This window comes from Chenopodium quinoa, unplaced genomic scaffold (assembly GCF_001683475.1).
Source record: "Chenopodium quinoa cultivar QQ74 unplaced genomic scaffold, ASM168347v1, whole genome shotgun sequence".
NCBI lineage: Eukaryota > Viridiplantae > Streptophyta > Magnoliopsida > Caryophyllales > Amaranthaceae > Chenopodium > Chenopodium quinoa.
In genome coordinates, this window is record NW_018743051.1 from 592264 (window position 1) to 695321 (window position 103058).

Here is a 103058-nt window from a genome sequence, read left to right on the forward strand (position 1 = left end):
AATTAAAAGCCCAAGGTCAAGGTTCAACTCTCCAATTAGGGATGTCACTGGGGCGGGTCTAGTAGGAGACCCGCCCCATCCCCGCCCCGATGGGGCGGGGATGGGTCTAGCTTTGGCGGGTCGCGGGGCGGGGATGGGTCTAAACTCCATACCCGCCATGGGTGATGGGGCGGGGATGGTTGTTATGTAATACCCGCCCCGCCCAGACCCGCCCCATACCCGCCCCGCCCCGCCCCGCCTGACCCACCCCGTACCCGCCCCGCCCCGCCTGACCCACTCCATACCCGACCCATACCCGCTTTATACCCACCCCATACCCGCATAAGACCCGACTGCATAATACGATTAAAAAAAAAAAAAAAAAAAAACTACACCTAATGAAATCTAACCCAATAACCCACTTACCCAATACCCACCCTCATTCAGTCATTCACAAAACAAAAACCCTAGCCTCTCACTGCCTCACTCTCTCCTCTCACAGACTCACAGTCTCACAGCTCACTGCGCTGAATCTCTTCCTCAAGCCTCAAACCCCTCTCTTCGATCCTTCTTCTTCAACCTCGTGGTCCTCGTCTGCAATCAAATCTCTTCGATCCTTCTTCTTCAACCTCGATCTTGCAAGGCTGCAACTCATTCAATTTAGGTAAACGTTTTCGCATTATTATCTTTGAATTTTCTTAATTCAATATGTTCAATTAAGAATTTCTTAATTGGGTTTTCGATTGAAAGTATGTGATTCGTCTTTTATTTATGATTTGTTCGATTGCGGTTTTCAATATTTCATTTGATTGAGCTAGGGTTTCGTGTTATATTTGTATGATACTTTCAATCTAATGCAATGTAGTTGATTACTGTTATTTTTTGTATGATAATGTATGAATATGATGACCTCTAAATTTTTTAGTTTATTAGGGTTTTAATCTAGAATTTTCATTACTTGTTTTTTTATATTTAATTTCACAAAATAGATATAATAAAGTCGAAATATGTATAGATTGTAATTAGTTTTTCTCATTAATTTCAGACTTATAAGTTTATGTTTATTATTTTAGCTTATGTGTGATAACTAAATTCGGATTATGTTGGAGCAATTTCAGACTAATTTCAGACTCATTGGGGGAAGTTGGAGCAATTTCTATTGAGAATTGTTAAATAACCCAGGTAAGAATTTTCTTCAAATTTTGTTGTATTCTTTGTTATTGAGATTGTATAAAAGCGTGAGAAATGAATTTCAAACTATTATCATAGAAGTCCCAAAGGATGCTTCATGCTACATGTTTAATTTTAAGAATAAGCAAGAATAGTATGCTATACTATCAAAACATAAATCTGGCCACGGATGGTTCCATTACTTCCATATGTTAACTGTGTAATTTTGGGGAGCCGGATGGAAGTGGGTGGGATGAAAGAGTGGTACGCGGAAATTTTCAGTCATTTGAGTCCAATGAAATCTTGGGTATTCTGCTAGCATTGCACAACTAGTTGATATGTTTGTATGGTGATACGACAAATCTGGAAATTATATAGTGAAGTTGGGGTAACACTTATTTCTTTTCTTCAGAAAATCAGTTAATGGTATGGTTGGGTGACTTGGGTCATTGTTGGATACTTGGATCTGAGAATTTGGAAGAATGTATGGAAGTTTGATACTTTGATGTGACCCTGCAGAGTAGCAAGAGATTCTCTGTCTCTTCTAGCAGCATATGTACAGGTGAGGGAGTTGTGTATAAGCAACTAAAAGATTGTATAAAAGCGTGAGAAATGAATTTCAAACTATTATCATAGTATCATACTATTGTTGTTATACTGTAATTTAAGTAGTACTCAATATTGATGAAATTGATCACAATGTATGCAAATTGAGTTGGGGTAATGAAAATGTGGATGGATAATCAGGTGCTGATTTTGGTGGTTAAGAAAGTGGGTGTGTATAGATAGAGTGGAAGAACAGGTTGGATCTTTAATGTCGTAAGCTGACAGCTTTTAAGAATGAAGACTTTGAGACACCAAATTGTACAACTACTGTACTATATTTTGATGTCCTTGTGTTTGTGTTTGTTGTCTCCCTCTTTCTTACAAAATGAGAGTACTAAATTTGGTGATGCTGTTGCTGGCAGCCAGTATGTAGTGGTTAGTGACTTAGTGTGATAGGTGGTTAACTGGTTATGCAGCAGCAACAATATATTAACATAGCAGTTACAGTATGACATTATGCATTGATAGGCCTTTCAACATGATATCTTCCGATAGCTGTGCTAGAAGCATGATCTGCCTTTGCTGCTGTGCATTGCTAATTTGCTATTATTAATTTATTATTGCTGTTTCTGAGATGTCAAATGTGTTCAATACTGTAGTCAATATGTCTAGTGCATTAATTGTCTTTATTTAATTTTTACAGGGGAGAATTTGTCTGAGATGTCAAATAACGCTAGTGTTCCCACTTCCGCTAGTAATACTCCAATTGCAATAGATGATGATGAAAGTCCTCTAGAGACTAATTCCGATCCTTCTCTCCTACCAATTACTAGTAGGCATACTTCGGCAGTGTGGTCTGATTTTAAGAGAAAGAGAGTTGGGGATGTGATAAAAGCTGAGTGCAACCATTGCTCCAAGCTACTTGCTGGTGGGTCAAAAGCAGGAACTACTCATTTGAAAGATCATATAAAAATATGTCCAAAGAGAGTATGTCAAGATCTTCGACAAACAAGAATGTTTGGTACAAAAAAAAACTTGAATGATAAGAATGACACGATGACATTGGCTCCTTACGAATTCCACCAAGAAGATGGAAGAAGAGACTTGGCAGAGATGATTATTTTGCATGAGTATCCAATTAGCATGGTTGAGCATATTGGTTTTAGAAAATATAGCAAGACACTCCAACCTGGATTTAAAGTGCCGTCTCGCAACACAACTAGAAAAGATATTATGAAAAGATATGAGCTTGAGAAGGAGAATGTTGCAACCTTGTTGAGGAAAGCAAAGGGTAAGATTGCCTTAACTACTGACATGTGGACAGCTGACAACCAGAGAAAAGGTTATATGGCGGTCACCTCACATTTTATTGATAATACATGGAAGTTGCAAAGTCGGATCATAAGGTATTGTTTTCTGGTTACTTATAACTTGTTTATTTTTTTTTGGTTGTCTTTGTATTGCTATAGTTTTTTGTGTGAATTTTAAAATCATAAGAATTATAAGTTGTGATGATGGATGATAATAATGAGCCCATATATCCACAATAGTATTGAATAGACAAATAATATATGTTATTTTCATTGGTTTTGGTAGGTTTTTATATGTCCCCGCCCCTCATACTGCTGAGGTTCTTGCTGATGCTTTGAAAGAAAGCATTCAATCATGGAATCTTGATCTTAGGTTGTCTTCTATAACCGTGGATAATTGTTCAACTAATGATGCAATGATGGAAATTTTGAAAGGAGTGTTTCCATATGGCTCACTTTTATTGCGAGGTGATTTTTTTCATATGCGTTGTTGTGCTCACATATTAAATTTGATTGTTCAAGATGGTTTAAGTGCTGTGGTATCAAATGGTGTTCAAAGAATTAGGGATAGTGTTGTGTTTTGGACTGCTTCTGATAAGAGAGTACAAAGGTTTGAACAAGTGGCTAAGCAAATAACTCCTGAGTGTAGTAGAAAGTTAGCACTTGATTGCAAAACCCGGTGGAATTCTACTTATGAAATGCTTTCTATTGCTACTAGTTATAAAGAAGTGTTTGTTGTTTTAAGTGCTCGTAATAATTTATATAAGAATCCACCGACCCCTGAAGATTGGGAAAAAGTTGAGAAAATATGTGAACATTTGGAAGTGTTTAGTAAAACTACCCTTAGTTTTTCAGGAACAAATTACCCTACGGCCAATCTTTATTTTCCTAAAATTTGTGCTTTGAGAATTGCTATTTCTGGTTGGCTTTTATCTCCTCATGATTATGTAAGGAAAATGGCCGACATTATGTTACAAAAATATAACAAGTATTGGGCTAGTGTGAATGGCTTAATGGGAGTGGCAACAATACTAGATCCTAGATACAAAATGGCTCTTATTCGCTTTTATTTTGCAAAAATTTTTGATGAGCATGACTTTGAAATTGAGGTTCGTAGAATTAGTGATCTTCTACGAAGATTGGTTGATGAATATGGGTCTAAGATGGGTAAAACTCAAGGTAGTAGCAACCAACAAGATTTTGATTTGGGTAGTAGTAGCAAATCCAATGAAGAGACCTTTATGCAAGAATTTGCTGAATTTTTACAACAAGATAAGGACTCAAGTCATGATATATCAGATTTGGATAAGTATTTAGATGCTGCTAATGTGCCTCTAGTCCAAGATTTTGATATTCTTAACTGGTGGAAGACAAATGGAGGCACATATCCCATTCTTCAGCAAATAGCACGAGATATATTGAGCATTCCTGTTTCTACTGTTGCATCAGAGTCCGCATTTAGCACAAGTGGTCGGGTTCTTAATCCTTATCGTAGTCGGCTTTTACCGGAAGCTGTAGAAGCTTTGATGTGTACTCAAAATTGGATATGGGCTGCTTCTAAAAGTAAATAGCTAAAATAAAATTTTATTTAATTAATAATATTATTTATTTATTTATTTTAATTAATTCACATTGTATTTGCAGATTGTGGAGAATTTAAGGATGATGAATATGCTAAATTAGTGGGAGAATTAGAGGAAGGATTTGAAACATGTGATATCGATTCTGGAACAAGTGGACTTTGCACCGAATAATTCAAGGCCTAATGAATTTCTTGTTATGTATTTGAATATTTGTAGACTTGTAGTTATTTTTAATATTTGGACTTTGGACAATTTGGAGTTATTTTTTTTTTTTTAAAATGGTTATTTTTAAAATGGTTGATCTTGCAGTGGTTTTTGTTGGATTTGAGTTAATGGGATTTTCATTAGTCTACTATGAAGTCTGCAGGGTTTCAGTTGACACTTGAAACTTGAAAGACAGTTGCTTTTCTCAATACTAAGTTGGCGGGTATGGGGCGGGGAATTGGCGGGGATGGGGCGGGGGTTTGGCGGGTATGGGGTGGGGGTTTGGCGGGTATGGGGCGGGGACGGGGATGGGGCGGGGGTGGTTTTAGAGTTGGACCCGCCGGGGCGGGGACGGGGATTATTTTCAGACCCGACATGGGGATGGGGATGGGGATGGGGATGAAAATGTGAGGCGGGGATGGGGATGGGAATGCCAAAATCCGCCCCGCCCCGCCCCGTTGACACCCCTATCTCCAATTGCTCAAAAGTCAAAGGTCAGCCCACAAAGTAAGCCAATTGGGCTAAAGCCCAACCTCTCCATGTATGATGAGGTATAAAAGCCATCATATTGACACATTCACGAGGACATTACAATTCCAGTTCATATGCTCATTCTTGCATTGAGAAATATTACACAAAAGCCTCAAGCTACAAACTCTCTTGCATAGTGTCTTCCTTTTACACATTGTACTGACTTTAGCATCGGAGGGGCCTTCCTCGGAAACACCCCCGAGGCTAGTTTACGTGTGTTCACTGTGCAGGAAACCTTCGGCCCAACACAACTTGGATCGAATCCAGTCTTCTCCATTTCAACGGACCTTCGGCAAGGTCCCATTGTTTTCAACCGAAACAATTTGGCGCCGTCTGTGGGGAAGACTTTCAAAAATCTTTAAGCCAAATTCCTAACCAAGATCATCTTGCAATTATCTTAGCAGCCATGGCTAAGAACCGCAAGAGCAAAAGCCTCCGTCAAGGAGCGGGCGAAAAGCCTAAAACCCCTACACCATCGCCCTCGCCGGACCGGAACTCTCCCAAGGGTGCCGGCTCGGGGGGAGGATCATACAAGGAGGATTCCCTATCTCCTACAATGCATGACTCTCAATATAGGCCGGACCACTCTCGGTCTAGCAGGGGTCAGTCTGATCATAGGACATATTCAGTGTCCCAAAGCCAACCATCGGCTGCACGGCCTCATTCCCACACTCGGCCGGGGACCCCTTTGACGGGGCCCAGTTCGGAAGAGGTGGCAAGAGCGCTGGCAGTACTCATGGAGGCAATGAGGGCACAGAATATGCCACCGCCTCGTGATCGAACTCCTCCGCATACCCGGCATCAGCGGAGGAAGTTAGACTATGACGGTGGGAAGCTTCCTTCCTTCCGGGAACTGGAAGAGTGGGAGGAGGATTCTTGGAAAAATGAAAAACAGAGGAAAAAGAACTCTCAATTATTTAAAGGATCCTCATCCTCAAGACCAGCAGCGCATAAGAGCAGCAGCTCAGCTTCTCGGCCAGAATCTACCCGCCGGGAACCTGAGACTGCTCGCAGAAGCGTCCTTGACCGACTCGGCGGCCAGGAACCGAGCGTGCGTAGTCGCCTCTCATTCCCTGCAGCCGAGGCCCAGACTTCCCAGCCAGGGACGAAAACCACTCCTACCTCTCTAAGAGGGCGGAGCGCGGTCCCTTCGGCCAGGAACAAGGGCAAGGCCATTATGCTACCCGCTAGTTCACCATTCGAGCAATGGATACTGGAAGAGCGCGTACCCACGGTTAAAATACCGCCGCATATCACATATGACGGGACCACGGATCCGAAGGACCACGTGGCCTCGTATGAGACTCATATGCATCTTTGCCCCAGATCCGAGGCGACTTGGTGCAAATATTTCCCAACCACTCTCAAGGGGGTCGCGCAAGCGTGGATCTCCAAGGGAGTAAGGCAAGGCTCCATAACAGGTTGGGATGATCTATCCTCCAAGTTCAGGAGCAAGTTTTCCACGGCAAACCGCCGAGAGAAGACTACCGCAGAGCTCATGAGTCTGCAACAGGGGGAAACCGAAAGCCTCCGAGACTACCTGACCCGTTTCAGTAACGAGTCATCAAGCGTCTCCCAGCTGGACCAGGGGCTAGCTGTTTTTGCAATGCAGAATGGCCTTCAGCCAGGAAAATTCCTAGACTTCATGGTCATGCATACCCCGCAGACCTTGGAGGAAGCTCTTAGTGCTTCGGATAAGTTCATCCGAGCCGAAGAATGGAATAAAGCAAAAACCCAACCTCAATCCGGGGGAGGGAAACAGAGGCAAATACCCTTGTCTGAAGGCCAAGGCCATAAGGCAAAGGGAAAATCAAAGGCTCCGGAGCCATCTCCGGCCAACGACCTAAAGAAGGACAGGTTTGCCTCATACACAGGCAGATACGAGTCCTACACTCCGCTCTCTCTTCCACGCGCCAAAATTTACAGCGTGACGAAGGAGGAGCAGAGTTACCGAAAGCCGAGACCACTCCCAGAGTGGTATCAGCGAAAAAATAAAAATCAGTGGTGTGAGTTCCACGAGTCTTCGGGCCACAACACTGAGGAGTGTATCCAGCTGAAGGACCAGATAGAGGACATGGTCCGGAAGGGATACTTGAAAAAATACATCGCGGATCACCGCGAGAAAAAAGAATCCGAGAGGCTAGCAAAGGACCCTCGGCAGGACCTTGATTTCCCCCGGAAAAACAGTAAAAAACCGGAGGGGAAATTCCCTCCGATCAATGTTATCTCGGGAGGAATATACTCTCGGAGGGAGCACAAGCGTCACCTTAGAGCTTTAACTCACCAGGTGAACAACGCTGACATTCAATCTCCCCAGTCGCCGGTGCCGAACATGACGTTCACAGCCGCCGACTGCAGGGGGATTACGTTCCCTCACGAGGATCCGTTGGTGATCATCGCCACGGTGGCCAACCACGACGTCAGTAAGGTCCTTGTTGACGGTGGCAGCGGAGCAAACATTCTGTTCCGAAAGGCCTACAACCAAATTAAGCTGAAGCCCAAGCACCTTACGCCGGTACCCTATCCGGTATCCGGGTTCAATGGGGCTTCAACTTATCCAGATGGGAAGGTGACACTTCCTGTCACCATCGGTTGCGATGAGGCAGCCCGGAACGTCATGATTGAGTTTTTGGTCATCGACGCTCCTTCAGTGTACAACGTGATTTTGGGGAGACCCATAATTCACGAGATCCAAGGGGTCGTCTCAACTTATCATCAGCTGATGATTTACGTCTCAGACGCCGGCTTCCCCGAAAGGATACAGGGCAACCAAAAGGACGCCCGAAGGTGCAACTACCTCAAGCCATCCAATAGTCGCCCAGATGACGACAAGGATGAGGAGGAGAAAGAAAAAGAAAGAGAGCCAAGCGCAAAAAAGCCAAAAGGCCTAAGTGCTTCGGCCCAAGGATCCGTGCCCAGAGAAAAAGGTCCCGAAAGGGAAAAGGTTGACTCTTCAGCTGAGCCGCAAGACTCAGAGAGCCAGCCGAAGAACACAAAGACTGGGACACCTGCTGACATTGGCAGCAGACCAGATTCTGAAGAGTCCAGTCCATCGGCAATGGACATGGACCAACAGACTGAAACAGTTGAGTTGGCCGAAGGAGATGCTGAGAAATGTGTAACAATCGGGATGGACCTTGATCCTGACACCCGTTGTGAACTTATTCAGCTCCTTCGGGATAACAGAGATGTGTTTGCTTTCTCGGCAGCTGATATGCCCGGGATAAGTTCAGACCTCATCTCCCATAAGCTTAATGTTGACCCAGCGTGTCGACCAGTTAAGCAAAAGAAGCGGAATTACTCCGCCAATAAGAACCGAGACATCGCAGCCGAAGTCAAAAAATTATTGGAGGCAGGATTCATTGAACCTTGCCAATATCCGGAATGGCTGGCAAATGTGGTGATGGTTCAGAAGCCCAATGGTACCTGGAGGATGTGCGTTGACTTCACGGACCTAAATAAGGCTTGTCCAAAGGATTTCTATCCCTTGCCAAGAATCGATCAGCTAGTCGATTCGACAAGTGGCCATGCCTTGCTTAGTTTCATGGACGCATTCTCGGGGTATCATCAGATCTTTATGCACCCCGACGATCGAGCCAAGACAGCATTCGTCACGAACGCTGGGGTGTATAATTACAAAATGATGCCCTTCGGATTGAAAAATGCGGGGGCAACCTATCAAAGGCTGGTGGATCAAGTTTTCGCCGATCAAAAGGGCCGAAACATGGAAGTCTATGTTGACGATTCGATCGTCAAAAGCAGAAAACTAGAGGACCATGTAAAGGACCTGGCTGAAACTTTCGCCACCTTGAGAAAGCATCAAATGAAGCTGAATCCGAAGAAGTGTGTCTTCGGCGTGAAGTCAGGGAAATTCCTGGGTTTCATGGTCAGCAAAAGGGGGATTGATGCCAATCCCTCTAAAGTCAAAGCGGCGCTCGACCTTCCTGAGCCGAAAACGAAGCGGGATGTTCAGCGGCTCACCGGAAGAATGGCAGCCCTCTCGAGGTTCATTTCCAGAGCTTCGGATAAGGGGTTACCTTTCTTCAAAGCCCTGAAACTCCCGAAAACAAAAGAGCTTGTTTGGGAGGAAGAGCAAAAAGACGCCTTTCAACAGCTTCGGGAGCATCTGGCTCAACTCCCAACGCTGGCTAGCCCAGTTGAAGGAGAAACTCTATACCTATATGTGGCCGTTAGCCCGGCCACCATCAGCGCAGTATTGCTGAGGGAAGAGAGTAAGAGTCAGCAACCGATTTATTTCGTCAGTCATACACTGACGGATGCCGAGACCCGCTATCCTCTACTCGAGAAAGTTGCTTTCGCGGTAGTAGTAGCTGCTCGGAAGCTGAGGCCCTATTTTGATTGCCATCAGATAGTGGTCTTAACTGATCAGCCATTGGAAAAAGTTCTTGGCAAGGTTGAAAAATCCGGTAGGCTAGCCAAGTGGGCTTTTGAGCTCACCGAATTCAGCATCAGCTACCGTCCGAGGGCTGCCATTAAGGCTCAAGCCCTGGCGGATTTCTTGGCCGAATGCTCATACCAAGAAGTGCTGGACAGTGAAAAGAAAGTCTGGACCGTGTTTACGGATGGGTCTTCCACCGAAAACGGTTCGGGGGCAGGAGTAGTGATAACTTCTCCCGAAGGCAAATCCTTTGAGTATGCACTAAAATTTTCTTTTAAGGCCTCGAACAATGAAGCCGAATATGAGGCAGCAATCGCCGGCCTACAATTATGCATCTCCTTGGAAGCCGATCATGTCTGCTTAAAAACAGACTCTCAGCTAGTTGCATATCAGATCAGTGGCAGCTATGAGGCCAAAGAGCCCTCCATGATAGCTTATCTTGCCAAGATCAAGTCAGTCATTGCAGAGCTGAAAACTTTTGAGGTTCAGCTGATCCCAAGGGGTCAGAATACTCAGGCCGATGCACTCTCCAAACTTGCTAGTTCATCTTTTACCGAGCTGAACAGGTCTGTATATGTAGAAGTGCGTCGAGAGAGAAGTGTCGACGAAGCACCTGAAGTGTGTTGCGCTGACCCAGAGCCTAGTTGGATGGAACCCATCTTAGCTTTCAAGCTTCGGGGAGAAACTCCTGAGGACAAAGCTTTGGCCTCCAAAATGAAGAGAACCAGCTCTAGGTTCATTGTCTTCAGGGGGGAACTTCTGAAAAAGTCCTTCTCAGCCCCATTGCTGAAATGCGTGGGACCAACAGATGCAGATTATATCCTGTGGGAGATTCACCTCGGCATCTGTGGGAACCACATTGGGGGAAGAACCTTAGCCCACAAGGCATTGAGGGCCGGATATTACTGGCCCACCATGATCGCAGATGCTAAGGAGCTGGTTCGGAAATGCGAAAAATGTCAAAAATATGCTCCAGTTATCCATCAGCCAGCAAGGGATCTTCAGCCGATCCTTAATCCACTCCCGTTTGCCCAATGGGGACTGGATATACTGGGACCATTTCCAGAGGCTGTGTACCAGAAAAAATGGCTGATAGTTGGTGTCGACTACTTCAGTAAATGGATCGAGGCCGAAGCAGCCTCGAACATTACAGAGCAAACTGTCAGAAAATTTATCTGGCAGAATATCATCACTCGCTTTGGCATCCCGAGAGTATTTGTCTTCGATCATGGGAGGCAATTTGACAACTTACCGCTGAAGCGATATACAGATCAGTTCGGCATAAAACTGGCATTTTCAGCGGTATGCCACCCGCAGAGTAACGGACAAGCCGAAGCAGCAAATAAACAGATCTTAAGTGCCCTCAAGAAGAGGGTGGAAGATCAAAAGTCCAAATGGCTAGAGGAGCTCCCTGGAACCCTTTGGTCCCTTCGGACAACTGAAAAAGAGGCAACGGGCCACTCACCTTTTGAACTGGTGTATGGTGCCGAAGCCGTCCTTCCAGTGGAAATTGGCTCGGAGAGCCTTCGAGTGCACCATTTCTCGGCTGAGAATGAGCGACTGATGAGGGAATCTCTCGATTTCCTCGACGAAGTAAGAGACTCAGCTCGAGGTAAAATGGCGGCCTATAAGCAGAGAGTCAGCAAATTTTATAACCGAAGGGTCCATGCAAGGCCTCTCAAAATTGGAGATCTTGTCCTTCGGAATGCTGCTGCAGTTCAGAAAGGCCGAATCCATGGGAAGCTCTCAGCTACATGGGAGGGACCTTATGAAATTTATGATGAGCTTCAGCCAGGGACATACCGACTTCGGCAGTTGGATGGAACTGAGTTGAAAAATCACTGGAACGCTGATGTACTGAAAAAATATCATGTGTAAACCCTTCGGGGCAGAACAATCTTTGTAAGTACATTTTGAACTAATGAAAGGCCTTGGAGCCGCCATTTATATAAATATTTACAATTTATCCTTTCAAAATTTTCTTTGTTCTATCTACTCTTTAAGGGTTTTTTATTCAGCCTCGTCTGAAACCTTCGCCTTCGGGTAACTGGGCTTCAGATTGCTGACAAAACTCGTCTTTTTAAAGAACACTGGTCTTTCAGCTGAAGTCAAACTTCAGTAAGACTTGTTCTCCAAAGACATGAGTCCATGGACAAATCTGGGATATTGCCTTAACTGAGCCTTGTATCCCAGAGAGCCATTATCCGAAACATTGCCTTAAGTTGGCCCTGTGTTTCGGGTATCCATTTTTCAAAGATAGACAGAAAATCAAGGATAACAGCAACAGTTGAAAATTTTTAAATCAGCCTCGTCTGAAACCTTCGCCTTCGGGTAACTGGGTTTCAGATGGCTTACAAAACTCGTCTTTTTAAAGAACACTGGTCTTTCAGCTGAAATCAAACTTCAGTAAGACCTGTTCTCCAAAGACATTAGTCCATGGACAATTCTGGGATATTGCCTTAACTGAGCCTTGTATCCCAGAAAGCCATTATTCGAAACATTGCCTTCAGTTGGCCCTGTGTTTCGGATATGCGTCTTCTTTAAGAACGCTGGTCTTTCAGCTGAAGTCAAACTTCAGTAAGACTTGTTCTAAAGAGGTTAGTCCCAGAAAGCTAATATCCCAAGCATTGCCTTCAGTTGGCCTTGTGTTTCGGATATCCAACTTTCAGACAGTCAATCTTCAGTAAGACTTGTATCCCAGAAGCATTGCCTTCAGTTGGCCCTGTGTTTTGGATACCCATTTTGAAGAAGTTCAGAAATTGCTTATTCAACTGAAGTCATACTTCAATTTCTGTGGGGGCAAGAAGCACTCAGTGCAACTATGTTCGGCAGAGTTGAAGAAAAGAAACAGTAAAGCATTCAAAAATAAAGCAACTGAAGAAAAGAGCATTAGATTAATATTTCATGCTCAAAAATTGAGCTACAAGTTCAATAATTCAGTATCGGCAGCCGCCCACAAGCGGAAAATAACAGCTGCCGAAATACGTACATAAGCAAAAAAATAAAACTGTTGTACGACAAGGCAAGCTGAAGCAAAAAACAAGGCAAAAAACTCAGAAAGCGGCAAGTCTAAAGTTAAGCACATGATGAACCGCAAGATTCTGAAGACGACTGCCCGAGTTCCTATGCTTCAGCCGGAGGATCAGACTGATCAGCGTTGAGCCCCATGGTGGCCTCAGCCCCAGCAGCAGAAGAAGCGGGCTTTGCACTTTGCCGAGCCTCCCTTTCCCTCTGCTCAGCTTCCAACTCCAGTCTTTCAGCTTCCTCTTCGGCTTCCTCAGCCTTAAGAATTTCAGCTTCGACTGGAGTTGCATACTTCATGTGAGGGTCTTCGGGGTTCTGGACCCACTCAGCACATTTAGACCAGTCCAGTTTCGGCTCAGCATGAAGGCAGACTCTTCGGCATACTCGGAATCCGTTTCTGAAACCCATCTCATATTCTTCTTGGGTATAAACACGGACTTTGAGTAAAGCCTCAGCATCAGCCAGCTTCTTCTGGGTCTCCTCCAAGTCTTCCTTGGATTTCTTCAGCTCATCAGCGACTTGGGAGGAGGAACCTTTCAGCTCATTCAGCTCTTGCTGAATTTGGAAAGCCTTTGTCTGAGCCTGGGCCACTTCAACTTTCTGGATCAGCAATTGATCCTCAGCCTCTTGGAATTTAGCTCTTTGAGCTTCAGCAGCAGCAGCAGCCTCTGAGAGTTGGACGTCTTTGGCCAGGAGCAACTCTTCAGCAGCCATTCGGCTGGCTTCAAGAGCCTCTAGACGCTGCTGCACTTCAGCTTGTGCAGCAGTTCCTTCTTGAATTCGGCTCTCAACGGCAGCCTTGAATTTGGAGACGTCCACTCCCATATGCTCCTGGAGGAATTTTTCCCCTTCCATCAGTGGGGGAAAAACTTCCTTCTCCATAGCATCGCAGAAGGTTTTCAGGGCTTCGGCAGCTTTTTTCCCGTACTCCTCAACCTCCTGCTGCTTCTCTTCAGCTGCTGCTTGCTTCAGCTTAGCAAGCTTAACTTCCTCTTCAGCCACCTTCTTTTCGTGCACAGCAGCGTCTACCCTATCTTGTAGGGTATCTATCAGCTCTACAGTGAGAGTCTGATTGTGCACGAACTGAAAACAGGAAGACAAAAAAAAAATAAAATAAAAAATATATATATATATATAAAGAGCTGAATTTCGGAGGAAATGAAGGAAAATTACCTGCATCATCAGCAGTTGGTTAGACCTGGCTGGGTCAGGAACTGATCTGCTGGATTCGCCCATCCCAGCAGTGGCCTTCAGCGACCAGATCCTTGCCCTGTCTACTTCGGACATGCCAGCAAAATTGCCGAAGTAGGCTGCAGCTCCTTCTCGGTTTTGACCCCATATGAGGTCCCAGATGTGATCTGGGATTGGAATTCGGGGGGCCGAGAAACCCATTTCTCCAGAATGCAGAGTCTGGAAAGAAGGGAAGGATGACGATGGAGCTTGATTAGCTTTGGTTGTCTCAGCATCATCCTTCTCAGAGGAGTCAATTACTATGACCTCCTCTTCTTCAGGGGTAAGGACGAAAGCCTCAACCTCTCTTGCGATGTCTGCCGTGAAGCCCTCAGCGCTGGACATCACGGCATCCTTATTTTCGTGCTCATCAGCACTCTTCTTCATTTCTTCTTGGACCCCTCCCTTAGGTTCGGGAGTTCTCTGATCCACCTCCATCTCAGGAGGTGGCGGAGGGGTCTTTTGAGGAGATTGGGGTGTTGGCTGGGGAACCCTCGGCGATCCATTGCCTTCCTCAGGTTCCCTTATTGCGACGCCGATGGTCATCGGCCTCTGCTGAAAGTCATGAGGGCCGATGATGGCCATCCTTCGGCGCCTTTTCAGAAGGGGCTGCTCGTCCATATCTGAGTCTGAAGACTCTTGTATTTGGTCTTCGGGACGAACAGGAGCTTTGCCTTCTCTGTGTCTGTTACTCTCTTCAGACTGTAACAGACAGGGGGGAAGAAGAATGTGAGTAAAAAAAAAAAAAAAAAAAAAAAAAAAAAAAGTTGTCTGAAAGCTCACCGAGGTTTTCAGCAAAGCCTCGTCTTCTTCAGCTGCTCTAGCTGCAGCTTCGGCTTCAGCAGCCTTGGAGGACCCTTCTCCTCCTTCGCAAGCCTCAAGTACCCGTGCAACCTCTTCGGCTGTGCGGGCAGCTTCAGCTTCTTCGTTCAGCAGCTGAAACCAAGGGTCTCTCTTCTTCCACCAAGGCTTCTGCCTCTGATACAGAGCAACAGCCTCAATTTGGAAGTGGGAAGAATCCAGATGAACTTCCCTATGCCTCGGCTCGGTGATAGACGGGGCCCGTTCAGTTACAACTCGCTCTCGGTTAACACCAAGACGAGCGTAGTTAATACCAACGTTGGTCTCGTCCCGCTCTGAAAAAAGGAAAGGGAAAAAGTTTAGCTCAGATATGTCGGCACAGCATAAAAAAAGCAAAGCGAGAGAAGAAAAAGAGGTAGTTAAAAAGCCTCGGCCCCAGCCGAAGAAGCTTACCATCCTTAAACTTTCGGCTGAGGCCAACAGCTGCTAGCATGTTCTCTTGGAAAACGTAATGCGTATCGGGGAGCCAAGTCTCCGGGATATGCTGCATTCGACCGCTTCCCCCCGGGTTCGGCAGCTTGCCGAAGATATGTTGCTGATCCAGGTTCGGATCCGCCCCGTTATCTGCGGGGGGACCTAGACTTCCCATTTCGGGATCAGGCTCAGCTAAGTACCGGGGAGCGCTGAAGACGCAAGGGTGGCCCGGATCTGTGGGTGCCCTAACCCAAATCCATTGACCTCTCCAATCCTTGTCTGAAGAGTCATTTGGCCACATGGTCAAGTATTGGGGCCGGGACTCAATCCGATACCACCCAGAACCATGGCTTCCGTGCCCACTTTGAATATTTGGCACTAGCCGATGGAGCTTTCTGAAGCAGTGCAGGTTCGGCACGTACTTGAAGAACTTGCAGACCCATAAGTATGTCATCACCCTTCGGATGCTGGTGGGGGTTAGCTGACATAGGGAAATGTTGTAATGGATCAGCAAGTCTCGGACGAAAACGTCCAAAGGGAACCTCAGCCCATACTGAAGTTGTCTCGTGTACACCCCCACATACCCCGGGGGTGGACGATGGATTCTATCGGATGCTGAGGGCATTCGGCACCAATATCCATCAGCTTCAAAAATGCCGTAATGCAACTCAATTTGCTCGGCAAATCGATATTGATCGGCGTTCTCTACCCACCATGAGTAGGGGCGGTTCTTTATCATGGCCGAAACGACTTCGGCATTCTCCCACTCTGAAAACCCAGGGAGGATATCCCAAAGGACAGCGGGAACTTCATCATCCCGTCCAGAAGCGCTCGGCTCATCCGTTCTTTGAGGAGGAGCCGAGGAAAGGGGAGTCGCCCTAATCCCTTCAGCAGGGTCAGACTCAGGCCTTTGACCATTCCAGGTCCCAATCCTGTTCCTAGGATCGGGAATCGGCCTTGCTCTTCTTGGAGCACGGGCTCTACCTCTAACTCCTCTTGCCATGGATTATTTCGAAGAGAAAAGTCGAAAGAAAAGGGGAAGGAGTTCGAATTCGAAGAAAAATAAACTGAAATCAAAGGAATTTACCTTAATCTGAAGCGAAAGTTGCCGATTTACGAGTTCGTAGTGGCAAGTCTCAGTTTCTAAGCTCAATGCTCGGGGAATTTGCGAAGTTTTGATGCGGGTTCTTGGTTTCTCTCTCGAAGAATTCTGGGTTTGTGTCGGTGAATAAGTGAGGAGAATGACGCGCCTCTGTTTATATCTCCAGGTACGGGATACGAAGAGTCTGTGCTTTAATTTCTCTTAAATACCCGCTAAGTAACCATTAAACACATGATCTTGTGATTAAACTGCCCATTATCCGTCCAACTTCCGCAAATCATTAACCGTTGTTATCTCATTAATTACGGTTTAAATTCAAATTTTTGGATCAATTAAATCATTTACTTCCCTCCTTTTCTGAGTTAAATCAAACCCGACCCGTCATCCTTCCAAATCGGGTCTGGGGGGCAAGTTGTTTGGGTCCAATTTAGCCAAAATTGGGCCTGAGCACTAAATGATCCAATTAAAAGCCCAAGGTCAAGGTTCAACTCTCCAATTGCTCAAAAGTCAAAGGTCAGCCCACAAAGTAAGCCAATTGGGCTAAAGCCCAACCTCTCCATGTATGATGAGGTATAAAAGCCATCATATTGACACATTCACGAGGACATTACAATTCCAGTTCATATGCTCATTCTTGCATTGAGAAATATTACACAAAAGCCTCAAGCTACAAACTCTCTTGCATAGTGTCTTCCTTTTACACATTGTACTGACTTTAGCATCGGAGGGGCCTTCCTCGGAAACACCCCCGAGGCTAGTTTACGTGTGTTCACTGTGCAGGAAACCTTCGGCCCAACACAACTTGGATCGAATCCAGTCTTCTCCATTTCAACGGACCTTCGGCAAGGTCCCATTGTTTTCAACCGAAACACTAGTATTGAGTTTGGCAAATGAAAATAACTTGGTCCAAGATTCAGGTATGCCATACTCTTTCATCACCCACAGATGGGTGTCGCCCCATGACTCATTAACAACAAGACACAAGCTCCCATCAAGTACGCCCACAAACATTCGACCAATTCCAATCGAAACTAAATTAGGAACCGGCAGAGTACTAAAACATTCTTCCCTTAAATTGAAGGTAACAATACTAACATTACGCAGTGGCTCATTAATAAAGCCATACCAATGGATAGCACCATTAAGAAAGACGCTATCCGTATTATAGCAACCAAGAAAACGAAGATTGTAAGGAACATTAGGAGTAGCCGCCTTTCTCCATGAATCATCCTTCAAGCTATAAACCATAACATCGCTCTCAATAGAGTTCGTCATTGTACTGGTATTCCGATTAATCCTCACACATCTATAGTCCCGAGTGATGCTTTCATAACCGAAAGCAACATTGGACAACTGTAAAGTGTAGGGCGCGCTTATTGGCATATTAGGCAACCATGGGAGTGATTTGTAGGTTTAAGTGGTTGGGTTGTAAATCAACAAGGGCAGGTCAGAAATCTCGAGACAAAGCAACCCATTACATGATCCAACCACACTAACACCGCCTTGATCAAGGCTCTTAAACGGGTAATTAAGCGGATTCGAGTTATCAAATTTGTTGAAATCACTCAAATAAAGAGTTGAGGATTTAAAAATCAAGTGACGATTAGTTTTGGTGGCAAGTGATCGTTTTAAATGAAGGTCGACAAAATCAGAGCTGTTAATCAAATTATACCATGACTTGCACACAATCTTGAATCGTAACAGAGATTTTGCAGGCAATCGTAACAGAATTACAACAAGTAAATCTACAGGAAAAGGCATTATCGTATATAGCAATTTAAGTTAGGGTTTATGAGAAATTAATTAATCGTGAAATTTAAACAAATCTAGGGTTAAGATGATTTAGAGTAACATATAAATTGGAATTAAGAGAAACTAAGAGGGAAAGAGATTAGCAGAAAATCTGTAATACGGAGTATAGAATTAAAGGAAGATTTGGATGACAATTTAAGAGAGAGAAGAATTCTACCATGAATTGAAGAGAGAAAGTTGTTGGAGCCGAATAACGCTTCACTCCCCTTCATTCTTGAATCTTGATTGATTTACCCACTTCCAGAAAATTAGACTTGATCAAAGTGCGGGCCGAGCTATGTTTGAGCCAGGCCGAAGCCAAAAAAAATCATTTTTCATGGAAATTATATGTCCAAATCCGTCAAAAATGATCGGGTTGTGCGGTCTTTTCGGACCATTTATGACCATTCAAAACAATAAACAAAAATTGCATAAAAACACATTTTTAAGCCCGTCTAAAAAAAATCGGGCGAAAATAATCCAACAAGTTGGATGCCGGTGTAGCTAAAATAGTTATACTACGTCTTATAAAATGAACATTTAGTAAAAAAAAATAAAAAAGAATTTAGGAACACATAAAAAAGTGAAAATTTAGTACGTAGTAATAAAATTGAACATGTAAGAAAATGAATATTTAGTAATAAACGGTGAATACGTTAAAAATATAAACTAAGTATGTTAAAAATGACAATTATCATACAATTATAAAATAAATGGACCATACCTAGTAAAATGAACATTTCAAAAAAAAATATATGAACACATTAAATAAAATGAACACGTCAAAAAAAAAATTATGCATATTTAATATATAAAATATGAACATGATTTTCATACATTCATATAGGTTCAATTTCATTGTATAAATTCAATATTGAAAAATAAATATAAAATAAATCGTTAACATATTTCAGGACCAATTTTTGGTCGATATCAGGTCGAGTCAATTCTGGTCTGGTCGTTTCGGGTCGTGTCAAGTTTGTTTCAGGTCACTAATATAAATTCAATTTAAAAAAATAGTTGGTAAAATACTTAACCATTTCACCCTATTCACTTCAGAAATCGAGTCACTTCGGGTCGGGTCAGTTGAGGTCGGGTCACTTTAGGTCGGATCAGGTCGGTTCGGGTCAAACAGTTCGAATTAAAATCGGGTCGGTCACATCGAGTTTCGAGTCACTTTGGATCGGGTCAAGTTTGAGTATCAGGTTAATCTCAAGTCAGTACGGGGTTGGGTCAAGTTTCTAGTCATTCGGGTCGGGTCAGGATTGCCAAGTCTACTTACAACTGCTTCAGGGCCGCCGTGAATTGCTTCAAGCTCCAACCGCATATTTTTAACATGCCCTTGACGACATAAATATAGTTGGGGTGGTTGACATTCTAAACGCATCTCCTGCCACTCTTGCCAACGTTGCCGTTCCAGGAAATGTATCCTTGCCTTTGTACTGGGATGATAATGGCAAGTGAACGTGATTTCCGAATTGAACCATTTGATTAAGATAGGACATCAGCGAAAGTGGTTTGGACTACCCGACTGGTGATGTCTTTTAATGAGCACTTGTAAATATTTTGATAAAAGTGTTGTAGACTTGTAGTAACCCAAAAGCAATCCTTGAAGTAGAGGGTGGGGTGTATACAAGGTGTAAGATTTAGTTGTTAGATGCCAACTTCTTTGTTGATCTATCAAAATATGGCCGATTGTAACAAAATACGTTCTCACAATTGCTTAAAAGAAAATTTGATACAGCAGAATCTCTTTCATAAATCAGGCTTCACTATAACACATTCAAAATTAAAGCAGAGTTTCACAATGAAAATAAATATTTATATATATAGGGACAAAGATAATAGCAAAGGCTAAAACAAGCTTAATACTACACAAACATGGGAAAAAGATCAAATGATCTTCATCTCATCTTTCTTTTTCGATCCCCTCTTCTCATGTGATGTTCCTCTTCAACCAAAAATGGTTAGCATTCCTATCCTCATAGCATAAGAAGGTTCTCTACACAAACATGAGCATCTGTGCATCGAGTAGCAACCTCCACAGGGCTAATTTCCATGGTATCCAAATCAATAGAAGCAACCTGCAAATAAGTAGTATGCACAAACAATTCCTTTAAGCTCATTGAATAACAAATAGGGCTCGCCACTTTCTCGTAGAAACTATTGAGCTTGGGAACAGAATATAACTTGGTCCAAGATTCAGGTGTGCCATACTCTTTCATAACCCACAAATGGGTGTCACCACTCAACTCACTAACAGCAAGACACAAGCTCTCATCAAGTACACCCACGAACATATGAACAATTTCCATGGAATCAAAATCAGGAATCAGCATAGTACTAAAACATTCATCCTTTAAATTGAAGACAACAATAGGCAATGCCTCATTAGCTTCATTCTCAGTGATACCGCCATCCCAATGGATAGCACCATTAAGAAAGACACTCTTTGTATAATAGTAATCAAGATTGTAATCAACACTAGGAGTAGCCGCCTTTCTCCATAAATCACCCTTCAAGCTATAAACCATAACATCACTCTCATACGAGCTGGTTTCCTCATTATAATTCCGAATAATCCTCACACACCTATAATCCCGAGTGATGCTTTCATAACCAAACCCGAAATTAAACACCGATCGAGTGTAACTAAATGGGGCACTTATAGGCAACAATGGGAGTGTTTTGTAGGTTTGAGTGGTTGGATTGTAAATCAAAAGGGGATGTTCAAAATCATAACTCTGCAAACAAAGCAAGCCATTACATGATCCAACCACACCAACACCGCCATTATCACAATTCTTAAACGGGTAATCAAGCGAAATCGGGTTATCAAATGTGTCGAAATCACCCAAATGAAGAATTGGGGTTTTATAAACAAAATGGAAATTAGTTTGGGAAGCAATTGATCGTTCAAAATGGAGGTCGACAAAATCAGAGCTGTTAATCAAATTATACCATAATTTGCACACAATCTTGAATCGTAACAGAGATTTTGCAGGCAATCGTAACAGAATATCAATGATTAATTCTACAGGAAAAGACATAATCATAAAAAGCAATTCAAATTAGGGTTTATGAGAAATGAATTAATCACAAAAATTAGACAAATATAAGGTTTAAATGATTTAAGCTAACATACAAATTCGAATAATCATATTAGAGGAAAATTAAAAAAGGGAAAGAGGATACCCGGAAGTCTGTAATTCAGGATCAAACGAATAATTAGATCATAATTTAGGAGAGAGAGAGCGCATCTATGAATTCTCCTCTTCATTGCGCTACAATTACAAAGATACTAAAATTAAAAAATACTCTGTATAAGTATATTTATTGTTTAATTTGTTAAACATGCGACAGTTTGGCCGAGTGGTCTAAGGCGCCAGATTTAGGCTCTGGTCCGAAAGGGCGTGGGTTCAAATCCCACAGCTGTCATTTTTTTCCCAAAGGCCCATTCTTTTTACTTATGGCAAATTTTTTTGGGTGAAATAATAAATCCCGCCATCACATTTGATCAAACCCCCATCATTTTAAGTAAAGAGACTTTCTTGCCCTTATTTATTTATTTTCCATTTTTTCAATAGCAACCACAACTAAGTCAACCACGACCAATCACGACACTGTTACGACCCACGCCACCACATCCCAAAACCACCGTGTCAACCACTACCTTCTACATCAAACAACCACGATGGCAAAAACACAAAAAAAAAATGAAAAATTAATGAATTTTAAGATTATAGATTGAAAATGGAAAGAAATTGAACTAATGAATGCTTACCTCAGTAGATAGATCGACAGGAGATCTAACTATGAAGTGCTTAATCAAAACAATACTCGTAAATAACTTTGTACTGGACCAATAGTAGGTTCCTTCTAGGATGTGTTTATTTTTTATTTTAAAAAAAAATCTCGTATGTCTATGAATTAGAACCTGTGTATACTCCACTAATGGTGGCTAGTAACCAGAGTTGAAAATCGCCCGCCCGCTGTCGGTAACCGCATGCCAAATTCGGTTGACCGCGACGGTCAATCAGTTATGACCGCCGGTTACCGTCGCAGTCAACTGGATTTCACTTCCGGTTACCGAGCGGGCAACCGGTTTTCAGCTCCGGTTACCAGGCACCGATTGTTAAAAAAAAAATAACGAAATCAAACTGGAAAATTTTCCTCATGTCCATCCATTTCGCCACCCCTTGACACCCACCTGATCGACCGCCTGACTCTGTGCCGCCACTAACAGCTACCGGTAACCTCTAATATTTTGTTGTGGTGGTTTGGGGTTTAGTAAGGGCAAGATTGACACATTGCTTGAAATGATGGCGGTTTTGATAAGTTTGAATGGCGGTATTTAACACCCCTTTTTTCCATATTTTGTCGTGTTTTACACACAAATTAATCTACTTATCCTTCTCTAAAACCTACTTATCTTTCAAAAAAAAAAATCTATTTATCCTTCTATAAAACCAATTGCTTACTTTCACTCTCTGAAAGCTAAGTTTCTCAATTTCTCTCTCCTCCGTTGTCACCGCCGTCGTTTCCGGCGGCAGGGGCGGACCTTTGAAATGGCCCAAATTTGTTTTCATTCAATGTCAAGTAAAAAGCCCAAAAGTTACCGTAAGCAGTTTGTATGAAGCTTTCAAGTTTACTAGGTGAGTATATGTCATTCACTCATACTAGAAGTATGACTTATTCACTTTATCTTTCTTGCACAAATCCCAAAGCAATGAAACACATGTGAATTTACTGGATCACTACTAGCTATTTGCACTACACAAATTACAAAATTACCCTTTTAGTTATCTCTTTTGGTTATTCGATTTATGGATTATTTTTATCCACAATTCCAACGCTGTAGGCGTCGCTCGAAGTGCACCTACGTTAAAGTATGTGTGAATATGCTTGACACTCATAGGAAGTGGGAATTGACATAATACGAATAGGGACAAATAAAGTAGGGAGCCGCCAACAAGTTTTTTAAGGAACTTGTAAACCGTTCACGGATCATAAAAAGGCAACCACGATAAGGGACAACGATAGGCAACAACGATTGACCCGTGAAGGTTACACCCCATTCATAATCCATGAGATTATTAACTCCATATGGTTCGGAACCACGAAAGGAGGATCGGGGATGATGGTACGACGAAGTGAGTCATGGAGTCACATTCGCCCGTATTGGCCTCTACTCGATTCTTATAGTGAAAAGTGATTCCTGCGATCTCAAAGGCATACGAACAAAATATTCAATTCGCTCCAAACTATTATTAAGCTAAATTGGTTGAATATTAATGCAACACATAATTCTAAAATATTGTGATCACTTGAATTAAACAACAAGATTAAAAAGGAACCTAAACCGGTCGTCCAAATTATCTTATTAGGCGTGATTTTCAATTACATATTCCCTTTAAACATGCAATATGGTGATCATAAAAATAATAGAATAACATCAATATTGGAAGCAATTTAACAATAATTCTAATAATACAAAATCATTAGAATAATAATAGAAATAAAAGAAACATAATTCTTACTTTGATTCTGTTTGTTTGCAACTACAAAATAATAAACAAGTTAGTAACTTCAAGGAAATAATAATAAAACAATAATTAAATTAAATTAAATAGAATTGATTAGGGGCCAAACCCTCAAACAGTTCTACCTTTCATGCCTTGGCTTAAGGAAAGAACCACGAGTAAAGTATGGACTCCTGGGAGTGCTTGAAGAAGGAATTTTGAAAGAATAAGGGTAGGCTAGTGTTTAGGCTAGAGCATAGAAGAGAGAAAAAACTAGAGAATTAATTGATGCCCCGTACATCAGAAATGAGGGGGTATTTATAGAGAAAATGTGCTGAGGGAACACACGGAACCCTAAAATGATAAAAACCCTAAAAAAGTATCCCGCGACACGGCAAAGTGTACCGTGACACGGGAAATCCCACCGTCAGACGGGAAAAATTCCCGTGACATGGTGCACATTTTGTGTGACGCGGGAAATATTTAGTGAACGGGGGAGAAAACGCGTTAAGGGTTTACGCGGAAAGGACACGGAAATTCTCGTGTCACAGCAGGTTTCCCGTGTCACGAGGAACCCCACCGTCAGACGGGAAAGTTTCTCGTTACACGGTGAATTGTTTCCGTGACGCGGGAATTTTCTGTCCGCTTTTCCGTCTAAATTCATTTTCAACCCTAATTTCGTTCAGCATTTTAAGTGTCGATTGATAATTTCGGGCCATTTTCTGATTTTATTATTATTTGGACTAAAATAAATAAAACGTTTGGGCCAAGATAAATAATAAAACAAAAATAAAAAAATGTTTGGGCTAAAATTAAATAATAATTTTGGGCTGAAATTAAAACTATGTTTTGACCAAACATCAAGACTGATCCATGGAATATTCAAAAATTGAATTTAATTAAATACGATTTTTTAAGCACTCTCGGGATTAAATACTGAACCCCACCAATAGTGGCGGTGAAAGATTGTTCATCATCGGGTTTGATTTTGGGGAGACATTTTTAGGTGTCTACAAACGCCTTGAATTATTATTTCTTCTTCAATTTTTATATTGTGTGTAGACTTGAGTCTTAGCTAATGAACTTAGATATTATTTTATTTTTATTTATTAGTCATAACAAACACGCGTAAGTAAATAGCACCTTTATCTACCCTTTAAAGTTATGAGTTATAGAAGTAATGTCAAAGGTTAATTATATCAATGATTATTTTATTTTAATGGTATTTTATAGTAATTAATAATATTAAGGTAATAATATACTTTTTTTAAAGAATGCTTTACTATATACTTCCTCCGTTTCTATTTAGTTCACTAGGTGAAAAAAGAAGATTGGCACCGCCCTAAGGCCACCGATTTTTAAAAACCGGTTGGGAAAAAAGGGGGGAAAACGGGCGGGATTTTGAGGGAAAAGTATTGCCACCGATTCAAACTGAACCGGTGGGGCAATTATTTATGCCACCGGTTTTGAACCGGTGGCTTTGTTTTTTTAAAAAAAAAAAACCGGCCTTTTTAATTTAGCCCACCCCTTTTATTCCTTCCTACTCCGTATATATAACCCCATTTACCAAACCCTAGCCTCTTTAGCTTCTCTCTCCTCCCTCCTCCATCCTCCTCATTCTTACTGATCTTCATTCTCTTCTCCCTCATTCTATCTTCCTTCTGATCTTCTTAATTATCTTCTTCGTTCTTATCTTCTCTCGTCCCTCATTTTATCTCGTTATGATCTTCTCTAGTCCCCTTCGCTCCACCTTCATTCTCCTCTTCCTCTCATTTCGCTCGCCCCCTCCCTCCTCTTCACCTCTTTCGACCACCGCCGCCGCCGCCATTCTATTGCCGCCAAAGGTTTTATGGTCAAAATCGACCATGAAAACTCTAGGTAATTTATAACCGAACTTCAACATACCGATTTTGACCTTTATAACCGAAATTCAACATAATTTCGGGGGTTTTTTGGTGAAATTCGAGGTAATTTCTCTCTTTTCTTACTTTTTTTTTGTTTTTTGTTGTTTTTGGTGGAATTCGTGGGTTGTGGTGGTGGTGGTTGTGGTTATGGTGGTGGGTGGGTTTAATTCGATTTAAATCGATTTTAGAATTTTCTAAGGTTTTTTTTCGATCTCCTTCTGGGTTTAATTCGATTTTAATTTTGGGTTTAATTCGATTTTAATTCTGGGTTTAATTGATTTATTTTGGGGTTTTCATCCTTTTCATATTAATTTTTTCGGATCTGGAGTTGTTGTTTTTTCGGATCTACAAGCGATTTTTTTTGGGTTTTCATCCTTTTCGTAGTAAATTTTTATGCGATTTTTATTAGGCGAATATTCTGGATTTTATTTTTGTAAAGCGATATTCTGGGTTTTGTTAGGCGAATCTTCTGGGTTTTATTACGCTTTTTTTTTGTGAGTTTATTAATTTCTGGGTTTTAATTGATGCAGGTGTTAATTGATGCAGCAAGATTCAAGACTTTGATTTTGGAATAATGTTTTTGATGTAATTTTTTTTTTTTTTTGTATTGTACCATAATAATTTAAAGTTAGAATTACATTATTGATTATAATTCATTGTAGTTTTTTAATTTTTTTTTTTGTATTGTACAGTAACTATTATTGTTGAATATAATGAAATATTGCGCTCCTATTATATTGACTGTGAATTGTGAGTTATTTGCCTGGTATTTTACACGGTTTTTTTAAAAATATTTTTATTATTATAATTGTAGCAAACAAAAAAAATAATAATAAAAAAAAAATCATGTATGTTATTGCCTATGTAATATCCAAAAAAAAAAAAAACAGGAAGCATTATTGCCACCGGTTAACCGGTGACAATTCTTGTTTTTGCCACCGGTTTTGAACCGGTGGCTTTTTAAAATATTATTGCCACCTGATTAGGGGATTTTGCTCCCACCAATCGGAATGCGCCACGTGGGCCAATCAGGTCCTGCCAAATGTCCCCCAGTTGGACCTCTCAGGGCTTGCCACGTGGCACACGCTTATTCGTCCACCCTGGACCTATTATGTCATGACACGTGGCATACTCCATGCCTAATGGAGAAGTCGGCCACCTAGGCCCAACTTCCGAGGGAAGCCCAATCAGCCCAAGGTTAACCTAAACCTAGGATTGGCACGTTTCCCGAGGTTATAAATACCTCCCTTAATCCTCATTAAGGGGGATTACGCAGATTACACACATTAAACACTCTCACCTAGAGAGACCCAATCACTTTAATTTCCGCATTAATTACTCCTTAATCAAGTACTAACTTGACCGTCGGAGGCGGATCTCCAATCATCCGGAGCATCCGTTTGTTTTGCAGGTACAGCCGTCCGGTTCCAGTCTCGGAATTGTAACTCTCCCGCAGGACATCAGAAAACCCCGAAACATTTTTGGCATTATCAAAGAACAGCTGGACGGCAGGACACTACTTTGCATCTGTCGGCCGTCCACAAGCAAACGGCCAGGTAGAAGCCTTTAATAAAATCATCTCAGACGGTCTCAAGAAAAAGATTGAACGAGCAGGCGGCCTATGGGCGGATGAATTACCACATGTTCTCTGGGCCATTAGGACGACTGAAAAAGGGGCGACTGGAGAAACTCCATTCCTCCTAACTTATGGTGCGGAAGCTGTTCTTCCAATAGAACACTACGAGCCGACTCTTCGAGTAATGCTATATGACGAAGAGGCAAACTGGGAAGCCATGCGCCTGGCATTAGACTCACTCCCTGAAAGGAGGGGCAATGCTGTCTTGCGCCATGAAATTTACCGCCTGAGAATGACTAGATCATACAACAAAAAAGTACACAGGCATCCACTCAAAGTGGGGGACTTTGTACTTAGAAAAATGGAAGCAGTTGGTAGGGCTAATGAGTCTGGCAAACTAACTCCCAACTGGGAAGGACCCTACCGAATCTGTGAAGAGGTCAGGGACGGTACCTACCGTCTGGAAACACCAGACGGCCAACCGTTGCCTCGAACTTGGAATGTAGATAATCTTAAGAAATATTTCTTTTGAATGATGTAAATAGTCAAGGGCTACTTAATAAAAGTTGTTGTTTCATTCAATTTTGTACTAAGAGGGGCACGCCTACTAACAAACAGTCGGCTACTCTCCATATTTAGTTTTCATTTTTACCTAAGAGGGGCATGCCTACTGACAAACAGTCGGCTACTCTCCATGTTTAATTTTTATTCTTACTTAAGAGGGGCACGCCGCTTGTTTCACTCAACCGGCTACTCTCCCACAATACAGTTCACCAAGAACTATCAAAGGCTCATGGCTAAAATGATCAGACCAGGCGTCAAGCCAACTGATCAAAATATAAAAATTCAATTCGACCTGTCCCAACGTTATAGCAGGCGTCCGACGGCATCCATCCGGATGAAATTCGTCGCAGAGAGCAGCTCCCTTTTGGGTGGAACATTGTTCTATAAAATCATTACACGGCACCTATACGACTGTCTAAACAAGACAACCACGTAGCTGTTTCACGGACAAGGATACCTCTCACTTAACTGACTAATCAGGTCAAACAAGTGTTCGCAGTAACCATCCGTGTCAACCAACCGACTGGACTACTTGGGATAAGAACAGTCGGTATCTTATGAGTTGATAGCCAACAAACATTGGCGAATAAAGGGGAGCAACCGGTACCCACCGCTTGAAACCTCTACTACTCAGTCACTCGGCGACTAGGTAACAATCATGTTTACTTGGTCACTCCTTAAAAATTTAGTATGAAACTAAAAAGGTGTTCATACAGCACCTGTTCACACTAGATTAAATGTGGCGGGGAACAGTCGGCCTAGATTGCCTAAAGTCTCTAGCCTAAAAACATGACAGGTAGGAAACCACTTTCCTACTTGGTTAATTTTACAAATGACAGGACCGCCTGCCTAAAGGGGATCCAGTCTTTAAAATAGGTCGAATACCAATTGAATAAATGGCCGACTGATCGCCTAGCCTGGAAACAGACAACCAGTCGTCCAGGGGCATAGACGGCGTGACTAACTATCCGTACCTGTCTGCAACTATCGGCCATGTAAAACAGTCGGTATAGTGTGAAATTGGATATCAGAATATTCAATACTTAAACAAATTTGAAGCAAAACAAAAATATTCATTAAAAGGAAGCCGGTCATTAAAGACCGGCCAAATATTCAGAGCCCCGGCCCCCTGGCCGGGTAAATACAAACAAACGGCACGCAGGCCGTGGAAAGAAGACATAAAGCTTAAGAAGGGGGCAGATCTTCAATATTAGCAGCTGCCGCCTGGTCAGCACTCTTTTTGCTGGACTCGGCTTCAGCTGCATCCTTCTTCGATGCATTACCCCCAAGCGGCACAAGCGCAACTACCGGCTGCTCCTCCTCCTCCAACGCCTCGTCCTCAGCAGCCGCCAGGATCTCTTGATTATATCTATCAAAACACTGGCGGTACGTTTTTTTTCAGGAGGCAAAGTCGGCATTGGGGAAGAGGCGGCCCCAAGTCATGCGCTGGATTTGAGCAGAGTCTTCCATCATCTCCCGGACCAGCTCTTTCTTTTCTTGCTCGGCCTTTTCCGAGAGCTCCTGAGTAAGACTCTTCTCCTGGGTCACCAGGCGTTCCTTAACAGCCGCCAAGGATTTCTCCAAGGTGTCATATGAGGACATCTTTTGGCGAAGAGGTCTCAGCTCGGCCTTGAAATTGTTGATGGTCGCCTCCAGCTCGCTATTCCTCTTATGGGCCGCCTCTAACTGAGCCCGGATAGCGGCGGTAGCCTGCGCATGATAATAAAGAATATCAATTGTCAGAACCTCATTTTGGGCAATTTGAAACATTGTCTTATCACAGTCAGAGGCGGTCATAGCTTTTGCAACCTTTACCTCTTTGTTCTTCTTGTCAAGCGGCTTACGGAGGCCGTTTACTCGGAGCAGGGCCTAAGTAAAAAGGGGAACAGGCGTCAGTTTCCAAACAAAAAAAAAAAGAGAGGCGTCCTGGAATTCAAATACTCAAAAATATGTTAAGTATACCTCAGCAAGGACTCCTGCAATCCCGTCTAGGTCAAAGGTGCCGACACCCCTGACCGCCTCCCTTTCAGCTGGAGGAACGGCCTTGATCATAGACTTGGCCACCTCGACCAAGTCAGGCTCCTGAGGGCCAGCTGCATTAAGCATAGACAAACGGATTAGACCTAGTAAAGAAGGGAGCAAGTCTAAAATTTACAAGGATAACTTCATACTTCTAGGCGGCCCAATTAGAGTTTTGGAAGGAGTGGCCGGCTGTTTCTCAGCCGCCGCATGTTTCCTGGCAGAACCAGGAGAGCTCGCAACAGTCGTCCTCCGGGCCTTGGAGTCCGGCTGTTGGGAAGAAGAAGCTCTTGGAGCGCCCGTCTAAAAAAAAGAAGAAAAGAGTCAGTATATGCATAAACACAACTCCAAAAAGAGAGTGAAAGGTTCGAAGCCCACCAAGGGTGCCCCCTTGTTGGGGGAGTCGGTTGAAGACTATTGCATGATGGAGGCCCGCAACATGGCCGCCGCAGTCTTGGAGGCGGTAATTTTGCTCATGGCGTCCGCTGCAAAAACAAATAGAAAAGTTAATAAAAGTCATAACAGAAATGCATGGAACAACAGAGTATTCGACAGGCCGGCTACCTCTTGAGCACCGACTGCTGAGGCCACAGGCGGCCAAAAAGTACTCGTCGTAGAGCCATTTGAAGCTCGGGACGCAGTTCAGAAGCACCTACTCCTAACAAAATGAAAAGCAGCAAGCTCCGGCGCAACAAAAGCGAAGCGAGCCTCTATCAGAGAAAGCCGGGGGGTACTTGCTCTCGTACCCCTGAAGTAGAGTTCACCTTCGACTCTACTTTGAAGAGTCCTTTATCTAGGATCTCTTTCTTAGCCTTGGGGGGAACAGGCGGCATGCTGCGGCCGCCTGCAAGAAGGGGCGGATTCCTGTTCCACCTGTTGAAGCGCTTGTTCAGCTCTGTGTCTGAAATCTCAATGATAAGGAAGGTGCTCCGCCAGTCCTTCCATTTGTTTGCTTTACCTCTTGTCATGAGGTAGCCCCTGTGGCTCGTCAATTGATACCAGCCGGTACCGCCTGCCTTAGGGGTCCGGCTGAGGTAGTTCATGTGGGCGAAAGCCTCGAAGTTCGGCTCCACCCCGTGCAGTTCGCACCCGGCCACATAGCCGAGTACGTTGACCCAGGAGTTCGGGGCTAACTGCCATAACCCCAACTCATACCCATCCAAGATCCGCTGAACAGCCGGATGTAGTGGGAAGCGCAGCCCAGCCTTGATGGCCGCCTCGTAGCAGCCAAAGCAGGTGCCATCATAACTAGTACCAGCCGGCCAGACGACTGTGTCTTCTGGATCCGGCACGAACACTAAAAAGCCGGGGCCCATTGTGTGGTTTGCGATAAAGCTCCCCACTTTCTCTTGCATGGTCGTGATCCGGCCCCGAGGTACCGTGCAGTAGTAGGGGGTATTTTGCTCTCGGTGAGAGGCGGATGGCTCCGCCCAATTGTCCCCCTTCTCAACTGCATGAGAAAGCCTCGCCTCTTGTAGGCGACTGTTTTTCTCTTCTGTGTCCAGAGAAGCATGGCTAGAAGAGCTAGACTCGGATTCTTCCTCTAACGAGTCCGAAGAGGACGACTCCTCCCCTCTCCTAGAGGGGCCCGCCTCCTCTCCTTTAAAAGGAGCAGAAGAGAATGTAGAATTGTCAACTGTAAAATGGGAAGGGGTCACTTTGACTCCTCCCTCAGAACTGCCGGCTTTCAAGCCGCTTTGTTTCACTTCCACATCTGGCGCCGTGTCAGATGTTTCACTAATCGGCACCCGGTGGGAGGAGCCGTCTGAGTTCGAGATCCTAGCCGTCTTTTTTGTTCTGGCCCTCATGTTCTGCATAGACACAGATACAGTCGGACTTTGTATAAAGGGCAAAGATGGGTCCAGAAAAGGGCAGGCGGCACTCCTAGTCCTAGATTCAGCCGTCCCCGGTGACCGGCTGATCGCTAGCCTAGGTCGTGTCGTGTGCTTCCGTGGTGCCATTTCAAAAAAGAATAAAGTAAAGAGAAAATTAAGAGTAAGAGAACCGACGGTTACCTGAACGAGTGACGATTGATGAAGTTCTGAAAATCCTTTGCAGTCGGCTTGTCAGAGCAGGCGGTAGGCAGAAAGGGTCCAAAATGTCAGAGCAAGTTCAGGGGTCCGAATGTTCTCTCACAAAGTTCTCAAGTGTGAAAATGACCGAAGGCAACACTCCCTTATATAGGCGAAGTGAGAAGGCGAAGGGTCACTTCCGGAATTCAAAATTTGGGCGGGAGAATCTCTCGGCCTTTCGCCGAGTGACACCTGTAGCAGGCCGTCGCCTGTTACAGGGCGACACCTGTCACAGGTAACACGTGACCAGTCACGTGCCACCTGTGAGGGGCAAATGATTAGGGGATTTTGCTCCCACCAATCGGAATGCGCCACGTGGGCCAATCAGGTCCTGCCAAATGTCCCCCAGTTGGACCTCTCAGGGCTTGCCACGTGGCACACGCTTATTCGTCCACCCTGGACCTATTATGTCATGACACGTGGCATACTCCATGCCTAATGGAGAAGTCGGCCACCTAGGCCCAACTTCCGAGGGAAGCCCAATCAGCCCAAGGTTAACCTAAACCTAGGATTGGCACGTTTCCCGAGGTTATAAATACCTCCCTTAATCCTCATTAAGGGGGATTACGCAGATTACACACATTAAACACTCTCACCTAGAGAGACCCAATCACTTTAATTTCCGCATTAATTACTCCTTAATCAAGTACTAACTTGACCGTCGGAGGCGGATCTCCAATCATCCGGAGCATCCGTTTGTTTTGCAGGTACAGTCGTCCGGTTCCAGTCTCGGAATTGTAACTCTCCCGCAGGACATCAGAAAACCCCGAAACACCACCCCCCAAAAAGCCGCCGGTTCAAAACCAGTGGCATAAAGGGGTTTTGAACCGGTGGGCAATTGATTTTTTCGCCTAGTGGTTGACGCGTTTGATTTAGGCACATATATTAAGGAGAGGAAAGAGAGTGAGAGAGAATGAAAAAACAAGTGGGGTAGCTTGTAAATGCAAGGTAAAAAGTTTACCCTAAAAACTAAAAAAACTTCCTAAAAAGGAATACGTGTCAACTAAAAAGAAACGGAGGTAGTACGTATGTATTATGATATTTGTATAATTAATAATATTAAGGTAATTTGGCCCTCTTAAGAAAAATTGTCAAGATCCGCCACTGTCCGGTGGCGCGATCCTCTATCTTCGACGAACTTCGCCTTAATTACCCTCATTTCCACCCTTCCCTCTCCTCTCTTTATCTCTCTTAGTCTTAAAAAATCGAAAAAAAGTTGTTCGAAATTACCCAGAAAAAATCTAAAAAAAATCGTGTTGATAAGGAAAATTTTATTTTGTTGCGTTTGATTTGTTGCGGAATAATTAGAGGAGAGGAAAGTGGTTTATATAAAAAACCAAAAAAAATTGAAAATTTATTAAACAAAAAAAAACCCTTAATTTATTTTTGTCCTTCTCTCCAAAATTTTAAGTTTTAGGGTTTTTAGGAGTGAGAAAAAATGGCTCAACCTGAGGTTCAAGCGAATGGCGGGGCTTTGGCGGCTACTGCGCCGCCTGCAATTGATGGTGGTGCAGCGGCTCCTGCTGGTATGGCTGCTGCGGGACAGTTCGTTACGACGTCGTTGTACGTGTTGCAAGGTTGCTACAGATTCATCTAGGTAGTCAAAAGGACATGGTTTTGTGGAGTATGAGATTGAGGAGTCTTCTAAAAAAGCCGTAGAGAAGTTGAATGGCATGTTGTTGAATGACAAGAAAGTCTATGTGGGCCCGTTTCGGCGAAGGCAAGAAACAAAAATGTCGCTGACAAGACCAAGTTCACAAATGTTTTGTGAGAAATCTTGCAGAGGCAACGCCAGATGATGATATGAATAAGATTTTTAGTCAGTATGGGAAAATTACGAGTGCTATTGTGATGCGTCATGCAGATGGAAAGTCAAAATGCTTTGGGTTTGTCAACTTTGAAAATACAGATGATGTAGCCATTGCTGTGGAGATCTAAATGGGTAGACAGTTGATGGTAAGGAGTGGTATGCAGGCCCGCAGCAATTTCGTGGTATGCAGGGTAGGTGGGGCAACCGCCTTGGGCCCAATTTCGTCAAGTCCAAATAAGGGGCCTAAATTTTATAAATTAAAATAAAAACTCTCCATGTAGGGCTTGTTTGGCATCAGTTTTGGTTTTCAGTTTCCTTTTTTTTTAAAACCAAAAAGAGGAAACAAAAAAAAAAAGGTGTTTTCACTTTTCTGTTGTCAGTTTTCAAAACTATCATAATTTTAATAAGTTTATATAATTTTTGATTCATTATGGGCACATATCATATATTTTTAGAAAACAAAAAACCAAAAAACAGAAAATCACAGCAATGTCAAACGAACCCGTAACTATTAGGCAGCAGTAGTAATAAGATTTTGTGAAAAATCTTGCAGAGAAAACATCAGCTAATGATATGAATTTGTAGATGGCGAATGGCTTTTTATTAAGGAAAATTTGTCAGGAATTACACGCTTAATAGGGGTATTTGGAAACAACTACCCACTAAAAATTTTATCAAAAAAACTACCCTCTAAATTTAAAAAGTTAGAGCAGCACTACTCCTTTGCATTTTCCGGCGAAAATGTCCGGCGGCGCATGGGCCCACTTTTTCAATTTTTCTCTGAAAAAACACAATGCAATGACAAATTGGACCTTAATTTGTAACCCTAAGATAGCCAATTTGAATTAAAAGCATCAAATTCAACCAATTTCAAATTATCCCCAATTTCTAAGAACCCGAATTTTTCTAATCGTTACACCCTAACATCAAAATTCATAATTAATGGATTAAAAGAGAAGAATTACCTATGAATTGCATACCCTACTTGTTTTCACTTCTTCAATTAGGAATTTTCAGAAGAAAAATTGAAAAAGTGTGCCCCACACGCCGGACTTTATCGCCGGAAAATGCAAATGGGTAGTGCTACTTTAACTTTTTAAATTTAGGGGGTAGTTTTTTTGATAAAATTTTTTAGTGGGTAGTTTTTTCCAAATACCCCTATTAAGCATGTAGTTCCTGACAATTTTTCCTTTTATTAATATTAATGAATTAATGAATTGATTTGTTTAAAAAAAAAAAGTTTTTCTAAGCTATACCCTTAGTTCTTCGGTTTCTAAGTTGTACCCATGCATTTTCAAAGTTATAAGATGTGTCCTCCACTTCATGATATTTTATGAACAATACCCTTTGACAGCAATATCTATTAACGAAAGTTAAGTTATATTTATCAACAATGGTGTTGGACGTTATTAATTTGACATGTGTCCCGTTCTAATTGGTTTAATACTTTAAAAAAAACCAGAAAATAAAATAATAAAAATAATAATAATAATAATAATAATAATAATAATAATAATAATAATAATAATAATAATAATAATAATAATAATAATAAAAGTTATTGTTAATAAAAATTAGTGAGGTTGAGGGTACAGCTTAAACGTTTGAAAAGGCATGAACACAGTTTAGAAACCGAAGAAGTTTTGGGGCATAACTTAGAAAACCCCAAAAAAAAAAACAATTAACTTATTATTGAAATTGCTCTAATCCGTAAATGAGCATATCTATTGGTTATAAATTTCTAAGTTTGTGCTAATTTTGCTTTCTCAGGTAAATTTTGTTTTTCCATTTACTTTAATTGCTCTATCGTTCTATAAAAATTGTCCAAAAATGACTATTAGTAACCGTATTAATTAGGGAAGGAGGGAGTATTTTTATTACCGAGTATAGCAATTTTTCGGAAGTCGGTAAAGAGCCCGGAATTTGTAACAAACCCCGTACTTTGAAAACTGAAACTTCCTGTCCAAAAAAAAAACTGAAACTACTGGTATCAGAATTGGTTGGAGCTTCGAAGAGAGAGAAAAAATGGCGAGACTGATTCGAAACAAACTCGGATTAACTCAGTTTGTAACTCAGTCCAACATTCTAGGGTTCAATTTAGGGCTAAAATCATGCAATAGTAGGAGATTGTTGGAAACCCTAGCTTTTGAAGAAGTAAGATCTTCCAATTCAATTGATAAGCCGTCTGATTGTACTGCATTCATTCTTCATGGACTTTTGGGTTCCGCAAGAAATTGGCGATCATTTGCTCGCAATCTTTCTTCTTATCTCTCCACTAATTCCTCCTCTGGTAATTTCCTTCTCTTTCTCTTTGATTTGTTGCAGTTCATTTTGTGATTTAATTTTGTTCAACAGAAAAAAGTTGCAATCTTGTACCCTAGTATCTGTATTTTTCTATTTTTGTTTGGATAAATTTATGCTTGGTAATTTTTTGATGATTTGTTGAGCCATTTTAAGACAATTTTTAAGAGCTGAATTAGATGATTGTATATGTAGCTTTTTTTATTATATTTTATTTTATTATTATTATTGTAATAGACACTCAATTTTCATTAAGAGGGATGCTATAATGATAATTGTTGTATGGTGGTGAATACTGAATAGTGCATATAATAATAGACATTTTTCATAATTGAAAAGGCTGATTGATAGAATAACATTGAAGATTATTGATTAGTACTTAGGGTGCAAGTCATGGTTCAGATTTGTGAGTTATTGTCATACCCCTTCCTATGGCGTTGTTGGCTTATCGGTCACCGGCTTGCTTGGTGTTACCTGATTCGTTTATCCCTTAGCAAACTGCAATCGGGAGGGAAAAAATAACTACATTATTTGGTATGTCTTAGACTCCTAGTAGCACACTTTTTCAACCAACGAATTAGCAATACTAGGCTCGCTAGATAGGCAGTGTCTGGTTTCTGAGATGAGGATTGGTGAGACTGAGGCCTGTGTGGATTTCTGGCTTGGTTGTATTGGATCTTCTGATATTTTATTTTTCCATTAATGTAAGGCCTTAATTTTCATTTCGGAAACAAAAGATATAATATTTCTGAACTCTGGTTTTGAGTCTAGAGTTCTAGACAGTTTTTGTGTTTGGACTAATTTTTGTAAGATGTTAGGTCCATTCGTGATAAGGAAGGAATATATGTATGTAGTGAAGCAATGATATGCAACAAACCCTGTGGTCCAAAAGTCCTAATTCTCGTTCATTCTCTATACAACTTATTGCAAAGAAATGGAGAACTTTGTGATCTTAGCTTTATCATTTTGTAGAATGGAGATTGGTGCTTGTTGACTTAAGGAATCATGGGAATTCAGCTGTGGTGCAAGGTCTTCACCCACCACATGATCTGGACAATGCTGCTGCTGATTTGGCTAATCTAGTGAAATCTCAAGGTTGGGATTGGCCTGATGTTGTTATGGGGCATTCCTTGGGTGGCAAGGTTGCATTGCAGTTTGCTCAGGGTGGGTCTAGTGGAGATTATGGTGATTCCATAACATTGCCAAAACAGGTATGAAATTTTTACCGCCATGTTATTAATGAATTACTGAGAGTTGTTCTTGGATTTTTGAGTTGAAGCAATGCATATTACTCCGTAGTTTTGTAATTAATAACCTAGAATTCTCTAATTGACAATCTGTCATCCATTTGTGAGATTATCTATGCATTGTGCATTAATTTTTTTTATGCACCCCTTGTTTCTGCAATTCATCTGATTCTGAATACTTCGTAGGATTAGCTTTGAAGTTTGAACAATGATTGCTGTGATACAAAACACTGTGTCTTTTTGTTGTGTGGATATTGCTGGGTAAAAATGATGAACATCAGCTGGCGCTGGTCACTTGTCTGCTGATTGCCTGATTGTGACACACGTGATTTCAAAGAATCCTTGACTTAATAGATTTCAGTTTGCTGTGTGACATATGTGATAAATGGTACTCGTGCTATATATGTCCCTTTTTTTTGTCCCATTGCAATATTGTCACTTTTTCAGTCAACTTTTAATTACTTTGGCCACTAATCATCGCTAACCTATAAATAATAATATATTCATGTGAGATTTTGTTGGTTTTCTCTTGGTACTTTAGAATATCTCATTTTATAACTTTTTGCATAAGCAGAGTTGGACTTGGAGATATTTACATTTTCAGACGTGTCTTGAAAACCGTAAACAGTCAAATGGGGCAACAAATAGGGGTAGAGGAAGTATTTTCATAGGCCTCGATATAGTGCTCTTGAAAAAAATTTAAACTAGATTTGGTGTTATCATGTCTTTTGTCTTGTATGCTATACTGATGTAGAACTTAAATATTGGATCATTCTCTGATACAGTTACTTTCTGATTGTATTTCATTATGATGATTGGGCATCTTTTATCATCATATTAGCTGCATGTTTCTGGCTTGTTCTTTACGTTTCAACTTTATGAATGTATGTTGCTTTAGCTTCCATATTTACATGATGCAGAACAGTTATGGGTACTGGATTCGGTGCCTGGAGTTGTGAATCCTGAAGACAGTAGTGGAGAAGTAGAGAAAGTACTGGAGACCTTGCAAAGTCTTCCTTCACAAATCCCTTCTAGAAAGTGAGGACACTTGAAACTTTCTTGTCAGGATCTTTTATATTTAAACTTTTTATGAATGTGAACTAGCTCATGTCCTTGGCCAGTTAACCCTCGTAAGTCTGTTCACTTCGTTGTATAAGATAATTGTCATTATATCATCACTAGACTCATGAAAATATATCACTTGTAAAAAAACCAAATGAGCTTTCCTCTTTTAATCGTCATTAGACTTTACTTGTTCATTATGATTCCTGAACTTGTTTGGTGGTTATTGAATCTTCTGAGACCGACAAACATAGTGAAATGCTGTGCTGACAAAGTAAGAGCTGGGGGTTTGGCATTAAATCCTGGGAATTGTCCTGCTAATTTTGTTGTACCAAGTCTACTAACCAAACATCTGACTCAGCTCTTTAGCTTACAGAACAATCAAGTCATTCATACTGAGAAAGTGAGAAACCTATACTTTTTTTCTGCTCCCTATTGTCCCAATTAGAATGCAAATTATATTTTCCACAAAAGGATGCATTAAGCAATGGTTATAAGGTTTGAAGAGCATAAGGGAGGGATCATAGCACCAAATATCAGCTCAGTAAAGAGGCCTACTGGTTGGCTGAAACAAGAGATCCTGCTTATCTATTGCCGTGTCTAGAAATTGATCTACCACTTATTTATATCGCACCACTTATTCTGCTCATTGTGCTTGAAATTTTTTTTTTTTCTCTATATAACCATGATGGGATTTTGTTATGATCTTCTGCAGGTGGCTTGTGGAACACATGATAAAGCTGGGGTTTTCAAAGTCATTGTCAGAGTGGCTAGGCACTAACCTAAAGAAATCTAATGACCATGAGACATGGGCATTCAACCTCGACGGTGCATTTCAGATGTTCAACTCTTACAGGTCCGCTTGATTTTTTATTTCAGCTTTGCCCATATTGTTTGCATTTGTAGTATATGCTTAATTTCTCATCCCATTGACCTTCTACACAATTGTGGTTCTTATTTACTTTCAGGGAGAAGGACTACTGGCCTCTCCTAGGGAACCCTCCGAGAGGAATGGAAATTTCAATTGTACAAGCTGAGAACAGTGATAGATGGGATCCATATGTTATACAGAGGCTTGAATCTCTTACCAGGAAGGAAAGAGATGGATCTGAGGGGAAATTTTCTCTTCATGTTCTTCCTAAAGCTGGGCATTGGGTTCATGTAGATAATCCAAAGGGACTCTTGGATATTGTTGCTCCCAGGATTGCTTCGTTGAAATAAGACTATATGGAGGATAAAGAAAGTTCTTGGCGTCTTCTCCAACAATGTATCGGTAGATATTCTGATTTAAACTATTTCTGCCATCCAGTCTTTTCCAATTGACTGCAAAGGTGTGCATGAAACAAAATAATTACAAAACCAAATTCTTAGTTGTCCTGTGTTATGAAGTTTTTCGTTGATTTGTCAGCAATAATATTCTAATTACTTGCTGTTTAGTGGGTTCTATGCTGTGCATTGTAAAATTGACTGGTTAAGAGAAATTTGTAGCATATAAGCAAACACTTGACATTCATTTCATTAATCAATATACTTTTCTGATGATGGGAACAGAATTGATGAATGTGCATGTACTGTCAGTCATGGCTGTAGATGCTTGAGGTACATTGTTTCTGTTTACGCTTCTTAATACGGTGCAACTGTATCGATGATTGTTATTTGTTCAATTGAGGAGCCTCAGTGGGGATTAAGAATAATGTTTATGGTGAGGCTTTTTATGTTGATGATGATGGTGATGGTGATATAGATGATCTCCATGATGACTTTCATCGGGATGGGGAGTCGCTACTGCAAACTGTATTGGAAATTGAGCAGCCTCCATCGGGTCCAAGACATGATAGTGAAGTCTACTATGGTGATCTTCATAAGGACCTCGAGCTTTTACAAGTGTCTCTGATGAAATTTGAGCATTGGGGGTATGGAGATGGTTATGAGCCCTCTTATGGTGGTGGTGGTGGTGATGACGGCGATGGTGGTGGTGATGGTAAAAATTTGCCTTCGTTGGGAAATACTCCGAAGCTTTATCTTCTTCATGGTAGACATGATGATGACGACCGTGAAGGTAACGTTGCTTCTTGTTAAGACTGCGATGAAGCCATCCTGAGGCTGATTCTGGACTTGGGGTCATTTCAAGATTCGGATTCACTGAATTCAACTTCAAGGGAAAAGCTTCCTGCATATCAAGTCCAATAATGCAGTAAGGTTGAATATACAAAACTAAAAATAACTTCAAAAACTTTTGTTATACTCTCTAGTTGCTGCTAACTCATTTAACAACAACTACTGGATAATTACGAATTTTACTAAATGTATGTTACCTTTGAGTTTGAGTTGACATCCTGCTGATCAATAAGATTATCGGATAATACTTGATGAAACAATGAAAAACAAAGTAGAAACGAAAACATGCTAGTTTTCATCATCATTGTTGTAAACTCAAGTACTTCAGAACTTACAGAATTTTTTTCAGAATTACACTTAGTTATGTGTTTTTGGTGTTGATGAGTCGATTCGATTTCTGTTCAGTAGCATTTATCTACCCGAATTGAGATGCTGTAGGTATAAACTTGGTGATCTAATTGGTAAGATTTGAGACTTTTTCTCAAAAAGGATGTTAGGTTAAAATCATTGCGACTAGATGTGATCTAAGATTTAGCTTGAAAATATTGGAAAATTTTCAGGTTCATAAAATTTAGGAAGTTCTTATATGTTTGTTGGGTATCGGATAAGAGAAAAAGCGTAAATACAGATTTTTGTTGAAGGTATATTATGCATTTGAGTGTGTATTATTACATGCTATACAAAGTTTTGAAGACCTTTTGTTCTTCCATTTGTGTGTATTTCTTTTCATACTCCTGGATATATATTTCATACTCCGTACATGACATCCATATCGTGTATATACAATTTTGTTACTCACGTTGAGTAACTTGGATTTACCCATTTCTTTAGGTTGAACATCAGTCGCTAATTTATCAGAATGGGATCTTTACTAGACCCCTGTGTTGACAAAACAGTAACATCACACAAATATCACCCCAAATCACACATTATCAGGGTGACATAGTCACAATACATTATCAACAAATACCTAGAGATCTTTGTCCAAAAAAAAAAAAAAAAAAAAAAAAAAAAAAAAAAAAAAAAACCCTAAAGACTAGGGAATGGAACAATGAGATGCAAAGAGTGCACACACTGGGATATATAGGTGGATCGTCGAAACTGAGGTGTGACGTGTGTTTGTTAGTGTGTTGCCACGGTGAAAACACGCCTCCACAGTTAACATCCTTTTGTTAAAGAATGAGAAGTTTGCATCTCTGATAAATGATGTAGTATTAACAGCTGATCGCCTACACTATCATTGGAACAAGCACCAGACATTACGGGAGCTAACAAGATCGTCAGTTGTACCAGGTTGGAACAGGGCTTCAAATTGAGCTTTAAGTAGAGCATTCATAAGTTCATAACATATTTCATACACAAGATGTCATCCAAAAAACTACTAAAGAGTCAAGGAACTAGATTTTCAATATCTATGTCTGGTGTTGGACAACCAAAGATGGTCGCTGGCACCTTGTAAGGTTCTTTGGAATAGCAGAAATGTCGAGTTCCTTTATTCCACATTTCCACAGGTCAAGGAAAACCCCATACAGATATTAAGATCCGCAGGTTACAATTCGCGCATGGACCGCATACCAAGGTTGATATGCACAAAAAACACACCCATTGGGACTTACATACACAACTAACACAAGTGAAAGTCTAAATGTGCTATTATTTTCACTCGTAAGAATTTTTCACGCAGGATACAATATCAGCAAACCTCTTGAACATATGGGTAGAAATACTAGAAACAATCAAATAATGAGTAACTTACCCGGCAATAGATGAGTTACCAAAGGAAGGCGTACACATGAAAAACAACTCCGCTAATGGCTAGCCATCACTTTGACAGTTTAACCAAACACTAATAGCAACACCTTTAGTGAGAAAGGATCAAACCATCCAAACATGTGAGCAAATAATACATTGGAACAGCTCGTCCTACCTTTTTCATAAACACAACCATTAAAATCATTTCCTGATTTGATAATTACATTGGTATAACACTTTCAATTCTTAGTCCAAGACATTTTGCATCATTAGCTCCCTTTCAGATGCCTAGCAGATACCACAATATGATTTTAAGGCCTAAATAGTCTTATAATGAAGTCACTAATTATGAAGTTTAGTAAACGTGTGTAATGGCAAACTAGCTTTGGAAGTTTGAAGTTGAACAGGAAGCAGGGCTCAAGTACAAAATAAAAAGACATTAAATCAGTTAAATCAAGTCATTATGCTAAAGAACCAATGACAACAGAGTGTAGCAACACACTATCATATGATCCAATAACTATAAAGTTATGTATTCAACCACCAAAATTTCATCTCTTAAACAAAACTCCATAACAATGCTTAATGCAATCTCAAACTACAAGAAGTTCGACTTCAAAAATGAAAACCAAAGGCTTCAACAGTAACTAGACTAACAAAGCCATAGCAATAGAGACCATATGACCAGTGTGGGAACTCGATAATTCACAGCCTCCTTCCCCTTCTTCCTCCCTTTCTGCGGGTACTGTCTGTTGGGATGGGAGTCACATCCTCTGTAATGAAGATACAAGTGCATCAGTACAAGGGTCGTAAAATTATATGGAGGTTCTAAGCACACTCAAACAAAAGAGAATCACAAGCAAAAACCCATGTTTAAGGGCTAAAAGATCTCACAAAGCTACTGGAAATTCAATAATTTAGGCTGCAAGATTATAGAAAATAGAACCGTTCTTCAGGAAATTAGAGAGCAATTATGATCAGCCATTCAATAGTTCGATAAAATTTCTTTTTCCAGGTAATTGATTATATTAAAAGGCAGCACAATAAATGTGTAAGAACCATACCAATACGGCCAATTTTCATGCCTGAACGGGCAAGAGCTCTGAGTGCAGACTGAGCACCAGGTCCAGGAGTCTTGGTCTTGTTTCCTCCAGTAGCACGGAGCTTAATGTGGAGAGCAGTGATGCCAAGTTCCTGTAATTCAGAGCACAAAATCAAATTATCAACAAGCATTCAAATGGGGAGTTAATTATCCTGTCTAGTCATTAAAATTAAAATGAATAATACCTTGCATCGTTGTGAAACATCTTGGGCTGCAAGCATAGCGGCATAAGGAGAAGATTCATCTCTGTCAGCCTTGACCTTCATTCCACCTGAACAATCCAGAGCACACAATCAATTTAAAGCAAAACCAACAGACATCGTCAGAAAAGAATGGCAATTAAACGACGCAAACAAACTCAGTACTGACTTGAATAATTATACTTACAACCCATTTCATCCATGTCCAAGAGCAATCATCTTACAAGGGGTAACGGTGTAATGCTAGTCTAAGGCTTAAACTATACTTAATTAAATACAAGGAAAGTCCAAGATAAATCTAAAAAACCATGTTCTGTTATTGCAAGAAATTGAGTACAATTTGTCAATTATAATGACACAAATCATGTAACAACATCTATAATCAGATGATGTTACAAATTAAAGATTACAAGGAGATTACATTTACTCTAAACTAAGGGTGTCAGAATTTTATAACAAAACATGTAACAATAACCCCATATATCAGTACTTCTCAAATTGCCACATAAAAGATTAAACTTTGTTTTCACAATATACTCTGCACAAGTTAAAAAGGGAATCTTTAGACAGGTACATTAGTACTATCTTAAAATCAGGTTCTCGAAAATCAAAACATGATGCATTTCATACATTTAACAATTGATCATACTCCAATTAACAGGAAGAACAAAGCAACAACATTAAATTGATAAATTAGAATCATCAAGACAAACCTACAAATTAAGTACCAAACAATCATAATCCTTAAACAAAATAAAACTAAGATTGACTAACAAAACCCTGAAAAAAATCAAAGATTTAACCTGTAATACGAACAAGGGTTTCTCTGCCAGACAAATCAGTGACATGCTGCAATTCCAACAAAAAATCAAAATCAATAAATAACCCAATCCAAAAAACAATCAAATTACACCAAAATAAACAACGAAATTACAAACTTACAATGAAGGTATCATTGAAAGAGGCGAAAATGTGAGCAACACCAAAAACATGCTCTCCCTCTCTAACAGCAGGGCCAAGAGTGACGGTCTCAACCTTAGGCTCTTTAGTCTTTCTCTTCGACTAAAATCACCACCATTATCATCGCAACAACAAAAATCAAAATCAAACAATCAGATCTTCGAATTCGGAAAAACAACAAGAACATAAATTTGCAGAAATTGGAGAATAGAGGAAGAAGAAGGAGAAGCTTACCATGGTTGCAGAAGACGGAAGAGAGAGAAAGGGAGGAAATTAGGGTTTTTGCGGAAATGAGGTGAAGTTGTGAGGGAGAAGAAGACTGAAGTAGAGGAGGAGGTCGATGCCAAATCTTAAATAGCTAGGGTTTTGTGTTTATTGGGTTCATTTTTATTGCCCTCTTTTAATTTATTGGGCTTCATTTCGTTTTGGGCTTGCTTTTTTTATGGCCTGCGCATTTTGTTTCTTAGTCGTGTGGTCCGGATCGGGTAAATATAGTCTCCAAGTCGGGCAAAATTGCATATGGTAGAGCCGTAGAGGTGTCAACTTGAGTGTTCGGGTTGATTCAGTGAGGTCAGGTCGGGTCGGATCTATTTTAAACCAGGGTTACGCTGAATTATTAGGTCATGCGAGTCAAAATCTATCAATTATTTATTGACGGTTTAATCGGTTTCGAATCGAGTCGGCCAGACATATAGTTTGAATTGAGTTTGACTATTTCAATCGTGTTGGGTCGAATTTGATTTGGGACACGTCAAGTCAATTGGTTTTTAAGGCACCATTTACTCTTCTAGTGTGTGCATTGTTGAGGCAAGTTTGGGGACGGGTTGAAGGCTAGAATTGAACTTGTTTTGCTTAAAAATTGTTAGTTAAGGGCTTGTTTGGCATCAGTTTTGATTTTCAATTTCATGTTTTTTTTAAAACCAAAAACAGGAAACAAAAAAAAAGTGTTTCCACTTTTATGTTTTCAGTTTTCAAAATTTTCATAATTTTAATAAATTATCATAATTTTAATAAATTTATATAATTTTTTATTCATTATGGGACACATATCATATACTTTTAGAAAACAAAAAACCAAAAAAGATAAAACCACATCAATGTCAAACGAACCCTAAATTGTCTTGTAATTAATATTTCAAAATTATACCAAAGTTTTCTTTTATTAAGGGAAATTGGATTAAATGTCAAATGAAGTTCACATGAGTTTGGAGCACAATAGCTTATAGCTCATCACATGAGCTATATTTAGGACAATAATTTTGTATATAAGTACAATTATGTAACATACTTTATGGGCAATATTTGCCTATAAATAAGTTCACTATCTTGTGAACTAGTGGAGTAAGAAGAAAAACCGACATTCTCTAATTGCTCTTTTGCTCTCTTCCATCTCCATCATCATAAAATATACAATATCATAGTTACCTCTTAACACGTTATCAGCACCAGTTACTAGTCAGGTATATTTATACCTACTTCTCAAAATTATAACAAATAAATACTATCTACTTCTAAATGTTTTGAGGAGTATGCTCTATAGTTGCCCATATTTTGGGATCCTCTATACCAAAAACTCAAACATTTATTATATCATATATCTCAAAACAACGGTGAAAAATATCCTTACTTATGAATTTATTACTATCTTGCCTTGTTTTATTTATGTTGGTATTTTGGTTTATGTTTGATTCATACATGTTGATATTACATACTCACCTTCTATGTAAAATTTAATTTTAGTAATTATAATTAGTAGTAACTTTGCATGCATATTATTAACTAGATTAACAAAAAGATGCAGCCTTTTTATACTTATTATTTTTCTTACTTTTACATACTTTTTTGTGTTTCTTTCCGTTTTCGAACCCATGATCTTTTATAGATATTAGGGCTCTCGGACCACTATGGCTTGCATTCCCAAAAACACGTTATCATCATCATAAAATATACAATATCATAGTTACCTCTTAACACGTTATCAGCACCAGTTACTAGTCAGGTATATTTATACCTACTTCTCAAAATTATAACAAATAAATACTATCTACTTCTAAATGTTTTGAGGAGTATGCTCTATAGTTGCCCATATTTTGGGATCCTCTATACCAAAAACTCAAACATTTATTATATCATATATCTCAAAACAACGGTGAAAAATATCCTTACTTATGAATTTATTACTATCTTGCCTTGTTTTATTTATGTTGGTATTTTGGTTTATGTTTGATTCATACATGTTGATATTACATACTCACCTTCTATGTAAAATTTAATTTTAGTAATTATAATTAGTAGTAACTTTGCATGCATATTATTAACTAGATTAACAAAAAGATGCAGCCTTTTTATACTTATTATTTTTCTTACTTTTACATACTTTTTTGTGTTTCTTTCCGTTTTCGAACCCATGATCTTTTATAGATATTAGGGCTCTCGGACCACTATGGCTTGCATTCCCAGTGTGATAACCTTTTACAATTATAAATATATATATATGGACCATAATTTTATGCCAGTACGTTAGACTATTATATGATATTTTTACAGTTGTACAAAACAGTAACGGATAAACCTCCTCTATAAAAGACGGATTTTCCCCCAATTTCACCACAAATCCTTTATCTCTTCCCACTTTTTATCCAAAAATCACCTAAAATTTTTTTTTTTTCACCCCCTTCTTCTCCGATATGTTCCCCGACGACGGCAACCAAAACACCCACAACTTCACTTTTGAAGAAGATTTAAGGCAGATAAAACAATATTTCCTTCTAATTACGGCACTTGTAGTTCTATTAGTAGCAATATTAATTTTTGTCACTATGTATAAGTAAAACTCACTTATTTTGTCGTTTTAGTATATTAAAAGCTTGTTTTTGTTTTATTATGTTGTTTGTTGTTATTAATCATCATTGTATAATATTACCGTTATCATTATAATTATTGTTACTACTGTCATTGTTGTCGTTTTGTTTGCAACTAACATGATTAATTTTTGTCTAATCATATAATTACTCACAATAATAAACCAAGGGGGAGAAAAGACTATATTATTTATGGTTTATTATTATTAAATTTAATTATCACATGTCTTATTAACTTAATTATAAATATGGAAGAACTAAACATGTGAGTTGTACATATAATTTGTTATTATAATCTAATTATCACGAAATTTGTTGTAGCTAAAATGGGAGACCTTATGAAAAGACAGTTCAGCATCTTAGATTTATCTGGAAAGAAATTTCTGGAATGGAAAGTGGATGCAATGATGAATTTGAAAGCTCAAGGTTTGGAGCACACTGTTAAAGAAAATAAAAGTCTCTCTGGTCAAACAACTGATGCTACCTCTTCTACAATGACGGTTGAAAAACCTATCACTGAACAAGATAAGGCAAAAGCCTTAGTGTTGTTAAGGCATCATTTACATGAAGGCCTTAAAACTGAGTACATGATGGTTGAAGATCCCAAAGAATTATGGGACTGCCTTAATGAAAGATTTGGACACCACAAAAGGGTGCTCCTTCCTAAGGCATTATTTGACTGGACAAATTTACGGTTCTAGGATTTCAAATCTGTAATAGATTACAATTCAACCATACATGAGATAGTATCTATATTGAGATACTGTGATCATCCAATCACCGATGAACAAATGATTGAAAAAACACTCACTACCTTTCATGCAAGCAACATACTGTTGCAAGAACAATATCGTGAAAGAGGTTTTAAGAAGTTTAATGAATTAATGAGTGTATTGCTTGTTGCGGAACAAAATAGCGACCTTTTGTTGAAAAATCATAATCTCAGACCAACTGGGTCTTTGGCCACTCATCATGAGGCAAATGCAACAAGTTCTTATCCACTCGAGGCAAATGCTGCACGAAGAGGTGGACGTGGAAATTACAATGGCCGTGGAAAAGGCCGTGGAAATTATCGCGGACGAGGCTGAGGACGTGGTAGAAACAATTTTCAAAGAAACAGTAATTTCAAAAATTTTGAAAAACAGAAAGGACAGTCATCTGGAAGCCACAAACAAACTCTTTCAAAAGGAAAAGACACATGTTACAGATGTGGCATTACAGGACATTGGGGACGTACTTGTCGTACGGCCAAACATTTGGTAGACCTTTACCAGGCTTCTGTAAAAGGCAAAGAGAAAAATGCAGAAGCAAATTATGTTAATGAAGAAAATGCTCCATGTCCTACCCTTGATGTGTCCGATTTCTTCATGGACAATGCTGAAACTGGGAATGATTTCATCTTTGGAGAAAATAACAATGCTTAATTAACCCATCTACTGATGTAATATATACTACGTTTTAATGAATTTTCTGATATGTATTTTAAATGATTAGTCATGTACTCTTAATTTTTATCATAAATAAAAGTTTGTATGATATTATTCTAAACTAATCTCATATTTATTTTATGAAGATATGGATATACCCGAAGTTGGTTCCGAATATCATTGCCTTTTGGACAGTGGAACAACACACACTATCTTAAAGGATAGGAAATATTTTTCACAACTAAAGTTGTTTCAGGCAAATGTAAACACTATCTCCGGGTCAGCAAAATTAATTGAAGGATCTGGAAAGGCTTGTATAATGCTTCCAAATGGAACAAAATTAATAATCAATAATGCTTTATATTCGAGTAAATCTCGAAGAAATCTCATAAGCTTTAAAGATGTACGCCAAAATGGATATCATCTAGAAACAATGACAACAGATCAAAAAGAGTATATATGCCTCACGGTAGAAAAACATGGCAAGAAACATATATATGAGAAATTGCCAGCATACTCTTCGGGGTTATATCGTATAAACATACGACCCGTGGAAATCAATATGGTATCTAACCAGAAGTTAGATGACAAACATTTGATTATTTTATGGCATGATCGTTTGGGACATCCAGCAACTGGGATGATGCAAAGAATAATAGCACATTCAGTTGGACATTCAATAAGAAATGTCAAAATTCCCCGATCAGATGAATTAACATGCTCTGCATGTTCACTTGGCAAATTAATAATAAGGCCATATATGAACAAAATTGCTACTGAATCTCCAAAATTCTTGGAAAGAATTCAGGGAGATATTTGCGGGCCAATTAATCCGGCATGTGGACCATTTCGATATTTTATGGTTTTAATTGATACTTCCACACGATGGTCACATGTCAGTCTGCTTTCAAGTAGAAATGTTGCTTTTGCAAAATTACTTGCCCAAATTATCAAATTAAGAGCACAATTCCCAGATCATACAATAAAGAAAATAAGGCTCGATAATGCTGGGGAATTTACATCCCAAACATTTAATGATTATTGTATGTCAATTGGAATTGATGTTGAACATCCAGTAGCTCATGTCCATACACAAAATGGTCTAGCTGAATCACTAATTAAGAGATTACAATTGATTGCAAGACCATTATTAATGAGATCAAAATTGTCATCATCTGCTTGGGGACATGCTATAATACATGCAGCAACACTAATTAGATTGAGACCTACAACTTATCATAAATTCTCACCACTACAACTTGTTTGTGGTAGAGAACCAAGTATCTCACATCTAAAAATCTTTGGTTGTGCTGTATATGTTCCTATTGCTCCACCCCAACGAACAAAAATGGGTCCACAAAGAAGGCTGGGAATTTATGTCGGGTTTGAATCCCCATCTATAATTAAATATCTTGAACCATTGACTGGTGACTTATTTACGGCTAGATTTGCCGACTGTCACTTTAATGAAACAGTATTCCCAGCCTTAGGGGGAGAGAAAGTGGACCCACACAAGAAAGAAATAGAACTTATTTGGAATGCAACACAATTGTTGATGTTAGACCCACGAACAAATATGTGTGAACAAGAAGTTAAGAAAATTGTTCATTTACAAAGTGTTGCAAATCAATTGCCTGATGCATTTGTAGACACAAAGAAGGTGACAAAATCACATATACCAGCAGAAAATGCCCCTGCACGTATTGAAATCCCAATTGGTAATAAGGCCATAGAAAATGAATCTCAGGCACGCAGAAAGCGTGGAAGACCACTTGGTTCAAAAGATTCTAAGCCAAGAAAATTGAAAAGATTGGATGGAATAGAAAATGAGACTAATAATGTTCCCCCGTCAGAAGGTTAAGAAAGACCAAATGTGGATGAAAGTAAAGAAAATGATGATAATCCAAAAGGGGACGAACAAGAAGACAACCCTACGGGAAATGAACAAGACGTTCAAAACGTCGATAACAATGAAATTTCAATGAATTACGTCTCTACCAAGACTCATTGGAATAGGAAATATGTTATCGTGGATGAAATATTTGCAAATTCCATCGCAATCGACATTGTGTCTGATGAAAATGATATTGAACCAAGGACAGTGGAAGAATGCCGACACAGGAGTGATTGGCCAAAGTGGAAGGAGGCAATGCTGGCTGAGTTGAAGTCACTTGAAAAACGAGAAGTTTTCGGAAAAATAACTCTTACACCAGCAGGTGTAAAACCCGTTGGCTACAAATGGGTATTTGTAAGAAAACGTAATGAGAAAAATGAAATAGTTAGATACAAGGCAAGACTTGTAGCCCAAGGATTTTCTCAAATTCCAGGGATTGATTATGAAGAAACATATTCTTCAGTGGTTGATGCAACTACATTAAGATTTCTGGTAAGTTTGACAGTCACAAAAGGACTGCAAATGCGATTAATGGATGTAGTGACTGCGTATTTGTATGGGTCACTCGATACGGACATTTACATGAAAGTCCCCAAAGGACTAAAACTACCAGAAAACCACAAGCCTAGACAACTGCTTTCCATAAAACTAAAAAGTTCACTTTATGGATTGAAACAATCTGGAAGGATGTGGTACAACCGTCTGAGTGAATACCTTATGAGAGAAGGATTCAAAAACAACCAAGTTAGTCCCTGTGTTTTCATAAAGCGATCACAATCAGGATTCGCTATCATTGCAGTTTATGTTGATGATTTAAATATCATCGGAACCCCAAATGAACTTGAGAAAACTGCAAAATACTTGATGAAAGAATTTGAGATGAAAGACCTTGGGAAAACTAAATTTTGCCTTGGACTACAAATTGAGCACTTGAGTCATGGCATTTTTGTCCATCAATCAAACTATACAGAAAGAGTTTTGAAACGTTTCTTCATGGACAAAGCAACCCCAACCAACTTCCCAATGGTTGTTCGTTCTTTGAATATGAAAAATGATCCATTCAGACGTCGAGAAGAAAATGAAGAGATTCTGGGTCCAGAAGTACCATACTTAAGTGCAATTGGAGCCTTAATGTACTTAGCTAACAATACTAGACCCGACATAGCTTTCTCTGTGAATTTGTTAGCCAGGCACAACAATGCACCAACATATAGGCATTGGAAGGGAGTTCGACACTTACTCCGGTACCTACGAGGGACACGAGACCTTGGTTTATATTACCAACCAAAACAAGATGCTGCTCTCATTGGGTATGCAGACGCTGGATACTTATCAGATCCTCAAAATGCCAAGTCACAAAATGGATATGTATTCACTTATGGCGGCACTGCAATATCATGGAAATCAACAAAGCAGACATTGACCGCGACATCATCAAACCATGCAGAGTTGATAGCCCTCTATGAAGCAGGACGGGAATGTGTGTGGCTGAGGTCGATGATCAGTAATATCCAAAAGGAGTGTGGAATGAACGCAATAACAGAAGACCCAACCATCATCTTTGAAGACAATACAGCATGTATCGCTCAAGTAACTGAAGGATATATTAAGGGAGATAAAACGAAACATATTGCCCCAAAACTGTTCTTCACACATGATCTGCAAAAGGACGAGGAAATAAATATCCAGCAAATTCAGTCTTGTGAAAATCTTGTCGACCTTTTCACCAAATCACTTCCTTCCAAGAAATTTGAGCAATTGGTTCACAAAATTGGAATGCGACATCTTCGTGATCTATGCTGAAATCAGGAGGAGTATTATATGCACTGCACTCTTTTTCCCTTCGATCAGGTTTTTATCCCACTGGGTTTTTCCTGACAAGGTTTTTAACGAGGCAGTATATCAAAGCATATAATATTTTTCTTTGAAGCAACCCATACTCCATTTCATGCGAACTTCAAGGAGGAGTGTTAAGAAAATGTCAAATGAAGTTCACATGAGTTTGGAGCACAATAGCTTATAGCTCATCACATGAGCTATATTTAGGACAATAATTTGTATATAAGTACAATTATGTAACATACTTTATGGGCAATATTTGCCTATAAATAAGTTCACTATCTTGTGAACTAGTGGAGTAAGAAGAAAAACCGACATTCTCTAATTGCTCTTTTGCTCTCTTCCATCTCCATCATCATAAAATATACAATATCATAGTTACCTCTTAACAGTTTTTAGTTTTTAGTTTTGTTGGAATGGGTTGTCAATTGTTATTATTATGTCATTGTTATTGAGGTTCATGGAGGTTAATTAATCAAGAAACTCATGTTAGTTGATGACTTTTGAAAATCAATAATGAAGGTTGAGAACTTGAGATTATTCTACTATCCTTATTTACCTTAGTTACAATATAAAGGTTTTGTAAAAGTTATAAGTAGTGAATTTATTTTAGACTGTCCAATTTTTGTAACTGTATCAATAATTACATAAGATTCATTTGTGGTAATCCTTGTTTAAAAGGAGTTGCATGGTGTAAACACTAAGTTATAAACATGGCGAGTAATTTAACAAAGTTTTCCTTGGTAAACATGGGTTTTTGCTTGTGATTCTCTTTTGAAAATTTGTCTTTATTAACTGGATTGTTATGAGTGTTGAATGAAAATATGTTTCTAATTTACCATTGAGTTTATGTTTGTGTCTTTGAATGAACTTTATTAAATTGAATTATTTTAAAAAATGAAATTTTATTTACTTTTCAAAGTGAAAATGATTTTGTTCCAGTTATGTGTAAATGTGTAATGAGTAGGTATACAAAAAATATGAATAAAAAGTTTGATTAATTTACTTGTGAACTATTAGAAATGTTCATTTTGATAAGTAACAATTTTTTGAGATATTACGATCTAAGTTTTGTAATTTGCCACATTTACAAACAACGTTATAAGCAAAAAATAAAAAGTGGGTTGACGGACCTCTAATTCAAAGTCAAAAGGAAGTTATTACAAATCCATCTCTAGTCGTGCTCTCTCCCTCGATTACCATTAATTGTGTATTTAACTCATGAAAAAAGAAAAAGTGATATTTTGCAAACTATTAGGGGTCGTTTAGTTGAAAATATTCGGCAAATGGTAAGGGAATCAAATGTCATTATTCCCTTTAGTGTTGTTTGTTAGCCCTTTGTTCACATTTCCTTTACCCTCCTCATTAACCCAAAGTGTTCCAAGTTGATTTCTTAATTCTTACCCTTCTAGGGATTCTAATTCCTTTTCCTTATTAGCAAACACTGCACCGCCATACCACCACCAGTTCACCAACCTTTTGCCGTACCCCCACCACCAAATAACCCAGCCACCCCACTGACTCCTCTCCCCCCCAACCCCGTCGCCCCTCCCCTCCCTCTCAAACCACATCCCCCCCCCAAAAAAAAAAAATCCCTATAAATCCCCCTTTACCCCTAAACCCCCAACCGCTCATCCCTACTTCGAATCCTTATCGGTTAATTGTTGATTCATTGTGTTTAATAATTTAAGTACATTTTACCCGTGAAAATTCCTATAAAATTATCAAATGAGTGTTCAAACTAGTGTAAGATATGATTTTTTATTAGGAAAATTTGCAAATTGCAGCCATTTAAAGTTCGTATTTTGCAAATTGCAGCCATTTAATTTTTTTTTTGCAAATTGCAGCCCAAAAGTTTGTATAAATTGTAAATTGCAGCCCGATTCAATTTTTTCATCGGTTTACATGTTGAAAAATCTTCGGTAAAGGTTTTAGGGGTCATTTTAGCCCTTTAGGGCCCGAATTGAGCTCAAAATTAGCAAAAAAAATAACGTAAGTGTCTCATATTTACAGTTTCCCACAATTTGATACACTTTTATTACGCAGAACGAGATACTTGCGTTATTTTTTTTGCTAATTCCAAGTTTAATTTGGTTCCTTAATGGTTAAATGGCCCCTAAAACCTTAATCGAAGATTTTTCAACTTGTAAACCGATGAAAAAGTTGAATCGAGCTGCAATTTACAATTTATATGAACTTTTGGGCTGCAGTTTGCAAAAAAAAATTTAAATGGCTGCAATTTGCAAAACACGAACTTTAAATGGCTGCAATTTGCAAATTTTCCTTTTTATTATCTGAGCAAAAATTTGTTTGAAAATCAAAGACAATTTAAACAATATTTTTAGCCACTCAGAGTATCATTATTGGTAAATTAATTTCCACATTAGCATGTCATATTTCATAGTCTGTGTCCCAATAGTTAACTATTAACTCGTTATAAGAAGACCTTCACTTTCTCAATTAACTTTTTAAATTTTATTTTATTAATATATCAATCATCCATATGAATAGTAAATAAATTATGGTTAAATCAATAACTATTGAAATTGCTCTTTAAAGTAAATCCGGTGTGATACTTTGTACTCAATATCATGACCTTTGTTACATGAATCTGTCATAGTGGGGTTATAATTTATTAATGGTTTTGTATATATAATAATATATATGAAGGCGCAATTTGGATCAAACCTATATTTTGCCTATGGAGATTTGTTGAGTGGCAATTATTTGAATTAAGCTTCATTTCAAGAATTTATTGTTTGTGATATCTTAGGTTAATCTAAGAGTTCTGAAATATGTAGTTTTTTAATGAACTATATTATGAGATAAGTGTAGTTATTTAGTGTTAAGAGTTCTTAGTTAACATGTTTAAATCGGGCTATTGTGATGTTCTCTAAACACATCAAGAAGTAATTGTGAGTCACTAGCTCACTGCAAAAACAATATGAATATTCAATGGGTAAAGTATTATTGAGATACATACATAGAATTCCTTAAGGAGGCGTTTGGTTCGCAAAGCGGTACAGGTTTTGGAATTAGGATTATGGTTAAGGTAGTATCGGGTTGGAACTTGATACTTAATACCATGTGTTTGGTTCAATTATGGAATGAAATATCACGTATTTGATACCTAAGGAAATGGAATGAGCCAAACCCACATCCCCCAAGGTTTCTAAACCTTATACCTCATGGGTTTGAGGTATGAGTTTAAAAATCATATTTTTGACAACCAAACATATGGTATGGGTTTTGGTCATTCTAAACCCATACCCTATACATATAATCCACTAACCAAACGCCTCATAAGTCATTAGATCATCTTCAATAGTGAGACTCAAGTGAGTATTTTTAGGAGAGAAAGAGTATTTTTTACAATGTATATACCAGTAAGTTGGTATCTAAACTTAGTAGCTCCAAAAGATAGTTGCTAAGTTTAGATACTCAACTTTGAGTCTCATTTGACAAAAAGTATAGGTCACTTGTCAATATTTTAATATATTTTGTAATTTATTTAAGTTTTACGTTTTTTTAATTATTATTTAAGGTTACAATATTTGATATTAAAAAAGAAATGGATTTGGTGGACCATAAATTGAAAGTTTTATATATTTTAGAGAGTCTTACCATTGAGATTTTAGACTTCACATGAATTGCTAAATTCAGAAGTGAGTATAGTATTACCATTGGAGGTAAATAACAACTCATTTTGTATTTTAATACTCAAACTTGAATCTCACAATTGGAAATCTTTAGTAATAAAAGAAAAAAACTTCGTGATAAATGTAACCCATCTTTATTCAACTTATTTAAGTATGAGTACCTTAATTTTTCTTTCAAAATATAAAAGTTATGTTCAAAACAAGCTGTATCATGTTACATGTGATTTTCAATCTTTTATGTCTTTCACAAATTCTTATATGTGGCTGTGAAATGTGGACTGTAGTGAGCCATTAGAGTTATTTCGTTAATGTTACGCGGGTTACTCGATAAATGTTATAAAAATTAATTCCTCAATATTATAGGAAAATGTATTATGAGTAAATTCATTAGTAATACGAATACAGAATTATTTCGTTTATATATTTTTTTCATTAGGAAAATAGAAATAAAAATTTGATCAACTAACATAGTTTACATAGTTTTAATTTACGGAGTATCGTTGTTTTACCGTCCCTTTCCCTTGATACGAGTAGTAAAGTAATTAATTCCAAAACCCTAATTGACGCCGAACTATAAATAGAAGCCATGAAACCTCAAATTGGCATGCCGTCGTCTGAAACAAAGCTTGAAAGATGCAGATCTTCGTGAAAACCCTAACTGGTAAGACCATCACCCTTGAGGTCGAAAGCAGTGATACCATCGACAATGTCAAGGCCAAGATCCAAGACAAAGAAGGTCCCTTTTCATTTCCCTTCATTTTAATTTTCTTCAATTTCATACATTTTGAATTTAAGATGATTTTATGTATTTTTCCCTTCATTTTAATTTTCTTCAATTTCATACATTTTGAATTTAAGATGATTTTATGTATTTTTCAATTTTAATTTTTGTTGGGGTTTTCGAAATTTGCAGGAATTCCTCCAGACCAGCAGCGTTTGATCTTCGCTGGTAAGCAGCTTGAAGATGGCCGCACTCTTGCTGACTACAACATCCAGAAAGGTACAATTTTTTATGGTTTTCTGATTTATTTAGTTGATTTATTTTGTGGGTTTGCTTAATTTGTTGATTAATTGTCTGGGTTTGTTAAATTTGTTGATTAAATTTCTGGGTTTATTTTATTTGTTGATATATTTTCTGGGTTTGTTAACAGAGTCAACACTTCACTTGGTTTTGAGGTTGAGGGGAGGAATTATTGAGCCTTCATTGATGGCTTTGGCCCGTAAATTCAACCAGGACAAGATGATTTGCCGCAAGTATGTTTTCTCTCCTTCATATTTGCTGTTTTTCCTTGTAGTTAAGGATGTGATTATTGTGGATTTGTGGTAATGCTGGACTAAGTGAGATTAATTTGCATTGTATTGGGACATTAACTTAACCTTATCGGCAATTACACCGTGCTAATGAGGATATACAAGGTCCCCAAATTAATATTCCATTCTTCAACTTTATCAGCTGACTTTACTTTTTATTTGCCAGTTGATTTTCATGGTTGGTACATTTGTTGTATTATTGTTGGTTTCATTGTTAATTGAAGTGCTGTTTGAGTATTTGAGCATTGGTTCTGTGTGCTTGGTTGTGGGTTCTGCCTGTGCTTTTGTATTCGGCCTGTTTGCAATGTGAAAAAGGATTGACCTTTGAGTTAACTTTGCGATAATTGTGGGAAAACTAGTTTAATGGGGTTTATGATGTTTCATTGAATGGTTGTTGTATCTTGTATCATATGCTCTTTTGAGTACGCAGAGTGTGGAAAGTATGTGTTAATGTGTGTGTGAGGGGGAAGTATCTGCTGGTGTTTTTTACTACCTTTTGTTATGAAGGTGAAGTTTTTTTTTCTTTGAGCTTTTGTTAGTTGCTTGATTTGGTCTTGTTGCCTTTGGTGTTATGCCCCATTTGTGCAGTAGGACTAGGTGATTGGGTTAATACAAATTTATGGTTATCTTTCTTTGGAGTTTAGAGTAGGTAGAATGTATAGCAGTTGCAATGTTGAGTATGACTAGAATGTTTATACATTTTTTGCACTATGCTTAATGAAAACGCCTCAACATTGAGTGTGCAAAGGGAGAAAAGTGAATGGGGTGGGCGGGCATGTAACTCATTGATAGGTATGTAAATGTTACGAGTAGAAGGATTTTGTTGGATCCTGAACTTTGAAGTTTATGAGATGGGGATTGGGATGTATCAGGCTGATTTTCATGAGTCTGAAGAACGATAACAAATTGGGCTGTTTCATCACTCAAAGCCTTACAGACTTACAGTGTATCTCTTCTTCTGTGTTTCCTTCGGATCAACTTTTGTTTCGAATTATTCCCTTGATATAGATATCTTTTTTGGTCAAGTGAAGAGGGTTTATGAGACAAACTTTGGCCAGTGATGTAAGGAATATATTTGCTACTCTTGATTGGATTCATCATGAATCCATGTGATGATCATTTTCCACCAAGATCTCTGAGGCCACTTCCTGATTTTTTGTTGCTACCCTTTTTATTTATATTTTGAGTCCAGTATCTGATGCATCATTCCATGTCTTGTAACAAGAGGTTCATCCCCTATGTACTGGATTATTTCTGAATTATTACTTCATTTTTGTGCTTTTATGTATATGGATTTGGTATAACCAATTTTTCTCCATCTCCAATTCTATATTCTGGTCTCATAGCCTGCTTGATTATAGACTCCTTTGTTTGACACTTTTTCAACTTCTTGTAGGTGCTATGCGCGTCTCCATCCCAGGGCTGTGAATTGCCGAAAGAAGAAGTGTGGGCACAGTAACCAGGTCTGTACCATTTTTTTGTTGTGCTGTGCTACATTCTTAACTCATATAATAATAACATTAAAATTCTTTTATAAAAATAATAATGAAAAGCTTGTACAATTAAAAATGTAAACTAAAGGTTGCCTGTGTTGATGTACGAGCTCATTGTCCAATATATACTGAAAGCTTTGATATGCATCAGTTGCTTATTGTGCTTTTTATAATGTCCTACAGCTGAGGCCAAAGAAGAAGATCAAGTAAGCTATTGCAGATTGCTGTATCATCATTCAAGTTGGCTGTCATGAGAGTTTCAAAGTTTTGGCCGGGTGTACTCTAACCAAGGTTGCCCGTCTGTCTGTATTGTGTTTGTACCTTAAGTTAATGTTGTCTGTATTTTGTTCTTTGCAAACAATTACTCATGTTGGCCGTAGGATGATGCAGTTTTTGTTTGTGTGCGTGTTTTAGAATGGTTGAATCTGTTGTATTGATAGAACAGTCCTGATATATTGAGTAACATTTTGATCTATGATTTTGGAATTTTCTAGCAATTTTGATTTTTGAATTCGTTCCATCTCTCAATTTTATGTGAAATCTGGCTTATTACATATATTGCACTGAACTTGAAGTAATCATGTTACGAGAAGGCCTAATAACACAAAATTTTCTATTGTTTGGTGTTGCCTATTGAGGTGAATGATTTAGATAGTGTGCAAATTACCAAATCCTGAAACTTAATCGCTCGGGTTAGGTCTAGGTCTCTCCTACAAGAGAAGCAAAGAGAGAATCTGCTCCTAATTGTCTCTGTCTAGTTAGATTGTAATTGTAAACTAAGTACATGATGTCTCAAAGTTGTGATTTGATTAATGTAAACATGCCAATTCAAGTAGTTGCTTAGAGTGCTAACTGCTAAGGGCTTATTAGACAAACACTGCTTTCGAAAGCGCTCAGTTCTCTGGTTAAGTGGTAAGAAGTTGTATAAATCTAAGACAATGTGTGCAAATAAATCTTTAGATATGCTTGGCACGAATCCGACAACTCTCGAGCAAGGTGTGGGTAAATTATACAAATATCAAATTATACTTGGGGAAAAAAGAAGAAGCTTGAATTAAAATGTGAAAATAAACAATTTCGTTAAAATTGATTATGGATTTTGTTATTGGCTTCCTAGCACTTGAATTAGAATATCCATTGAGACAAGATATTGAGGTCTGCTACTAAAATTTAAGGCAATTGTTTAGGCAACATTTGAGATATCTATTACGGAGTACAAGCTTAAGAGAATTTTACGTCCTAGCCTTAAATGTAAAGGGCAATGAGCCAAATATATCATACAACTCCAATTTCAAAACTCGAAAGAGAAGGATATCAAAAGATCATAGGAACCGTTACCGCCACTTCTCATCCCATATTCTTCTTACATCTGCTGTTTGATGAACTCAACAAATAGACCAAAATCAGATCGTTAGACATTTTGTCCGAGCAGATTTACATTTTATACGACGAATAGATTGGAATTTTAACTTCTAAATCCAAATCTTTCCCGAAAAGCTTTTCTCACCAACTTCTTGTAAACATGGACCTGACAAGTCTTGAAAGCTATATCAAACATGAGTAGTTTCTCCTTCATCTCATCTTTGAGAGGACAAGGATCAGTTGTGATCATCATAACCCGTAACACTTGACCCGTGAAAAGAACCTTTTCATATCATGTACTTCCATTGTTCACATCCATCTCCAATCGATTACCTTGAGACATGGAAAACAGGCCAACGAGTCAGGAATATTAACCTTGAAGAACAACTTCTGCTTGAGAAATACAAAAGTGTTGCAGGTAATGTTGCAAGTAGGGTAGGAAGATAACCGATTTTTCTGTAATCGATACCTTTAGCAGCCATAGTCAAGAAAAATACTTCAGGTTTCCGATTCACAGCAGAAGAAATTAACTCATTAACAACAGACAAAGTCTTTAAATCCTTTGCTTACTCGATAATCCAAACAAACTATCTTAACCATCTTGCAATGTTGTAATACATGACTAACAAACATCTCAAATTTCTTCCGCGTTTCATTTGTACCCTTAGCTAAGTCAAGAACAGTCAACAAGGTCCAAAGATACCTCCATCTCGACGACAAAATGCAAGTTCTAACAGCATCTCTAACTGGAATCCGAAAAAGTATTTTGTGCACCAACACATGATCTGGCAAGCTGCTAATCCTATCCTCTCCTCTGTCCTCACCCTGCCCAGATACCGGCCATTTAAGTTCATTTTGAACAAACCTATGTCTTCATGAACGCGTCAATGGAATTAGAAAATTGTTGAATGAACTTGTAAACAGAAAATTCCTCAACCAACAATGAAAATATACAAGTATATATTTATTATATAATGCATCATAATACAACTCGATCATACTGTTTTGAGTGACGGATCTTGAAACTTTTTCAATTGGGGGCCAAAATTTTATAATATTAATGTAACTATGTAAATCTATAACAAGAATCAAACAAAATGACAAATTACACTAATTGACATGGAACATGACTCAACTTAAACTATTGACACAAATTTGTCACGTTTGTAAATTAATTTGAGAATGGACACCAAAGACACCCAGTAGCGTGCATGAATTTAATAAAAAAGAAGTTAATTTAACAACGTCAATAGAATGAATTTTAATAACGATCAAGTTCATGTGGTTAATTGTCTTTAGTATATTATGATATCAATGAGTGTTTTTAATTACATACTAATTAAATTTATGTCAATTTGTTTATGATGAAATTTCATGCAAATGGTTATAGTTTGATCTCAGTTCATGTTAATGAATGTAATTAACATTTTTCATGTCTAAGATATAATGAGAAATATAAAGCTTGGTTCGTGGAGGCGAATGCTCGATTCGCATGGTGCATCCGCTCTAAAGTACAAAAAGGCGGAATGAACATGCAAGTATATACTAATGTACATGGGCATATAAAAGAACATAGTGTTCATTTATAATGTACATGGACATATACATAAAAGAACATAGTGTTCATTTATAATGTATATCAGATTTTTGTGCAACAATTTTGTATATTATTTTTGTATAATAATATAATTATTTTTTTGTATAATGAAATAGATAAATAGTACTATAATTATTTTTTTTTACCATACATTAATTACAAATCATTTCAATCTTTTTTTTACCAAAAGTTCACTCTCTCTCTCCAAACAAAAATTCAAACCTTTTGTCAAAAAAAAAAAAAAAAAATTTTCAAACCCAATTAAATTCCTCAAACCTCAAGCAAAATTTCAAGAAATTCGAAATTTTGAGTCCAAAATTGTTCAAGATGACAAATAAAAACAAAAGGTAAGACCAAATTCAACATTCATACTTGTTTATTTTGAATTTGAGTGTTTGTTTTTTTATAAATTTGATTAAAAATTGTAATATTTGATTTTATTAGGAATTAATTGCGATTTTGATGTTATTTTGTTATTGCAATGAGAAATAAAATGAAGTTCTTGAAGAAGATCGTCCGATTAATCCATTTTTGAAGAAGAAAGCAAGCAAATAGACAATTTTAGAAAAAGTTGTAGATTCAAATAATACAATGTACATTAAAATACAATAAAATGTTCTTTTTTCATATACTTACATGATGCAAATAATACAATGTACATTAAACATGTAACCAACATTATACCATATATGTTCATTAGAATATAATACAATGTACATTATAATACAATAAAATGTACTTTTTTATATGCATACATGGTTATTTATACCAAATGTACATTTACTATATGAATAATGTTCTTTACTAATATTACAAATGTTCTTTAGATTTACAAAAAAAAAATTATAAAACTAGATGTTCTTTTAAAATAGCTATATATTCTTTATAAAACATATATATGTTCTATACTGAACAACTAAATGTACATTTACCATGCTTGGTGCATCCGCCTCCACATAAAAAATTTCATGAGAAATACGATGTCACAGCTCATTAAATTATCTCGCCAAAATAAAGTAAGACTTGTAGCTCTTTTAATAATTATAATTATAAGGCAAAAGCTAATGAGCGTCCCCGGGGCGTTAGATAAGAGAATTAAAGTGCAAATATTAGAGTAACATTAACATTAATTACACCGATTGACGCGTGATTTTATCATGAATTCCTAACTTAATACCATTTCAACCAATATAATTTATCCTAATTATAAATCGATCACTTAAAACCCTTAAGCAAATTATATTTTAAAAATACATATTCATATTGATTTATAAGATATCAAATGATTTTTTTATTTCCTTATTAGAGCTTAAAAGTACTGTCACATGCAGATCATACTTTTTTTGTAGAAAGCCCTAGGCGGTCGCACTCGAGGTCTACCCCTTCGGACCGGCCCTGATTAAATGTAAAAAGTTGTGAGTACGAAATGAAGGGTTTTACTTAATAAACACTGATAAAACATAAAACTACTACAGGGTCGTATGAAAATTGCAAGAAATATAATTGCACCAAGTGTCACGTGACCAAGTCAACACCAGAGAATTTTGGTCAAATTCATTCATAATCCGGCATAAAGGTAGTAAATTACAACATTTTTAAAAAATTAGATAGTCAATTACAACATTTTTTTTAATAGGTAGTTTCTCGCAAATTCTGGATTATAATAGGTAGTTTTTCACAAAATTTCCTAAAATCAAAACAAAACCTAAATTTGCGCAAATTGAACGAAAGTTAGGGTTGTAAAAGTGCACAAAATTTAGAAAGAGTAACCACTTACAGACTTACAGTTGCTGAAGAAGAAAAATACATCCTAATTATCATGATCAGTTTTATCATTCATGGTGTCACTTTGTTGAACAAGTGACCCTTTTCCTATTTTCTACTCCAAATCAATCTCAGACATTCGTGAGCATAAGATCCAACGATCCTCGAGCAAGGTTTAAGCTAAATTATACTGTGAGATTAAGAAGTTAACAACATATGCAAGAATTCAGAAGAAATATTACGGGAGGCAACAAAAGTTTAGGCAGTTTTTGAGGCAACTCTTAGAATTATATGTCTATTACAACCTTAAAGAGTTTTAAGACTATAAGTCCTAGTCTTATAATTAAAGGGCATCGAGCCATATTATATCATACAAGTACAACTCAAATTCGAAAAAGAAGGATATGCAAAAGGAGATCATAGGAACCATTACCGCGTATTAATTTTCTGCTGTTTGATGAAATCCACAAACCACAGCAAAATCGGATCATCATATATTGTCCTAAGGAGAATTCTATTAGATAGAACGAATATGCTGGAAGTCTCCATCAAATAATACTTCTAGCAAATCCAAATCTTTCTCTGAAAGCTTCCTCTTTACCTTCTCGTAAACATGGACCTCACAAGTTTCGGAAGCTGTATCAAACATCAGTATTTCCTCCTCCATCTCATCGTCTAGAGGATAAGGATCGGTTGTGATCACCATAGCCTGTAGCACTTGACCATTGCTCAGCAGATACTCTGCAAGTTGGAGCTCATCTTCGCGTCCCTCAAAAGATGAGAACTGAACATACTTCAGAATCTTTTTCAGACAATCAGGAACATTTTTCGGTGGATTCCACATGAATTGGTCATCATAGTCATCCCAAGGGTAGTCTTCTCCATTGAGTAATTCCTGTTAGATTATAAAAACTCAGCAGCTGTATGACTGTATTCACCACTTTACAGACTATGTCGAAAGGCTCACCTTGTTCAACCGTAGAGACACTAGTTTAGGCACGTTTTTGAAAAAATATGGCAACAATGTCCAGTCAAGGGACTCACTTGCCCCCAGCTCCAACGCCGTCAAATGGGAAAATTGCGGCCAAGGACGACTGACAGATGATTTCAGATTCTACAGACAGACAGACAGACAATTTTACTAAATTAAAAATTTAGGTTCATACCAAGTACATGTCATGCTTTTTGGACTGCAGAAGTTACCAGTAAAGAATCAGAAGATATTGATAATTCCTTAGTCTTAGCAATGCCAAAAAGAAGTCCAAGTAGTCGACGAATATGATCATCTTCTGGAGCATCTGTCCAAGAGGCTTCATAATCAACGTCAACAAAATCTAAAGAACCCACATTCTTCAGTACATACTCTGCACATGTTCCATCTGCTATATCGAAATCTTCCAGCTTCGGGGCATCAACTGTGACAGTGTGTGGATGAACCCCGTATACATCAGTTTTCAGATTTAACCTCAACCGCTTCAGAGTAGGAACACGTAAATTAAACTCAAATTCAGTTTCTGATTCAAGATATCCCTCAAGGTGTAAATCCTCCAACACAGGACTGTTAGACAGCAGTCTGTCTAATGCAGAGCAATGGTTTTCGTAAGGAAACCAGCCCGTAAACTGCAGGATTTTCAGACACGGAAAAGAGGCCAATGATGCAGGTATCTCAATCTCAAAGCATGACTTCAACTTGAGTATTACAATCGTGTTATAGGTTATGTTGCAAGTAGGGTATGAAGAAAGTATCACCAAACAAATCCAAGATAAGCTGTTTAGGCTTTCGACTCACTGCAGAAGAAATCCAATCATCTATAAGGCACAAGTCTCTTGATTCCCGACAAGCCAAACGGAATTTTTCCAAGTTAATCGACTTGCAATGTTGTAAGACATGACTAACAAACCCATCAAATTTCTCTGGCTTTTCATCTTTAAAATCAACCAATTCAAGAGTTGTCACCAAAGTCCAAAGATACTTCCATTTCGACGACAAAATGCAAGTTCTAACAGCTTCTTTAGTTGGAATCAAAGAAAGAATTTTGCCCAACACATGATCTGGCAAACTGCTGATCCTATCCTCCCCTATGTTCTCATGCTTGGCCGAACACCGGCTTTTTTCTTCATTTTAAACAAGCCTTTTCTCTTCATGTTGAGCAAATTATGTCCTCTTCACAAAGATGACAAAGACATTAGAAATTTGTTAGATTAAATCATGCAAATTTTTAAGCAAACCCAACAATAGCAAAAGTACATAGTGCATTATTATTGACTTATTGTAGATTTTGTGTAAGGTCTAGCAAAATATATATACACCCGAGAGCATGATGTATACTTAGATTCCAATTTTTGAGCACATAACCATACATTTAAATGTTTTTAATTAGAAATTACTACATACATGTAAAATTGAGAGAAAGTAGGAAGAGATAAATATCATTAACCACTAAAACAGTTATTAAGTATGCTAATTGTACATTTAAACAAATTTGTTATTAGAAAATCGTTTGATGAAATCATGGAATTGTTAACTATAAAATCCCCAAACCAGTAATACAAGTGCATAATACATGATAATGTAGTTTTGTTGTAAGGCCCAACAACTAAATATATACACCCGAGAGCATGATCACACTCAGTATTCCACTCACTGAGCATACATTTATATAATTTTGAAAATACTTATTAAATCGAGAGAGATTATAAAATGATAGATTTCATTAAACACTATCACAAATAAAGTATGCTAATCGCGCATAAATTAAAATATAATAGTTGATTTCTTAAGCATAACAAATAGCAAAAAAGATAATTGGACACAAAAAAAAGACACATTAATACTAAACAAATTAAAAGCCAATCTTGTTAAAATTGAACAAAAGTTAGTTAGAGTTTTGAGAAGACATACCACGTTAGTTGGATTTGAACTTTTAATTAGGTGAGTTAAGTGAAGATGGCATTGAAAACTGAAAACCAAAGACATCAATCTAACTTCCTTCAAATTACGCGCGCTTTTAATTATGTGCCGCTCTCTTTTCCTTTTCCCGCCAAAAATTTGCTGCTCATTCTTCTTTTTCCCGCCAATTTTTTATTGCATAAATCATTAAACTCTTTGTTTCTCGCCAAGTTTAGTCTTGGTTAAATAACTGTTAAATAACTAAAATTTTGACCAAGAATTCTTACTACGGATTACTTTTCAATATTCGTATCACTATAGTCAGCATATTGGTCGAAACATAATTTTGACTACTAATATTTTTAATTATTTATTACTCTATAGTAAAAATTAAAAAAAATAATTAAAATTGAAAATAGTTATTGTACCTAATCCAATGATATACAGGTATTACATAATACAGAGTAACATTTTATTATAATAGTAAAAAAAAAAATTAAAGAGAATATATAAATAGCATATAAATTAAATTAGTGATGCAAATATTTAAAAACGAAGGGAGTGATATGCAAGAAAAATATCAGATATTTAGCGATGCAAATATTTAAAAACGGAGTGAGTAATGTCAGTTATCAGATTATTAATGTGAAATATTAGATGATTAGATTATTAATGCCATATATTAGAATATTATTGTTAAATATTATATTATTATTGTCAAATATATTGAACTCACCCATTGTTTTTTGAAATAATAATGAGTATTAGAAAATCATTACTATTGTACAAAAAGGTACAATAGCACATGGAAAAATAAAGATAATTGAATATTGAAATTGCCTTATATGGATAAATTTGTCCAAAATTTATAATTAAAAAAGGAAAAATTCTAAATGTAAAGATTAAAAAAAAACACTTTAAATAAAAACGTAAAAAAAAAGGAAATAGAGGGACTAATAAAAAAAATAAAAAAATAAATAAAAAAAAAAACAAAGAAAAGTTTATATTTTTTTCAAATTGAAATCTTTAGCTAGTTAAGGGTTAAGAGGACATTGGAATTACTTAAATGATTGAAAAGAAAAATAACAATCACTAGTTCCTTTCAAACTTGACAACCAGGATGATAATCAAGTAGATTGTTTCATTGACTTTGTAATAATATTCCAAATCATTTATCATTTGTTGACTTGTTGTAATCGGCTTTAGTGCTGAGCAACTCATCTTTGTAATATTCTGGCTTCTCCAATGAAAACAAAGACGAATGAATAAAAGAATTGGCGCCATATATTTCTTTTGTTTCAGAATAATTGTATTTCGTAACACTTAAATGCTAACTAATATGAAATATATAGCTTTGAACACTAATATCTATAATTGCATGTTTAAATAATCTAAACAATTAGTATCATGAAAATATACAATTAAACAACTCGATCCAAGGAACAATTATTTAAAGCAACAATAACTAAAAGATAATTAGTTTTAAGAATCTATGAAGATTATGAGCCTAAGATCAACATGGATTTTATATTATAAAGCACTAAGCTACTAGATTAATTTTCTCCTAAATCTGTTGATTTGAACCGTTACATGATAGCACGTAAGCACGTCAATGTCGTATAAAAGATATGGCAACCCATTACTTAATGTGGCATGTAAGTTAATTATGTCAACGCATGTTTACACTACTATATAGTTAACCAAAATTGGCTTTGATTTTCATAAATCTTTATTAAAAAAAAAAAAAAAAAAAAAAACATATCAAAAACAACAAGATCAAATAAGCTAGCTAGCTATGGGGCTCTTGTATGCACCATTGTCTAGGCTCGGTTTAACACTAGTTATTGTACTAATGATTTTAACAACGAGCCAAAATGTTGATTGTAAGAGACACAACTTGTTGAGTGTTGAAGCCGGTGTGGTTATCACTTCCGGTGATCGTCCTAGCCCTCCACCAAAGTCGTCACCTTCCAAAGATCGTCCTAACCCTCCACCAAAGCCATCACCTTCTAATGATCAACCTAACCCTCCACCTAAGCCGTCACCTTCCAATGATCCTCCTATCACCCCTACATCTTCGAGCCCTCCTAGTCCTCTTTCGACTCCTCCAATAATGGAGCTACCGAGTCCTCCTAGTCCTCTTCCGAATCCTCCAATAATAGAGCCATCGAGTCCTCCTTTGCCTATAGACGACATATTTACACCCGTGCCTTCTAGTGACTCTCCCCTCATTACGCCTTCTCCTGAAGCCTATCCTCCTCTTTTGCCACCACCTATTGCACCATCCCCTTCTCCTGTTGCCCTTCCTCCTCTTTCGCCGCCTCAGATTCCTCCTCTTATTGCTCCCTATCCTCCTACAGTTGATTCTCCTCCTCCTCCTCCTCAAGTACCTTCTCAGGCATCTGTTCCTCCTTTATTGTCATCGCCGCCTCCAATGGACGATGCTCATTCTGAAGAACCTTCTAATCCAGCCTTATCACCCCCTTCTCCCACTATTCCTCCTCCACCTCATTCGCCATCAAGACCTTCTTCATCTCCTCCTTCAACAACGCTCTCTCCACCTCCTCTTTCAAAACCTTCTCCGTCTACTCCTTTAAGACCACCTTCCCCTAACTCTTATCCTTCTAACTCTGATGACACTCCTAAATTGCAAGTTGGTTACTATCAAGGGAAATGCTCTAATAAGTCCATGGATGTTGAAGCGCTCATCTTAACTATTGTTGAAGAACATTTCCTAAATGATACTTCTATCCTTCCAGCCCTACTTCGCTTACAATTTCATGACTGTTTTGTCCATGTAAGTATGTATCCTCTTTTTGTTTCAACGTTTATCTATCAAGTTGGGGAAATTCCTTGTTTCTCATGGTGATGAGAAACAAATTTGTTCCACAAAATGACATTTTCGTGAATAAATCAACAACTTTTCATTATTGTGGGCTCCACAATTGAATAAAGTTGTTGGTTTATTTACGAAAATGCCATGTGAGAAACAAAATCTGTTTTCTCACCATGAGAAACTAGGGCATCCTCATCAAGTTGTGGTTAATCTGTTTCAAGATAATGGTTACACTTTGGTTTCTTTGCTAATTCAAAATAGTGGTTTTACTTTCAATTTTCCAGCCTAATGTATAGAATGTTTATCTTGTAAAGGGATGTGATGCTTCAATACTAATAGAAGGAAATACAACTGAAAAGACCGCGATCCCTAATCTCACGGTAAGGGGATATGAACTTATTGATACAATAAAGGTTACTATTGAAGAAGAATGCCCTGGAATTGTCTCTTGTGCAGACATAATAGCAGTAGCTACTAACATCGTAATAAAATTGGTAAGATAGTTCCAAGATTTTCCTACTTAATTCCATACTACTTGATTATTTAGATAACTAAATGTTAATCAATAATACCTTTTTTCTCCTACAAAGGGAGGTGGACCAGAATATTTAGCACAAACAGGAAGAAGAGATGGAACAGTTTCAAAAGCTGAAGATGTTGATCTTCCAAGTCCTGCCTTGACAGTGCAAGAAACTATTGATGTTTTCCAAGCAAAAAATTTCACTGCTGAAGAAATGGTTGTTCTTTTAGGTATTTCACTAAACATATGTACCCTTTCCTATTATAGTGGTGGTTTTATAATATGGTACATTTTTTTTTAATGTTGCTTTGAAATTAGTACAAGATTTGGTTTTCATGCATTAGGTACTTTCTAATGTGGTTCAATTTTTTTTGAAATTATTAGGTGCTCATACTGTTGGAATTGCACATTGTACATCATTTGAAGATCGCCTTTACTCAGGCACTAGCCAGTTTGACCCAACCATGGACCCAACCCTTCGCGAACAATTGTCGGAAACATGCCCCCAGGGACAGTTCTCAAACAACTTCGCTCTCCTAAACCAAAACCCACAACATTCAGGCAACGTTGACAACACTTTCTATGATCAAATCTTGAAACAAAGAGGAATCCTCTCAATTGACCAAGCATTGGCTAATGATCCTTTAACAAAAGCAACTGTTGTACAATTGTCTTTAAATGCCACTTTATTCAATGTTGCACTTGCAAATGCAATGGTGAAACTACAAGCAGTTGACGTCCTTACAGGCAATCAAGGAGAGATTAGAAATGTTTGTAGTAAATTTAATTGAGAGCTAGCGACAAAGCTTGTCTCCTCATTTTTTCCAACACTATAACGTGTTCTTATGTTAATTTTTTTTTTTGAAAGCATTCTTATGTTAATCTAAGATATACCTATATATTAATTCAATTTTTTCCTCACTCATTTATTGTCGTCATCCACAACTTCGCTTTGATTTTCAAATTCTAATGTATCAAACATTTATTTGAAGATTTTGAACCTTATTCAATTCCTAAATGGCAATTTAAGGCTCTTCCCTTCTTCTTCTTTTTTTAATCACCTTCTTCTTCTTCTTTTTATTTATTTATTTATTTATTTATTTTTATTTATTTTTTTTATAAATAAGTCTTCTATATATTTACATAGTTCTTTTTAAAGTGCAACATTAGAACATTTGCATCATTCATAGACACTCATTTGATAAAAGAATTTATATATATACACACTCGAGTGCAAGGTGCAATCTGACATTTGTTTTTTTTATCTTACACTTTGATTATCATGTAGTTTTATGACTTTTATCCAATATATTTGACTTTGATATAATAAGAGCTAAGGGAGGTAGTTGGTGTATTAAAAAATTATAGGATATCGGGAACCATGAGAAAAAATAGATTTAATTCTGAATTGAAATGATATTAATTTTGGGCTTGATTTTAATGATCTAATCTATTTCTAAGCTAGTCAGTAACTCAATTGGCCGGACCTTGAAACCTTAATTTTTCATGATTATTATTTTTGATATATTTTATTTTTAAAACCAACGAGCCTGTTCTATCTAGGAGGGGAAGAAATCCTTAACCAGATTAACTTTCAATTGTGTATGTATGAGTTATAAAACTGTCAAGTGCCAACAATTAAATTATATCATTATAAAATAATAGGCATACAATTGAAATTTAAGTCAATTTAATACTTCTAACATGGAATATACATTATTAAATTATTAATATATTCATTATACTTAAATATTGTATTACTTTTAATACAAAATACATACTTTGTAGAATATGTAATTAAAATTAACTATTAAAATCATTTTTTTTATTTCTTCTTCTCATTGATTGATCTTATCCCTTGAACATGTCAGGTTAATAATAATATGAAAGCAGGGGAAAGTAAGCCTCCTAATATAATCGATTAAATACTGCAATTTCACTATATTTGTTGCGTCCTTATATTAGTTCGAAAAACCTAAAAATTAAACCCTACAATCAACAAATTATTAAAAACAATTAAAATTTGAAATATTAAGCCTAATTTTATTCCAAATTCAATTACATAATGAAAATAGAAAAAAAAAATTTGTGATTGCCTCGATTTTATTTGAATTAATATCTTTTTGCACAAATCATAGTATTTAATGAGTGATTTTTGATGCTATTTTTTTTTTAAAAAAAATTACGAAAGTGATATTTTTAGAGAAAACAAAAAAAAAATGTCAAATATGTTTTTTTACACAAATTCTAAATTTTTATATACCATGTTTTGTCACATTACAAATTTTGGCTGCATGTAAGAGATTTTTATTTGTCATTGTTTATCCTTAACAAAAATCATACTAATTTATGTTATCTATATTTGATAACACATTGTAAAAATGGTCATTAACACACTGTTTATAAATAAGACAAAGTAAAATGGTTTTGAGGAAAGGGATCAAACAATAATTTTTATTAATCATAGAGTTAGATTTTTTATAAGTGTAAAACTTTTAAAGGAAAATTTACATAGTAACAAAGTGTAAGGTATTGCATTGCTAATTTGAAAAGTGAAATGGCAAAAATGCTACTTCAAATATCATAGTTTTTAGTGAAATAAGAACTAGAACAATTGTATTTTTTTTTGTTAAAACATGCTTATAAATAGAGCTTTAGCTAAAAGTTTTAAAACAAAATTTGATTGTTAGTGTTGCCACTTGGAACAAATTAAAGGCTCATGAGAAATCGATCATATCGTATCACTAATAAATAAATTCAATTTCGTTCCCAACCATGCTTTCATAGTTATTTCCCAAGTGTCGTAATATGTAGGCAAAATGAGTATTATTATGACACATATGATGCTGAGTGTAAGAGATATCTCAAGTGGTTAAAGCTTCCCTCCCGGTTTCAGGAGATATTGGGATCGATTCTCACCCCGCCCTTGTGGCTCTCTAAACACCAAAGAAAAATGACCCATATGATGCTAAGTAAGATATTTTCGTATTTGATTTATTTTACTATTTAATAATTCCAGACAAAAAAATACATAATAATTTAATTAAAGTGTTATTGCCTACTACATATGATAATTTCTTGGTTACATAAGAATAAAATCTTTAATGTGAAAAGATATTTATTTTTAAATCCTAAATCATTATTTTTTGGTTTTTAAAAAATAATAAAACATGTATTTATTATTTTTTACATATTTAAATCCTAAATCATTATTCTTTGGTTTTTAAAAAATAAAAAAATTATAAAATAATAAAACCATGTATACTATTTATCTTCAACTTCTTCATCTAATAAAACTTGATAAATAAAACATGTAAGCAAAAATAAAATTTATATAAAATTAATCTTTATAGTCTTATAATAAATTCAATAATTTTTTTTGTGAAATTGATCTTAAAATAGTAATTGTACAAAATCAAATCTATGCATTGGAATTTTTTAATCGTCTCCAATTGTCGCTTCTTATTTGTAACGATTGAAAAGTTACTAATGGAGTAAATTTTTCTTTCAATTGATTTTGGAAGAAATTGTACAAAGTTGGCTTTAATTGAGGCATGAGCGTTAATTTGTTCAATTAAGTTAATTTGATGACTTGAATAAGCTACTTAAATCACAAAAAAAAGTTATTTTAATCATAAAATTTATTGATAAAAACTAAAAAGGTTTATAAAAAATTTAATAAATGTAAGCGATTTATACAGATATAATACCTTATCGTACTTTGATTTTTCAACAATTTTTGCTCGAATTTAATTATTTGATTATGCATATAAAACAAAACAAAATTTAGTGAACAAAATATAAACCTATAATCATTAAGCATTCCAAATAAACACAATGTAAGCAATAATCACAAATATACAAAATATGGATTTTAAAAAATTAAACAAATAATTATGCAGCCACTGATGACCTAAAACTAACACAAAATTATGACACAAAATTCGCTTGATTTGGTTTTGTATTGATATGAAATTTAACTGCTATTGTAGGATGTGCCAATTTACAGTGGTAGGCATCAAATTTTTTAATTTAATTATTATTAAGGAGAAATTTTTATTTCTTATCATAAACACTATATCTAAAGTTGATTGTTTTTTCAAAAGATAATTTTAGTTTTTTTTAAATAAATTGTTTTTTTAAAAGATAATTTTTAGTTTTTTTTAAATAAATTAAATCCTTATAAATCACTATTCTTTATTTTTACCTACGTGGAAAAATTCTTAAATCTCATTCTTCACTTTTGTTTAGGTGAAAATCGAATTTTTTAAATTTAAAATAAAATAGAAATCTAATTTTTAGGTTGTAAAAAATATACCTTTACTTTGGCGCGCCTAATGCTCTTCAAAAATGCCTACTTTATTTATATACATATTAGATAAATTAGATTGTATAAGTCGGTTTTATTTCCATCTTAAATTTTGTTTAAAAAGTTTGTTGTTTAAATAAAATCCATTATTTAATTTATCTAAAAAACTAGAGAATTAGTAAAAATATGCTTTAATCAGTAAAAATATTTTAGTTTGGTAATGTAAAACTACAAAAAAAAATACATTATTATATTAATAAGCAATATGATATAGTATGTCTAAATATTATACATTATTAAAATTGATTATAGGATCGTATTTAACGTCCAAGCCAAAAAAAAAATCTACAATTTGGACATTGTCCGGGCACGAAACTTGTCTTACCTCCGTTTCATATTAGTTGTAACTTTAAAATATTTCATATCTCATAAATAATACCTGAAATTTACAACTAATACGAAACATGGATAGTAATTAATATCCTACGTATATAAAGCTAACTTGCAATGATCCGAAATGAGACGAAGGAGAATTTTTAAATGGCCTGATGGGAAGAGAGAAACCCATTCCACATTGGCCCACGCCCTATCAAGCCTTTTGAAAATGGGCCCACTTTCCCTCTTTGGTCCAAGTAAATTTTTGACCACAATAACCCAAATCAACCAATAGCTCTTTAGGAAGCTTAATAATACTTGTTTTTTTCTTCATTATCAAATGTATATTTTTAAGTGCAACACTAAGGGCCTATTCACATCTACTAAACCGAGCTGAATTGAACTAAATTGAAATGAACTAAATTGATTAGAGCTGAATTGAACTGAGCTGAAATGAATATTTTATGAGAGAGGGAAATTAGGAGCTAAACTAAACTGAACTGATACTGAACTGATAAGAGATGAACTGAAATGAAATTAAGTATATGTGAACAGGTCCTAACTAACTAATTTGGGATGCCATTGATTTTTAAAACTAATTAAGAATGGGCCATTCAAGAGGTTATAAAAACTCTCGTAAAGTCGTAATTAATTAATTATATATTTTCCTATAAATGTTTTGAATTTGAACCTTTTATTTATAGCTTGATGGTATATATGATTCAAGGTTCCTTTACAAGCAAGTAAGTATTTTTGTTTAAGCAAAACGAAGGTCATAAAATGTTGAGATAATTTCTTTGTCGTAGGAGAGAGCATTGTATATCCAAGGAATAATTTTTAATGATAGACTTTGCCATCAGATTAAAAAGATTGTAAGGAAGTTGCCTTGATTAATGAAGGGATTGATTTCCCGTATTATTCTTTACCTAGAAGTAGCATTTTGGCCCGTTTGATGCACGGATAGTTACTTAGGTTAAATTTTACGCAGGTACTTTTTCAATAGTGGAAAATTATGATGTATAATACAAAGTAATTGTTTCATGTCCATTGAGGTAAATGAAGTTTACTGTTATTTTCAAAAAAAAAAAAATCCTGTTAAAACATAGATAAATAGAGAATGAGGATGGAATTGGGGAGAAGATGAAGCAATTAGTTACGTGTATATACACGAATATTGTGGAATATAAAATGAAATATTTATTTAAGTTATATATTAAGTTTAGTAGATAAAAATACTATTTTTTTTATTGTACTATAATATGTGTATTAATGTGTACGAGTACTAATTAGTTCAACTTTATTTTATTACGGTGAAGAACCACGCACCATTTCTCAGTATAGGATAAATTAAAGGAGATCCATAAAGTTTAGTCTTAGTTGGATTAATCTCTCTTTTAGTCTGTGTTATAATGCTCTTAGCTTGTATTTCAGTGCTTCTCTTCTAAATAGTACTGACTTTAGTAGGTGTATCAGGATGCATTACTCCACTCTTCTCCCAAGTCAAGTATTTTGGGCTGTTGTTATCTTGACTGGGAAAATGTGGCCTTTTGTTGTAAAATATTCTCTAAGGCTTTAAGCCTGTAATTTAATGCATCGGTTTAAATTAAAAAATATTTTATTATGGTGAAAATGAAATAATTTATTTTTTTATTTAAATTTGCTAGTTACGGAATGCATAAAAACACTATATTATACAATTTTTTTTTATTTTAAATTTGATATTAGAAAGGATTTAAGAATAGATTAAGAAAGGTGACATGTGGCATATGAATGATTTGTGGAGACATGTGGCATACGAGTAATTTGTGGTTTGTGTTTTTAAATACTAATAAAGTATAGAGTATAGATATAGATATGGAAGTATAGATATAGATTTAGTAGAATGATAATATATAGTCTTGCGAATAATATAGCAAATAAAAAAAAAAACTGAAAACATTAAAAAAAAAAACACACAAAGTTTCATATGTGGCTAGTCGCACCGTACGACCAACCATAATATAATTTTTCTTTCTTTCTTTTTTAAATTATTTTTTAATTCTTCTTCTCTAAATCCTCTTTCTCTCTTCTCTTTTAATTTCTTCTTCTCCAGTTCGCCACCCATATCACCCCCTTCACCAAGCTATCTCCTCTTTCTCTCTCCTTCTTTCTCCAAAAAAGGGCAACATACTTGCAAAACAAACCACCTACAATTACAAAGGAAGAACACATGTCCTCCACCAAGGGCACCAACCCGTCGTCGTACTCCGTGAGCTCCTCGTACTCCATCATCGGAAAACAACTTAAAGGTTTTTAAGGTCAAATTCGGCCATAAAAACTCTAAATTTAGAGTTTTCATGGTCGAATTTGGCCTTTTTAGCTACTCCCTCCGTTTTTTTTTATATGCATCACTTGGGAATGCACATAGTTTTAGGAGATAAATATAATATTGTGAGTGTGTGATAAATTATTATAATAAAAGTATGATGGGGACCATGAAAGAGAAAATATGTGAGAGAGAATAGATATTTTATTATTTAAGTGGAGACATAGAAGAGAGAAAAATGATGAAATAATTTGAGTGGGGTTTAAAGTAAGAGAGAGAAATAATAAAATACAGTATAACTTTACCAAATATAGAAGTGATGCATATAAAAAAAAACACCCATAAAAGGAAAGTGATGCATATAAAAAAAACGGAGGGAGTATATTTGAAGTGAAATTCGAAACCATTGTTAATTTTAAAGGTATTTGTTTGATATATATATATATATATATATATATATATATATATATATATATATATATATATATATATATATATATATATATATATATATATATATATATATATATATATATATATATATATTAACGATTTGGTTGTGGGTTTGGTTGGATCTATGTTTGTTTGTGGGTTTGGTGTATGGTGGTTGTTTAGGGTAAAAATTACCCATGACAAATGGACCAATCCGGACCTGCCACGTGTCCACCACGTGGGCCAATCAGCGTCCGCAATTTGTCACCCTAAGAGGTCCAACATGGACTAATCAGGCCACGCCACGTGGCCTCCCATATGCCAAATAGGCAAAATGGCCACCAAGGCCCAAAGTCCGAGAGAAGCCCAATTTGCCCTGGTTAACCTAAACCTAAAATTGGCACGCTTCTCAAGACTATAAATACTTAATTAATCCTCATTAAAGGGGATTCAGCGATTAATGACTCTCACCTAGAGAAAACCAAAACACATTGATCACTCCTCCCCTAGAGGAATCAGATCTCCTACCTTTACTTTCCGCATTTATCACTCCTCAAACAAGTACTAACTTGATCGTCGGAGGCGGAGCTCCTACTACAAGGAGTCTCCGTTTGTTTTGCAGGTACAGGCGTCCGGTTCCAGTCTCGGAATTGTAACTCTCCCGCAGGACATCAGAAAACCCCGAAACATTTTGGCGCCGTCTGTGGGGAGAGTACTTTCGGGATGGAATCACAGTCTGTACCGATTCTAAGTAAAGCGTCCCATGGACGATCCCCTTGTTCGGACGGACCAGGATACTGATAATGAAATCGAAGTCGAGACTCACACGGCCTCTAACGGGACCTTAAGAGCTCGACGCACCCGTCCCACCGAAAGGAGGGAACGGGAGGACCAGGCTGGACCAAGTCAACCAGCCGGCCTGCTGTCTGGTCATCAGCAAGCGACCGAGGGATCTGCCCCTATTACTAGGAACGAACTCATGACCCTTATGAGTAGTTTCAAGGGGGAGATCCAAGACTTGATAAATAAAAGGGCGCCTGTTTCCCTAAAAGAACAGTCGGCCAGAAGGTCCTCCCAACCCGGGAGGACGAAACCTGTAAAGGATCGTGAGGCGACCCCTTACCCAAAATCAAGGGCAAGGCACTCACCAGTGATCGACCTAACAAAGTACTGCTTTCCTTCTCCAGGGAAGAGGAAACCCATCCGTCTTGTTCATCCGGCCAGGTGTAACCACCCCCAATTGAAGTTAGATGCGCCTAACATCACTCAATGAGTACAGCCGGCAAGATAGCAGCCTTTAAGCATTCGGCCCGGCAGCCGAGTACTACAAGCGTCATACGGTCGAATGCCAAGAGTCGTATGGATAGGTTTGTAAGCTATTGTTATCAAGTCATTATTACTCATTTTTATTAATCATTATTATGATTGTAAAAAAAAAAAAAAAAGAAAAAGAAAAAAGAGGGAGCCGCCTAACTTACTAATTCTATGGAAAAACTCCACTTAAAGCCTTAGGTGGCAATCCACTACACAATTAAAAGCCTCTCATTTTGTACATTAAAGAGAGGTGTCAAAGAAGTGGAGCCCTTGGGATTTGACGCCTGTTTGCATTAGCTCATCAAGGCCACAATCAAGTTAATTTTTTATTTATGAGGCGGCATTTAGCCTAGCCCCTCATGATTATAACAAACAGCGGGCAACTTCACAAATGGAAAATCGCCGGCATGCTCCACATGTAAAGCTCAAGCTAAGTGATTCTTGGGAGTATTCGACTCCCTTCCATGAGTGTTCAACCAGTGTAATGTGTCTAGCAAGAGCTCTCGGCAACAAATGGACAAGCATAATAGGCAACCGTATATCAAGGAAACCCGGTAGTACTGCTTGAGTGGTTGACCAGCTGCGCTAATAGGAGCAGCACATATAGGTGTTTGCAATGCTAATATCGGCTGATTGTATACAAGTTAAGCCACGAAGCAGCCAGATGGTATATTGAATACATAGCATGTATTTTCCACTAGCAAACGTGCATTGAACTTGGCTGTGTTGGGATAAACAACCGGCATAAGTCCGAATGATTTAAGAGCAGGCGGCCTCAAAATAACCGAGACGCTAATGCTCCTCTTTGATACAGCCGGCCCAAGCATTTCAAAAATAGGCGGCCAAATGCCGAGTTCGAGGCGAGAAACCGAGCCACACTTGAGAATTGAGAATAATCGTGCGGCACTCCAAGCATTTGGCCCTATAAGAGCAAAGCAACATATGAGTCGACTGTACGAGGCCCTGTTTCAAGGAGAAACAGGCAGCACCTACCCAGCAAAAACAACCGCAACTACATAGCAACCAAAATCAACGCGCGGTTAGTTTAATACAATCGGCTCTATAATCATTCAACGACAGCCGAGAGAATTATTTTAAAATAAAGTGCTTATCTCATACTATCAGCTAGCCTACAAGAAGGATACCGGCCATTAAAACCATTCGCAAAGAACGAAGCGGCATTTGCAACCATTGATTATTAAAAGCATAGCTAAGCTCAAGTTCTTATAACCATGGAAGCAGCCGGCCTGCTCCTCATGTAAGTTCAAGCTATGTGATTCTTGAATTTCGAAGGGTCATGGTCGAGTAAATTCAGGCTATGTAAGTTCAGACTACGAGTTTTGTGCTTGGACTGAGCAGGGGCTTGAGTAGACGGCACCAGCCCTCATCCCAGCCAAAACATCGTTCAGCCATATTTTACCCTAAACATTCGGCTCTCCGCTATTGAAACTTGTAAGCGAGAGCTTGATGGCTCTCATCTCAAACACATACAAGCGTTAAATCAAGACTCGAATGGCTCGAAACAGCCGACACTCTTTTATGGACAACTACAAATATCTAATGGGCAGGAACGATACGGAACAGCCGTCACCTCATAACAAAACCAGCCGGCCTTCATCATGGTTGTGTTACTTGCAAATTCTACCTAGCTTGCATTAAGAAAACTAGGCAAGTATGGAGGGCCGAGCATCTCACATCTCAATGGCCATCGCAAAAACAGTCGGCTATGGTTTACAAGAGCCGTCTAGTTCATATAAGCAGGCGACATTCACAGCTAACTCAGTAAACGAATGCGGGACTATGGAATGCGTAGCATACTTCCCTACACCTGGGAGTTTAAGACTGGTCGCACAGGTTGTGATACGACACTTCAAGGACAAGCGTCTCTAATAAGCAGCTGAATAGCTTCGCTCATATAAACAAGGGCTATTTGATGTAATTGTCTCTCCTAGACGCCTGATATATCAAAGCTCCCAAGTAGTGTGGGTCCTAGGCTCATAAAACTAAACCAATGAACCATTGAAATTGCATAAATTTGTGCCACAAGCTAGCAAGCAAAGGCACAACAAGACAAGAGTGTGTTCGTTATGCATGGCAAAATTTTTTTTTAATCATAATACACAAGACGGGAGTGGACGTCTAATCTTGAGAGTTTGTAAATTTTCATAACAGGCGGCTCTCGCTACCATCACAAGTCAGGCTATACGGCAATTAAAAACAGCCGGCACATCACGGCAGATGCAGCTGGCCTTTGAAATCATTGACAAAGTACAAGGTGGAGAATGGGCACCTATGATTAAAGCATCCGGCAGTAGCACAAGCAAGGGGCGAAAGCCGTATGTTTGATAGACTCCTTGCTGAGTGGAAAAATGAAGATGAATTAGAAACACAAGCGTCATAATAAGCCACCTGTGAATATGCAAGCTATATACAAGTGGCTCGGCAATCGACATCATACAACAGGCGGCATGCCAAATGATTATTGAAAACACCCCCTCGTATCTTGGTGCTATGAGATAGCCAGCTCTCTTTGATCAACCACTAAAGGAGACCGGCACCATGCTTGGCCGGATGTGAAGCTTGAGCAGGCGGCATGTAAAGCGTCGTAGCTCAAGCAGCCGGCCTCAAAACCCAAAGAGTAGTCGATTGCTTGTTCATTGCAAGCATGTGTGGGGCTTGACGCCTTGCATATCGTATAAAACCTGCCGCATGATTGTTCAGGAAGTCTCATCTTATGTGTGAGTTGTCACCATAAGCACATTATCATTATTATGATTGCAAGTAAAAAAAATAAATAAATAAAATTGCCTAAGGTTAGTAAAACCGGCTGTTTAGGCGGCACCCTATTGAAGACCGTCTCCCTTCTGTTTATGCGGCACCTTACTGAAGACCGTCCTCCACTTATTTGTGTGACAATCTATCAAGCAAGAGAGGCGACATGAATAGTAGCCGGCCCCCTATACGACGAAGTCTCGAAGCTATGAAAGCAGTCGACCCTCATTAATTTCACTAAGGGGCTAAAGACCGGCGGAAAATGTGTGGGCCGAACAACAAGGTCGCAAACCACATTAAAACAACTGTTCCCATTCGAAGAAAGTAGAGTCACCAATCCTCCATGGAAGGGAGCTAAGTCCTCCATGGAAGGGAGATAAGTGATCTATCTACTCTAACACTTGAAATTATTTCAATACTTGATACTAATTCAGAGGGGCATGTCGCCTGTACCTTTACAGTCGGCTATTCTCCATTGAGTATTTCACTCTATCATCAGAGGGGCATGCCGCTGTACCTCTACAGTCGGCTACTCTCCATTGATTATTTTACTCTATCACCAGAGGGGAATGCCGTCTGGACATATAGTTGGCTACTCTCCATAAGAAAGGGTCGACTGGTTCCAAAACAGACAGCTACTCCACTATACTCAGTTCACCAAGAACTATCAAAGGCTCATGGCTGAAATGATCAGACCAGGCGCCAAGCCAACTGATCCAAATATAAGTTTAATTCGACCTGTCCCAACATTATAGCAGGCGTCCGACGGCATCCATCCGGATGAAATTCGTCGCAGAGAGTAGCTCCCTTTTGGGTGGAACATTGTTCTATAAAATCATTACACGACACCTATACGACTGTCCCCAAGGGCAACCACGTAGCCGTTTTTGAGACAAGGATAACTCTATCACTAACCAAACCGGTGGTAGCAGTTGACATCTGAGTCGGATGACCCCCTGTATTACTTGGGATAAATTCAGGGGGTACCTCTTGAGTTAATAGCCAACAAACATTGGCGAATCAAAAGGTTCAGCCGGCCTCCGCCGCCTGGTACCTTTACTACTCAAGCAGGAGTGACGGCGACTGAGTAACACCAAAGTTAACTCATAGTCACTCTCTCAAACTTAGTATGGAGCCTAAAAGGTATGAGTCGTCCGCCTGTTTTTAGCAAACAGGGGCTCTCAACCACTACTCCTGCTAGGTTAACAACCTTTGAGTTAATAGCCAAGAAAAACTTGGCGAATCAAGGGGACTATCCGGCCGCCGCCGCCTGGTTTCCCTACCACTCAAACAAAATAGGCAGTGATTGACTAACCGCAAGGTTAACCAGTCGCCCTCCTTAGTACGGAACCTAAAAGGTATGAGGAGTCCGCCTGTTTTTTGGTAAATAGAGGTACTCGACCACTATTCTTACTAGGTTGGCTATACTTAAAGCTACCGTATGTAACCCAGCAGGCGTAGCTACTAGACAAGGAGTCTAACGCCTGTTTCTATGCAGCCACCAAAGCAGACGACCAGCCATCCCCCAACGAAATAAACTAAGTACCAAACTTAGTATATTGAATCAAAAGAGGCCAATGGCCGAATAATGCTAAACGCTTACCCCTTATGCAATAGTTGACAGTCCACCTGATCAGGGGCTATCTGCATAGTGGGGCAAAGAATCGACATCTGTCTAGTTCGGCGGCAATCATTATCATGATTGATTAACTTTGAAAATGTCATACCGCCCGAGGTATCAAAATTTTCTAAGTTAATCAAGTCCATCTCCCATTAGAACTAGACAAGATGCCGACCTAGCAAAGCTTCGAGGGTCTAACTTTCGAAAGGAGCAATCCCTCCTGGAAAGAGAAATTACTCCTTCCGAGGGGCAAATGTTTAGGGTAAAAATTACCCATGACAAATGGACCAATCCGGACCTGCCACGTGTCCACCACGTGGGCCAATTAGCGTCCGCCATTTGTCACCCTAAGAGGTCCAACATGGACTAATCAGGCCACGCCACGTGGCCTCCCATATGCTAAATAGGCAAAATGGCCACCAAGGCCCAAAGTCCGAGAGAAGCCCAATTTGCCCTGGTTAACCTAAACCTAAAATTGGCACGCTTCTCAAGACTATAAATACTTAATTAATCCTCATTAAAGGGGATTCAACAATTAATGACTCTCACCTAGAGAAAACCAAAACACATTGATCACTCCTCCCCTAGAGGAACCAGATCTCCTACCTTTACTTTCCGCATTTATCACTCCTCAAACAAGTACTTGATCGTCGGAGGCGGAGCTCCTACCACAAGGAGTCTCCGTTTGTTTTGCAGGTACAGGCGTCCGGTTCCAGTCTCGGAATTGTAACTCTCTCGCAGGACATTAGAAAACCCCGAAATAGTGGTGGTGGCATGACGTATTGGGGGTGGGGCTAGTGGCGTTTTGGGGGTGGTGGTGGGTCAAGGGTTACTAGGTCGGGGGTTACTTAACGGATTACTAGATGGGTAGGTCGGGGGCTACTTAAGGGGTTACTAGATAGATTACTTAAGTGGGGTTACTTGAAGGCTTACTTGGGAGGTTATTTAAGTGAGGTTACTTGAGGGGTTAGTGGAGGGGTTACTTAAGTAGAGTTACTTAAGGGGTTACTAAGTCAGAGAGGTTACTTAAGGGGTTACTAGATGGGTTATTTGGTCCGATCAGGGGTTAATTGGTTGGAGGGGTTACTTGGTTGATGGGGTTACTTTGTCATTTGCTGATTTGACACCTTGCCGCATGGTGCGGCCAGCCGCACCAGAAACACACTGTAAAAAAAATACTACTCCCTCTGTCCCATTTTACTTGCAATATTTTGACTGGACACGCTTGCCGATGCACATGTTTGACCGTTGATATCTTTTATTATATATTTATATAAGTTATAAAAAGTTTATATTAAGAAACTATACATTAAAATAGACCCAACAACATCTTACATGATTACATTGACTTTCATATACTAGTTTAAAAAGATGGTCAAAGGGAGATGTGTCAATAGTGCAAAACGTCAAACCATTGCGAGTAATTTGGGACGGAGGGAGTACATAAGAACCATAAACTTTAGGAAAGTCTAATAAAAATTGGTGTATGCTAAATCTAAGTTTACCTAGTTTACTGTTAAATAAAATGGTATTAAACAGTAAATTGTAGTCGATTTACTTAATTAAATCATAAGAATTTAATCTTATTAAACTGTCATTAAAAAAATAATAAAAAATTGAAGAATAAAAACTTTATTTGGGAAACATTTAACTTAAGGAAAGTTACGAGTAAAACTATAGGAAAGTGTATCTTATCAAAAAAAAAAAAAAAAAAAAAAAACTATAGGAAAGTGTAGCGGACAAAAGTACCTGTTTATAAGGTATGCTTAGTTATAAGAAATAAGATTGAGCCGTCTTAGCTCAGTGGTAGAGCGCGTGGCTTTTAACCACGTGGTCGTGGGTTCGATCCCCACAGACGGCGTTTTTTAAACGTTAAACAGTTTTGTTTCGAATTATTCATTTAACTTCCTCAAAAAAAGCTTAATTGATTTGATTCAGGGTTTTATTTTTCTAAGTACAAGGTTTTTATTTACTATTAACTTTTTTTTTTCCTTTTTGAAAGAATACTTACCATTAACTTATTAAGCAAACATTAGGTTTTTGGCTTAATTAATTGGTTTGAGTCAAGGTTTTGCATTTTTTTTTTTCTTCAACCAAGGTTTTTACTGCTCTGTAGTCCATACTATTAAGCAAACAATAGATAAATATAATTGTAGTTTTTTAAAAAATAGATAGATATAACTCCGTACAAACAAAATTACAATTGCCCGATATTACAAAATTACAAATTTTTTTAAAAGTTTGAAATTAACCTACAAACGTGAAGTAGCACTATATAGATGATACATCATACATGTTTTAAAGGCAGGAAACTAGGCACAAATTTGATATCATCCATAAAACCCATTCCTTGTATCTCAATAGACTTTTCTTCACTCCTTTCATCTTTCGGATCAAGAAGATACAACTTTCTAGAATTAGAGGAGTAGATCAAAATCTTTCCATCATCATATACTCGAATAATCTTAAATGGATAATCAAACTTATTACATTGAGATTCACCTATTACAAACGCCTTTCTCCAAGACTCTTCCATCATCCAAACTTCCACATTTTCATCGCCAAACCTGTTTATAGCTATGTAGAGAGACTCTCCCAACACACCTAAAGACCCTACGTAAAAACTCGATTCGAGCATGACACTTGGCGTAAAGACTAACTCAAGTTCCTCCTTTTCCATGTCTAGCTTTAGAATTTTAGTGTCTCGATCCACAAGACAATACAAAGAACCTTCCCAAACCACTGGATTTTTAAATTTATGAATAGTATCATTCTCAGTGTACTCGCGATATAACGGATGATCATGAGTAATGATTCTTTTTCTCCAATTTGTACATTCGAATTTGTTATTGTTGTTTATTGTGAGGATCTCATAGCTTTTCTCCAAAAATCTGACCACCTTATATTTTCCTATTTTAGGGACGTAACCAAATGCATACCTTTCTAAACTGTGGCAAGTAAAAATCAATTAATTAACTTTCAATTGGTAAAAATTATAAAAAAAATTTCTACCTAATAAAATTTAAATAAAAACTACTTCCTCTGTTTTAGTATTATGGGGAGGGAATCGAACCACTGACCCCAAGGCACTCTGAGGATGCTTTTTTTACTTGCTTTGTACCGCTGAAGCAAACTCTATTATCATGAATAGTATCCATTGTTTAATAATTATAAAGTATTAAGAAGGAAGGTTTTATTATACAATTTTTTTTTTTTAATTTTTTTTTCCGGGGGTAGCACGTGTCCCCCCCGGGTTCCAATGTAGATTCGCCAGTGTGCATCAACAAGCGTAATACAAAAACAGGTCAAATAAAAAAGAACGTATTTAAGAATATGCGAGCCATAATGATTTTTGTAGTCTTGAAAACAACATATGTAAAAGTTTGTATGTTAAAATTATTTAATAATTTGGTTTATATACTACACACAATTTTAAAAATTGTAAAAGAAATTATGTTCAACTAACTTGATCGAGATTGAATTGAGATAAGAGTATCAATTAAACACTAACCTCCTTGTTGTTGATAATTCAATAATTTGAGGAATCGTGAGGTAACGACGATTGATAGGATCTACAAGGAACATGAACGTCTCAGCACGAGCATTATAATAATAATGCTCATCATACCGCCATAACCTTACAAGGAACAAACCGTTGCACGAAGCCAAAACTTCAATTCTTTGCAGCATCATCATATCCTTTCTACTAAATGCAGGTACGAATTCCATGTTAAGACGGGTTATGATGAAGTCGTTACGATTGGAGTCATACTCAATTAAGGACATCCTTGTATCATACAACGATGATGTATACGCTATGAAACTACATGGATGAATATTATCGTACGTTTGATAAAATTGAGGAAACTTTGGGTCTGAAATTATACTATGAAACTCTTTATTGTGTAACAATAAAGGTTTCATGTTATAAAGACTACTAATTGGAAGTCTACATATTATGTCTGTCAACAATTCTTTTGGAAGCTCCATGATTCTTGTTTTTTCTTCATCATACGAATCGTTTTTGGGCACGACACTTAAACTAATTTTGGATGCCATTGATTTTGAACTACGATAGGCTACTTGGGTTTTATAATAAAGATTCTTGTAATGTTTTTTTGTTTTTTTTTTCTATGAAATCTATTGATTTGATGATGTTAAATTGTTTCGATTCGACTATTATTTATGATAAACTTTAGTAAAATTGAAATAGGAAACCAAACACTATTTGAAAACATAACCAAGATTGAGGGAAAATAAAACTTTTGGAAAGTCTAGTCACTACAAGAAAATAACCTTTTCGTAGCGATTATTTTAACCTTTAGTATCGATTGTAATTGCAACAAAAAGTTTTCCCAACAAATGGTCATTCAGCCTTTAGTAGTAGTTTTAAATATCGTTGGGGTTGGCCTCAATAATCGATACGAAAAACTACAACCAATCATGGTGATTATTGTAGCGATTACAATCGCTATAAATGTTTAACTCATTTTCTTAAAAAAAAAATCTTGCGTTTTATGTACTCTTTGTCAAACAATATTTATATATCTAGTGTTGAAAAAGCTTTTCGTATCGATTTTTAGGATTTAGTGGCGATTGTAAATGATGTGATTTCTCAAAATTATATAAATGTGTAAAAATAGTGTGGATATGTATTATATGTTTTCCGTATCGAATTTATATGGGAAAACCATGGCGATTGTAAAAATGATACGACATCCATAGTTATTTCACAAACATACTTTCATATTGTAGCGAATGTATAATCGCTACGAAATAATCGCTACAAAAAGTGATTTTTCTTGTAGTGAGTAGCCCTATTTTAAGTCAACAAAGTTTATAATTAATGTTAGATAAAATAAAAGATTTTGCCATCTTAGCTCAGTGATAAAGTTTAAGTTTATGTTTCAACCATTACCAATCACCGACTCATATCCCTTCTTTAAGACCCATTTACTTACAGTTCAAGGAAAAGGAGGTTAAAGAAAAAAAAAAAAATTCTTATTTTCAAATTTTCTTGACTATATACTTCTGGCAAATTTCAATTTAGGAAGCTAAATTATACAATATATTTTTTTTATTTATATACTCTGCCAAAATCTTATTCACATGATTCACCCAAATTTCAAACCTAATAATTTTGGAATTATATTTGTCATTAAAAATTTTGCAGAAATTTATTGAAAAGTTGAAAATGCACTTTTATTTATTTTATTTTATTTTATTATACTTTATATTACATCATTAAAGAAAATAATGGCTAAGGGCATGTTTACATACTGAAGTGAGCTGAAATGAAATAAATATTTTATGAGAAAGGGAAATTAGAAGCTAATAAACTGAACTGAACTGAATAGAGCTGAACTCAACTGAACTGAATAGAGTTGAACTGAACTGATTGGAGCTGAAGTGAAATTAAGTAAATGTGAACAAGCCCTAAGACCCGTTCACTTCACCCTATTTTTGCTGAACTGAAATTATTTTTACCAAATTGATTAAATTATTTTATAAACCAAACTAGCAATTAGGCTTCGTTCACTTCATCTTATTTTTGCTTAACTAAAATAATTTTAATTTAACTTAAATTATTTTTCTTGAATAGAAATTATTTTTAAGAATTGAAATTAATTACTAAACTGAAATTACATTTACTGATATTCTATTATATTTCTTCTTTATAGTTATTAAATTTTGCTAAACTGAAATTATTTTTATTGAAATGAAATTATTTTCACTACATTGTAAAAGTTACATCTTATTATTTTTACTGAAATGTTCTTATTATAAAGGAAAATTTGTTACAAAGGACCTTTTAAGTCCACTATTTTGTGAGAAAGAACCTTTTAAAAAAAAGTTGGCAAGGAGGGACCAAATATGGATTTTTTTTTTGAGGAGGGACCTATGCCCGGCATTCACCTTAGCCCCACCCCTTTCACGGCAGCCTCCTTTTTCCTCCACCTGACCACCCCTTTTCACGGCAGCCTCCTCTTTCCTCCACCTGACCACCCCCACCCGCACCGCCTCCATCTTCCCGCTCCTCTTTCACGACAAACTCACCACCCCTAACCACTCCCTCTACCTCTCCACTGCCAGCACTGACCTCACACCCACCACCCCTTTCACGACAGCCTGCTCCTTCCCTTTCCCTAAGCTACCCCCACTCCCTTTCCTCCACCCTGATTACTATAAAAATTCATGTGATTTCCTCCACCCTAATCCTAGAATTTAGGGATTTAGAGAATCGAGAAACGAGAGGGATAAAATCAAATTTCTGAATGAGTTAATGAAGGGCATGGAATTGGATGAGTTTTTGAAGAAATTGGGTTCAATTGAATGGATCTTCACGCAAAAGCAGAGAAATGAGAGGAGAAAATTAAAGAGAGGGAAAGACGGTGGGGATCGGAGGGTCACCGGCATGGGGAGGCTTGGGCGCCTGGGTCGGCACCGACAGCGACAGGGGAGAGGGGGTGGTGGGTTGTGGGAAAGGCTAGGACGTTAGGCTACCTTGAAAGAGAAGGGTTTTCGGGGTAGAGGAAGGGATTGCTGCCATAAAAGGGGTGGGGCTAAGGTGGTCAACACCGGAGTTGGCGGGTCAAATCCTGCTTTCCGGGCAATGGTCCCTCTTCACAAATAAAAACTCATTTTTGGTCCCTTCTTGCCACCTTTTTTTTAAAAGGTCCTTTCTCACAAAATAGTGAAAATAAAAGGTTCTTTGTGACAAATTTTCCTATTATAAAAGTTGAATCTTACAATAACAATAATTAACATTAGTAGTAGTTGGATCTATTGTAGGCAAAATTGAAGAATCTCAAAAAACAAATGTGAACAAAGTTCAATTCTAATTGTTATCATTCTAAATTCTTTAACCAACTATGCTAATACCAAACTCAATCTCTAAAAATCTCATAATTCCTCAAAAATGCCTTTAGTCCTATTTTTCATTTTAATCTTCTTCTTCTTGTTCCACTTCTTCCTCTTGGATTTGGAAATACCAGAGTAAGGATGGAAATCGGCATATCCACAAAGAAGTTTATCACCAAGTGCGTAAAGCAGACCAGCATCAAGAGTTACAATCACAGCATATTCATAGCTGCAAATATCATGATATGACTTCTTGTTCAAAAAATTAGCGTTGACAGAAGTACCACTGTTCAGCACTTGGCTACAATTTACTCCCCTCCATTAATCCTAGGCACTTGTTTACCCAACACGACCCTAGCAAGATCGTCGAGTCCATGATTTTTGTAGTGCACGCGATCATTATCTTCACCTTCATCAACTTGCAGAGGAGGGTGCACAATGGAAGCAAGCTTGTTGACATCAAAGGAGTTGTGGAACTTGATATCGAGGTCAAGTTCAAGTTTCTTTGCGACGTGATCCATGTTTTGGCCAATTACTACCACAAGAGGGTCTGAAAAGAAGGAGCAGAGAACGCAAACGTCACGAGTATCATAATTGTAATAATGTTCGGTATCTGTGCTGAATATGAGACACTGATTTCCGACGCATATAGAGAATGAATCGTAAGGACGATCATTACGACTGGTTGTTAATTCAGTTTCCGCGGTGAAACCTACAATGATGGAGTAGCTGTTGCAAGAAGAAGGTGGATGGTGTTTGAGGATGTCAGTGAACCATTCTTTGGCTGTTACTGCGCAAACGGTGAAAACAGTGAGGATACGGTGTTTATCGAGGGAGATTGTATAGATTTTTGTTCCTAACCAACGAGTGTATGTGGGTTAATTATATTTGAATAATTTTAGGAGTCTAGTTAAGTGGATTGTTATGAATTAGTCAAAGAGTATATCATTGGGTTAGTGGAGTAATGTTACTATGTTAGTGGGATAATGTTCCTAAATTATAGGACCCATTAGTTAGATTTTTCGTTTTATTTAAATGCCAGTAGAGCAACTCCAAAGGCAAGCTAATTGTAAAGCTATTCTTCCTTCTAGCTAATTTATGCCACAATGGTTAAGCTAATTATCATTTAGATTTTTCAGCTTTATTTTTTAAATAATTAGTATTTTATTAGAGATAATTAATTTCTAAGTTAATTTGCTTGGCATTAGTTTGGCCAAGCTAATTATTAAACTATCCTGCAATGGTTTAGCTTTAGCTTGAAAATTATTAAAATTACAAGCTAATCCCTAAAAGCAACCATTGGAGTTGCTCTTATGTAAGTTGATTTCATCGTGTGAATATATCAAAATTATAAGTTTGAGTTTCTGTTTTATAGCTTCCGTGCATTGTTCTTTTCATCCCTCTTAAAATATTAAACACCGAGATTGTTTCGAACTTCATTTAATTGAAACTTGATTTCCATGGTTATTTGCAAGGTTTTTGCTTTTAGCTTTTCGATATGTATGATATGACCAACACCATGCAAGTTATTACAATGGAATCCTTTGTTTATATAAGTATTCATTCATCCTTGTCAATTTATATAAATTAATGAAATATGTAAAGATAATTTATTAAATAGCATAATATATGTAAAAATAAATGTATGAAGTTATATAATAGGTAAAGATATGATTGTAAAATATATCCAAAATCTACAAACAGTAAAATTCCAAATAGGTAAAGATTTTATTGTAAAATATATCCAAAACCTATGAACAGTAAAATTCCTAATAAGTTTATACATAACATAATAGGTACAGAAAATATTCACTCTGTATAAAATAACATAATATCTATAAAAAATTTCATAATAGGTAGGATATTTTGACTTTTCTCACCAAAAAATATCAAGAAATTATTTTTTTAATACCAAAACTTCTCAAAGTTTTAATTTACCACCAAAGAAATTCTAAATATTGTGCTTTTTACCACTTGCTGTTCAGAAAACTGTTCAGGAAAAAAAATTCTTTTATTTTCATGTCAAAACATGTTATTTAGAAGTTTTGGGGGTTATTTTGGTTATTTGGGACGGATTTGAGACAAAAAATAAAAACGTACGTGTTCATAAAAACCTAATCAATTACATTATACTAAAGGCGAAACTTAGAGAACACTAGTCAAAATATTATAAAAAGTTTTCTCTCCAAAACCAGTTACTAAACAAAACTTATTGTAATTAAATTATGACTTTTAGTTTGTATAAAATCTAAAATAAATGTCCTTAAATATCAAATTGCCCATTTTAACTATAACGTGTTTAATTAATTTTTTTCACAATATTTCATACTTTTTACTACTAAGTCAATTTATAATATTTATATCAATTATTTTTGGTAAAAATTATTGTCATTATATTATTTAACAACCGATTGGACGGGGTTTAGGGCCTGTTCTGTTCCGTTGAAATTCAGTTCAGTTCAGTTCACTTCAGTTCAGCTCAGTTCAGTTCAGCTCTGCTCTTAATTTATGTCTAATGATATTGCTAATGATATAAAGCCAAATTTCATTCTTTTAAGCTCTTATTACAACGACAACATCAACAAAAACAATAATAATAATAACAATAATAATTGAAATAACAACACTAATAATAATAATCAATAAATAATAATAATCATCAATAAATAATAATAATAATAATAATAATAAATAGTATATGTGTTTAAAATGTTTAGAGGTTTCAAGTTTTCAATATATTTTCCATACATTTTATAATATATTTTCCATACATTTTATAATTATAATTATATAGTATATTTTTCGTAAATATTTTAATATGTACATTTGTATATACACATATGTATAGTAATAAATAATCAATAAATAATCAAAGATCACTAATCCGTAGTTAAAAATCACTAATTAATAAGTTCAGTTCAGTTCAGCTGAGTTCAGTCAATCGGAACAGGCCCTTAATCTAGTGAGATGATATATATGAAGTAATATAATAGGTAAAGCTGTAAGTGTAAAATGCATCCAAAACCTATGAACAGACTAACAGAGATTGTAAAATATAATAGGTAAAGATATGATCGTAAAATATTCAAAACCTATGATTGTAAAATATATCCAAAACTCTGCAAACCAGATTAATGCTAGCAATTTTTTTATGAAAAAAAAAGGTTTATGCGTGAGAGCTTACCAATGAAAACAAATGAGGAGAGGTCGAACCAGGAATGCAAGAGACTGACTAGTGAGGATGAATTCGGGGGTGTTCTTCCTGCTGCCTTCCTTTCCTCGAGCACTTATAAACCTATTTCAAAGATTGGATAAAATTCATATAAACAATCTAGCTTTCAAGGCATATTTGTATCTTATTCATAATATAGCTAAGTGTATTCTGAGGTTAATCTTGCCCATGTTCAACTTATTTTCCCACTTTAGCAGGTTTGATAATCGTATTTGCTCGTGATTTTTTTGTTTATCTTAGAAACAAATTCGCTATGATGTTTCAATAGCAACTATGTGTCATTTAAGTACATAATCTTTTCATATCTGTATGTATTCTAATTAAAGTTCTTGGATCGATCCAATTTTACTTCTCATGAAATGGCAAACGCAGCCAGGAAAAGTGGCTAGTCATTGACTCACCGTTCTCATGTATTGAGTATTTCTTACATTAGAGAGCTGGCACAAGCGTAAAATAATACTTCGTTTGAACCTGTTGGCAAAATAACAGTAGCACAAAACATGAGAGTTTGAATCATTTGAACCAAATATGAAAATATATTTTTTAAAATTGCAGATAAGGATGTACAAAAGTTTATTACATTGCAGTGCTAATGAACAAATACACAATACATATTACAAATATCTTACAAATTATAGGTGTCGAATTGTAGTGCGGACAGAATTACTAACTCAAATCACTCAATATCTATCTGTTGGGGAGATTCTTCTTCTACGTCTGGTCCTTGGGCATCAATTTCTTCCTCGGTAATTCCAGAAGCTTCGACTGTCTTGTTTACCCACTCCTTAAGGGGCTCTTCATTCAAGTCGAGCTTAAGAAGGCCTGCGAACATTCCACCCATGAATGCCACAGGTTCCTGAAAAGACAATTTTGAAGCTTAAATCATTATAAACAGTGCTGCACATACAAAGTATATGACTATGCATTTCTATGTGTGTTGTCATGGAATAATGGCATTAAATTTTTTTGAAATATCATAGGGAAAAAAAGACAACATGGCAATTTTGAGAGCTGTAAGTTGTTTTAAGTAACCTAGAAAATAAAAATAATAAATAAAAAAAACCCACATCAAAGCAAGTACAGTGTTATTGCTAACAGAGAACATACATACAGGATCCAATATTTAAGCATAGTGCTGATAGTGGGATAAAATGATAGTCATGGAGCATGACAATTTAAAGCAACCAAGATACTGAGCCTAGTTGTACCGATGTCTGAACTGCTCTATTTTGCTCCCCTGCCATTACCCCTCTGATCGTGCAGATGTGTTTTTTCATTTTCCTTTCCTTCTTTCTTTTTTTATTTTTTATTTTTGTATTCGGGAGGAGGGTGGATTGTCCATCCTTTTTGACCCTCAGTTATATACAAGCAGACAATAAAAAACATTTTCCAGCAGAAAGCCTAGTAATATAAACAGCATTCAGCTTACATAATATGGAGTAATTCATATATAGTTTGACTCCACTTCCTTTTGCCATGTCCTCTTGAAATGGTATACAAATTTGGTAAAACAGAGATAAATTAGTACTCTATCAATAGCGTGCCTAGAGAATGTAGTTCTGCATCGTATCAACAGCGTACCCCAGAGTCCAGACTTTTGGCTTTCAAGGATCTTCCTTGGTAATCATCCAGACATTCATCCATTAGTGAAACACAGGACCAATTGATTAACTCATTCCAATCTCCATAACTTTTTATATGATCTTCTATAATTACACTAAACATGGACTAGTCATCCTTCCACAATATTTACTGTTTTGGTCAGCTGCAATGGGCTGAACCAAAAGTCTCACTGAAGTGTGTTCTTTTGTTGGCTTAGCAAGTTAGCAGCACCAAGCCAATGCTTGTGTTCAACTTTCCTGAAAAGGACCTAATTATGACCGCTTCACTGTAAAAGTTACTCCATATATATCTGGAGATTATTCTTTTATTTTGACTAGGAGAGGGGGCGGCACTAAGGTGTCAATAAGCTAAGATGCTAGGAGGTAAGATACTACGACAGCTTTACTGTAAAAGTTATTCCATATATACCTGGAGATAATTCATTTATTTTGATTAGCAGGGGGGCGACTCTGAGGTGTCAATAAGCTAAGATGGTAGGAGGTAAGATATAATGCTTGTTAAGTAATTTTTTAGCTCTGTCCCGTCATATTATTTCATTGCTTTAGCAACATGGATAGGAAAATGTAACTTTCTAACCCTTAATCATGAAGTTCTGCAACTAAATTGAGCAAAAGGAAAGGGGGTGTGGGGGGGGGGGGGGGAAATCAGAAGCTAGTTTAAATTTATAGTTTGACAATCCTTTACAACCACCAAAACACCTGCAGGATGTCATTCTACAAATTTACAATGCATTTATATCTAGGATTTTCGTTAACACTACTTTAGTAACCAAAGCAAAACTGTAACAGCAAATTTATTTTCTTATCTTCTTCCGGTGGAGAGAAGAAGGTAGTAACAGGAACAAAATAATTAGAGTGGATTTACTTCTCCATACAAAAATCACAAAAAAATAAAAATAAAAAATAAACAGAGCAAACGTCAAATTTAAGCTCATGAAGTTGCAAGGACACAAAAGTAAGAAATCTTAGTCATCGGGAACAAACCAATTCAATAAATATTTGAAATCGAGCAAAAACAAACCAAAAGAGTGGAAAATTTGGCCATAATCATGCATAAGTGAGAATGTACACAACTTAAGGTATTATTAAGATCTCTCCAAAAAGAATCACCGAAATTGGCTGATTAATCTAATTATGATGTTGCTGAGATTCAGAGATCTGTTCAAGGCTAAGGCTCAATTTTGCACCTATATCTAAGTCAACCATTCAAAGGAACAAATAACTCGTCGAGTTCAGTATATGAGCAAGACCAGGGAATTCTGTTTCATGAGGATCAAAGGATCAATTCAGACCATTTTGGAGTAGGAACAGTCATCAGTGTTAATCACATTTAACACGTACTTCGTATTTCTTATACCATTTCACAAATATTAGAGTTTGCAGCATCAATCCTAAGGGTGCTGCACTCTTAATAACATCAAAGGTCCAGAGAAAGTTCAAGTTCCTACAGTAAGAAGCTTTTATTCAAAATTTGTACACTACTTTATTTCTTAGTCTTTTCAATTTGGTTCAACTGTTCAAGTGTAAACAACAAACTTCAGACATTTTAGAGGCGGAAACATCGAACATGAAAACACAATCAAGGAAGAAATTCTTCGAACCTTAAATTGGCATTCTCATCTTTAATTTCCAAAACTTAAGAGCAAAATACGAAAGCCAGTAACCTAAGGAAGTAATTCTTCGAACCTTAAATTGGCATTCTCATCTTTAATTTCCAAAACTTAAGAGCAAAATACGAAAGCCAGTAACCTAAGGAAGTAATTCCTCGAACCTAAAATTGGCATTCTAACAAAGGCATTATTTTCAGCTTACTTTAACAATTCAAAAAGCAGGTCAACAAATTGATGAACAATCAAAACATATACACTTCAAATATCAAATTACAGTAAACAATATAATGATAACTATAATTGGAATTGAATTTAAACCTTAAATGCTTCCTTCAAAATTGGTTCATCAGATGGATTAAAGAAGAAAGCTCTAATTGAAACTGTTCTTGGCGAAATCCGATGAATTAATGATTTCTGATAATTTTTGGGGGCAAATTTTGGAGTCCACTGCAAATAACAGAGTTAAAGATTATACAATGAACTAGAGGGTAAGTGATTTAATTGAAAGGGAAAATCAAAATTCAATGATTGATGAAAGAGAATTTCTCAGAGAAGCTTACCAATGAGCTAATTGGAGGAGAAATGAGTAGAAGATTTGCCATTTTTCTGATGATTGCAATCGATAACCAAGAACCCTAACCACTAACCTCACCGGTCAATTGAGAGAGGAAGATAAATGTAAACTTGCAAAAACTAAGGGGGGCGTTTGGTTGGCTGATTATAGTTTAGACTTTAGAATGACCACATCTCATACTGTTTCATTGTCAAAAATATGATTTATTTTTTAAACCCATACCTCAAATTTGTTTGGGATTTAGAAACGTTGGGGATGTGTGTTTGGCTCCTTCCTTTTTTTTTTTTTTTTTTTTTTGAGGTAAAAGAGAAAATTCTAGCTCATTCCATTCCCTTATGTATCAAATACATGAAATTAAGGGAATGATATTCTATTTCAAAATTGAATCATACACATGGTATTAAGTATCGAGTGCTAGCCCGATACCACCTTAACCCTATTCTTGATTTCAAACCTATATCACTTTGCGAACCAAACACCCCCTAAAAGTCTAAAACACGTTTATTATTGTGAAGAGCTAAACGACGCTCTTATTTTACTAGGTAACGCTCGTATTTAAACATGAATGGTCGAATGGTCAAATATATTCTTGTGTGTAGTCCATGTTTTTCTTCACTCTAACCCAAATCTAATAGTCTCTCCTCCCAACAAACCACCATCGAATGAATGTAAAGTCATCGGATTCATCGCCAGAGTTAAAGTAATTTTTTATTGAAAAAAATGGGTGGAGGTCAAACGCCTAATTTTTTAAAAATTCTAGATTTTTAGGAGAGAAACGCCTAGAATTTTTGAAATTCCAAAAGAGATTCAATCGTGTGAAGTTCGGTACCCACATATAATATCTAAAACGCCCCTTTTACCTCTATTAATATGAATATATGATGTTGATTGTCTCTAAGTTTTTTCTAGCGTGATTTAACTATGATCTTATGAATAATATTTGTACGATTTTACCCTTTAAATGTTTATTTACTTATTTTTCTTCATTAATATTAACTGCTTTTTTTTAAAGCTTAAGAATAGCAAGTGTGCGGACATTTACACCTTATAAATTATTGTTTACATATTTTCTATCATTGATATTGATAACAAATTAAAAGCTCTCCAAACATGGCTAGTTGCATGTGACACGCATATCGCGTGCGTTAGCCACCCTAATATAAATATAAGATTAACTATTTAAATGTTTATCACGTTAATTAATATACTATGATGAGTTGTCATACACACGTATAAGATTACTATTTAAAAATTTATCATCACGTTAATTAATATACTATGATGAGTTGTCATACCCACTATAAGATTACTATTTAAATATTTATCACGTTAATATACTGTGAATCTATGATAAGTTGTCATACACAGGTATAAGATTAACTATTTAAATATTTATCACGTTAATATATTATGATGAGTTGTCATACACACCTATATAGATCAACTAGTATCTACATACTAGGCATGTCAAAAATATATCCAAAATAAAAATATATATCCAAAATTAAAAAATATCTAAATATACATGCACCCTAAACCGGTATTAAAAACTTATATAAAGTGAGGCTAGCGTTACAATTTCTTTCACAAACCCTAAAAACTCCCGTTAAATACGAGGTAACATCAAATTAGCCGAGTAAAATTAAAAATTCAATTGAATTTACCAAGAGAAAGAAAAAATGCAGATCTTCGTGAGAACCCTAACTGGGAAAACTATTACCCTTGAAGTTGAGAGCAGTGACACCATTACCAATCTCAAGTCTAAGATCCAAGACAAAGAAGGTACTTACTAACGTTTCATATTCGTGTTGTGGTTGTCGTATATATTATTTTGTAACGTATTTTCATATATAATACTTTCTCCGTGAAATTACACATCCTAAAACACATTTTATATATATGCTAAATATCTATAATTGTTTATAAAAAGTTGATATCATAAAAGTATTTTATGAGACGAATCCAACAAGATCTCACTTGACTATATTTTGCTTAACGTATAAATCATATTATATGTTCAAACAAAAGTGAAGAATAGTGCAAAAAGTTCGTTGTTGCAATATTAATAGAACAACAGAAGTATTATGTGTAGGTTGTTTTTTTTATGGTTTGAAACGAATATTATTTGACTAAAAATATATAGCAAGGGCTTTACGGAATTATTTGACTAAAAAATATAGCTAGGGCTTTACGGAATCAAATTTCTTAATTTTTACCATAAAAGATTTTTTTTTAAAATTTTTTTTATGGTATTGAAATTATTTGACTAAAAAATATAGCTAGGGCTTTATGGAATTTATATTTTCTAATTTGGATCTTTTGCAATAATTTTGAACTTTTTTTTTTTTTTTTTTTTTTACAATGAATTTTGAACTTGATTCCGTATTTCCGTCCATATTAACAACGTTTTATTAAAATACGTATAGGGATTCCACCAGATCAGCAACGTTTGATCTTTGCTGGTAAGCAGTTGGAAGATGAACGTACTCTTGCGGATTACAACATTCAGAAAGGTTTTGCTCTTATTTATTTTTATCATTATGTGCATAATAATACAATTCTTACGCTAATTTTTATTATTTTGATTAAAAAATTTATAATTTTTTGTTAATTATAACCATTGTTATTGTTGTTTGTAACTTAGAATCGACTCTTCATCTTGTGCTGAGGCTTAGAGGTGGCAAACCAATGAATATCGAGCCATCTTTGGTTCAATTGGCTAAACAATACAGGCAAAACAAGATGATTTGCCGCAGGTATATATAATTATAATCATTCTTTTCTAATTATTTTACTCGCGATACAATTATTAATATATAAGAGTACATACATGTTCTAGTTTTAGTTTAGAAATTCAAACATGGTTCGTTTTTAATTGATTTCATAAATAGTAATCATCCAATATCATTTTTATTTTTTCTTTTCAATTGGGAAGGTTAACAAGGTTATTAATTAGAATTCAATTATGAAAAGTAATATAATTTCTAAAATTAATGTGTTGTGGTTTGCAGTTGCTATTCTCGTCTACATAGTAGGGCTACACAGTGCAGAAAGAAGAAATGCGGGCACAGCACTGATGTAATTCTCTTCCCTATATAATTTGATATGGAATATTAATTTGTTTGATTGGATTGGAATTTTACTAATTAAAAAAATGCATAAAAATTAGAAAATCTTAGGGTTCGTTTGGCATTGTTATGGTTTTCTGTTTTCATGTTTTTTGTTTTGTAAAAGTATATTATATATGTCACATAATGAATCAAAAATTATTTAGACTTACGTAATATTAAAATGATAATTTTGAAAACGAACAACAAAAAAGTGAAACACTTTTCTTGTTTCCTGTTTTTGCCAAACAAGCTCTTACTTATTAATTTATTTTGTGTATAAAAATACGTATTTATTAAATTTAAGCTGATTAGATATTGAGGAGCATATATTAGAAAATTAAACTCCCGTATAATTAAAACTCAAAAATACTTCTAAAATAAACTTAAAAAACTTGATTTAAAGCTATCATTTATTATTATTTGTCAAAACCTGTTACGAGTAGATTGTTATGGAGTACTAACTATTACGATTATTTAACGGTTTTGACCTATGCTGATATTATTCTTTTTATTCTTGTTATTTTGTTGCAGTTGAGACCTAAAAAGCCATCTAAATTTGTTTAAGCAATCTTGCATTTTATGATTGGATTTACGGAGAAGAACGAGATTTTTCACAGTGATTGTTTTTATTTTTTTATTTATTTTTTTATAATTATGCATTAAGACTTCCGTTAATATTTTGTCTTGTTATTTTTCTCTTTTAGCTCCTTTTATGGGCGTATAATACATTAATACAGTACTGTTTAAGTATAAATTCTGACGATTATCAGAACACTTATTCCTTCGATTGTTTACTTTACGCTTTGTTTGGATAGCAAAGAAGAAAGGAAAAGAAGGGGAGGAAAAATGGAGGAAGGGAAGGGAAAAGAAAGGGAGAGGGAGGGGGAGGTGAGCTCCATTTTCCCTCCAAATCTCTCCAATTTTGGAGAGATTATGGTTATTAAAGAGAGAGGGAAAATGAAACCCTCCTTCCCCTTCCTTCCCCCAATCTTTTACCCAAACAAGATATTTTGTCCCCCTCCATTTCTCTTCTCTTCTTTTCCTTCCATTTCTTCCTATCCAAACAAAGTGTTATTGTCGACTTGTCGTTCATTAAACTCATGTCCAAAAAAATAAATAATCAAAGCCAAGCCTTACTTGGGAGTGATATATATAGCTACAAAATTAGATTATGTAAATAATTAAAATTTTGAGTTGCACTAAATTGATATCCGGTTTACACTAATATTAATGTACATCGAGCATTATAAAGGGTAACTTTAAGTCATTTTAGGGTAACTTTTGCCCTTTTTTGGGTAACTTTGAACATAATATGATTTTTTTTTTATATATATAAATAGAACAAGAAAAGTTTTATAAGAATAATAAAATTACTTTCAATCATTATTAATTGAATTTTAGTCATTTAAAATGTGATTCGTTACCAAAAAAAGTGTATATTATATTTATTTGAATTGGGTTACTTTTATACATATTTGAGTAACTTTTATTTATTTTAAGGGTAACTTTTGATTACATTGAGAGATCTTCATAATGGATGTACAAGATTTTTTAAAAAGTTTGTGCAAAAGATTAAGGTAAGATTAAGGTGTGTTCCATATTTGTATCTTATATCTAATTGAACATATTACAAATTAAACATATCCATAAAAAAAAAAGGTATTTGCTCTATTATCTATCAATAAATTACAAATTACTTAATTTGTTCGAGAATACATGACAAATGTCAGCATTACACACATGCTAATACACTAGTTTGACTCTATTTTATATATTTAAATATTAATGAAAATTATTTTTAAAATTATAATATTATGAAACTTTATATTAATACATACTTCCTCTGTTTTTTTAGTTGACACCTTTCTATTATTACACTTGCCAACGCATGCTTTTAACGCTTAATAACTTCAATTATCAACATTATAAAATTATAAAAAGTGGATATATATATATATATATATATATATATATATATATATATATATATATATATACTATTCAAACAAGATCTCACATGAATATGTTTTATCGTATCTATAAACCACAAAAGCGAGTCAAAGCATGTTATGTGAATAGTGTAAAAATCAAACGGTGTCAACTAAAAAAACGGAGGAAGTATCTAACAACATATTTTATGATAAAATATATTTTTATATATTAGAAAAAAATTATAGTCAAAGCAAGCTAATGCATCAATAGCAAAAAAAAAAAAAAAAAAAAAAAATAACGTCTCATATTTTTGGGACAGAGGGAGTATATTATACAGATTGTGTAGTAGGCATGCATAATAGTTAGGCATGTTCTCATACGTTTATTTTCAGTTCAGTTCATTTCCTAATTTCCTTCTCTTATAAAATATTCATTTCAGTTTAGTTTAGTCCATGAGAACATGCCCTTAGTAGTAGGATCTAAACTAATTATGAGAGAGTAATGTTGTGGTCCCATGGTTATATATAGTGCAATCTTTAAGTTAAAGGGACACTCTTTATTAACAATGGAGCAAACAAATAGAGTAAAAAGAGTATGGAACTTTTGTTGCATAACAATGGCATAATGTTATTTTTGTAGAATAATAAAAAGTGATAGGATACTTTAAGTTTAAGAATTTAGTGTATCACAGTAAGCATTTACAATACCATTACATTAACAAGTAACAATGGAACAATTTTACAACCTAATGGTATATAAATCAGGTTCAAAAGTATACCATTTTTTTTTTTGTTTTTTTTTGTTTTTTTTGGTGTTTCACCCGATTTATCCTTTGGGCTAATTCGGATTCGGGTATCAGTTTTAAGTGGTTAGGTTCCAGTCCCCTCCCAATTGTTATTGCGGGGGATCGAACAAAATTTCTTCCTACTCAGTGTAGTCTTAATCACCACTACACCAACAGCAAAGTGGTAACCATTTATAGTATCATTGAACTATCAATGATTTCACAACTTAGGGCCTGTTCTAGTTCAGTTCAGTTCAGTTCAACTCTTAATTTACGTCTAATGATATTGCTAATGATATAAAGCCAAATTTCATTTTTTTAAGCTCTTATTACGACGACGACGACAACAACAACAACAACAACAACAACAACAACAACAACAACAACAACAACAACAAC

General features: G+C 36.7%; 11 protein-coding genes, 1 long non-coding RNA gene and 2 other non-coding genes across 14 annotated transcripts; 8 read left to right on the top strand and 6 right to left on the bottom strand.

Moving 5' to 3' along the window:
* Positions 1 to 16935: 16935 nt before the first annotated feature.
* LOC110731047 (F-box/kelch-repeat protein At3g06240-like) lies at positions 16936 to 17771 on the bottom strand. Its single transcript, XM_021910898.1, has 2 exons — positions 17218 to 17771; positions 16936 to 16986 (listed from the first exon to the last, which is right to left on the bottom strand). The coding sequence occupies exons 1-2, from the start codon at positions 17734 to 17736 to the stop codon at positions 16936 to 16938; spliced, it is 570 nt and encodes a 189-aa protein (XP_021766590.1). The 5' UTR covers positions 17737 to 17771.
* Positions 17772 to 19895: 2124 nt separating this feature from the next.
* Positions 19896 to 21927, bottom strand: LOC110730980 (F-box protein CPR30-like). Its single transcript, XM_021910833.1, has 2 exons — positions 21340 to 21927; positions 19896 to 21178 (listed from the first exon to the last, which is right to left on the bottom strand). The coding sequence occupies exons 1-2, from the start codon at positions 21422 to 21424 to the stop codon at positions 20127 to 20129; spliced, it is 1137 nt and encodes a 378-aa protein (XP_021766525.1). The 5' UTR covers positions 21425 to 21927; the 3' UTR covers positions 19896 to 20126.
* On the top strand, positions 21503 to 21582 carry TRNAL-UAG. The gene has a single exon. It is a non-coding gene; the product is annotated as a tRNA-Leu (tRNA).
* Positions 21928 to 25140: 3213 nt separating the features above from the next.
* LOC110730954 lies at positions 25141 to 26328 on the top strand. The gene is made up of 2 exons (XR_002513180.1): positions 25141 to 25633; positions 26101 to 26328. It is a non-coding gene; the product is annotated as an uncharacterized LOC110730954 (long non-coding RNA).
* Positions 26329 to 35506: 9178 nt separating this feature from the next.
* On the top strand, positions 35507 to 39782 carry LOC110730981 (protein ABHD11-like). Its single transcript, XM_021910834.1, has 5 exons — positions 35507 to 35901; positions 36885 to 37123; positions 38085 to 38197; positions 38937 to 39077; positions 39190 to 39782. The coding sequence occupies exons 1-5, from the start codon at positions 35637 to 35639 to the stop codon at positions 39440 to 39442; spliced, it is 1011 nt and encodes a 336-aa protein (XP_021766526.1). The 5' UTR covers positions 35507 to 35636; the 3' UTR covers positions 39443 to 39782.
* Positions 39714 to 40805, bottom strand: LOC110730983 (uncharacterized histidine-rich protein DDB_G0274557-like). The gene is made up of 2 exons (XM_021910835.1): positions 40537 to 40805; positions 39714 to 40391 (listed from the first exon to the last, which is right to left on the bottom strand). Exons 1-2 carry the CDS (start codon positions 40642 to 40644, stop codon positions 39906 to 39908), a joined length of 594 nt encoding a protein of 197 aa, XP_021766527.1. The 5' UTR covers positions 40645 to 40805; the 3' UTR covers positions 39714 to 39905.
* Positions 40806 to 42569: 1764 nt separating this feature from the next.
* Positions 42570 to 44732, bottom strand: LOC110730984 (40S ribosomal protein S14-2). The gene is made up of 6 exons (XM_021910836.1): positions 44588 to 44732; positions 44336 to 44455; positions 44197 to 44242; positions 43379 to 43464; positions 43156 to 43285; positions 42570 to 42864 (listed from the first exon to the last, which is right to left on the bottom strand). Exons 1-6 carry the CDS (start codon positions 44588 to 44590, stop codon positions 42797 to 42799), a joined length of 453 nt encoding a protein of 150 aa, XP_021766528.1. The 5' UTR covers positions 44591 to 44732; the 3' UTR covers positions 42570 to 42796.
* A 2808-nt stretch (positions 44733 to 47540) lies between these two features.
* On the top strand, positions 47541 to 48638 carry LOC110731048. Its single transcript, XM_021910899.1, has 3 exons — positions 47541 to 47867; positions 47916 to 48191; positions 48360 to 48638. The coding sequence occupies exons 1-3, from the start codon at positions 47541 to 47543 to the stop codon at positions 48636 to 48638; spliced, it is 882 nt and encodes a 293-aa protein (XP_021766591.1).
* A 7978-nt stretch (positions 48639 to 56616) lies between these two features.
* On the top strand, positions 56617 to 59348 carry LOC110730987 (ubiquitin-60S ribosomal protein L40). Its single transcript, XM_021910840.1, has 5 exons — positions 56617 to 56769; positions 56947 to 57033; positions 57185 to 57287; positions 58741 to 58807; positions 59021 to 59348. The coding sequence occupies exons 1-5, from the start codon at positions 56667 to 56669 to the stop codon at positions 59045 to 59047; spliced, it is 387 nt and encodes a 128-aa protein (XP_021766532.1). The 5' UTR covers positions 56617 to 56666; the 3' UTR covers positions 59048 to 59348.
* Positions 59349 to 68299: 8951 nt separating this feature from the next.
* LOC110730985 (peroxidase 28-like) lies at positions 68300 to 70980 on the top strand. Its single transcript, XM_021910837.1, has 4 exons — positions 68300 to 69247; positions 69601 to 69780; positions 69877 to 70036; positions 70191 to 70980. Exons 1-4 carry the CDS (start codon positions 68303 to 68305, stop codon positions 70595 to 70597), a joined length of 1692 nt encoding a protein of 563 aa, XP_021766529.1. The 5' UTR covers positions 68300 to 68302; the 3' UTR covers positions 70598 to 70980.
* A 13743-nt stretch (positions 70981 to 84723) lies between these two features.
* Positions 84724 to 84795, top strand: TRNAK-UUU. The gene has a single exon. It is a non-coding gene; the product is annotated as a tRNA-Lys (tRNA).
* Positions 84796 to 85221: 426 nt separating this feature from the next.
* Positions 85222 to 86993, bottom strand: LOC110731049. The gene is made up of 2 exons (XM_021910900.1): positions 86446 to 86993; positions 85222 to 85882 (listed from the first exon to the last, which is right to left on the bottom strand). The coding sequence occupies exons 1-2, from the start codon at positions 86991 to 86993 to the stop codon at positions 85222 to 85224; spliced, it is 1209 nt and encodes a 402-aa protein (XP_021766592.1).
* Positions 86994 to 93534: 6541 nt separating this feature from the next.
* Positions 93535 to 97029, bottom strand: LOC110730988 (UPF0426 protein At1g28150, chloroplastic-like). Its single transcript, XM_021910841.1, has 3 exons — positions 96820 to 97029; positions 96578 to 96706; positions 93535 to 93883 (listed from the first exon to the last, which is right to left on the bottom strand). Exons 1-3 carry the CDS (start codon positions 96859 to 96861, stop codon positions 93704 to 93706), a joined length of 351 nt encoding a protein of 116 aa, XP_021766533.1. The 5' UTR covers positions 96862 to 97029; the 3' UTR covers positions 93535 to 93703.
* A 1151-nt stretch (positions 97030 to 98180) lies between these two features.
* Positions 98181 to 100748, top strand: LOC110730986 (ubiquitin-like). Its single transcript, XM_021910839.1, has 5 exons — positions 98181 to 98615; positions 99260 to 99346; positions 99478 to 99589; positions 99845 to 99911; positions 100475 to 100748. Exons 1-5 carry the CDS (start codon positions 98513 to 98515, stop codon positions 100505 to 100507), a joined length of 402 nt encoding a protein of 133 aa, XP_021766531.1. The 5' UTR covers positions 98181 to 98512; the 3' UTR covers positions 100508 to 100748.
* The last annotated feature ends 2310 nt before the right edge of the window (positions 100749 to 103058 follow it).

Bases quoted from the DNA above. Each gene is read 5' to 3' on its own strand.
- LOC110731049 (XM_021910900.1), bottom strand. From the start codon at position 86,993: ATGGCATCCAAAATTAGTTTAAGTGTCGTGCCCAAAAACGATTCGTAT. The intron at 85,883-86,445 runs GTTAGTGTTTAA...TACTTGCCACAG, and splicing joins GAATTATCAACAACAAGGAG to TTTAGAAAGGTATGCATTTG.
- LOC110730984 (XM_021910836.1), bottom strand. The intron at 44,243-44,335 runs GTAAGTTTGTAA...TTGGAATTGCAG, and splicing joins CTTTCAATGATACCTTCATT to CATGTCACTGATTTGTCTGG. The intron at 42,865-43,155 runs GTATGGTTCTTA...TCTTCATTACAG, and splicing joins CATGAAAATTGGCCGTATTG to AGGATGTGACTCCCATCCCA.
- LOC110731047 (XM_021910898.1), bottom strand. From the start codon at position 17,736: ATGCCAATAAGCGCGCCCTACACTTTACAGTTGTCCAATGTTGCTTTC. The intron at 16,987-17,217 runs GTTGAAAACAAT...TCTCAATGCAAG, and splicing joins AACTCAATACTAGTGTTTCG to AATGAGCATATGAACTGGAA.
- LOC110730986 (XM_021910839.1), top strand. From the start codon at position 98,513: ATGCAGATCTTCGTGAGAACCCTAACTGGGAAAACTATTACCCTTGAA. The intron at 98,616-99,259 runs GTACTTACTAAC...AAATACGTATAG, and splicing joins TAAGATCCAAGACAAAGAAG to GGATTCCACCAGATCAGCAA. The intron at 99,912-100,474 runs GTAATTCTCTTC...ATTTTGTTGCAG, and splicing joins AATGCGGGCACAGCACTGAT to TTGAGACCTAAAAAGCCATC.
- LOC110730983 (XM_021910835.1), bottom strand. From the start codon at position 40,644: ATGATGATGAAAACTAGCATGTTTTCGTTTCTACTTTGTTTTTCATTG. The intron at 40,392-40,536 runs GTAACATACATT...CTTGATATGCAG, and splicing joins ATGTCAACTCAAACTCAAAG to GAAGCTTTTCCCTTGAAGTT.
- LOC110730987 (XM_021910840.1), top strand. From the start codon at position 56,667: ATGCAGATCTTCGTGAAAACCCTAACTGGTAAGACCATCACCCTTGAG. The intron at 57,034-57,184 runs GTACAATTTTTT...GTTTGTTAACAG, and splicing joins TGACTACAACATCCAGAAAG to AGTCAACACTTCACTTGGTT. The intron at 58,808-59,020 runs GTCTGTACCATT...AATGTCCTACAG, and splicing joins AGTGTGGGCACAGTAACCAG to CTGAGGCCAAAGAAGAAGAT.
- LOC110730988 (XM_021910841.1), bottom strand. From the start codon at position 96,861: ATGGCAAATCTTCTACTCATTTCTCCTCCAATTAGCTCATTG. The intron at 96,707-96,819 runs GTAAGCTTCTCT...TGTTATTTGCAG, and splicing joins CTCCTCCAATTAGCTCATTG to TGGACTCCAAAATTTGCCCC. The intron at 93,884-96,577 runs GTTTAAATTCAA...TTGTCTTTTCAG, and splicing joins TTTTGAAGGAAGCATTTAAG to GAACCTGTGGCATTCATGGG.
- LOC110731048 (XM_021910899.1), top strand. From the start codon at position 47,541: ATGGGAGACCTTATGAAAAGACAGTTCAGCATCTTAGATTTATCTGGA. The intron at 47,868-47,915 runs GTGCTCCTTCCT...TTACGGTTCTAG, and splicing joins GATTTGGACACCACAAAAGG to GATTTCAAATCTGTAATAGA. The intron at 48,192-48,359 runs GCAAATGCAACA...TTTGAAAAACAG, and splicing joins CTTTGGCCACTCATCATGAG to AAAGGACAGTCATCTGGAAG.
- LOC110730980 (XM_021910833.1), bottom strand. From the start codon at position 21,424: ATGAAGAGGAGAATTCATAGATGCGCTCTCTCTCTCCTAAATTATGAT. The intron at 21,179-21,339 runs GTATCCTCTTTC...CTTTTCCTGTAG, and splicing joins CCTGAATTACAGACTTCCGG to AATTAATCATTGATATTCTG.
- LOC110730985 (XM_021910837.1), top strand. From the start codon at position 68,303: ATGATTTTAACAACGAGCCAAAATGTTGATTGTAAGAGACACAACTTG. The intron at 69,781-69,876 runs GTAAGATAGTTC...TCTCCTACAAAG, and splicing joins CTAACATCGTAATAAAATTG to GGAGGTGGACCAGAATATTT. The intron at 70,037-70,190 runs GTATTTCACTAA...TGAAATTATTAG, and splicing joins AGAAATGGTTGTTCTTTTAG to GTGCTCATACTGTTGGAATT.
- LOC110730981 (XM_021910834.1), top strand. From the start codon at position 35,637: ATGGCGAGACTGATTCGAAACAAACTCGGATTAACTCAGTTTGTAACT. The intron at 37,124-38,084 runs GTATGAAATTTT...GATGCAGAACAG, and splicing joins CCATAACATTGCCAAAACAG to TTATGGGTACTGGATTCGGT. The intron at 38,198-38,936 runs GTGAGGACACTT...GATCTTCTGCAG, and splicing joins TCACAAATCCCTTCTAGAAA to GTGGCTTGTGGAACACATGA.